Below are 144179 nucleotides of genomic sequence, written 5' to 3'. Positions count from 1 at the left end.
CGTGCGCGCTGCGGCTGAGCATAGTCCAGTCAAGCCAGACCAAGCCATGTCTAAAGTCAGAATGGGTGCTGGTATGCATGGGAGGACATTCATGGCGCATCATGCAGGGCTGCTCCTGCATTTGTGATATGGGCTAACCGAGTTTGTATTACGTGGGAATTCTTGAACAGGGCTGGCCCACAGCATTGTAGTGGCCAGAAAACAGCAATACCCAGAAAATAACAGCAGGGTTCTGTCATACATGCTTAGTTTGCTTGATATCTCGGACACCTCGTTGGACTGATGCTGTGCATCGCACTCAACAACTCTCTTGAAATAGTACGCTCTTAGCGCATTGAATGGGGTGAGAATTCCAGCTCTGCAGGGGATGAGAGCAGCCCTTTCGTGGGCTCATGTGACATGAACCGTGCCTTTTTTTTTATTTTTCCCCATTCCGTCAGGTTGCGTGTCAAGCAAGTATGACCCCAAGACCTGCAAAATCTATAACGTGACGGACCCCAATGCCGAGGAAGTGGAGCTGGTGGGACTGAAGACTAACACAGTCTACCGGGCCGTTGTCCGTGCATCTTCTGGAGGGAAGTTGACCGAGGACAGTCCTGCCCAGTGTAACATGAAAGAGTCAGGTGAGCGCCAGGCCGCCTTCTCTTCACCTTCACCTTATTCGTTTTCTGTCCTGTGCACTTTCTGGGGGAGCTCATGGGTTTTATTTTTTTGTGAAATTGAAGCATATGGATTTTTAGCCCTTTCATCATTGTGCTACTGAAAAGTGTCGCTGAGAAAACTTGCTTTACACAGCCAAGCTTTATGGGATGATTCGCATGGAAACTTTCATGTTACAGTGACGAGTCTATTGCAGAGAGTCTATTGCCTCCTCAGTCCATGCTAGGTGTATCGTCAATGTTGAGTTCACATATCGCTTGCGCTGATGACTCAACCTGTTCGTAATCTATACTGAGGGCAGCCAAAAGTAAGGCATTTGACTGCCTCAAATTCACGGAGATTGGTGATCACTACTGATGCTTTCTTCAACTTTCTTCGAGGCTGTTTGTGCGCATTGGCTAGAATACCCTCACCTTGCATTCTCTTTGCAATGCTGCAGCTAAGTTTGTGTTCCTCCTCCTGCCTTGTTTCAGCGCTGGCCGTAGGTATCGTGATCGGAATCGCCGTCGGAGGAGCTGTGGGTCTTACTGTGTTCGTCTTTGTCCTCTACCTGCTGGCACGATGGTGAGGCTTCCTTTGTGTCTGCACCATGCTTCTTCTTTTTATTTTACAGCGAGAGCTGTTAAAGCCACATTTCCTGCTTGCATGGTGTAGATGTCGGTGTAACATAAAAGAGTACAGGAGGGCATGAAGGGTGGGAGAAAGGAAGCTGCACGCCCCACTGACAGAATTCAGTGATGTCACACCAACGCTAGTATTAATTGGATATTCTGGTGACCGTGCGGGATGCATAGATGCATGGCCATGCTTGAGGCATGCCTGCATTGCACCTCTAGCTCCCCCCAAACCCACCCTTAACAATGCGAGTAAATAGCAAGGTCGCGATCAGCTGTGCGACGCATTCCATAACTCTGCACACGGTGGGGTGTGACACATTGTTCAGGTTTCCTGTGACGACTTTTTGCCTGTGCCGTAGGCCTGTTGTGATGAACGGCAATGGCATTGGAGGCAGCGACTATCCGTGCGCTGCATCAGCAGCAGGGACACACGTCAGGAGGCTAGCTGTGCTCATCTCCGCATAAAAATTATTTGCCAGAAATTCTAGGTCGAACAGAATCGGCCGACACTTCGGCTCACGATTCCCTGCATTTCTATCGCATGTACATTTATCAAAAAGCTTCATTTACGGTAGAGCGAAATCTACACAGAGAACAAGCGATGCGGCATCTTACATGTTAGCAAGCAAACTTGTGGTCGAGAAGCCCTCAAGGTAGCTTTGGTGCTATTTCGAGATTCTCGAGGAAATCCTCGCTTTTCCTCAAATTGAGGAGTGGCTTCAGTGGAGGTTCGATTCTGAAATGAAAAACAGGCCTTGAGAATCGCTTGGAGTAGAACCACCGACTCTGAGAATGGAAGCGTTATGGGAAAAAAAAAAAGTGGACATAGACCTGTTGCGTGCCATGTGCCACAGGGGATTCTAATATTGTTCATAAATTCATTGGGTCTGTGGCCACGAATTGCATCGCTGTGTCTCTCTCTCCCCCTACAGACCACGGATTGCATCGCTCTGTGTGTCTTTCCCCCTATTTTTTTTTTCTTGCGAAACAATTCTCATTTGTCGGTTTTTGAAATCTCAAGCCGTTTGAATGTCTGAATTGAGAGTTGACATTTTTCACGTTTGACCTGATTCAGGATGAAGAAGAAAGTGGACATTATCAAGGAGATCAAGATTCAACTTCCTGACGGACTGGACTCCTCGGACGCGGTGAGTTGATGAACCGGCACACCACTGGAAGCAGGGTTTTTCTTTTCTCGTCTTCCCTTGTTTTAATTTGTCGGGCACGTATGCACACCTGTTTTGCTTGATTCGTCGCTGTTTCCAGTTATTTGCAACACATCTTGTTGTGGGGACTGTCCACAGTTAGTGTCGGCACTTACTGTATTTACGCGATTCTAAGTGTTTCAAAAAGTTCAGAAAAAAAAAAAGAGTTCATTGCCCTCTATTGTAATGCATACGAAATTTTTCATGCTTCGACAAAGAAATGATTCATTTCATTTGGAACAACCAAGTTTATTGCAATTGTTCTAATGTCACGATGGAGCAAAAGGAGCCATTGTCTCAGTCACATTTCTGGCGGACACCTGTTCACCTTTGAATCAAAAATCTACTCCTTTTAACAATTCGTAATCAAGCACATGCTGCCTTTGAACTCCATCCGCATCAGGCCTTTCTGCCTCGTCAGCTGCATCTGCCAGTCACGCACATCCAGGAACATCAAATGCACGTCTGGTTCTTTCACAACTGACATTTCCATGTTGGCTCAAGTCCGGGTCGGTGCCTTGCTGAGAGAACACTTGAGGTGCTTGCGAGCCCTATTGGTATCCACAACTGCTAAGCAGGCGATATCCATATCGATGCACAAAATATACCAAGTCACGATATTGTGAGGGTGTGGTGTGGTTTAATTTTTTCTGGGAAAAATTCCGCTAGGAATGACATGCACATTAGAATTGAGTACAAAAATGAAACTATGCCAGCAGCGCCCTATAGTCACCGACCTTAAAGAATGGCAGCATCGTATTGTTTACTTAGCTGTAATGCCTACTTAGCCTACCGCAGTCATGGATAGCAATAAGCCTTGCAAGCACCGGAAATGTGTTGGTCAAATGTTTAGGGGAATCCCCCAAGGTGGAGTAGATTTGTAATAAGGCAGTAATTACTCATTGACATCCACCCAAGCGCAGCCATACAGCTACAAAGGAAAGCTATACGGCTTTCTCAGAAACTTCGCAGTTAAAGAAAAATTCGTCCTGGTCCGGGGTTCGAACCCGGGACCACCGCTACACCGGAGCAGTCGCTCTACCAATTGAGCTAACCGGGACGGCAAGCTTATGGTAGGGCGAGAGCGAATTGATCAATAACTCGAAGTGGGCAAGGCTACGACCTAGACTTGAGCTGACATGGAAGCTTCATGGAAGAGTCCACTATGAAGTCGGGCTGGAAAAAAACAAGGTTGATGTTTTGTGCGGAGACCAGTTGCAATCGGGCAACGTCATTTGCGCTTGGGATCCTTGAAACTTATACACGTCCTTGGCAGAGGCAGAAGGACAGGATTTTTGCCAGCAAGTTGACTCCGAAGGGTTTCAGCGGGACTAAGAAGAACCACATTCCAGAAATAGAAAAAGCTTGCTCACTTCGGGAAACAACAGTGGGCAGACCACAGGCCTGTGGTTACAGAAGTTTAGAGCCATGCAGCTGGTGGCGCAGAGCGGTTGAAGAGCAACAGAGTTCAAAGTCAGCACGTTCCTTGATTCCGAAGTGTATGCTCTGAAGCAAATGGACATCTACCAGAAAGGTGGTAGAGGTGGTGGCGTCATTTACTTTATTGCGACATAACAATGGTTGCTTGTACTAAGTGAGGAGATGATTCATTTCTTTATCGAAGGACGAAAATCTGGTGCGCATTACAGTTAAACGGATTGCAGTTTTCTTTTTTTTTTTCTGACCGTGAAAAACGGATTGGGGGCTCGTTAGAATCTAGTAAATACAGTGCTTCGACGGCACTGAGGAAGTGTTAATAACTATACCGGTATTTCATTCCCAGTAGGCATTATTTTTATGCATGCTGTTTTTGAGTTTCAATTGTCCTGTTCCTTATTCTTTGATGCTGGCATTACATATGTGTAGATTTTTGCTTGAAGGTTTTCAGTATCGGTGAATGCATAATACTCTTTTAAGAAGTCAAGCACATCATGCTCTCGCAACCCATATATATATACCGGGTGTTTCAGCGAACACTTTCAAAAGTTCGTAGAGATAGGAAATCAGAAATAGAAAAAAAAGGTTTTCAGGAACATACTCTCTGCTGTGGCGGACAAAATTTACCATAAGAAATACTATAATAATGTAGCTAATTAACTAAAATCCACTAATTAACCTTTTAATTAAAACAGTTGGGTGGTTAGTAGCAATGGGGAGTTCGAAGCCATGGACAAGACGATGTTATATCATTGCCAACTACGTGGACGTCGATTTTGAGAACCCAGATTGGCGTTGGCCTTGTGCCCTGTCTGTGCAGTCACCTTGGGAAGGAGTTTTTTTTTTTTCTCTCATCACTCTAGCGACGTGAAAGGAAAAAACCATGCTTCTGTGACAGCGTACAGAGTTCTCTTTAGCGGGGCCGGTATCTTGACATGCATTGTGTAATTTCTATCAAGCGTTCATTTCTTTTATCCTTTGTAGCCTTGACACCTAACATCTACGAGAATGCCTTCATAGATGAAAACTTCTTGGCATTGCAGCACGACGTTGTTTCGTACCTGCTGCCTTGATACAATTGGCGTGTGCACGAGCAGACACGTCTCGTGATTTGTAAAACGTAGTCCGAAACCTTTACCTCAGATGTTAAGCACTTTCAAGTCATACAACAAACATGAATGAACAAAATTTGAATATGGTTTTGTTTTAGTTGGTTGCAGCCACTTGTGGGCACTCCACGAAAGCACTATTACTTTTTTTTTTTTATTCGAGCTGTTTGCCATCAGGCATAATGAAAAAGGAAAGAAAGTTATAAAAAGGAGTGCAAACAAGCCTCGCTTAAAAAGCGGCAAAAGTTCGTGATATAGCGATTATCTAGAGTCCACTTGGTATAGTCGTCTGCAACGTCCCATCGCAGGCCAACCTTTCTTAGTAAACGTCGTCTCACGGAAGCTGTAGCCGGGCGCAGCACCACAATGGGGACACTTGTCTGTCACTTCGTAACGTTTGTCACGCCACCGATGACGCACAGAAGGAGTCAGAGCCGCTCCTGCCCGAATCCGGCGCACAGATACCTCCTCCTCCCGAGTGAGACTCCGGGGGAGAGGGTACGAACACAGAGGAATTAGAGCGCGTGTTTGCTGACGCAAAGACTATTTCTCGGAAACATGGGACAGGAACGGATCTGAGGGAAGAGGGGAAGGTGGCGGGATATCGGATGTGTCAAGGTGTGTCATTGCATCCACATGAATATTATGCGGATCCTGGGCATGCCCGCGAATCCAGTGTATACGCACAGGACAGGGGTATTTTGTGCAAAGTTGGTGAATGGATTGTGTAACTTAGAATGTGTTCCGGACAGCCTTAAGCTGCTTAAGGGCGGCAAGGGAGTCGGTGTAAATGTGTACAATATCGAAAGTAGGTACTATTACTTGGCACGACAACAACTAATCTTCACATGATGGCTCAAATTGCTTGCCGTCCATTACGATGCACAGAAGAAAGCGGTCTTTCATGGAGTTCACAGCAGATTAAAGCATCTCTCTGGGAATATTTTCAAGTGATATTCTTTTACGTTGCTTCAGGTCTGCGAGGCTGGCTGGTTCCGTCTTGAAAACTTTGATTTTTTACGTATCCCCACAGAAAGAAATCCAAGTGATAAATCGGGTGACCTGGGAGGCCAGGCTGTGGTTCCACCACGCCCAATCCATTGGTTGGGAAAGAAGCCGTCTATGTATTGCTGAGAGGATGAAGAAAATTGCGGCGGGGCTCAGTCATGCTGGAACCACATTTTTTTAACACTGCCAGTGGCAGCTGTGAGGCAAATTCAGTCTTTAGAACGCTGTCTGTGTACTTCTTTCCAGTAAGGTTTCCATCGATGAAGTAAGGACCTTACTTGAAGTAAGGACCTTACATCGATGAAGTAAGGACCTTACACGGCCGGCATAAATGCCACACCAAACATTTGCTGACCATCTTGCCTGGTGCTTGTGCTGACGTAGCCAATGCGGGTTCTGATCGCACCAGTAATGGGCGTTGTGCAAATTGACATTCGAATCTGCAAAATTGGGCCTCGTCCGTCCAAAGCACTCTGTGGAGAAATCCCGGGTCTTCGTCGCACTGAACCTGGCACCAGTTTTAAAAATCAAGCCTTTTTGAAAGTCATTTGGTGTCGGTTCCTGGTGAGGACTCACATGATATGGGTGGTAGCTGTGTCTTGAAAGTGACTTCCAAACCGAAGTCGGACTCGCTCCACATGGGCTTGCTATTTCCCTGACACTTGCTTCCGGCCTGACAGAGACGTAAGCGAGGACATCAGTGTCAAAATCGTCGGTTGCACTGGCTTGTCTCTTCCTTTTCTGAACCTGGACTAAATCGATTGAATATCGATGTGAATGTGGGACAAGTCGGCACACAACAACCAGGATGTTGGGCAACATACAGTCTGGATGCCAGCTCCGTGTCCATTTGCACGGTGACATAAGCGAGCACAATGTCCACTTTCTCGGCAGCTGAGTACTGGAGTTGCACTGGCACAGCCATTCCCACTACCCACACGCTGCGGCGTTGAAGTTTTAATCCGAGACGACACATCCGTACATTCAAGTAATTTGAAACACTGTCACTGCAATGGCTGTGTCGCATGCCAGAACAGAAATGTCAACGCTTTTTGTGAAATTGGAACTACATACTGCAAGGACAACTGCCTAATAGCATGCACCCACTGTCGCCCTCCTCGCTACGTGGACAAAACTTATGTCTGATGCGGTTCGTAACATGCAGCGATTATAGAACAGCTCAGCGTAGTGAATAAATGAAGTGAAGGTGACGCCTCACATCTTGCCCGTCCGGTAGCCAGATCAGAAGTGGCGTGAACAAAAGAAGAAAGAAAGAAAACTGCAGGCAGCGCCTATCAGGATTCTCAACATGGACGGTCGCGTAGAGGGCGATGACTATCCTCTTTCTTGCGCCGAGTGACGAAGCAACAGATAACGCCGGCCGCGGTCTAGGCTGAGCGCTGAGGCTCCCTAGCGGGGGAAATTAGCACAGAGGTTTCGAATTGGGCGCCACAATCACGTCACCAATGGACATTGCGTTCGCACTAGACTTCCGGCGCTCCTCGTGCGCCGATTTTTGGTTTCGTGCGGGGAAAACGCCAGATTTTCTCGCGCTGCAGGGCTTTAGAGTGAATTTTTCTTCGTTTTAAAAACTGATATAACATCGTCTGGTCCGTGGCTTCAAACTCCCTATTGGTATTCGACACTGACGGGACCGCGAAAAATTGTAGAATTATCCGAATGTCGAAATATTGAATGAACAACAAAAAACAATGTTTGCCGCAACAGGACATACCTTTATTTGGCACAGAAATCTGTTATCGTCGTCTGCTTTTCCGAGCGAATTTGAGCGACTACGATAGCTCTAACAGCTGCCAGGTGCTCCGCGGCACACGCACCGTCAGGGATTTGTTCACAGAAGTCCTCCCGCACCGACAAGGCTTCTGCGGCATCTTTCACTGTGCACTTCGGCATATGGGACAACTGCTGTCGGTCAGCTGACAGGACACGAAGGCGAGGCGCGCAGTGCCTGCGCGCTACCCACTCGAAAGCAGCGCGGGGAAATGGTGAAGCGAGCCCGCTTGTCTGTTTTTTCAGCCAGCGTGGGCTTCAGCGCTGATCTTCCTCTGATCTTTCCTCTGATCTTCTAACTCTCCTCTATCTGCACGTGGCAGCGGTGGTGGTTGAGCCAGTAGGCAGACCCGTGCAATTTTTTTTTTTCATCCTTTTCTCAGTCGCAACAACAGCAACAACAAGCAGCGCAGTAAACACGCTGACAAGACGCGCAATTACCAAAAAAGGCACCGCCTTATGGTTAAATAACCGCGATCGTAGCAGCAAAAACACATGGAAACGACGACACACGTCAAAACGAGACTTGCTGTCGATAGGGTTAAGCGGACGACACCAACACGACTGCTGCGACACAACAAAGCACAAAGAAAAGACGCTAGCTGCTTCGGCCGCCGCTAACCTCGCTCACGCTGCTGACGACAATGACCATACGGATGGCCTATCAGCCGTACAGTAGCGCCGTGGCAGTGTTTTTTTTTCTTTTTGCTCTCGGCGCACCGGCTTGGCGGGCTGCGGAGTGAAGTCAAATTAACCGATGCATGGCAAAATTTGTTCGAATTAACGAGAGTTTCGCCCCATAGACTCCTATGTATAATTGTAGGGACCTCGCGAGCACGTCGAATTATCCGATTGTCCGAATTAACGGGGGTCAAATTAACGAGCTTTCACTAGCCACCCAACTGTGTTAATTGAAGAGTTAATTAGTAGATTTTAGTTAATTAGCCGCATTATTGTATTATGTCCTATGGTAAATTTTCTCCGCCGCAGCACAGAGTATGTTCTTGAAAACTTTTTTTCTATTTCTAATTTCCTATTCTTAGGAATTTTTGAAAGTGTTCGCTGAAACACCCGGTATATGTACATAAACATTCTCATGAGGCTACATTGTTCGTGATGTGTTCTTTTTTTTTTCCCCCATCAGAACCAGATGCACAGCTACAAGAACAGCAAGAATGGCTCTGCCGGGAAGGCAGGTGAAACCAACCGCAGTCCCCACATTGCCTACGGCCGCATGGGCTGCTTTTCTGCCGCTGACAGCGCTGGCCCTAAGAAGCGCCACGACTCGGGGCATTCTCAGGGCAGCAGCTCGTCCACAGACGAGGTAGGCAGCATGTGCCTCGTTTTAATCTGGGCCCATTTAATTGTGGAGCTTAAAGGGGCCCCGAAACACAATCTTAGTTGACTGTTTTGCCTCTTGATCGCATACAGTGAGGTACAATGGTGCTATTAACGTCGGTAACACCGCATATATTCCGTTTTTTTATTATTTTAATGTCCTCCCAAAAACAAATTCATGGCTCTGATGGTGCCCCCACACAGTGGCGGGTTTCAGCAGCGGATATGACATCACCTGGCGCGAGCTTGGTGATTGGACAAACAGTAAATATACTGCAAATTGAGTGAATAAATAGATACACATTTTGTCATCTGTCGGTGTTTTATATTAGATCAACAAAAACAACCTGTTCGTGTTGGATAAAAGCCCTGCAAAGCAAGTAAAATAAAATATACACCACCAGGGGCTCTGGCATGGAAACGACGCTGCCAGTCTGAGCAAGAACGAGTTACAGAGAGCAGGCAACCATGGAGTACAAACTTCCGCGACGTGCTTTGGCAGGCTGTTTTGACTGGTTGCGCCAGGTGCCGTCATCGGGAGAGCGAAATAGGAGTGGGAAGCCCCGCCAAAATCGAGTTGAGGGCAGCATTTTGTTTGCTTGAATTTTGAAATTTCTTCATTGAATAACTCCCGTTCCTGTGCATCGATTCCTGTAATTTTTTTTAAGTCAGCATCTGTGTGACATAAAGAATCCACCTGAAGTACCGTATTTTCAGTGTATAAGACGCACCTGCCATATATGCAGGCTGTTATTGAAAAAGTTGGCATGTAAGATGCATAAGATGCACCCGTGTATAAGACCCACCCCAATTTACCCAGTTAGGCTAGTGAGGCTTAATTAAACATGCTTGTGTGACCATCGTGAAATGCACCGTACCTGTGAGTTCTTAAGCAACGCTAAGTGATCGATAAGGCAACATTCATGCCATACCCGCCCACGTTTTAGCAAAAAAAAAAACGAAAGAACTCTCCTTATGTCCATAACAACATTTTATTTTCACTTAAAACCTTCGAAGTCTTCATCTTCGGATGCGCTATCAAAAAGTTTGCCCCTTTCTGGAGGCAATGCAGCTGAAACATTCTCTTGGCCCAATGCACGTACTACGTACACAGAGCAAACAAAGTTGCAAAGGGAGACTAAAAAAAATGCCGGCTTGTCTTGACAATGGCGAAAAGCGCGATTGTTGCCATCTTTTTGGCATTTCACATTACTTTTGCTTGGGGCCTCCAAAACGGCCGCGTGTTTATGATCCCGGAACTCATCATCCCCGCCGTTTCATGATAAAGTTCACCTAAAAAAGTTGTGCATGGCGGTCCCCGTATTATAGCCGTATTACAACCGCGTTATTGGTAGCGATAATTTTCCGGTGAAAAAAGCTTCAGCATGAACCTGAGAAATTTCTGAACTCAAAAAAAAAAAAAAGCCGAAAAATTCGCGTATAGGACGCACCCTTGTATAGGATGCACCAGCAAGATTTTTGAAAAAAAGTCGCGTCTTATACACCGGAAAATACGGTATAGCCGGTATCCCCCCAAGAAGTGTTTCTAGCCCCTTTAAAGGGGACAGGGAAGGAAATTGAAAGCGGCCTGACTCATTTGATTGCTGCGTTCTCTTGAGGCGGTGATGTTTCATATGGGGAATTTTCCCCTTTTTCGGGAAATTTCGTGGGTAAAATTGATTGAAAAGGGAATATTTAGAGAGTTTCGGGTAACCTTGAGAACTGAAATTGTCTCACTTTTTCCGAATTGCTTTAGTTATCAAGCTGCTGCAGAGTAATGGGGATTGAAATATGGATTTCTTGATCTGACTGAGGGAATTTTTGGTTACGGCATGGAACAACCCTGGACAGAGAAGCTACTGTCACTGCAAACGGGGCATTCTTGTAACCTTTCTAGATTACAAAAGGCAGAACAAAAACAAAGTAAAATATAGCTGTCATGGCCACTGACCATTTTCACGACGAAACTACAGTGACATCTAATACCTCGCTTGCAAGTATTTATAAAGGCCAGACCACACTGCTACTCTATAGTTCTCTTGAAGTCGTTGCCTATATCATAAGTCCGAAATGCGCGGTGAGAACAAAACGTTGCATTTCAATCCCAAATTTCTCGGCAATAAAAATGTTGTTTCTGCTGAATGGATGTCAGCATAGCTACAAAATATCCAACATTTAAACTTTATTGAGGGCAAAAATCGGATGAAATTGTCTTCAGTCTTCCTGCGCTAGTAAGTTACCAGCCGAGAAATTCCTCGTGGGTCTTATTCTTTGATATTCAGCGCACTTCACTATTTGTCAGACAAAAATAAATGGGCATGGAGTAAAATCCTTGCAGATCATCAGCACAGGGTTCCACCAGTAACCGATGCATGCCTGAGTTGTAGCTGTGACCTGAAATTCTCAACTTCCGAAAAGTCAGTCGCAAAGGATCGGCCCTTACGTATTTTCAAACTAGCTTCCACAGTTGCTAGATTAGACAAGTCTGGTCATAGCGTCCTGGTGCATAAATCATTGGCTTTCATTGTTGCATTGTTGGCGTTCTACGTCACACCAGCGGTAACTCAGGACGTTCCACGTCCGCCGCTTACGAACGTGGGTGGCGCTGATGAACACTCTCAAGGTTAGGTTATTTGTAAGCATAAATACCCCCGAAAGCAGAAGGTTTGACAGCCGTAGCTCAGAGGTAGAGCACCGGACGCGTAATTCGGAGGTTGTGGGTTCGGATCCCACCGGCGGCATGTGGTTGTTTTTTCTTCTGCTTTTCTTATCAATTAGCTTTAAGCGACAGTAATATTCGTACTTGATCAACACCACAAAAAAATAAATTAATTAAAAAAATCTCCTGTGCCCCTTGGTTTCTGTGGCTGTTGGCTTCTCTCATATTTATAACGAGCCCCTCATTCCCCTTCCCTTGTTTGCTTAATTGTTGCTAGTTGATTTTCAAGGCACTACGAGGCTCACGGGATGATGCGTCCTTTTTTTGTCTGTTTGTTTTTTCTACCAGTTGCTGTACAAGAAGACGCGGCGCGCCGACACCTTTGGCCGCAACCCCAGCGGTGACAGCAGCGGTGGCAGCACCAACGGCCAGGACAGTGTTGTGTCTGCCAGCACGGCACGCACGGGTGCGAATTCATCGTGCGACTCCGGCGCCGAGAGTGACCCGGCCGCACCGCCCTCGCCCGACTGCCTTCTCCTTGGTGGCAGCCACACGCCACTCGCCCGCTGCCGACCCAACCTGCCCAAGCTCGACGAAGACCGGGTCCGCGAGAGCCAGGACTCCGGACTCGACGCTGAAGTCACCCCTCCCGTCACGAACCCCTCGTCAGACGCACTGTCGGAACCAACGTACAGCAAGCTCGGAGCAACTTCCCCCGACACGCGAGCCCCTCTGCTGCAGAGTCAAGCTCTGGCCACTAGCGAGCCGTCGTTATTTGAGGGTCCTGAAAATCCTCCGGAGCCCATTGAGCCCATCCCACCGTACAGTAAATTTGGGTTGGCGAGGAGCACCGAGGAAGTATCCCCCCCGTATGCAACGGCGTGCCGGTCTTCTCCCGAAAGCGGACGGCTTCGGGAAGGGCCGCCGGCACTTCCGTACTCTCAGCTCGCGCTTCGGCGGCAGCCTGGTGCGAGCGGTATGGTGCCTCCGGCGTTCGCCGCCACGGACGTCACCGTCGGCTTGGCTCTGGAACAGCCGAGGTTCCTGCCCCACCTGAAGAACTCGCCACAGGTGCCATTCTTCCCCAAGCCCCCGCCCAGCGGATACGTCACCGTGGGGCAAGCCATGAAGCCACAGCCAACAGCTGAGCCACAGTCGGGACAGGGTTACTCCAAATTCAGCATCCAGCCGCCCAAGCCACTAACCAGGCCCCAGGGCTCGTCCGGTTACGTTCCCCTCCAGGAGGTCATTGGTGTTCACCAGGTCCCTGTGCCAACGACGGCACCGGTCGCCGAGGAGGAGGAACCCAGTCCTTGCGACGGCGACTCTTCGTCCGATGACGTGGCCATCGTGGGCGACGACAACAGCAACAATGCTTCACTCGAGGACTTTTCCTTTTCAAGTGCCTCCGGGCCTAGTGCGGACGAACTAGCGGACACCTGTCACTCGCCGAAGCGCAGCACCATGGTGGGACAGCAGCCGACCCCTGGCTACGTGGCCGCTGCAGTCGTGCCTCCGAAGCCATGTCCACTTGACCTGTCGGGTGAGCCACGGGTAACGTCCAACGGCTACGTCCCTCTGCCCTCGACATCTCCTGGTGATGCTCGGGGAGCAGTCGGGGGGGACTATGTGACACACACCGCCGCTTTTGACTGGGGACGTTCTGCGCCAGCGGACAGTGAGGTGGACATGGACGAAAGTGGTGCGCTGACTCCGCCAGTGTCCGGTGCAAATGGATATGTTATGCTGCCCACCACGGTGGATGCTGTCGGTTCGAGGACACCGGCGACCGTGGGTTTCGTGCCGGGTGTCAAACCGGGGTCGTCGTCCTCCCAGGTGGACTGCTCGGTGTGACTCGTGTGAGGCCCACTGGAGGGCGCCACTGATTGATTTAGTGCTGCCGGCAGCTTGTGCTTTTCGCGGGCTCTGCTGCTGTGTGCGTGAAGGTGTTGTTGCGCCGGAGCCGCCGCCGTCGCCACCTGGTGGCCTGGAGACTTGTGCCGTGACTTGCCTTGTTGCGTTCTCTCTCCGTTTTTTTTTTCGTTCTGCGCCATTTTTATTGCCTGCCCTTAGCCTGGTTATCTCTCAGGGGAATTGTACGGGGCGCGGTTCTCGATACGCGAGACTCTAGTCATGAGCGGGAGTGCTTTTTTTTACATTACGAACTCGCCTCTCAGGACAGTGACGACTGGGAAACACGGCCTCGAGCTGTGTAATGTGGAAAATGCAGAACGCTTTACATTGCTACCATAGCCTATTCAGGGACAAAAAAAGTCTTGGCTAGTGCCGAAGGAAGGAAAGGCTTAGGGCCCTCTGTCAGTTCATTGTCATTATCCTCATCTTAACCAGAGTTGCTTTCTGGTGGTGTGCGGACACAGGTGTGAGAATGTGCGAAATGGAATAGGTAAAAAAAAGTTTTTGTTTTTTTTTTGCATTGTGGGGCACCTTTGCCCTTTTGTTTCTTGTTATCTGGCATTTTTTTGATGTTCGAGCCGGTTGTCCAAATTCACTAATGGGCCAGTGTCTACTTTTGGCAACGCATTTTGGCTTCGATCAATGTTTGTAACAATGTTATTCGGGCGAGGAACAATTGAAGGCTGATGGTCACGTTGTCTAGCTCATTGAGTCTGGATTAGCTTTTTATTTGTGCCAAACTGGGGCATAGCCTAAGTTTCTTGTTGCTGAGCTTGTTTCTCTGTAAACTGCGCAGTTAATTATGTCACAAGCTGTGAGGACATCTTGTACAAAAAACTTTTCCCCCGCCTTTTTTTTTGGTATTGTACAGGCACAGAGTTTGTGTATAACGTTTCATTCTTTAGCGTGGTTAACTCTCCGCAGTGTTCATTGTGATTGTGCAATATGTTTCGCTTCACAGAGTTCCCGACAAACCTCACCCTTTACATTGAAGCAGCCATAGATGTGCTGAAATAGCACCGTGTGAAGAATGAAGCTAACATTTGAAGTGTCCCAGCAGCTTCACTGCAGCATTATTTTTCGAAAAAGAAAAAAAAAAGTTTCGTAGACTTTCTATAAGGGTAGATTTTTATACTCTAAGCACATTCTCCATAGCCCTGTATTGGAGGTGCTACTTCAAGCGCCGTGTTGTTGTAGGCATGTGCAAATAATGTTTTTATTTGATGCGAAAAGATTTTTATTTTTTTTTCATAATTTGCTGTCAGTAATTAGACTTGGTATGTAGGTAGCACGACACGGGTTGGCATTCTTCGAAACATTTATTTTTCAAATTTTGTGGCCAAAAAACGAGTGGATAAGCTTTAAAACATAACCGCCAAAATTTCAAACATTCACTCGAGACCCACGGGAAATGTTTGCCTTCTTGCCAATTCAATTCAAGAATAACGATAAATGCTTATAATGCAAGCAGGAGTTCCAGAAACTTTATTTGTTCGTGATAATGCCTCTAAATTCATGATGCCAGTCATTCAAGTGATGTACTATTCCATTGGATATTCAAAATAATTGAATATTTGCACAAGCATACCATGTCATACTGTGCTGAGTACTCTCCTCCACCCCGTTCTGTACACATGCCGTTTACCAGTGCAACTGCTGCAGTGATAGCTAGCACATCATCTCCTTACTCATAGGCATCCATCTGTGAATAACCCATCTGCATATCTGGTGCATATATGTTGCATATATGGTGCGCCGCTCGCTTTAGAGAAGGGTGTGGGGTGTCTTGTCGGCACCCACACCGTTATGTTGGCTTTGGTGCTAAGGTGTCACTGGTGGCAGTGAAAGAATGCTCATTGAGTGCTTCTTTGGAGTGTTCCCCGCGCACTAGGCATTTGTGGAGAGGCATTACACCCTGTACATGAACAATTGTGACCTTCACAAGTTGGAACACCGCGCTGCTTGAGCTGGCTGGCTTCGATACTGCGCTATATGTGTGAACGCTTATTGCAGTGTCAGTCACAGCCCGCTGAATCGTGCATTACCTGCCAGTGCTGTGGCGCACGTGTTTTTTTTGTTTTAGGCGCAATTTGCCGACATTTGACTGCTAGGTAGCGTTATGCAGCGGCATACTTTGTGGACACTTGCCAGCTTCAGTGTTTACTGCGAGGGCAAGCAGTATGGCACTTGTTGGAAAACACCGCTAGACACTGTATACGTCGAGGCTGTTTCTTGCTCCGACGGTGTCTCGCGATGATCACTTGTGGTTACGAAGCCAATTTTCAACAAGTGGTGAAGTCAGCAGCTTACATGTACAAAAAGGTCCCTTGTCTTTGTTTTCTCGTGTCCCAGCTTCGGAATAGTAGTTGCTTTTCTGCCGAACGCCCCGAGAGACACAACTGAGACTCTTACCTTGTGCCAGTTCAGGAAGTAGCGAGCCGTTTAATGTCAGGGAAGGAATTTAGGCAATCGTTCCGGATTTAAATAGCAGTGCCTCTGTTTAGACTCTGCGGCAGAACGACAGCTGCTCATAACCTGGACCAAGCATGCGCTTGATGCCTCCCCACCTATCGATGCGGCACTTGGTCAGTGTCGGGCCAAAGTACTGGCGCACCATATCGGTTAACTTCGCCGGTTAACCATATTAACTGCTGCTTTCACATTTTTCACAGTTGCAGCAAAAGGGGCCACCACAACTCTTGTGAAGCCCGCGCTGTATTGTTTCTTGCCCCCGTACGGCATATGTTGATGTCAACGAAAGTACAAAACCACACGAGTCGATGACAGGGGTCTTCCCTTACAGAGCCACTATTATTTGTTTCACCTGCTTGCTCCCTTTTTTTTTTCTACCCCCCTTCCCCCCCTGTCTCACGCCAGATGATTAACTTCTTTATTGTGTTGGCAAGGCTTGTCAAGAGCCTGGCGACCATTTCCTCGCGTCTTGTGTGTTTGTTGTGTGCGTGTATACCATGTTGTGTATGGCATAATATAACGCTGTCGTGTGCCTCCAGAGGCGGTTCACGATAGCGCAGAGATATAAATCTTGCGACAGGTGCCTGGCACATTTGCCTAGTATTTGAGAAAATGATAAATAAAATCTGTTACATGCCCTCCTCCATTGTTTCTCGGTGCTTGGGTTGCTGGGTCCAATAGCATGGTCCAGCAAACGGAGCTAGTCACAGTAGTGACTTTAGCTGCGACAGCGGCACGACAACTTCAAATCGTGCTTGCAGTATATTTGCTTCAGATATCCACATCAGCTGCGATAATGGCACGATGACTTCCGATTGTGCTTGCAGTCTACTTGTTTCAGACATCCACATTTTTTTGGGTCACAGCTTTGCCACTATTCGTCGCCTTGGTTTGGTTTGGTTTATGGGGTTTAACGTCCCAAAGCGACTAAGGCTATGAGAGACGCCGTAGTGGAGGGCTCCGGAAATTTCGACCACCTGGGGTTCTTTAACGTCCACTGACATCGCACAGTACACGGGCCTCTAGAATTTCTCCTCCAAAGAAATTCAACCGCCGCGGCCGGGATCGAACCCGCGTCTTTCGGGTCAGCAGCCGAGCACCATAACCACTGAGCCACCGCGGCGGCCTGCGATAGCATTAGAACCTGTTGATGTCTACTGGAAGTAACAGTGTCGTCCTTCCGACCTGGTGACATCACTTTCAATTTGGTGCCTTAATTGTAACATGATTGCCTTCTCGACCAGTCGGTCCCGCGTCTTTCGGGTCAGCAGCTGAGCACCATAACCACTGAGCCACCGCGGCGGCCTGCGATAGCATTAGAACCTGTTGATGTCTACTGGAAGTAACAGTGTCGTCCTTCCGACCTGGTGACATCACTTTCAATTTGGTGCCTTAATTGTAACATGATTGCCTTCTCGACCAGTCGGTCCCGCGTCTTTCGGGTCAGCAGCCGAGCACCATAACCACTGAGCCACCGCGGCGGCCTGTGATAGCATTAGAACCTGTTGATGTCTACTGGAAGTAACAGTGTCGTCCTTCCGACCTGGTGACATCACTTTCAATTTGGTGCCTTAATTGTAACATGATTGCCTTCTCAACCAGTCGGTCCCGCGTCTTTCGGGTCAGCAGCCGAGCACCATAACCACTGAGCCACCGCGGCGGCCTGCGATAGCATTAGAACCTGTTGATGTCTTCACTGGAAGTAACACTGTCGTCCTTCCGACCTGGTGACATCACTTTCAATTTGGTGCCTTAATTGCAACATGATTGCCTTCTCGACCAGTCGGTGATTTTTATGATGTATGGCGCTGCTTTTTCTCTTCGATGGGGCTTTAATGCACTCGCATTGAAAGTGGTCTATTTCTGCGTGCTGTAGCCGAACAGAGACGGCGTTGTCAGCTTCGGAGACGTTTCACCGAGCCGCCTGTTAAAGGCATCATTCTGCGCCACCTGTTCACAGGGTGTCAGTCATCATAAAATGAATGGCTTCGCCACAGCGAAACAGGCACTGCAGAAAGCCAGCCATGCTTTTTGACTGTAGTCCAGTCTTGCTGATCGTGAGTAAAAGCATGCACGAGCACAGTGCGGAATGAAACGTCACGCAGATCCAATGCTTAAACTGCGGCTCCATTGAAGAGGGGTCTCTAGTGATTTGAGCACAGGTTAAGAGAAAGAAAGCTGCTGGTGACCTATTTTACACACCGTTTTATACTAAGGGGAGAAATCTTTTTTAAGGGTCTTTGTTTACTCGATTTATGACACAGACCCGTTACAAGCAATTCCCATGCTCTGCCAGTGTGCTTGTTGTTGTGTAGCTTTGGAGCTGTGACTAGCTCAGGACTGACACGTGGTGTGGGGTCATCGGTTTCCCTTTTTCTTCCGGCCTTTGTGTAGTGCTGCCCACTTTTAATTTTTCTTAGTCTCGGGTCTTGGAAAAAAATGTCAGTTATAATTAAAATTCACAGCAAAATTTTCTGAAAGAGAAGAAATGTTCCAAACACTACAGGAAATAAGAATAAAAAATGGTTGCCTGCCTTTGATTCATGCCGTCTCGAAATTCTAGTGCAGGCTGTCTCAGATCCCTTGCTAATACTTCGGGGTTTGAGACTCCCTCCCGAGACACCCTTGGCTTATTAAAGCCCTGGGTCTGCCAAAGCATCACCTGCATAGTTAATATTCTTCATTGGTTCTGGATTCTCGTGCAAGTTGATATCCTGTGCGCAAATCAGAAGACCAGATGGGGGCAAGAAGGATGTACCGTCTTTGTCAAAAGTAACCAGGCTGCATGGTTTGCTTCTAGATTGTATAGTGGAGCCCTTGTGGCTTTCCTAAAGATCGAAAGGTGTTGGAAGGTAAGAAGACCCCCAGTCCTTACCTTTAACGACCATTTCAGCTTCAGGGAAGCTGTAAGGGCTCCACTGTACGAGCTAGAAGCAAACCCTGCAGCCTGGTTACTTTTGACAAAGACTGTACACTCTTGACACGAAAGGAGTTAAAAGGGGGTACACTGTCCTATGATGCAATTTTTTTAAGGAGCAGGGTACGGTGCCGAAGCCCGGGTACAGATTTCCATTACTAAAAATACGGAATACTTACAGCTGGCAACGGAAACCAATTCCCTTTTCAAAACATGAGAAGTTCTATCGGTCACGAAGGTTACAACCGAGGTTCAAATCTCCTCTATATGCTAGCCTCACCTCCAGTGCCACATTTAAAAGCCTCCTTGCATTGCTAACTGCATAAAGTTGCTATGCTTTGCAGTAGGAATATAGCACTGTCGCCAATAGTAAGCATTACATGTATTTAGTGATCGAAATCTCCACTACTTGGGCAGTGCGCTTGAGGACAGCTTGCTTCAATTTTACTCCTACATATGCTTATTTGTGTTTAGAATGTATATAATTGGCATAAATGGTAATCCATACTCAGTTGGGGTAATGGAACAAATAGCAGAGAAACGAAACGGAGGGTGCCTGAGAGCAAGATAGTGGGGCAAGCTGAGCCATTGAAGACAGCTCCATCGAACTTCTGTTCTTACTGGACACTGGTTAATTGGCTCTTTCCGGCATCAACAGACGCAGTTGCTGCCGCGAAAGTTGCGTTTAAAAATTTACTCCCCAGTGGAGTCTAAACTCGTGGCGTCTACACCGAAAAGGACTGAATGATTGCCGCTTGGAAGTGACCGGTAGTCTAGCCGAGCACTACTGCACGAGATCAGGCCTGGCCAAAAATTGCGCTCTTTGCAGGGCCTGCAGGCGTGGCTCGTGCTTCTACATAGAGGCCCTGCGTCCGGCATTTCATTCATTACTCCACGGAGTACACTTGGGACGTTCTACAGAAGCGACACAAGTGAGATTAATCAACGTTTATTTATTTCTTTTTTTGGTATAGTTGCATCTCTCAGGTGAGAAAAATTACGAACAATAAATTTTCTTTTTGGCCTGCTGGCCAGAACGTCTCGAAATTAAGAATCCCGACACTAAAACTTTTACAGCGAATTCATCGTCGACGCGGAATGACAAAGCGGTGTCAAGTCTTCCCACACAACGCGGCACAGGGGCGACCGGGTTCCGCGTCGAACGGTGGTCCAAAGGCCGCCGGTCCGAACAGCCCGTAAGAGTGATCCATGGCCGCCTTCAGAAGGAACAGCGGCGACGCTCTCTCCGACGCCAGCACGGTCAGTACGGCTGACCGTGATCGGCAGACGGCCCCAGATATTCTCTGCCGCCAACAGGACACTTCAGGCAGTCTCCCAACGAGGCGAAGCCGTACTGCTCAACTTCGGACGAGACACCGAAGCGCCGGTAGTATGCGCGTCCCGCAGAACGCGTCCGTGCACGTCGCCTTCTCCCATGAGCTCCAGTATGCTCTCCAGCACTGCTTCCGGAAGCTGTGGAGCGCTGGGCCGTTCCCGTGCTGGACGCGCTGCAGGACGCGGGGCAGGCTCGCGGACCTTCTGAGCTCGGACCAAGGTCTGTGCATGGCGAACGCTTTCGTCGAGATTTGCGCTGATGAGCACGTCGTCCCCAGCGCGCTGCGCGTCCACCGCGTCAGGGAGGCTCTGAAGAAAGCTGACGGCGTCAGGATAGCCAAACCCGGTGTAGGACATCGGGTGGCTCTCTTGTCTGCGGTAGTCCCTTACGGTGCACGGTGCAGCAGACGCGGTAATGCGTCCCGCAGAACGCGTCCGTGCACGTCGCCTTCCCCCATGAGCTTCAGTATGCTCTCCAGCACGGTTTCCGTAAGCTGCGGAGCTCTGGGCCGTTCCTGTGCTGGACGCGATGCAGGACGCGGGGCAGGCTCGCGGACCTTCTGAGCTCGGACCAAGGTCTGTAGTACATGGCGAACGCTTTCGTTGATCTTTGCGCTGACGAGCACGTTGTCCCCAGTGCACTGCGCGTCCACCGTGTCAGGGAGGCTTCGAAGAAAGCTCAGGCAGTCTGGATAACCAAACCCGGTGTAGGGCATCGGTCGGTACTGCTGACTGCGGTAGGCCTTCATTAAGGTAGCATACCTGGTAGGGCCGCTGTTAACACGCAAGACGCGGATCACGCACTTGACGTCACCAAGTTCTTTTGCACGGTCCCCCTTGGCTTTGGTAGTCTCAGCGATCACCTGACGCTTTGTTGAGGAACAGGTCAGATCAGAACGTTCAAAGACGCTGTGCTTGCTGACTGAACCAGCTTAACTGCTTGCCAGCGCTGTACAGTACATTCGATGCTACTGGAACGTGGACACGAACGTTGGCGTGAATGTAGCGTGAATGGTACAGTAGACGCGGTGCACATTCATGCCAAGAATGACGCCAAGCCAATGTTGCCAGTGTCTTCTGAAGATGAAGATGCACAAAGCGTCCCCTGGATTTCTGTACCCTATTATACACGTCTTTGACTGTTCCGGCTGTCGCACAACACTGGGTTTCGGTTTCGATAGAGGAGCGTGATGCGCTGCGTCCGATCATGTCGTTTGGCACTTTTGTCCGCGCTCTTTAACAGCAACTTTTCGCAGTTAGCAACAAAATAAGTATCTGCATGCACGTTATATTGTATCTACTGCCACTGGCTACAAATCAGCCCCTACGAACCAACAAAGAAGGGAATAATCCATGTGATGAAATAAAGACAAGCTTGGTGGACATGTGCACGGATACATTGAAAGAATTTATGGTAGAAAAGGTAGGAAAAAATCAGTAGGACTAAGCTTGCCGGCTTACCGCATGTATCAGGGAAAGCTGACTGACAATTAGCAGCTGAAAGGTCTGGAGCTACTGGCCCGTATTGACGTTTCACAGGTGACTTTCCGGTTGGGCGTCTCTACGCTCACGCGCACTCTAGGCCTTCTCCTGCTTGCGGTCTCGGTCCCATATGTCCCCTGCATACTTCACGGTTCCCAGTCTGACCTAATTCGCATTCGAGGCCCTTCCCTGGATTTGAGAAAGGAAAGGCGCATAACGCTCATTTTCGGGTGGACACCTGTACTGCGCTGTGACAAAAAATGCCTGGTGTTCAACGGGGCCTGAACCTAATTATACGAGCGAAAGCTCTGTTAAGCATGGTTGGTCTCCACTGTCTCAAATCAAATGTCAAGGTCAAGATGAAGGTCAGGTACCCAGTGGTCATAGTCAAATGATTACGGGGTCATACTAACATAGCTTGGGCCATACCACCACGCAGTTAAGTTCGGTTTGTCCTTGTGAGGTATTGAGGGTCATTGGCGATGTGGCGCCCATTGTCTCAAATCAAATATCAAGGTCAAGGGTCAAGGTCAAAGTGAGGTAGCCAATGGTCGCAGTCATATGATCACGTGGTCATACATCATAGCTTGGGCCACACCACCACGCAGTGAAATTCGGTTTGACCTTGTGAGGCACTGAAGGTCATTGTATCATCCATATCGAAATCGGCAGTTGCACTCCGAGAAGTAGAGCTATCGCTTCAAGAAGACGGGAAGGTTTAAACGCGGCTGCCGCGGCCGGAACTGAAATAGCGTTGCCTGCGGGTGGAGTGCAGGACAGGACTAGAAAGAGCTGTGCATGACCAGAGACGCATGTCTGATTCAAAAAGAAAGAGAGAGAGAAAATTACCGACGATTACGTTACTTCCTAATGCGAAATTTGAGCGCAGCAAATAAGCTGTTTCACCTTTTCGATAGATTGAGGCAAAGAAATCGAGCAACACATGTATGCGCTATCACAGAATTTTTTTTTTAGCAGACGGAGGACTTCCATCGGTCGTCTCGCTCATGGCTCAGAAAGAACTGGCAGATAATTTCGCAGTGGCGAACGGCAGCGGCAATTTCGGCTCGGGCGGTGCACATATACAGATCCGCCGCCACCGATCTGGCTCTCTGATTGCCACCGCACAGGGCGAACGGCAGCGGCAATTTCGGCTCGGGCGGTGCACATATACAGATCCGCCGCCACCGATCTGGCTCTCTGATTGCCACCGCACAGGGGTTGCATTGGAGGAGGAGCGAAGAAAGGAATTAAGTTCGAGCCGGCGCTTTGACAACCGGAGACTCGCAGGAAGAGGGGGGAGGGGGGCGGCGTGTACACCCAGCGGCAAACGATGGGGGCAGAAGCGCGCGCAGCAAGCGGACAACACGATAAAGGGAGGAGGGAAGAGATAGCAGCGACTGACTGATGCCGCTGACGCCGATAGCGCTGGGGGGATGAAAGGGGGGCGGAGCTGGTTACGAGGCTGACGCCGACGACGACGCGAAACCCAGGAACGGACGCCAAAGAGCTGCGCTCTAAAACAACTTTATTGCCATAGATTGGTGGGATTTAGGGCAGGTGGGCTTGGTGTGGCCCCCAGGTGGGGGCGACTTCCTGGGCCCACGAAATGAGAGCCAGTTGGATGCTCTTGTCTGGCCTTCTGAGGAGCTGGTTCCATCCTTCTTCGGTGGGAGCTGGCAGTAAGGTTCGAGGGGGCGGATTTCCCGCGCAACCCCAGAGGATATGTGCCTGGGTGGCGATTTCTCCCTGGTAACAATTTTGGCAGACGGGGTCGTATTCCCCGTCTGTGATGAGTGAAAGTCTAGAATGGTTGTTCTGCATCATGGGCACTGCGCGGGCCGTAATTATTGGCCAGGCCCGGCCCGGTCCCGGTATCCTGTTCTGTTACCCACCCGAGCCCAGCTCAGTTTTTCTAATACACGTCAGGGCCCGGCCCGAGCCCGAGGGACCTCTCACCTACCCGGCCCGGCCGTCCCGCTAAGTGTGAGGACCTGGCTCAAGCCCGAGACAACACAAGAGCTATAAGCACGCTGCAGAAAGTCTACTACTATTCTGATTACTATGAATTCCAGTGAAAAAAGAAAGTGCTTCGTTTACGGATTAAAGCAACAAAATCTTCTAGTTTTTTTGTTGTGGTTGAGTTGGTCCTTTGTTTATTTTTTTTTTGTCCAGAAGCAAGTAAAGTACCTTGAATACCAGAGATACCAAACCGGCTTGGCGCCGAGGGGGAGGACGAAAAGCGACTTCTGGTCGCCCAGGCGGTCCACATGCTCGGCCTGTAAATTATGGTCGAATAACGGTCTTCTACTACTACTAGTACCAAATTGCGGATAATTATCTACTAAACCCCGTTTTCTGCCTCATATTCTCGGGTTTAATTTTCGCAAACATATGCCAAACAGCCAGTAACTTCGCAATCGGTTCGCCACCGACGCTGAAGAGGTCACACGAGACCATAAGGCAACGAAGTGCGCGCTGTCCCAACAGGCACTGAAACTCACATGGACGTCTTGTGGACGTTTAAGACGTCCATGGAACGTCCAACAGAATTTCAGTGCCCACTGGGTTTAGCGTCTGTTCAAAGAGCAGAAGCCTGCTTCTCCCACTTTCGCATGTCTCTCAGCGTCCAGCAACAACAAAACGCAGGAACATCCATTGGGAGCGGATATCGACCCAAGCTGGAAAAATTCAGGGGCACTTTGGCTCTCTAAAGTGCTGCAAGGCAAAAGCGTTTCCTGGCGCACTGTTCGTTTTTATTTATTTTTCATATTTCGTTTTTTTATTATTTTCCTCTTTTTCTTATTTTCATTGTTTTTATTTTTATTTTCATCTTATTTCCATTTTGTTTTATTTTTGTTTATTTTCATTTTTATTTTTTATTTTTCCTTTCCTTCACTTTATTGCTTTTATTTTATTTATGAAACCCATGCCACTAGATGCGCCTTTATTCATGTTCCAACCTTGAGCCTTTATTCATGCTCCAACCTTGAGCCTTAAATAAAGAAAAAAAAGCATTCGTGGCGGAGTGGTAGCGTCGCCGCTTCAGATGCCAAAGGCTCTGGTTCGATTCCCGCCCTCGGCGCAGTTCCTTTTTAAGCAGTGACGCCGAAAGGCGGACAAATCTGCCGACGCGTCTGTCGCCACGGCTGCCTGCAGCGTCTGTCGACACCGCTGTCGACACCGCTGCCGACGCGTCTATCGACACGGCTGCCGACAGCGTCTGCTAACGACGGTATGAGGCATTAAAGGCTTTAGCCTTAATATGTGAATACTATTTTTGAGCCACTCCACAGTAACCTTTCTGACGCCCTTTGGTCGGTTCAGAACCGTGCAACTCGATTAATTTTGTCCCATTACTCCTACGATTCCAGCATTTTAGCATTAAAAGCTCAAATAGACTTGCTCTCTCTAGCCTCACGCCATAAGACAGCCTTCTTCAAAAATGTTTCCATTCTTTGCCTCCTGATAACCGCTACATAAATAGAGCCTACCGCATCGCCCGCTCCAGCCACCGTGATACAGTGTACCCACAAGCCCATACTACAACTTTTCAGCAGTCATTCTTCCTGTTTCTTGCTCCGTGCTCGAAGGGCCTTCCGACCGAAATTGTCACCATCATCGACCCAGTAACATTCAAGCGGCTCATCGGATAACAATTCATCCTGGTTTTTATTGGTTTTTTGCCTTGTGACGCCCACTTACTCACTCAGTGTCTCAACATGACACCCTTGGGGAATCAGGTAAACAAATGAACAAATGTATTACGTAATGGAGATGTCAACTTCTACAGGCACCATACTTCGCTGAAACTGAAACAGGGTTGACACTGTCGTATCTTCGGCAGTTAGTTTAAAAAGCTTTTGTAAAATTAAAGGGCACGAATAATTGAAAAATGGAAGGCGGTACTTGACAGGCAGAAGAAGGCCATGTGAAAAATTCAGGGGGCACTTTGACTGTCTAAAGTGCGTAGAGGCGAATGCGTTTTCCGCACCACTTAGCCTATGTGACACTGGTGACGTCACCACTGGATGACGGCACACATAATTGATGACGAAGTAATGAGAAATTACTAATTAATGACTAATTACAGATTAATCACTCAGTACTAATTGACTGCTAATTAATGGCCCTTAAAGGGTCAGTCTACTGAATTTTATCGGCCATATTTTCTTTGCGGCAACCGATAGCTCTTTACTCAAATTACCGTTTAGCCATGTGTGGTGCCAAGAAGTGCGGTAGAACATTTTAAAATAGAATTTATTGATGTGGGAACACATCTGTACGAGATGGTAGTCTCATCTGGCAACCATCTGGATTTCCGCCGCGCGGCGACAAACATGGCGGCGCCCGTCGGAGCCGGACCTCTCGCTTCGGAGTGAATTCTCGTTGTTGCTGCCTTTTTCAGTGCGTTCACTGGCCATAAATGGTGCGCCGGTCTTTCGCTTCGTCCCATCTCGGCTATAAGAAAACGCATAAGTGATAAATTTGCTTTATTTTAATAATTGGAGTGACGATTCTACCGCTTCTAGGCTTAAGTGGAGAGTCGGTTTGTTTACAGCAATGGTTCCCGTCCTGACAACCAGATGGCGCCACAATAGGCTGAGTTTATTTGCGTCTCTGCTAGCATTCGCTGAACTAAAAGTGGGAATGTGCCTGCGTTTAGCGTACGTATAGCTATAAATATTCATGTGATTTACAGAAAAAACCAGCGGTACGCCTTCTACAGTTTACTAGAACAAAACGTACGTTTCTGTGACAATGGGGCATACTAACGGCACATAGTATATTCACTTATGCGTCTACAAAAAGAGACTACCACCTGCTTACACTGTACACCTGCTTGAACAAAATGGACGTTTGGGGTCGCCACCATGCATTTTTACGCGACTTTTAACGCCGAAATAAAATATAAATTCCTGCCTAAACCGGGAGCAGTTCCCTCATTATTGATGTTATACGGTGCCAACTACCAGAATATGCCATTATTTATACACTCATCTCGGTGAGTAGACTGACCCTTTAAGCTTCGCCTTTAGGAGTGGAACGCGACATCGTGTTGTAGCGCTGCCAGGAAGTCCACGGAACGCCACCATCCGTTCGGTGCGATGCCTTGCCCTTTGAACGCAACGCTTTTTGAGGAAAGGAAATGGCGCTGTAATTCTGAGTCATCTCTGTGGACACCTTAACCGCACCTTACAGGAAGGGAGGAAGTGGCAGTGAAAGAAGAAAGAGGGGCCGTAATGAAGAGACTGAAAATTGTATTTGAGGAAAGGAAATTAAGCAGTAAATGTCTCACATATCTCGGTGGACACCCGTCAAAATGCGGACACATCTGTCGACACGGCTGCCGACACGGCTGTCGAAACGGCTGCCGACACGGACGCAGACTCGGCTGCCGACACGGATTGCTAACGACAGCATGAGGCATTAAAGTCTTTCGCCTTAATATTGTGTTTTTATTAGGAAAGTGCTTAGCATGAACACAAAGAATAGACGGAGGGAAACCCCACTACGCAGGTGCTGTGAGAGAAGCATTTATTGGATGCCCCCTCCAAGGCCCGGATTTGCCCGCAAGTGCAGCCTGCTCTACGCTCCGAGGAACCCAGACTAGTACCACCAAGAAATAGAAGAAATAATACTATTATCAGCAAATATGAGACTCGTTAACATCGCGTGTGGAACAGTACGGAGCATAGGCGTGTGATGTGGAGGAGGTAAGTGTGATGCATTCAGAGCGGGAAAATTTAGCACCAAAACAGCGAAGACAGCCTCACAGTTCCTGCTGCTCCCAAGCTATATTGAACTTTGTGTGCAGCCACCATACCACCGTACTTCATCATTACCATCATCAGCAGCAGCCTGTCTTCACCCACAGCAGAGCAAGGGCTCTCCCAGGTCTCTCCAATTAACCCTGTCCTTTGCCAGATGCGGCCACCGTATCCCCGCAAACTTCTTAATCTCATCTGCCCACCTAACTTTCTGCCGCACCCTGTTACGCTTGCCTTCTATTGCAATCCAGTACCGTTACCCTTAACGACCATCGGTTATCTTGCTTTCGCATTACGTGCCCTGAACAAGCCCATGTCTTCTTGATTTCGACTAGGATGTCATTAACTCGCGTTTGTTCCCTGTCTCACTCTGCCCTCTTGCTGTCTCTCAAAGTTACACTCGTCATTTTCCTTTCCATAGCCCGTTGCGTTGTCCGTAACTTACGTTGAACCGTTTTCGTTAGCCTCCACGTTTCTGCCTCATAGGTGAATACCGGTAAGAAATAGTCGCTGTACACCTTTCTCTTGAGAAATATCGGTAAACTTCCATTCATGATTTGATAGCATGTGCCAAATGCGCTCCACCCCATTATTATTCTTCTAGTTATTTCACTTTCGTGATCAGGACCAGCGGTCAGTACCTGCCCTACGTAGCTATATGTTACCTCACTACTTCCAACGTTTCGCTGCCTACCGTAAACTGTTGTGCCCGTTCCTTAAAACAGTCTTTCTGCTTTGCCTGTCTAGGTCCTCGTTTTTGCTGAAGGACAAAATTTCCAGGTGGATTTTGGTCATTTCAGATAAACCATGACCCAAGCTCATACCTGCAGTCACCAGTTTAGCCAATCAACGCGCACACGATAGGTTTTGTGACAGTATCCGTGACATCATAGGACGGTCTGTCATGACGGCATCGTTTGGTGGAAACCTAGTTAGGTTTCAGTTTTCTGGTTTTTAGTCTTTTTAAATACTTCTACTTGGTATTTAAACACGATTTTTTTGCACAGGAACGAGGGGACTTCAGTGAAGTGTTCAAAAAGCCCCTGGAGTTGGCCTCGACTTAAGTTTCTCTCTTTATTCGTCATATATCCGGTTATATTAAGCCGAAAGCCTTTAATGCTTCATCGTTGTTGACAGAAGGTTGTCAGCAGAGGTGTCATGCTTTCTCTAGTCAGACCAGAAAAAAATCTTTGTGCACGATGGGATTCGAACCACCATGCTTCCGTTCTGCAGCCGAGTGTGCTAATGGCTACGCTACTTCCTGCCAACGCGAATGTAAGGACGCTGGAGAGTGTTTGCAGAAAGGCGTCGAAACATACGGATGCCTCCCAAACGCCCTCCAGTGTCTACAGCATTTAAGATTCACAGATTATTGTGTACTTAATTAACATCTTAACCACACATCAGTGACACAAGCAGCAACACCGCGCTAAAGGCTTTCGCCTCACCGCACTTTAGGTCGACAATGTGCCCCCCTGAATTTTTTTATTACGAGAAGCATGGTTGCAGTGCACAGTGGACTTGGTATCGAACCCTGCACACTGACCACACCAACACCGTCTTGTATCGCTATCTGAGCAGACGATGAACAAACAGTTCGGGACCTTGAAGGAGTCTCTCAAGCGAGCAGATTCTTGGTCCGACGCAGGCAATGAACACTTAACTTCGTTGAACACTATTTCAAAAAACTTTAGGCTGTGCATTTTCACCACGGTGTATCGGCAGGTAGATTCCTGCTACTGCCAAAGTATAACCGGGTAGCATCGTTTTAGTTTTTTTTCCCCAAATTCTTGGGTGCGAACTGAGATTTCCTTTTGATGAAAATCGTACCTGTACACGAAGCGTCACTGGTGTCTGGCATTATGCTCATATTCTTTACCGTCGAGCTGGTGTACCACACCATCTTGCTTTAAAAAAAATTGGCAATGGTTTAGCTCTCGTTAAACCCGGAGGATTGCGAAAGCAATGAGGAGAGAGAGAGAGGTCATGGAGAGCGCGCGGTAGCGGCGGCGGCCCCGGCATGCTAGCTATGCGCCGCTACTGCGCATGCGCCACTGGCGAGCGCGGCGGCGACACCTGAGTCACCCACGCAGCGACGGCGGCGGCGACACCTGAGTCACCCACGCAGCGACGGCGGCGGCGCGCCAGCTGTGCGCCGTGTGACGTCACTGCTCCTCGCGCATGCGCAGTGTGGCCTTTCGTCAGCTTCGCGAAATGGCTCCCGACTCCCGTAGTGTTGCTTTCGCAACAAAATTCGTGTCTTTTTTTCCTAGTATACCGACGACAAGAGGCAAGTTGTCCCACTTTTTCCATGCGTAGGGATGATCCTCTATACATAATGCGACGAGCGCTATTCGCTAGATTCCCTATTTTGTCTCCATGTCATCGACGTCAGCAACTAACAAACGTAGTAACTGCTGAAGTGAGAGACCCTTTCAAAGAGGTATCGTAATCTCCTTTCCACTCGTCTCCCGCTGAAAAACTGACTGGAAGTTCCGCGCCATGCACTTCGCCACGCGCAGGTCCCTAAACTCGATCTCTGACGAAGTTCTGCCCGCCCAGAACACCCAGATTCACCAGTGCCGAAAGGTTACGCCACCTGTGTGTTCTGCCGCGACTCGTGGATTTCTCGCTGGATGCTCGCCGCTTTACGGACTCCACTCGTACTTCTCACTGACCTTTGACCCCCGAATGACATTATGGCACATGACCTGAAAGGCGGTGCATAACATGTCGGCACTTCCGTGCAGAGAAGATCTACTGTTTCGTCGAAACGATGACCGCTGCCATCAATATGGCATCTCCTCAATACGTGGTTTCGTTAGATGAAGGAATAGCACCAGCGTCAAACTAAATATTCAATTAATAATTTCGTCTCGGCAAGTTGGTTCATAGTTTGAAAAGTGCGTTCTTGCGCAATAAGACAAAGGACGAAACCCAAACGCTCTGTGTACTTGTTTGTGTTTCGTTCTTTGTCACATTACGCAAGAACGTATACTTTTCGCAAAATGAAATGCAAACAGTGGAGCGCGTGGCCAAATGTCTGTTTTACGGCGTCTGCCTGTCTTCTTAAGAGATAAGGCTTCGATTCCAGTTTGCTATATTTTTGCTTCTGTTTTCTTTGACGTTCATTTTCTCTCTTTGCCACCGTGGAGTGCCACATTCCTGCTGGCGGTACGGCGATAAAGTTCCACTTACTGCCAGAAACAAGCGATTTAGCAACGGCCACATTGGATACCGACCACAATCCGATCGCTCTTTTTCACCGTTCGCATCGCAACCAGACGCTGATAAGAGGGCGGTGATGGAAGCAAAATCAAAGCGCTGCAGGCCTGGGAGCTAAGAGCGCTGACTTCACCCACGCAGGCCACGGCCGCTGCCGCCAGCGAAGCTGCGCGATTGGCGATCGGTAGAAAGTATGAATGTGGCGCTCCGGTTGCTAAGCGAGAAAACGAACCTCAAAGAAAACAGAGCAAAACTATCGTAAATCGGATGAGCCCGCCTATCTCTGATGGCGACAGGCAGCCGGCGTAAACTGTACATACCTCTGGCGACGCGCTCTGCTGTTCGCATTTCATCTGACGTCGATAGTACATAAGGAAACCAAGGTTTCGTGCATCAATGAAACCATTATCACTCCTGACCAGCTTAACGCGGAAGGAATCCCAGACAAAATCGGGTCGTGGCGTCGGCGACCGGTGACTTTTCTATGGGCGCTTCCGAGTGTCGACGCCTGTCTTCGTCAATGGAACTGCTGGTCTGCGCGACACTTTTCGACTTACCAGGAAAGGGCTCTGAGCTTGGGTCAATGTAAGTCCCTGCTTATCTTGGTCACGTTGGGAGTTACGAATACTACGAGCGATCTATCTAAAAACGGCGCACTGAAAAATCACGCAAAACACAGGGAGAACGGACAAGACAAGAGCGCTACGCGAGCATCGAGCAGTGGGTCAACTGGGTCTATGTCACCTGTGCCGGGGTGCTCAGCAAACTTTTTCCGATCCAGTATGCGGTTCTAAGGGCTACGACCTTGCAGTTATACCGAAGTACCATTTCTATTCCAAATTGTTCGAGAAAGCCAAGGGCTACCTAAAGGCCCACCTGAATAATGCCACTAAAGTTTATGCTGTTGCCAAAAATTAGGTACTTGAACGGATTAGCGAGATAATCATTGTACTCTTCGAATTCAGAAACATTTGAGACCACCTGCCAGAGGATTGAGACGAATATGTATCGAGCTACACTTAAAGCATGTTAATCTCAAAGCGCCCACAGGCAACACATTTCACTACGAATAAATCCAAATCATAATCCAATTGGCGTATGCTGGCTCGCATGCAATGGTGTGGCTCGTTCATTTACGTCGAAAGCCTTCGAACTATTGTGATTGCCAGCCAGAACTTGGTTCCCGTTTCCAAATTGTCTACCGGGACATTGAGCGAGGACCTCACAATCGCCTTTATCCTGGCGTGATTTGTAAGATAGCTGTTGTCCGGGATATCAGAAAACGTCACTGACCTTATTGCCGACTCCGACGCGCTCTCTCTAACGCCCTAGGGAAAAGAGTCTAGACTGAGAAGAAGCCAATCGGTCGAGCTGTCTGTGCGCATCCGATCTGCCGCCGTTGCCTATCAAATGGACAAGGTGCAGCAAAAACGAGGCCTTGTCAAATTTAACCGGGGCTTTTTTTTAGGTCCTCTGAGCCGAGGTCCGCGGCCACCCGCTGTTGGAGGTGAGGCCATCTTTTATACGCATGCGCAACAGGTGCTAGATGTTCGTGCGTTCGTTGACAGAGTTTCGGTTAGCGTGGCTTCTAGAGTCGCTGTACTGCTCAGTGTTCTGTCAACACTGACCACTGCCGCATGAACCGAAACGTTAGCTGAATTTGAGGCTATAGAAAATCGACGTCTGTGCATGCAGACCTTGGTCTTTTGTATTGATGCATTAAGACCACTAACGACCATTAATGCTCGAGCGCGTTTTCAGTCTACGCTTGGCCTCGGTGCAGAGGTTGCATTCACAAGATTATGTCCGCGTACAGTCAAAAGGCAACGGGAAAAAATTCTATTAAGTTTCACCCGTAACAGCGCCCGCACTGAACTGTGAGCGATAAGGCGCTGTGAGTCGGTACGAGGACACATGTCTGCACACGAACATAGTTTGCAGCTCCGGTTTCAAAGGTGTCTGCTTCCTCTACGCGAGGCGAGAAGCTACGCCATTGACCACGACACTGTCTCTATGGGTTGGTTGTCGCCGGCTACCATTGACACCACCATTAACTCGCCACATGCGCCGGGCTTCCTGACAACGGTTCTTTCATACGAATTCTCTGCACTCTTTCATTGTGACGCTTTCGGTATACGCGCGTCATCGCGTCGGCTCGACGCGGCACAATTGTATATATCGGTCAGAGAACGGAGGCGGATCCGGCAGGCACAAGCTGGAAGCGCGCGGGACGACGCGCCGGCCGCCGCTGGACAGAATCGCCCATCCGGACGTGACGTCCGCCTGACGTCACGTCCAGGTGGCGGTGGAGAGAGCGCTTCCCGCTGTCAGAGGGGTAAATGATGCGGCCGGCGCATGCGCTCCACTTATTATGAACCGTAGTGAAGTGATGCCATGAGGTGCTTCTGCGCGAAGGCGGGATTCTGAACCACGAGGGACCAAGCGTTTCTGGGCGCCCGGCGGAGTCTGCCTTTGCCTTTTGGCGCACCATTCTTCGTGGAGTTCGTCTCAGCCGCTGAGGTACGTAGCGGTGTCTTTGGTAACTGCTCGCAACTGTTGAGCAGTTGTCACTCTCTGCTCTAGTTGAATTATAGCTACTAGTGGAGTGTCGTTGCAGAACCGTGAATACAGTTATTGCTTGCGGACGCCAACCAATACCGGCAGTCGAAAGTGGTAACGAGTTAGAGTTTCTGTCTAGGCATAGAGATATATAACTTTAGTTCCCGATAAGCAGTTTCGAACAGTCCGTTGTTTATTAAATAGTTGTTCGAAACTGTCCCCAACGCCACTTCTTAGGTGAAGCTAAGCAGAATTGGTAGGGCCGTCGCTCCACGGATTCAGAGACGCCTGTCTACGAAGAGCTTTGCGCTTGACAACGTCTGACTTCAAGAACACTGGGCTTTTGCACCTTCTGGTACACACTGCAGCAAGACCTTATTCTTGTAAGTGTAGTAATGCCGTATTGCAATCGGCGATCTGAAGCAAAGCACCCAATCCGCGAAGGAACACAAAACCCGTCCAGGCCAATAGGTACTCGTGGATTTGAATCCAAATCTCCCACTGAAACGCGCTTTTCGGTTCACGTAGCAAGACGCCGTTACGCCGTTCGGAATACGCCATAAAGCGACGCTTCCGTTTAGAGAACGGCGCGCAAGATTCGATTCATCTTCTCGTTCTACTGTCGATGACGATGCTGTCTGGGTCCAGCGTGCCAGCTCACGGCACCTCATTGGAAACCACGAACGCCCACCCACAGTAGGAATGTGAGAGAGTCGGCAGGGCGGCAGCAGCGTTTGAAAGTAGGTCATGCGAGTTCACAAAACCGAACACCGGCCGGCATACCGTGACTCTGCGAGGACGGGACTCAAAAATAAAGAACGTCATCCTGTCTGTCGCGAGCGGCGCCACAGCTCGTGGCTAGCCTGCGCGTCCGCGCGGCGCGACCCTGGACGTGATCCGTTATGGAGCGTGCATGCATGTCGATACCGTTCGTCGGAATCCCCACGCAGGGCAACGCTTTGTTGCGTGGCGAATGGAGGGACGTCCGCCGCTCTTTCTGAGTGCGCATTCACGTCGCTTGCTCGCACAGGCTCGTCTTTCTCGTAGCACGCAGCCTCACCTCAGGTGCCGCCGTTTCCAGTGCTGGCGCTGAAGATGTTGCCGAAGACATGAAATACGTTAGGGGCAAGCTTTTGGGGAAGTTCAGTAAGACGAAGTTTGAGGACCGGGGCAGAAACGTGGAGGCTAACAAAGAGGGTTCAGCTTAAGTTAAGGACAACGCAGCGGGCTATATATACACACATATATATATATATATATATATATATATATATATATATATATATATATATATATATATATATATAGAAAGAAAAATGATAGGTGTAACGTTTAGAGGTCGGAAGCAGGCGGCGTGGGCGAGGGAACAAACGCGGGTTAACGACATCGTAGTCGAAATCAAGAGGAAGAGATGCGCTTGGGCAGGGCATGTAATGCGAAGACAAGATAACCGGTGGTCCTTAAGGGTAACGGAGTGGATTCCAAGAGAAGGCAAACGTATCAGGGGTCGGCAGAAAGTTAGGTGGGCGGAGGAGATTAAGAAGTTCGTCGGGATAGGGTGGCCGCAGCTGGCAAAGGACAGGGTTAACTGGAGAGACATGGGAGAGGCGTTTGCCCTGCAGTGGACGTAGTCAGGCTGATGAAGAAGAAGATGATGATGATAATGCCGCGGATGTGTTTTCGGGGCTGACATTTGGCGCCCTCTAGACGACCTTTCTGCAATTTTTGTTTTCCTTTATGTGTCCTTAAGTGCAATAAACTGGGATGATTAAGTTTCTTAATATAACTAGAGAGAAAGCTGGCGGCAGTAGACTTCAACTACCATAAAGAGACTCAGGAATGCCGGGAAGACGAGGTTTCGCACTTGGCTTGGCTATTGTTGGGCATAAAACGTGGATTGAGCCGTAAAAAAACGACTGTTCTCGTGGCAAACCTCGAAGAAGTGCTGTGAAAGTTTTCGTGCCAGCCTAACACTCAACTATTACTTGAGTTAAATTTATAGAAGAAGTCAAAAAACGCCGTGTGGGAATAGCTTATTCTGCGCATTGTTGGGATGCAGCTTCTATCCCACCGCTGCCACCAGTCGTTGGGATCGAGTAGCGTGGTCGGGCTGGAGAACGGACGAGGAAGGCCGGAGACGAGGTTACGAGGAGACAACGAGAAGCTTTATACAAGTATTTGCGTTATGTGCAAGAGCAACTCAGAATGCCTCTCAAAAAAGGGGAGCATCTTCTCGGCGAGAGGGAGCTTTTTACCGAACGGGAGTCTTAGTGAGAGGGAGTCCGCGCGCTAATCCATTTAGGTTAACGGGGCAGGGGGGGGGGGGGGGGGTCATCTCGGGCATAACAACATAAAGGGGAGCATCATGGCGCAACTGCCACTTTTGAGGCACAATCCACATTTACTGCCCAACGCTATAGCCAAGCCAAACACGAAACAGCGTCTTCCCGGCCTTCCTATGGTGGATGACGTGCTTTTTAAAAAACTCACATAGATGGTGGCGCCATCTTTCCCTCCAGGTAACACTTAGCAACTTTGACTGGAACCAGGAAATAGAGGGTGGGAATGGGCAGCTCTCCTACTGTTTTCGCGCGCTTTGGAGACAAGCAAGTGTTCAGTGAAGCCACTTACCATGTTGCTTTGCAGAAGTTCGTTACGTAAATTGTGAGGAAGCATAGCGAGACAACAGACACGAAAGAAATACGAAGAACGAAATCAGTGCGGCTTGGGCATAATTTAGCCAATGCACGGAGCCGCTGCGGCCGGGTCCTTTATTCCTTTTCAAGTACTGTTTGGGGCGTACTTGAACCGCCAGGTGGCGCTGGAAAATTCCGGCGTGTCGAAGAATCATTTCGTGGTTTGGAAATATGATCGGGACATCTGACTGCTTCTTATGGATTTGTACGATAGTTTGGACCAAGCTCGGTCAGAGGAAAACAGAACGCGTAGAGAGTGTCTGGAATGGATTTGAAAAACCTAGTTTCACAAATACTTTCGGCATTTCTGAGGGGAATACGTCCTTATGTGTTCTGCATGGGTCATTGTTTATTTATTTATTGTTATGTCCTCAAGGTGCTTGGTACATTTTGGCGAAATTCTCCTGCTGCTGCGAAAAAAGCAAGAACAGAAAGTAAAGAAGGACCAAGAAACGGTAGACACTTCTAGAAAGAATACAGACTTTTAGACCTCTGTATTAATCTTAGACGGTTATATCATATAACTAAGGAGACAGGGAAACCTCTACTGTGCATGCTTCGAGAAAATTATTAGAAGAGAATCTTCATTGTCGTTAGGAGACAGCCCCTGCCGACTGAACGAGGAAGCATAAGCTTGAAAACGAAATATAGTTGATGAACATCTCCGCATTCAGGGGCAGTTTTCCTTTGTTCGGGAGCAACCATATTTACGGCAGTCATCCGCTTTCCGTTATCTAACTCGCACAAAAAAAAAGAAATAAAAAACACTCCATGCGAGCTCCCGGAAGAGCACCGTCCGAAGGCTAAACGCCAACGTCCAAGGCTTTCCACCGTCCGGACCCCAAACTCCACGGAGTCCAAGCCAAGGGAATTCTCGCCGAAGCAACTATGTAGCCCATCGCCGGAGTCACGTCCATCCACCCACGTTCCAATTAGCGGGACGTCCATGGCTCGTGCCTCGACTCTTCTCAAGGTCATCGTCTTGACACAACGGTCGTGCGGTGGGCCACCCTTTGAGCGCTAACCCTTTCGGCACCGGACGTTTGCTTTTTGCCACAGTTCAAAAGGAATCGCCATTGTGCGTGCGAGTACATTCCTTTCGTGCGGATGCTTTAGAAACAAGCGCGAGGACAGACCTTCCTTTTATTTGCCGTCTACTTTTTTTTCCTTTAGACCAGGTCGCACGCCTAGTAGGCATACCCTGTGCTGTATATCAGAGCAGTGTTGCCAACCGTTAGTCGGAACGGTGAGGGGGGCCCGGGTTGGCGTATCCCAGCGGAACGGTCGCAGGGCGAGAGAGTGGCGTTCTGTTTTGCGTTTTGTGTCTTCGCTTGTCGCCCCAAGCGTTGGTGGCCCGACGCGCACGGCGGCCACGCTATACAGAGGAAGCGGTATGTGGGTCACTTGCGTCCTTCCATAATCAGGCGCTATCAAAACAGTACGAAAGAGAGAGCGCTCGGTCGCGAGCTCTTATTCAAATGACCCCACGCGTCAGCCTTGCGCAGTTTTCACTTTGTGCGTGCCTGAGGGCGTGGTGTTCTCCCTTTCCATCCGGTAGAGGAGGATGGTTGGAGGTTTCCTCTTCCATCTCGCCTAGCTGTTCTATGTGGTTCCTCTTTCCAGCCTCGTTTTGCACCAGTTAGTAGTCCTTCGGTACATGATTCTAACGGAACGTTATCTGACTTCACTATACCGGAACTAACCACGCACGCCCCCCTACGTTCACAGCAACGGAACTGCATGGTCTCACGGTTCTCTGTATGGAGTTTTTTTTTTTTCACCATACAAATCACTGGGATTTAACCGTGACGAGTGCTTTTGTGAACAGTAAGCGATTTTGTGTACAGTAAGCAGTTGTGTATAGTGGTTTTACTGTATGCGGAACTACTGTGATGAACGTAGCTGGGCTGCTGATGACCATGATGACGTTGGCGATGATGATTGTAACGGATTTCTGAATCAGCGTAAACATGAAATGGAGAGCTTTAGAGACTTAATGGATTAGGGAAAATCTGCATAAGCCGATTGTGGACATCGACTGAAGAAATTAATGGATACGTCATGGCGGCCACAGGTTTCTGTCAGGAAGGGCTGAATGCTTGCGGATCAAATGCTATTGGCAAAGGTTTGAGGTCGTAAACGATGTTTGCTGCTTCTGTATGCAAGGCGGGAGACAAATGAAACAGGATTTGTAATCTAAAGCCTGTCAGCTTCGAATAGACGAGGAAATGGCAGAATGGCAGAAAGAGGCTACAGAGAGTGCGTCAGAGAGAATAAGTTCAATAAGTACTTTCTTCTGGGCGAGTTGGTTCATAATTTCCAAAGGTAAAAACTTGCGCAAACAGTAGAAGAAGAAGGAGACGGTACAACAGGACAGAGCGCAAACTTCCAACTGGTTTATTTAGGAAACTGTACCTACATATAAAGACAGGTGAAATCATATCAGAGTGATCAAGCGTAAACACGTGTGCACACAACCAGCGAAGATCCACTACCAAGCAGGGCAAAGCTAATAAAATCTCATCATGTTATCACTGAGGCCAAACGATGCTAGCTGTAAGAAGGCTGAAAGAAGTATGCAGGGTAATACCAGCAACGCAGACAGATACACACACATACACATGCACGACTGCGCGCGCGCAAACAACACATGCACATACACACACACACACACAAATAGACAAGCGCACGTAACCTTGTAACAACACATATCTTTGGCAAAGCCAAGTCAGACCTAAAAACAAAGTAAAACAGGCAGTCACAAACTAAAACCGATAAAACAGCCAAAAGGCTAAACCTGAGTGAATAAAAACAATTATCTAGGCAAAAGCCGCGTCACTCATAAAAAACCAGCAACAAAAAATCAACAACAAAACAAGACGTATAGAATTCTAAGCAAAAGCCGCGTCAGTTATAAAAATCAACAACAGACAAGAAGGTATGTAACAGCAAGTAGCCCAACAAATCACACATGTCCTAAAAAGGCTAGCTCCTTATCAAGGAGTGTTAAAGAGTTTCACCATAATGAAAAATGGTGAAAAATGTATTAGTTCCACCTCTTTAACACTCCTTGATAAGGAGCTAGCCTTTTTAGGACATGTGTGATTTGTTGGGCTACTTGCTGTTACATACCTTCTTGTCTGTTGTTGATTTTTATAACTGACGCGGCTTTTGCTTAGAATTCTATACGTCTTGTTTTGTTGTTGATTTTTTGTTGCTGGTTTTTTATGAGTGACGCGGCTTTTGCCTAGATAATTGTTTTTATTCACTCAGGTTTAGCCTTTTGGCTGTTTTATCGGTTTTAGTTTGTGACTGCCTGTTTTACTTTGTTTTTAGGTCTGACTTGGCTTTGCCAAAGATATGTGTTGTTACAAGGTTACGTGCGCTTGTCTATTTGTGTGTGTGTGTGTGTATGTGCATGTGTTGTTTGCGCGCGCGCAGTCGTGCATGTGTATGTGTGTGTATCTGTCTGCGTTGCTGGTATTACCCTGCATACTTCTTTCAGCCTTCTTACAGCTAGCATCGTTTGGCCTGTGATAACATGATGAGATTTTATTAGCTTTGCCCTGCTTGGTAGTGGATCTTCGCTGGTTGTGTGCACACGTGTTTACGCTTGATCACTCTGATATGATTTCACCTGTCTTTATATGTAGGTACAGTTTCCTAAATAAACCAGTTGGAAGTTTGCGCTCTGTCCTGTTGTACCGTCTCCTTCTTCTTCTACTGTTTGCGCAAGTTTTTACCTTTGGAAGTCAGAGAGAAAGATTTCAAGGTGCTATAAATGCCTCAAATACGAAGAGCTTGGGTATCAACCAGCGTTTTATATGATCAAATGTAGGCAGGAATTCGCGCGTTAACGGCAGTAGCAACCCAGGTACATTATTTCTGCACATTTTTGAGAGGGAACTCGTATTCTATCGTGCAATCATTGACGTAGCGGCCAGTCTGATTGACATAGATCGTTTTGGGGAAAGGGGGGTGTCTGCGCACTTTTAGCCTGTGGCTCAGAGAATGCACGGGTTTACCTGCTTTGGGTCGTATCCAATATAAAGGCATGTGAAAAGCAGCTCGGAATTCATCTGCTCCCAGATAGAGATCGTGCTAACATATTCCTCTTACAAATCCCATCTGTTTTAAATGGCTGCCCGAGTCAAGCGCCAAAGAAGAGGCGCGAATTATGAACAACTACAAAAAAGAGGAGAAAAGCGAGATACATCTATTCGGACACAAAAAAAAAAAAGAGAGAAAACGTGATGCATAAGCGAAGTTAGTCCTCCTGCGCAACGAAAAACTGACGAAGAACTGGTGATGAAAAAGGCTTCCTGTTCTTTTTGGAGGCTGTGTATGGAAGGCGGAGAGCAAGCGCAAGATTGTTTCGAGGCCATTGACGCGCTTTGGGTGCAAACATTACGTACGACGAAACAGCCCAGAAAAGATGCGGGCGAACAAAAGAACACGACGGCACGCTGTTTTGTTGACCACGAACTATACAGAGCAAGCCCGGACGTACAGTCTTTGTCAAAAGTAACCAGGCTTTAACGACCATTTCAGCTTCAGGGAAGCCGTAAGGGCTCCACTGTACGAGCTAGGCGCAAACCATGCAGCCTGGTTACTTTTGACAAAGACTGTACCTCTCAGCGAAGTGCAAATATTAGTTCTCGTTTTACGAAGGTCCCTTATTTGCCTCCAGTAGAAATGATATGACATTGTTTACTCCTTTATGCAGCGAAATATTTTTGATGCAGTAACATAGAAGCTTCATTGGGAAAAAAATGCGTCGTCGGCCACATAATTCCAAGGACCGGAAGTGACAACTATACGTTTTGATGTATCTTCATCGCGACCATGTCGCCACCTCTAAACAGTTCAGGGAAACATCTAGAGACGTCTGCTAGACGTCTATTTAGCGACGCGTAGGGGTCCGCAAACACAAAAATTATAGAATGACACGAAACACGATGTAAAGGAATCACCAGCTTCTAATACTATGGCGTCTCTTATAACCTGAGTCGCTTTGGGACGTTAAACCCCATAAACCAACCAACCAACCTATTGCATTACCAACACATAATGCAGTTAGTTAGGTGGGCCTGTGGGTTTTTGCGTTAGGCTATACCAAGTCGAAGGAGGTTTATTACGTTTTGCATGTTTGGGTTGCACCTTCTGTTAAACGTGAATGATGGCCGGGGCATTACCTATGTACGCAATGCACATATGCGAATATTTTTGATTTATGCTTTTAAAGCTACATGAACTGCTAATAAAATTGCAGAAACGATCTTTTCCAAGATATTTACCGAATCAAGGACATCAGTTTTAATTGTGAGACAAATGTGGAATATTGTAAGATACTGTTATGAACAGACGCGGGTTCGATCCCGGCCGCGGTGGTCGAATTTTGATGAAGGCGAAATTCTAGAGGCCCGTGTACTGTGCGATGTCAGTGCACGTTAAAGAACCACAGGTGGTCGAAATTTCCGGGGCCCTTCACCACGGCGTCCCTCATAGCCTCAGTCGCTTTGGGAAGTTAAGCCCCATAAACCAAACCAAACTGTTATGAACGTATTGATAGCAGTGCTCTTTTCCGACGCCTAGCACAATCTTGCTTGTAATGTTTGTCCTGCGCTCGCAGTTAAGACTGCCGTAGAAAACCAACGGGGTGCGTTTTTGACAATAACTAGCCCAAATCTAGAAGCGTCCTAAGGGGTTAATCTGCGGATATATTGATTGTTATGGTGCAATCTTAAAATATGCGAAAAAAATTACGTACATCAACAACTTTCGGCCTCTGTTCCACTGGCGACCTATTGCTTATTTTTGTTCCGAGTCGACAGGCTTCGTGAGGCTTGAGATATGCGCATCCCACTTGTCGGAAACATCAACGCAGTTGTTCCCGCTGTAATAAAGTGCTGGGGGCCGTCACTATAGGTCGCTGGAGATACCTGAACTTCCTACTGAATACAGTTCAGGAGAGCAAGCTGCCGGGCTAGTTGGTGATGCATTTTTCGAGTGAAGTTAGCGCAAAAAACGGACAAGGGACGGAAAGAAAGGACACATAAGACATTCACGAGCGAGACATTCACGAGACATTAGCGCTCGTGAATGTCTTATGTGCCCTTTCTTTCTGTCCCTTGTCCGTTTTTAGCGCTAACTTCTCTCGAAAAATTCCTACTGCATGAACGGAGAAAAAAAAATACTGGCTGCTTCCTGCGCCGCCTTAGGTACTGATGCCTAGAGACCATAGTAAGGTATGAAAGGGATGGGGCCATAATGGGGTCAGGTCGCGTGTTCTAATGGCACAAAGCATTTACAAACGGTCGTGAAGACGTTCACGACGAACAATGGTCTGGGCACCCGTCGATGACGGTTACGGACGGTAATGCTGACTGTGTGGTCCTGAACGCATTCACGGCCATCTGTAAATGCTTTGTGCCATTGGAACCCTTGCGATCTGGACATTGCATCATTACCACATGCGGTCAAGTGTCCCGGTAGGTGACTTACTGAGTTTATTGCTGGACCGCTGTTCCAAAGTTCACTCTATTGATTCCTCGACGCAGCGATGAAAATGGAGTACACTCTTGAAGACGTCCACTCGCTTGACCTGCTCAAAGTCAACTGAGGTCTTTGCATTGTGAAGCTGAAGGTTCCCCCTCCTTCCCCCCAAAAGCGGTTTCCCGATCTAGCGCATGCACGCGCCACGCCATGGCTTGTCTCATTACTTTCAGGACAGACCCTGTATGTTGAAGTGCCGCGTTTCTGCAGCAGTGTTTTCAACGCCAACGCGTATTTCTCTACAGTGCCGTGTTTCTGCCACAACATTGTCCACTCCAGCGCATGCAGCGCACATCTGTCACTATATACCGCCACATAGCTCGCAGCGCGAATATTCGTTTCCCAGCAGTATTAGCGGACGAAGATGAGGATGTGTACTGCACAAAGCGCGAGTGTGCTGCAGTTTAACGTGAGGTGGGTATGTGCCATTCAGCCCGAGGACATCATCATCATCATCATCAACGTGAGGTGTGTTCGGCTGCGGCGATAGCCTATGGCGCTCTCGCGCACTGGCCTGCGCAGCTGATCTGTTCGCTCACACACTTCGACTCACAGTCGTAGATGTTTATTTGATTTCCTTTTATTTATTACTTTCACTTGGCGCGAACCCACAAACACCGCAAGAATACAACCATCCCAAGATCTTGCTCGGGGTTGACCCATCATAATAATGCTTTCGCACTATATAGTATTTGATTCAAAGCTAATATATGCAGGACAATAGACGGGTGAGGACGGGTAGCGTGCTTGTCTTGGCGAATTACGTTCGGCAATCACGCAGCGTTTTTGAGAATTACTGCACTAAATATAAACTTTATTGTCCTCACGGTAACGCCCCCTCCGACACCGAAGCTTTTGAGCTCATCGTCTTTGAACAAACGTTTAGAAGCAAAAAGACTAGTGTGTAGGCTGGTGGTGGTCGAATACTTCCCTCACCCCTCCCCACTCTCCTTCACGTGCCACGAGAGGTCGGTACCTCCGCACAATAGTTCCAGCTCAAAGCCGTGGACCCGAAATTTCGAAACTGCGGTATGGAAGAGGTCGAACGCATATATCGCGGGCTTTTATTTCACCGATCCCTTCACCGCCGCAAAATATCATTATGCGTGTCACGATATGACCGCTACCTCAGTTGCCGCAGCGGCAGCGGACCGGAGTTCGCCCTGTCTAACAACCGGACGACCGGCGCTGTCGTTTTCATGTGGAAACGAAACGCCGCACGTATGACCGACGTCGAGGAAGGGGTGAACAAAGTGTGGCGAGGGAAGATGGGGAGTGGTGTAGGAGGGGAGGGGGAGGGTAAGGTGCAGTAGTGGTTCGCGCCGCAAGCAGCAGCGTGGGAGAACGTTTCGCGACCGGAACTAGCAATGGCTAGCAGGGAAGACAAGCGAGTGAGTGAAACAGAAACGAGAAAGAAGTAGGAAGGGGCGGGGGGGGGGTGAGCAGTGCGTCACGAAATTGAAAAGGCTCCAGCGCCGTTGTCGCGCGGTTCCCTGCTGTGTTCGGACGCTCCATTCTCATGCAGAGGAGCTCCAGGCGTATACGCCGCTCCGAACTGGGTATGCACGCAACGAGAGGTCGCAGTTTTCTGGCCAGTGAAAGTATGGCGTCGCTGTACGTTTTGGGGGTCTAAATATGGCTGCACCCGCTTTGAGCTGATAGCCATCGCAACGGCTTCCTACTCGTCTCTGCCTGTTCGTGTATGCGTATGAGAACCACTGAAGAGCTTTTGTCTCCTCGGCAGAATTAACTGCGGCTTAATAGCGCTCTCGCGAATGAGCTGCGGCTGGCAACACTGACGTAGACAACAGGTGGGCGGGGCTGGACTTAGTGTAGGCACAAAGGGAAACATTTTGTTCTTTCAGCGGTATCTGGAAAGACTCGGGAAAGGAGGAGTTTGCAGGTTCAGGTATCGCTGGCAATGTTTCAAAAGATAAAGCGCATCAAGCTCAAAAGCTTTCAGTAGCTTGTTTTACTTTATTTGACCCTGAACATCTAGATAAAGTCATACTTGGTGATAACCAGCAAGGTACACTCTAAACACGAATACGCCTATATGGGAGGGAAAAGGGAGTAGGCTGTCTTCTAGTGCACACCATTTTATAAAAGGGTGTGCACTAGAGGTCAACTTACTCTCATTTCACTCCTTTCTGCTTACAGTGTATATAAGTATGTTGAAGTTTAGTGACCGTCCTGCGTACTTCTTGTTTCCTGGTCCGTCTTCAGCGCTGTTTTCCACTACGCTCCGATACCGAATTCACCAACTTTCTGTACTTCTGAACTGAAGCACCTCCCTCCCCCCACTACACTTTAGGTTAAAGGGATATTGAAACATTTAGATACGAATTAACAAATTTTCTGATGAGGCAATGAATATTACTGCAATCCAAATAAATGACACTGACCAATAAGAACTGACACCACTACTCGACCGGCGGAAAACTGATTGGTTCTTGATCGACTAACTTTTGTTTGCGTTATAATGTGCTAGCATGTATTGGTTTGTTTCTTTTTAAACGTATTGAAGTCAAATATATTATATTGAAATATTATTGTATACCTCTTCAGTAAGTGTAAAAACTGCATTTGCTGTTTGTAAGTTTCATGTTCATATTCATTTTGATATCTGTTGTGTGTGTAATTCTTTAGGAAATGTAAGCACGGCATTTTCATGTTCATATTCATTTTTATAGTGCTGTGAGGTCCACTGCGTGATGCTGCCTGTAGGCCCCCACGGCCCCAGTCCAGCTGTCTGTGACAGCTTTTTGCCTGGGGACCCCCAACTTGTAGGTTGGAAATAAAGTGGATTCGTACAATTTCAAGAACTGAACCCCCCCCCCCCCCCCCCCCCCCCCCATCCCCAAAGGACCCGCCAGTAAGCGGTTATAGCGAAATGTAAAGGTCAAACTGCATATTTTTTAGTCTGTAGTTTTATTTCCGGCGTTTTATGAGCGGAGGCGAAGCCGCCTCTTTCATGCGAGCCGGAGAGCATGACGTAACAACACCCTACAGTCGGATAAAACTCAAGAACAAAGTGGCTTTTCCCCGTCTAAGGACCCCTTCCAGCTGTTGGCGTCAGCCGGTTGTCATGAGCCTTCTAGCGTGTCATGCGAGGAGTACGTGGCAGATGAATGAGGATAGTCCGTCCTTTCATTGTCGGGGATAGTACCCTCTCCGCATTGTTACTCCAGCAGTTTCATGAGAGTCGACCGACGCCATTAGCTGGAAGTGGGTCCTCTGAAGGGGAAAAGCCGCTTCGTTCTTGAGTTGTACCCGACGAGACAGCTATCCGGCGACGGTCATTTCAAGCGCGCATCGCACAGTTGTGTAACATGAAACCTGTTTCCGCTGGCTTCGGAATTTGCTACACGACGGTTACTGCTCTGGGGATGAAACTTTGCATCCATCGAAAAATAAAGGGGGGGGGGGGGGGGGGGGGGATGGCTACGAGCCGTCTATGTCAAGCGATGACACGCAATCGAGGGCAGCGGCCGTGCTGTCCAATAGTCGCGGTTACATGAATGCGACAGAAGTCGACTTCAGTCCACTTTTTGAAGGATAGTCCAGAAATATGGAGGAAGGGATTAAAGGACGATTCACGCCTTTCCTTCTTAAAACCTGCTATTTGTCTCGAAAAGTCGACACAAGATGCATTCATGTAAACGCGGCCTGTCTGTCGGGGCCAGCAACATGATGTAAGCTTTTATCTCGCGTGCTCAATGTAAAATAGCAGCAACAGTCGACATAAGGCCATAAAATCTGAGGGAAGGCAAATGCGAACGAACCCGTTGTAGTCAAGTGCTTTGTACTTTACTGCCGTGGAGTATAAGTACTGCATGAAGCTTATCGAATGCGAAGGCGCTGCACATAGCGTTGTATAGCATTAAAATCGCAGTTAAAATAAACTGCAGCTGGCTAAGCATTGCGCTTTCTCACTGTAATGGTACATCAGTCTACATAAGATTAGCCAATACTCACATTATTACAACCTTGTTTGTTCTTCAGCTTGGCAGCCTGACTGTGTAGCACGTATCAGACAGACAAGAAATTTACTGCATTTATCTGCAAAAAATAAAAATTTCACAAACTATGAACGAGATTTAGGCCGTAGGGTACGCGTCAGCATTAAAGCTCCTTTTTGACGATGTCGTGACCCACTCCACCAATCACCGTGTGTACACCGTACCCCTCGCCACTCTCCCCACTCCTCGACTGTGATTGGCGACCGCGGTTTCCCTCTCACCATCCGTTGGCTGCCGTCGACTCGACCTCTCTCCAATTATACTCGCCCTCTCCCTTCGATCTCTTTCCTTGCGTCTCCCTCTTGCCATTTCCTCCTCTCCACTTCGCCATCTCCTCCCGACGCTTCACTCGTCACCGCTAACGCCAGGCACTTTGCGCTAATGGGGGTTCCAATGCTAACGCATTTAAAACCGCAGCAAAAAACCGGCTTTTACTTATTATCATACGCGTTATATTTAGCACACTCGAACCTGTGATCGTCCGCTCTTCCACAGCGCTGTATCAGTGCAACAAAAAAGTAGCAGGGTTTTAACGTAGTTAAACCGAGCAGACGTGCAAAAGCATGTGTTCATTCTTCGCCTCTTCTCTCTGGGATCTGCATGTGCACGCAACCATGTTTCTCGCTCTTCATCTTGCCACCCTCTCTCCACTCGGCGGCAGATGGAGCGATGCACTACTCCCATTGGCTACAGCTGGCCCGAATCTTTTCCGAAATTTCCCGAGCTTCCTCCCATTGCCTACACTTGGCGCGACGCTCCTCCGAACTAACCCGAGCTTACCCGAGCTACTCCGATGCTTCACACAAGATTCTTGCTTTGGTTTGACCGTGTTAAGTAGTAATTTCGCTCTAGAACAGCTGATGCCTCCCTCAACCTTTCGTTTCAAACGCATATTTGGTCTTTGCTTTGAATTCTCTTGAGCGGAGAAAAGACACAGCATGCCGAAGGTTCTCGACAAATCTGAACCATTCGCATAATCTTCGTGGAGAAATTGCTTCATAAAAGTGATGTAACCTGTCAAAGGCGTCCAAGTTAACAGTGTTGGATGCACAGAACGAATTCACCGCCTTCAGAGCTTCTCATTTCTCAGAAATGGATGCAAAGGTTTGTCTCACCCAATTAGCTCTTGTGACAGTGTAGAGCGCTGCAGTACCTCAGCCGTGTGTTTCGCCGTGTCGAATGCTTCAGGACGGAGGTTGACGGCAGTAAAGCGGAGAATTAGAGAAAGCGTGAAGATAGAAACTGTGCCCCTTCATTTAGAAACTGTGCCCTTTCCTTTATGTTGTCCTGTCATCTTCTAAGCCGCGCACAAACTTCTTTACCGACTTGATATTACACCCACTTGTCCCCACACAACCTTTGCTGGACAAGATACGCTTTTATTAATTTAAGATGCTCGGTCGTCTTCGTCTTCTATGCCGCATTTATATGCTTTTCATCGAATGTGTGGCGTGTTGGTTCTCAAACGCCACCAGGCAGAGATGTCATAGGGATTCCTCACTTTGGTACCTTACGGAGTTATTTGCCGTCTAAACGCAGGAGAAAGTGTTGCTTGTCGTACGTAGCCCGTCACTGGTGTTTTTGTTTGCGCCAAACTTTGTTTACGCCACGAGCATCAACAATAGGCATTTAGCACTTAGAGCCACTGCATGTTGGGTTTTACGCGAGAGCGTAAAGACCCCGTGACGCAAAAAAGCCGGTGTCGGCGTTGCCGGTGGCGTGGCCGAAAACCTAGGACTAGTCGATTACACGAGGCTCCCATAGATGGCGCCAGCCACACAAGCGGCGCATCGTAAACACCTGGCCCTCGGGCCCTCGGGTTGCGAGTGAGACTCGCTGCCGCTACGGCTTAATTAAAGCTGGGCTTTATATGTATGCCGTACGGTCTGTCACATAATGATTGTGATTGTGAAAGAGGAAACAGTGTCTGTGTCTGCGTGGGCAAGAGGAACCGCTGTCGCGTCTTACCCCAAATTTTTTTGCATTTCCGGCGCGGCAGCTCAGCGGACTCCTGCCATTTCAATACCTGCAGTAACACTGCGTTAATTGTTCAACTACGTCCAAAGAACGGAGGCCAGTAAACGAAGCCCAGCCTACAGCGATAACGCAAAACCTGCGCTGTATGCACTAGTGTTCGGGCGTGCTACGTATGGCGCGCAGCGAGAGAGAATAAACTGTATTCGAGTCTTTGAATAGGAAGGCTCCCTTCTGGCGCAGGTGGGCTACTGTCGATTGGTGGCCTTGATCTCATGGATCTTGGCGACCTGGTCAGCTCTTTCTGTGAGCAACTTTTGTTGCCACAGGTCCGAGCTACGCAGTGCGGTCTCCCACTGCTCTTCTGTGGTTATTTGGCGAAAGGGTTCTTACTGCAGGTCTACATGATGTGGTTGAGGTTAGCGTACTCTCCGCGAGTCACGTTCGTTCGGTGCATTAGTCTTCGCGTAAACGCGTGTCGTGACACCAAGCGGCTACTGGAAAATACAGAGGTGTTGCGATGTTCACATAGCTTACAACAGATGGCAGCACAAGCTCGCGGCCACAGCGAAACCTTGAGGCAGGAAACCTTTTGTACGTGCGTGAATAGTGACTCTTTCGGGCGTCCTTTTCCACAATCCTACACCAGCAGTCCGACGCACCGGAAACGCGGCCCTGGTTGCAACTTCTTTCTCTTTTTAAGTGACGTCAGGGCGTGACGTGTTGCGGATCTTACGGCAATGCTATGGGACAGGAGCAGCCACCTGTCGGCAGCAAGAGAAACTAAGCGGCCGCGTTTGTCAGTGCTAATTAAACAACATAGCTAATTAGTGGCTGCTTCGATTGTGTTGCAAAATGGGTAACAAACTATTTCTTATGCCTTGTAACTTGGCATGAAAGGCAATCGCCTGTTAAAGATATCGTTGAACCGCCACTTTGCTTCAAGGCGTAAAGCGCTTACCAAAATGTGGATCGCTGCTCGCCCTGAAAGCTGAAGCGTCGCGCTTGTCCAGGTGGGCAACATTTCTGATTTTGAATGTATCAGCTACTCGGAATAAATGTAGTTCGGCAATTTGAGTTGTGCTAACAAATACTGTTGTATTTTATTAATTTATTCTAATAACTACATATCACCGTGGCGGGCATTGCACTAGAGTGGGGAGTGTTCCGTCGAGCCGGATAGTAATAATGGCGCTGGCGCAGATATCGCAGCAACAGATGCCTCCTGTATACCAGTAGGTTTCTTTATTTACCAGCACTTTTTCGGAACTACATATCAGTCGAAATTCGTCGAGCCGCAGCATCGTTTTCTTGCATGCATCAAAAACTTCATAAGCTTCACTGATTGATAGCTACAGCTCTGTAATTGCGAGGGCCATCTTAATAGTGCCGCCTAGAAAGCCAATTAGCACACTTGCATTGTTAACTTGTATGATTAGTGCATTAAGAAATTTGCGTAACCTCCGCCAGCGTTGATGAATGATCACGACGTGAAACCATTTGAGCGTCACGCGTGCATGGTCGATACGTCAGCTCAAACACCGTCTTTGGCCTTGAATGCATGCAAGTTAGCTTCTACTGGCTTAACAGTATACTTGATTTCCTTTCTGTGAAAATATCAGAGAGGGATACTTTACGTTCTAACGTTCAGTAAACCAAGCCGGACTTACCTGAACTCGGCCGTCGGTATGAATAAAGCTTTAGAAGCGACAAGAGCGAAGAAGAAGATATATTGCTGATATATAACCATCTATAATCACCATGATCATCATTCACCAAACTACGTCCACTGTAAAACAAAGGCATCTCTCCTTTATCACCTGTTAGCTCCAATAAGTATCATACCAGCAAACTGCTAGCTCCAATTAGTATCATACCAGCAAATTGCGCGTCGTATCCTAAATTGATGTTCCCACCTGACTCTCGGCTTTACACGTATTTTCCTTCGGTGTCCGCTTTATTATTCGACCAAACCACTAATCATTTATCTGTTGTCCATATTGTCTGTCTTGTCCCTTTCCTCCTCTTAGTTACAGCTAGGACGCACTGACTGTGCGCAAGGGGAAACTCTACTGGCCGCGTTGGCATGGCTAGGACATGAACATCGGTCAGAAGCTGCAGCATGATACAGAGCGGGGACAACATTCTAAGGCAGAAGAGAAATTATGGCAGCTTTGAATGGCCGCAGATTCTTAAACAGCTGACAAAGCTTGACGCTCCCGATTAGATGAACAAAATGCAAGGCTCACCGTTAAGAATGGCAACAGCTCAAAGGTTCAGGTTGTGTAAACCTTTTATTGAAACTGCTGGGTGTCTTATGGAAACACGTTGTCGGGAAACTTAGCTTTTTCTGGTAGCAAGCGTTTCTGTACTCAGTTTGAAAAGTGGTGATAAACTTCTCTTTGATAATGCTTTAAATACATGGGGCCGATGATTGTGATAAATCTGAAAGAGTCATCGAAGCAAGCATAGAGATTAGTCCACTACAAGAATTCCGTAAACTCTTGTAGTGGACGTGTTACATCCAACGGCGTAAATTGGTGTTTGAGGAAAGGAAATGGCGCAGTACCTGTCTCGCATATCTCGGCGGACACCTGAACCGCGCCGTAAGGGAATGGAGGAAGGTGGGAGTGAAGGAAGAAAGAGAAAGAGAGGTGCCGTAGTGGAGGTCTCCGGAATAATTTCGACCACCTGGGGATCTTTAACGTGCACTGACATCGCACAGCACACGGGCGCCTCTTGCGTATCGCCTCCATCGAAACGCGGCCGCCGCGGTCGGGTTCGAATCCGGGTACTCCGGCTCGGTACACGGGCGCCTTAAACGAGCGCAAATAAACGTCTATGTTAATGGACGATCTGTCAAAGAGGTACAGACCATGAGAATACTGGGGTTGTATTTACAAACGAATGGAAAGAATACTGACACACTCACTAAGCTAAAACGCACGGTAGAAGCGACGGCGCGATTAATCCGCCGCATAGCTAACCGCAGACAAGGGGTGAGGGAAAGAGATTTATGCCGACTAGTGCAGGCCTTTGCGCTAAGCAGGATACTCTATGCCACCCCTTATCTCAAATTTTCGAAAGCAGAAAAGGACAAATTGGATAGTATGATACGGCAGGCCTATAAGGCTGCGTTAGGACTCCCACTAAATGCCTCAACCGAAAGGCTTATGAGGTTAGGAATACATAACACCTACAACGAACTGAAAGAAGCCCATTTAATGGCTCAAACAGCGCGATTAGCCAATTCCAGAACTGGCAGGAGTATTCTTACCAGGCTCGGAATTAACTTTCAACCTACGAATAACGATGCTAAAGTAGACTTACCCCGCGACTATAGGACGGCCCTACTAATCAAACCACTCCCCAAAAACATGCACCCCGTACACCATGAGGGTAGAAGACAAGCAAGAGCCAAAGCCTTACATAACAAATACAGACAGTGCGCTGGAACACTTTATGTAGATGCGGCAGAATACAAAAATACCAATGCCTTTGCAATTGTGGTTGTGAACGAGAATGGTGACCACATCGTCTCGGCGACAATCAAAACGAAATCCTCTGAAACGGCAGAAGAGGCGGCTATAGCCCTCGCCCTAGCGCATACCCAAGGGAGCATCATCTTCAGCGATTCCAAAATGGGTATCAATAATTTCGCTAAAGGGCGAATTACAAACATCTCCCTTAGAATCCTTAACGTAACCAAATTCTCACCAAATTATTCCCAATTGATATGGGTCCCAGCCCATTCGGGGAATCCGGGGAACGAGGCAGCCCACAATAAAGCCCGAGGTTTCGTCGACCGGGCAGTGGATGAGTCTGGCTCCCTGAATTTCACGAAGGACTCCATGATCACATATCATGATCTCACCAATCATTTTAAACTAGAGAGGAGAATTTTCCCCCTTCCAGACAAAAGACTTACTAAAGAACAAGAGGTTACGTGGCGTCGTCTACAGACGAGATCGATACGCACCCCATCACTCCTCGCGCACATTTATCCAGATCTTTACAACCCAAACTGCAAACACTGTGGCCAACGTGCTACCTACGATCACATCCTGTGGGACTGCAAAATAGAGCCACCTCCGGGTGATCTAGTTACAGCTCCTTCTCTCGAGCGGTGGGAGACCGTGCTGGCTAGCTCTGACCCCAGAACGCAAGTTTTGGCGGTGGAGTGGGCTGACAAAGTCGTCGAGGGCTATGTACTCTCGACCACTTAACGCGACCTCTTGCCAAGCTCTTCCGGCGAATAAAATGTTTTACAATCAAAACATGGGCGCCTTACCACTGAGCCACCGCGGCGGGTGATCCAACGACGTCTGATTGAGGAATTCGCGCCAGAAGTAGCGCGGTAGCAGAGTGTCGCTTGGACAGGACCAATATGCACATGTATTGTCAAGGTAGACACCTAATAACTTACAGGAGGGGTGGTCAGGGCTACTGAGTATGTGGTAATTTCAGAGGCCACAAATTATGACAATTAGCGAGGAACAGGCGGTTGAGTATGTGGTACTCGCGGGGAGACTGACTATAGCTGCTGTCTCTTTGCAGTTAGGCTCTAGCCGACTAACAACTGTGGCAACGCAGTTAGTGTCTAAAAGACTAGCTTCTGCAGCACCTGGTAACTTCTGCAGCACATTAAGTCCTTTATGGCTTAGAGTATGCCTTTGCAGACCGCGAGAACGCTATCGTATCCTTAACGCTCCGAGCGCCCCCGCTCATGGGCCACGAATCAGGCTGAAATCGGATTCACTTTCTTCGTTGATGGTGCTGGGAACAGAGTCCCCTGGAGCTGCGTTCATACGTTTCTTTTTCAATACAGCAGCTTGTTTGCGTTGTGGCCAAAGAACGCTGAGAAACGAAGAACGCCAGACAAGACGAAACAGCAAGCGACAGGACTGCACGCGCCAAAGCAGCACACAAAAAACGGTGACGAAAGGGAGACTGAAGCACTTTTTCTGAAAATCGGGCTGGCAGCGGCGTCCTATAGTTTTTCATGCTGTATACTGGAATATCGCATCCAAATAAGGCAAAAACAAGCGCGAATTGCCTTTTTTAGCCGAAATATGCGGCCTGTGCCGCGGGGCACGCCGCGCGGCGCGCCGCCGCCCGTGATTGGTCAAGAGAGGTCGTGATGTCACTTTGAGGACTGGATAAGCTGCCGATGCGGAGCCGGCGCTGCGTTGAGGGCAGATCGCAGCTTTCCGTGTCGTTGTAAAAGCGAATACGGCGAGTATTTTTTTTTACTGACCACCGAAGAAAAGGATACTACAGTTTGCTCATTCCACGTATCGCCTGAAACCAAAAAAGACACAAGCAAAAAATTCTATGCCTAGCACAAGCATACGCCAGCGTCAAAGACGCGATGCAGACCATGCGTAAAAGGTGCCAGCACAACCTCGGCTCGTATTCTCGGAAAGGAAGGGGTGCGAACAATGCTCAAGTCAATTACCACCACCGGACGCCTCCTGGCTCGCCCGGAAGAGCGTCATCCTAAAGAAAAGGCCCAAAGCACTGTGTACAAAAAATCCTGTTCTCAGTACCCGGCGTTGCAGGTTGGGGCAAGAAAGTATTTCAAGGAAACGATGAAGGAGCACAAAGTTGGTGTCAAAATTAGCGAAGCGCAGTGGCCAAGCACTGCGAGGCATGTGACCACAAGATAGTGACGCAATCATGGTGTGCTGGAAACCAAGCCAAATACGCGCACAAATACGCTTCACTCCTGGCGCGTTCAGCAGATGCCAGAAAATATTAATCGCTGCCTCGGAAACGTTCGCCCTTCCTAGATTTGCAGTTTAGGTTCAGTGAAGTAGTTGCCAACTATATGTGTGTTTAAAAGCCAAGCTAGCTGCAACTCGCCCGCTGCCACAACTTGATGAAGAAACCGAGTAAGGTTGCGGCGTTTTTTTGCAAAAACTCGGTTGGCATTCATTTCTCTCATAAATTTGCATCCGAAATCAACGTCGAACGCTTTCATTTTAATTGCTTAGCTAGGATTAAACGAGATGCCGCATATGAAGAGCTTCGATGCTTGCTTGCTTTGCTTTATTGTGCTTTGCTCTGCTTGCTTGCTTACTTGCTTGGACACGTCGAACCGAGTATAAAATCACTAACCGAGCCTTGCTGAGCACGTCTCAGGTGGTCTGGCCGCACCTAAGCTGAGGAGAGCGACACATGCTTAAGCCTCTATAAGGTTTCTTCAGGGGCTAAGTGAGCATGTTTCTACTTTTAAAAGAGGCGCTTCTTCGGAATGGTGACACGCCTCTTATGCGCGAGGAAATCAATGGAACTGTGTCATGGTTCAGCCGCGGCTTTTCGACAGAAATCTCCAGAGATCACACTAGGAGAAGCTCTGCCTGTAGCCGCTCTTACGAAAGTGTTTCGAGCAGAGTAAGCTTGCTTTAGTCGGCTTGAATTCTTCGTCACAGAATCGAGCGGTTGCGCTGCGAGCTTGTGATCTTGCGGAAAACAGTGGAAGACGACACAGTCGCGGCCGTAGTTGTTCGTGGGCACGAACGCAGAGTAGTGCCTGTTGAATCTGATTCTCAAGGTCAGCTGACACGCTTTGTACGTCACAACGCACGCAGTACGAGGAACAACGCATGCAGCACGAGAAACAACGCGCGCTGAAAGCGCGCTCGGGTGCGCCGAAGCATCCCCGGCTCCTCAACATGACGTCACGCTGGCCGACATGGACGAGGTTTCCCTCTCCGCTGTTCCCCTCTCCTGCGCTCGCGCGGGGCGCGGGAAATTTAAACATCGCATTTTAATTGGTGATTGCGCCACTGTTTTAGCCAAAATCGAAAAAATAATTTCACAGACGTGATCAGCAATGACAGCACTTCAAAACCCTAGAAGGTTAGCTGATTCGAAAACCGCCTCAGTATCCCTTTAACAAGGATTGAAGGCAGTACAAGAAAAGACAGTTAGTTGTTAAATGACCCGCCGAACGAAACGACGCTGCGACAAAAAACGACGGTGTCCGAACTCCACAACGAGAGCATGCACTCTAAACACGAATACTCTATGGGAGTAAAAACGGGATAAGCTGTCCTTTAGCGCACACCCTTTTATAAAAGGGTGTGCGCTAGAGGACAACTTTACTCCCTTTTAACTCCTTTCTATTTATAGCCTAGCACTTCGATAAAAGCGCAGTGCAACAGAGGTTTAAAAAAAAAAAATGTGCTATCTCATTGTCGAGGGTACGTGTAACCTCGTACAACCAGTAAAAACGAGTATTGACAACGTGTCAGTTGTCTTTGATGACGTCATTTGTTCCGCTGGCCAAGGAGACAGAAATGTTCTGCACAACGTTTGTCCGCATGCTTGTACAAGGTCTACTGTCGAGCTTGGCCCGACCGTTACAATTGACTTTGGCCTGTAGGACTGGCCGAAGATAGTCGACGGAGACAGAGCCAAGCCACCACAAAGCTTACAAAAAGAAAAATTAAATTTCCACGGCCTTCCGCTCTACTAGACGGAAAAAAAAGGAAAAATAATTCAGCAAGCCCTGGTTCTTCTGAAGCATGCTGATGCAACAGAAACGCAATGTCGAGACATCTTGCGATAAATGGCGGATAGCCACAAATTTAAAAAAATTGTTGAGTACGCTTACGCTATGCTGCGAAAGTCGCGAAACTGCGAGAGAAAGCGTAAACGTTGCCTGTTTGTTTGTTTTTTATATACCTCTGCCTCTTTCATCACTTCCTTGAATGGACGCTATGCAATTCTTGTTCTGAATACAAATTGATTCCTTGGCTCTTTCTGAATATATGTTGACGTTTGTCCAACAGCAAAAGACGCATTTATCACCGGGAAAATCTGACTTTAAAATTCTCTTGTCAGTCAATCCAAACTCATGACGCCCTTACCGAAAGAGTGCGTTGTCACCATATAGATGTGAATGGCGGTGTAATGTAGCCTCCGGGATCCACTCCCATAAATTCATGTCGACGCACGTATTTTACTTGCGAAACGCGCCGGTGATGGCGACACCTGTATTTCGTTTTTGGAACTTTTCTAGCTTATAAAAGCTCCGTTTTCGGTTAGAGTGGTCTCTCTGTATTTACAGCGCAGTAGCGCATCGATACAGGCCGACTTAAATTTCTCCACAGTGTCCCTTTATTACCCCCCACCCCCTTTATTTTTTCGCGGCACGGTCCGGTGCTATCGCATCAGAAGTCTGATTCGGGCTAATTGGTAAACTGCCATAGAGACTGCGCAACGCGAAACTCACAAGGACAGTAAGCAAGAAACAACAAAGACAGGCACTTACTACGAAAAAATTTCTTCGTGCATGCAGATGGTAATTTATAGTAAAGCACCTTGTCAAGTGGTCCTGGCAACCTGACAAAATAATTATGGAGACACAATTAAGTAGGGGGTAGGGTATACTTCGGTAGGATACGGGTAAGCCTTTTTAGGAGACGAAGGTTCTGTATAAGAAACGCCAAAACATGACAGCCTCTACCCCCATGACAGAGCAGAACTAACTGACCAGTCCAAGCTAATGAGTACGCGTAAGGTTACAGACGTAAGGAAATACAATGCAGCGAGTATCGAAGGTGCTCTAAATAACGGAGGCAGCATAAAAGCGATCAAGAGGGAACCAGACGTAGGCAAAAATCAGATTACGCATTAAGGACAGGGAGAGAAATATCATTCTTCTTTCTTACTGCGCGCTTTGAAACTCGACACTCGGAACAGAAAGACCAAACACAAGGGGATTGCGTGGTACGCCATTACCAGTATGGATAAGATATAGTTAAAGGAGCCGAAGAATTCTACACAGATACAGTAGCCAAAATACTAATGAAATATAATGCCGGAGTCAGCGTTTGGGAGCAACCAGAGGTCCCACCGGTAAAGAGTTGGGAAGTACAGAAAGGTTTATAAGCAGTGCAGAGGGGCAAAGTAGCTGGTGAGGATAAAGTAACTGCAGATATGAGGAACGATGATGGGGAGATCGTGCATGAAGAAGTTGCTACCCTGTACCCGCAATGGTTCATGAACACGAACGTACTTGAATCCTGGAAGAAAGCTAACATTACTTTAATTCATGAGAAAAGGACTGTTAAGGGCTTAAAAAGTATAGACCGATCAGGTAACTGTCCGTTGTCTACAAAAAATGTTTACTTAAGTAAGCGCTGATTGAGCCAGGGTAAGCTTACACTTCAGTTAGCTAAAAGGCCAAACTGGCATTCTTAAAGGCTACTCAACAATGTATCATAATCATATTCACACCGTCAGTAAGGGGACAGAGGAATGCACAGAAAATTACCAAGCCCTGTATATAGTCTTCATAGATTACGGGAAAGCGTTTGACCCTGTAGAAACCTCAGCAGTCGTGCAGTCATTACGTAGGCTTATGTAAAGGTATTGGAAAATTCTGTAGCGGCTGCACAGTACCCTGCAGTCTTCTTTAGAGAAAGCGGTAAAATCCCGATCAGGAAGGGTGTCAGGCTGGGAGACATGATCTCGCCTGTTTACAGAAGGTATTCAGAGGTCTGGATTGAGAAGAACTGAGGATAAAAGTTAAAGGAGGATGCTTGAGTAATTTTCGATTTTCCGAGGACATTAGCTTGCTAAGTAACTCAGGGGAGGAACTGCAAAGGACGAAAGAGGACCTATACAGGCAAAGCAGACCGCTGGGGCTAAAAATGTGTATGAAGTAATCTTAAGCAATGTTCAATAGTCTCGAAACAGTTTACGATAAGCAGCGAAGCATTGGGGACAGTGAAAGAATACATATACCTATAGGGCAGATAGTGACCGCTCATCCAGACCACGAGTGTGAAATAACTAGGAGCATAAGAATGGGGTGGAGCGCACTTGACAAGTGCTTTCAGATTACTAATGGCAGTTCAACAGTATCCCTCAATAGGAAAAGATATAGTTATATCTCACCGGTACTCACCTACGGGGCCGAAACGTGGATGCTAACGAAAAGGGCTGAACCTAAATTGAGAACGAAACGAGTTATGGAAAAAGAAATGGTAAGTGTAACATTAAGGGACAGGAAGAGAGCAGATTGGGCCAGCGAACAAACGCGGGTTGATGATATCCTAGCCGAAATCAAGAAGAAATGGGCATTGACCGAGCGTGTCATGCGAAGGCACGATAACCGATGGTCCTTAATGGTAAAGAAGTGGATTCAAAGAGAAGGCAGGCGTATATCAGGTAGGCGCCAGAAAGTCGTGGGCGTATGAGATTATGAAATTAGCAAGGATGGTGCCACAGGATACAGATGTATTGCAGGGATATAAGAGAGGCCTCCGCTTTTCGGAGGTTGATGGTGATGATAATGTTTATGTGACGACCGAGCAAACATATTATAGCAAAAGGCAGAAAATGACTTTTTTTTTTGCGTTACTGAGCGATTCCAAGTGGTTACAACCGCACAAACGCAGAATAAAACCAGAAGACGAAAAATAGAGAAGGCAACCATAAGGAAAACTTGAAAATCAAAAGTTCTTTCGAATAATATCGTCGCCATTCTGTTATCGAGCCATCAACCTTTCGAATGAAGCGGAAACTAGCCTGGGAAAGGTCCAAAGTGTGAGTGTGTGTGTGTGTGGGTGCGTGCCTGCCAAGCAGATCATGTAATGAATGTACGCGGACTCACAGCTCCGGGGCCGCCGTGCTAGGGTGCGTCGATGCGCGCGCCCTCCTCCTCTGCTGCGCGTCGATGGCGAGCGCGCATAGAGGCATCCTACGACGCTCTAAAGTCACTGGAACTCTTTACGCCGCTCTGCGCAGTGCCGCCATCTATGTGGACAGCGGCGAAACTACCGGAGCGGCAGCAGTTGTGAAGCGCCGTTTACGACTGTTTCGGCGCTCCTCTGTATCGATGGAGAGCTACTGAGTGGTTCACTGCTCTTCGTACAGTTTATGACAATATCAGCTCTTGGGCATGCCGACGTTGAAGATCATTTTATTTATTTTTTTAGGGAGGATGAGCTGCACTGACGAGAATGAACACTTGCGACGTGCAGCCAGCTACCAGCTCGCTAAGAAGGCACTATGCGAAGGTTGCTTCGGCATCCGTGACGACATCAGACGTCAGGTCGAATGAGCTTATCGGTGACGCCTAGTGATCGAATTATGATTTTATCAGTTCTCGATGTAAAAACGGCATGCTTAGAAGTTCTATCGCAATGAAATGATCAGGTACATACTTCACTTCCCTTATAAAAATGATCTATAGACAGTCTATAGACTTCGTATAAATTGTATTGCCTTCCTATGGATTTTTATTTTTGTCTAATCATAGTCTATAGACTGTCTATAGACAACGGTCTACTAAAAGTGTATGGCCATAAATCTATAGACTGTCTATAGCATTTGTATTAGCTATAGACTGTTCTCTAAGATTTGTCTATAGAGACTGCAGAAAGAAGCCTATAGGCAGTCTATTGACTGTCTAAAAAAATTTTTGTAATGGATTATCAAGACTGTCGTCGACAGCAAACTATCCGCCGTAGTTCGGCACCCGCTAACCCGAACCTTGCGACGCTATGAGCTGTAAAATAATGATGTGACCAGGTTTTTTAATTTGCAAGCGGGTTCCTGATCGGCGTTTCCGGTGGTGTTTGCATTATCACACGAGAGAGCACAGCTACCTGGCATTATTATTACAGCGCCGCAGTAGTACCGTATTTTCCGGTGTAGAAGACGCACCCTTGTATAAGACGCACCCGCCATATGTGCAGGCTGTCATTGAAAAAAATTGGTATATAAGACGCACCCGTGTATAAGACGCACCCCAATTTACCCAGTTATGCTAATGAGGCTTAATTAAACATGCTTGTGCGACCATCGCAAAATGCACCGTACATGTGAGAAGTTCTTAAGCAACGCTAAGTGATCGTAAAAGGCAACACTCACGCCATACCCGCCCACGTTCTAGCACAAAAGAAAAAAAAGCGAAAGACTCACTTTATGTCCATAACAATTTATTTTTACATAATACCTTCAAAGTCTTCATCTTCGGGTGCGCTATCGAAAAGGCAACGCGGCTGAAGCATCCTCTTCGGACTACGAACTTGCAAAGGGTGACTAAAAAAAACGTCGGCTTCTCTTGGCTTGTCTTGACAATGGCGAGAAGCGCGACTGCCGCCATCTTTTGGCATTTCACATTACCTTTGCTTGGGGCCTCCGAAACGGCCGCGTGTTTAAGATCCCGGAAGTGGTCAACCCCGCCGTTTCATGATAAAATTCACCTAAAAAAGTTGCGCACGGTGGTCCCCGTAATGAAGTATTAACCATGTTACAACCGCGTTATTGGTAGTAATATTTTTTCGGTGAAAAAAGCTTGAACATGAACCTGAGTAATTTCTGAACTCGCCAAAAAAAAAAAAAACCGGAAAATTCGCATATAAGACGCACTTTTGTATAGGACGCAACAGCAAGATTTTTGAAAAAAGAAAAAACCCGCGTCTTATACACCGGAAAATACGGTAAATCGTTTTGAACTGTTGCAAAAGCTCCAGTGACCACATGGAGATATTTTGTGGGCCCACTATTTGAATTTAAAGAGTGACAGTCGTTAGCTGATATTTAAAATTATTCATGGTACGCGCTTTGCGACACGCCATGATGGCTCAGCGGTTATGGCGTTCCGCAGCTGAGTGGTGCAGGACCGAATCGCGGGAGTGACGACCGCCTTTTAATCCAGGCGAAGTGCTGTGGAAGTGCAGTGTAAAAAAAAAAAGGGCGGGGTGTAGTCCGTGCTAGACATAGACTAGGCAATGCAGGAATATATGCGTGCAGACCCGTGTTTCGTTGCCATAAAGAAAACGGTTTTTGAGAAAATGTGCTTTTATTCATGCGTGTGTTTCATGCTGTCGCCCAGGGCGGCGAGTAACGGCATGCGATAGCTGAAGTATGACGCGTAATTCATGCTTGTTTTCTATTGTCAAAGATCTCTCCATGATTCAACATCTCTCCTGTCGCTTCCGAAGGCGATCGCTTATTAGACGATCGGCAGTGGCACTTGTGGAATGTTCCGCTGATGTCATCGTGTCAGGTCATAGCAGCACATTTAGCGAGTGAAATGTTCAGAGGCGCGAGTCAAAATGATCACTCAATGTGAGTGCTTTAACAATACTGGGGAGGAGGTATACGTTATTAAAGAAGAGGTATTAGGCGCGGGTTGGGGTGACGTTCCCCTCCCCGCGCTGGGCTCTTATAGGCCGGATGCCAGGTGGCCGACCGACGATGTCGTTTAGCGACCTCTTGGGCCCGCTCCGTGATTCGGAGTTGAACCTCCGTATCTGAGCTGAGAAGCGCGGCCTCCCACTGCGATTGGATAGAGAGCTGCATACTCTGAGATGGCTTGTCTTGATTACGTGAGTATAGGATGTGCGGTGTGTCTGCCTTTTGGTGCCCACAGAGAGAACAGACGGGCCTGAACGGCTCCGGGCACCATATGGAGAACATGTACGGATTAAAGAAAGTGTCTGTTTGGAGTTGCCGCCAACGTATTTGTTGTGTTTTACTTAGTAGGAGGAGGAGGAGGTAAACTTTATTAAAGAAGAGGTCTTAAGCGCGGATTGGGGTGGTGTGCCCCTTCCCGCGGTGGGCTCCCCTTCTAGGCTTGACGCCAGGTGGCCCAAGCAGTCGACAACGCATGTTCAAATGAGCCGCCCATTATTGCCAAATCGCGCATTGTGCAATCGTAAAAAAATAGTTCTTTGGGCAAGCACCAGATGGCGCCGCAGGCACCATCTATGCTAAACTTGCGTGTTTTCGCTCGCCGATGCTGTAGCCGGCGCGGAATTTTAATAGTGGTCGAATCAGGCAAGTAAATCGTCCAGGCGTCGTTTTGAAACAGAAATACTGTCGTATGCCGTGTCTGCATCCAATTTCAACGCGAATAAGGGAGTGATTTAAATCACAGGAACATTTCACGGTGCGCGTATAGCGTTGCAACAGTCAGAAGGCGGAAGGACGGGAAACCGGTCGGACAGAATTTGCGCAGAAAGAAAGGCGCGCATATAGCTGTTAAGTATATTCCTGCATTGAAACCCTGGATAGTAGATCCAAATTCGTAGCCTCCCGTTGGGGCGTCTCTCGCAGCAAGAGCAGCTAGGGAACGTTAAAACTTACGCATTATAACGCACTTTGCGAACGTCAAGAGCTGCGCTAGTTTTGACTAGTTTGACCAGTCAAGTGGTTAGAGCTGCACGACTGCCAGTGTTTTGTGCACTGCCCTTCGGCAAGAGCCCGAAATGACGCGCTTGTCCCCCCTGGGCAGCTAGATGAGCTCCGCTCGCGCTATCGGAGGCGTTGTAGAGCGGAGTGGAGCTTTTATATACTGTCACGTTGTAGTGACGGCAGTCCAGCGGTCAGGAAGACACCAGAGAGACTTGCAAACGAAGCTCTTTATTTGGGCTGACTTGCGCCCGCAAAAGAACTGAATCATTCGGTGGCGGCGTAATCAACAAGCGTGCTCGTCAATCGTCGAAGTACGAATGCCCGCTGCTCGCGGCATCGCTCAATTTAAAGCCGGCAAGGAAATTTCCAGATAGCAGGACAAGATCATCTACAGTAATCTGGAAAAACCTAGATGCAGCCTTTCATGGCTGAGATCAATCGAGATTAGACTGGTCGCTCCTCGCGTCACGAACCAAAATGATAACAGCCCTTTCCTGCAGCCTTGAGCGTGAACAAACAAACACTACAATGATACGTGGCAATACGAATATCTCCTGCGAATACGGAATAACTGTGCATACGCAACCCACTGCAAGCGTGTGCATTTTTCTTTTGCCGTTATTTACTTCGCACGAAGGACATCTCGGGCTGTAACGTGGGAAAATATATGCGCTTTCGAAAGCATACAGACAAAGCAACACCATCAGTCATGGGCGTCCGGGAGAGGGAACAAGGGATGACCCCCCCCCCCCCCCCCCCCCCCCCCCCCTGGAATTACGGATATTATCTATGCACTAGTAGAAAACAACTACACAGCTTGATTAGCACGCTTAGGTGATATTAACTTATCGGATTTTGTTTATTGAGTTCAATTCCTTGTTCATTAATAAATTCCAATATTTGTTCTCCAAGCCTGGCTCTAATTTTCTGTTTCTAATTTTTGTTTCATGTGCGCAGATTAGACCACAAATAGTTCATTTTTGGTGCTAACCTACCGTCTCCGCCATACCCGGCCATCGTGTGCCCCCCCTGGAAAAAGTTCTGCGGATGCCCTTGCCTCCAGTGCACGTAACTAACTAGTCGAAAAAGCCAAATTTTGTCGAGCTACAGCGCCAAGGGCAATCGCGTTTTCGAAATTATAAAAACTGATATGGCTATTACTAACGATCGGCCACAAATCTCTAATTGCAACTAGGCGCCTAACTAATATTTAAAAGTTAATTATTAAAAATTAGTTAACCAGCTTAGTAATTAACATCGGTTTTCTTCTGTCCGCAAACACTGGTAATACTATGCCGCATAAACCATGTTTTTACCCCATATAGCCTATCTTTTAAAATTTTTGAAAGTGTTCGCTGAAACACCAGGTATATTTCTGCAATGTCTATTTATGTATTCATGCTTAGCCGTTGAAGAGAGAAATTTCGCGGATTCGGAAGCTCTACCTTCACTGCAATGCATATCTTCTAAAGCTGCCCATTAAAGCCCACAGGTTTATAGGTAGCCACGTACTTGTCCGCTTGAAATGCGAGAACTTCCCATCTGGGCTCTCGAGGGAAGGCGGTTAAGAGGTACGCGTGAGGTGGCAGCTGAGATGCGGCGCTTCATTTTATGAAAACTCTAATTCCTGCAGCTGATCAGTGCGGAAATTGCCACTGCAAGACAGAGGAGTGGCCGGCACAGTCGTGATACTAGCAACACTCTGTATATATTTATTTGCCCATTCCCCCCCCCCCCCCCTCCCCTTTATTCCTTGTCGTAGTCTTTTGCGCAGGTGGTTTGCCGAGGTGGTCGAAATTTCCGGAGCCCTTCACTACGGCGTCCCTGATAGCCTGAGTCGCTTTGGGACGTTAAACTCCATGAAATAACTATTTCTGCATTCATCTACCGAATGGCACGAAATCAAGTTCTGCTTAAGCTTCAAAAGAAAACATTCGACAGAAGTCTGTCTGGTTGGGAAATTTAATGTTAGGAGAAGGTAAGTGACGCCAACCAAGTAAAATACAGGAAAAAACACGACGTTTCGGGACCGGCTCGGCCCCTTCTTCACGGTGTGACTACGGGCGAGCGCAGCTTGGCTTTTTAAGCCCCTGTGTGGAGGACCTGCGGGTCAATGGCCGCAGCCCATGGACGTAGGATGAGGGGAGAGTCCCCAGGGAACGATTAACATTCTCTCGTGTTTGCTGTATGTGCCACGACTCGAGTAGAAGCCTCCTGCGTGGGTTAGCTTCCGTTTCCAATACAATGGTGCTGTCGAAGTCAATTGGGTGGTCACACCCTTCACAGTGTTCGGCCACGGCGCTGCGTTGACGATTCATGTGACGGACGTCCGCTTTGTGTTGGTTCATCCTTTCCGCGAAGTTCTTCGTTTCCCCTATGTACGACGCCGGGCAGACGGAACACGGAGCTTACCCTTCAACCCCTACATCTTCTGCTCTTTCTCTATTGAACATTTGCTCATACCCAACAATTCTGGACAAAAGTGTTTTTGAGCTGGAAACAGTTTATGAACGCAGTTTTTTTTTCATATATTGCAAAATTTCACAACAACAATCAATATAACCGCAGAACACCCTACGGCAGTCTTGTATTCTTTTTTTTGCTATTAACGTTTTTGCTTTCTTCGAAAGCGTCCCCCATTGTTTTTTCTATGGCAGTCTTAACTGCCCGATGCTAGGAATAGAAACGTTATAAAAGAAAGATTTTGCTACATATCGGAATAATGGACCACTGCCTTCATTATTTCCGTAAGAGTATCTTACAATTTTTCAACATTCAAAATTTTTTGCAGATAACGTTGGGCATGGCTCTGCTCTTGTCGTTCACCCTCATTGTGAAGGTTCTTTAAAATTCCTCTTTGGCAGCTTGGCGGAAGGTTGACCGTTCAAGTCGTTCTTTCCTTCGGAGCCTGTACGTGGTGAAACGTCTGCTACGTCATGGAAAGCTTTCTTCTAGAACCAAGGCGGTTATCTTGCTAAAGTTGCACTTCGATTTTGTTTGCTGTTAATTGCGAGTCGTGTCCCCTTAATCATTCCTCTCTATTTTCTTGTCCCTTACTTCTTCGGAATCATCGAAAATTCAATTCCTGTTTCAATACAAGCTCTCCTTTTTGAGCGTTGTTTCATCACCACCCAGTTCATGGCAAACCCCGTACTGTGGGGCATTGTCCTCCTGAACTCAATGAAAAGCAATACACCTATCTACAGTGCTGTGAGCCATAATTTCGTAAGCATGAGGGCAAGAACAAAAAAGTAAACGCCATCGAAGCAGCGCAAAAAGGTTCACCTAACTTTTCTACTGCAAATGCGTCCTGTAGTGTAATGGTCAGTCCTTTTCTCGGCTGTCATGATTTCACAGTGCTTGTACGCCGACCGATATAGTCGCAAGAAAAAAAAAATTGGGAATGTACACCCGCTACACATGCGCGCGACTCAATCAGTTGTACCTGCCACCGCTGTCGGTCATTGAAACGGGTGCTGACGCCACTTATTGTTACGGTTACATCATTAAGGGCCACATATAACACGTGGCCTTGGTACGGTGTCTATTCATTTGAATAAAGGCATAGTCCGCCAACAGTCCTTGCTGCATTCTCGTGTAGGTGTACCTTTCGGAAGTTACAGAGCAGAAGGATGACCTGACACGCATACCAGAAGCGTCAATGATTCTAAAGTAACGATTGCCGCGCAACCATGCCACGACGGATGCCAAAATTTTCAAATCGTCAAAAAAAAAAAAGAGAGAGACAGGGCGATACAAAAAAGGGCGACACAAAAGTTAAAAACTCAGCGACCCGGTGGGCACAGTGGAACAATATATCGAACAGTAGATTGGCGTGCGCTGCGCACAAAGCCGTCCCGGCTGCATGAAAGCCGTCAGCCGCTGAACCGTGTCCGCAGGGACAGTCGGTCCATCGAAGCTTCCCGGAAAGATCCGGGAGAACGGGCGACCTGGCGCCGGAAGTCCCACATTTGAATGCCGCCGGCCGCGCCAGGAACGCGGGCACTGCCATTGGCCGGGGTGGCCAGCGTCCCGTGACGTCAGAGTGCGCGCTTTCTGCAACGGGCCAATGGCCAGGCCGGAAGCGGGGGACGCGTGGCGATGGGCGCCTGCGGAGCCTCCGGGTCTTCCTGTAGAGCGCCCTAAGGCCAGCGCGCGTTGATGATCGCTGAGCACGTCGCGTTTCTGCTGGACCGCCGGTTGACTTGACTCTTCTCGATGACTGTGTTTCTGTGCACCGGGGGGTTGCGGTGAACAGCCACAACCGGGGATGACGAACGCTTTTTGCTCGTAGACGGTGCTTCGGCCCAAGATGGTCCATAGCTGGTCCACCATGGTGCCCCTGGTCTCGTTTCTGGCAGCGCTAAGGATTTTGACCGAAGGTGAGTACCGACTTTCCCTCCATTTCCTCCTTGCATAAGCAGCTTTCCCTAGATCTTATCGAAGAGAAGCTTGACCTACTTACCTGCGATGTTGCATTGTGTGATCCAATAGTTTGAGCCCCATAATTGGGTCGAATATTTCGTTAGAACTGCGAAAGCGTTCAGTGGTATTTCTATCATCTGCATTATCAGCTCAGAGTTACCTCATGTATGCAGTTGATTCGCCCGTAGCAGAGGCGCTTCATACTTTCTGCTATGATAATAACTCCTCAAGATGCCCGTGGTCATCATACTCGTATATTGTACGCTGCTTCAGATTATAAAATAAGACCCGCAGGAAGGCAGGTCTCTGAAGATAGCCCAATTTCTATGTAACTAATACATCCCTTAGCTTAGCAGACTCGAGTCATGAAACCAGATGCAGGAATATCTCGGTGTAAGTCACTGGTTGTAACAGTCTGCGCTAAGAGACGCATATGGAAGATGGGCGCTCCTATCTAAGGTCGTATCTAGAGATGGAGACCTGGAAGTTGCAGTTGTCATGATGCAAGATAGAGGGAACTGAACACGTTACACGGCAGTTTCTCGCTGTCTGGGTGGTATTACTAGCTATAGCTGTCGTTTCTGTCTTGTTTAAAAGTTACAGAATGCATTTGTAAGAGTTTCTAGAGCTCGGTATAATAGACTTGTAGGGCAACGAACGAGACCACGCTGAGCGCACGTACTCTGTAGCTCGCAGGTCGGCTGTGCAACGCACTTGTCTGTTATAGTGAGAGAGATACAGGTCCAATCAAAAGTTCCCAGGCTACGGGGTCTTCTTTCGAGGGCTACGGTTGGAGAGGTACGAAAACCCCGAAGCCCAAAATGTGTATATCATATAGAAGAAGTATCGTTCTCACCTCTGAGAGCCTTGTTAACTTTATTGCTTTCATAAGCAGCACGATATGCCGCTGAAAAGTCGACCATGTGGCCTGGGAACTTTTGGCCAACCCTGTACGTAGTTTTAAAAAGGTTCGTGAGTTTGATGAGTAACCTTCTAAAGAAAGTTTCGACTTGCCAAAGCAACTCTGGTAATACCGATTTTTACAATCCGTTGTGAAACAAGTGAGCTCTAGTGCCGCCGCAGTGAGCCACAGTAGAGTCTGTTCCAATGAATCTCCCTATATTCAAAGCGTTATATTCAGGCGGCGTCATGGGGCGATCACTGTACCGAGTCGTACTGAGCGATCTGTTATTTACTAACAGTATCTGCAGTGTGAGGCTATTTATTTTGATTAACCATGTAATGCCCGTTGCATCACTTGTTATACAGAGCTAAAACATTGTGTTTTTTTTTATTTCTCCTCGCAGAACTAGAATAGCTAACAGAATTGGAGAAACGGCCTTTTCGAACATATGTATCAAAGCAAGGTCAAAGTATCAGCTCCCAGGAGTGCAGTATATCTTCTAGATATATCTAGATTTATTCGTGCAAAAGCTGACGCTAAGCCTAAAGGCAAAACGGCCTAACATTTTTGCGATTGTACTGCCGCACTGGCTGGTAATGGAGCAGTATTCAATTTTGTTATCCATTTTCTGTATGCTACAGCGTATCTACGCGCCGTTTTATCGTCCATGGAATTTTGTAAATCATCAAAATTAGCCTAATTGAAATATGATGCAATCGTGTTTTTCTTAATAAATCTCCCAATTTTTATGCATATCTACAATGAAGGTACTATATTAGAAATGAAATCCTATAAATTCTCTGTTTTATCCAAAGTTTTCAATGACTGGACATTGTAGGGTTACTTTCATAGATTTTGCTTTCAACGATCGCTTCTTTATCGGTACTGAAGGATGCCATCTTACGAGAAATGCAGGTTGAAGTTATCGGTATTTCCAGAAACCTAGGTTCTCCCCAATGAAAAAAGGCTGTATGATGCAATAACCTCATTGAGACTTTTTAATACATATATCATACAATTTGTATAGTACTTCGTGAGATTTGTAATAATTTACATTTGTGTGAGAATTATAGGATATTTGAATGCCAAACCTGTTCGAGGTTATTGCATCACACAATTTTTTTCACTAGGGTTGGCTGTCGTATTAGACGCAGAGACAGGGCTGAATTTAAAGCTGAAGGAGAACGTAAAAGGAAAGGGCACAAACTAACAGAACACAAAGGAGTAGCTAGAGTGGTCGCATACCGCGTTCTCAGAAAACACCGTGCTTGTGTTTTCGGTTTCGGGTTTCTGCTTCCTGTCTAGACGCACCTGCATAGAAAATAATGGTCTCATATTGTGTTCAGTAATGCCTAATGAGTTCCTGCCAGCCTTTTTTCTGCCGTGTTAGAGGCCCGCAGTATTTTCACGATTTTTATTTGAAGATTTTACACAAATATGCAAACTTCGCAGCATGATTTAGTTTTTTTGCGTATGCAGAAATAACCGACCCAGAGGGCTAAATTCTAAGGTGGGGTAACATGCTGCTGTGGAAAACTCGCCGCAGTCTTGTTCTATGCTGAATTTTTATTGTGGCGCGTGATTGAATGCAACTCGGATGAAATCAGTCTGACAACTAAGATAGCATGCACAGCGTAGCAATGGCTTCCCTGCTCAGACACACAGAAATTGGGGTTAGTTGGGTTTGCTCGTTCACGAAGTTCGACTGAATGCTGCAGCTAAGTAACGGAACATATCAGAACCACGCTTTTGCTGCGTATTCGTCATTTTAGGTAATTTTCGCGAGCTTCTGCGAACAGGAAAGAAACAGCACGGCTTTTTTTTCATTAACAGGTCAGTTCACCTTGAAAATGGCCTGGCATATTTGTTCTTATTCGTATTTCTTTTCTTCTCAGTTCACTGTCCTTCGGACACATCGGAGTTAAGTTCAAATCGATAAAAAGGTGATCGGTTTAGTGTCATCCGAAGAGGGCGAGTAAACCTTTCCAGCTGTGTCGTTCACATGCTCTCCAATGAAAGTGACGGGAAAGCACAGATAAGCCAAGGAGCCAGCCGTGCACACTCATTTTAACGTGACAGCGTTAAATGTCCGTTTCACCAGAAAATCCAGTTTCGGCCTTGTGAGCGAAATATCACGAGCATGGCTCTGGCAGGTGGTCCCCAGAGAGCAACCTAGGAGGCAGGTGGGCCACCTAGGTCACGTGACCTTGTGACGTCATCACAATATTCCCATCGGATAGCAAGCAAATGCCCACCGTGGCAGGTGGCAGTTAAATTAATGATTGGTCCCTCGGGAAGAGCAACCTAGGTCGCACAAGCCCCACAGGTGGCAGCACCTGCCATCCCAGGGCAGTGCCGCATCGCTTGACCGCTGCACCACTGCGCCAGGATGAGTATGAGGACTCCCAGGGATCTACGAATGTCACCTTCTGCATATATGGGAATTAAGCCTTTACTGTAACGCGTCATACCTTTGAAGCGAAGTTTAAGTGTCCGTGTCCTTTCTAAATTTTATTTAATCACTGTAAAACGTACTTCGACAGAGTACTTTAGTTCAGGCTCGTTAAGCCCTAAATTATCATCTTCATAACGTTCGATCCCGGCCGCGGCGGTCGAATTTCTTTGGAGGAGAAATTCTAGAGGCCCGTGTACTGTGCGATGTCAGTGCACGTTAAAGAACCCCAGGTGGTCGAAATTTCCGGAGCCCTTCACTACGGCGTCTGTCATAGCCTTAGTCGCTTTGGTACGTTAAACCCCATAAAACCAAACCAAACCATAACGATCCTAACTGCAGGTTGTCAAAGTCAGTGTGTACAACCACCTTTTTCCCGTCTTCGCACGCTCTTCACGTTACACTGTGTACATTGTACGCTGCCAGAGGTGCAATGTATGTCGGGGCTCATCCCCTCGTAGCAATCTAAGTAACGTGTTTGCCGTAGTTTTAAATACAGCTTGCCTGAAGTTAAGCATCATGTGTGTCCCTGCCGCTGAAGTTGCCTTTACAGCAACGCGAGTCACTTGATCTTAACATTGATGTATAAGGGGAACTATTCGCGTGGCTCATAACCGCGTGTGCTTTTACAGGTTATTCAGAAGCATACTCGTGCGCTCAGGTTGTTCTCTTGATATCATTTCGGGTTGTTCTCTGCGTACAAACGTTTTGGTGCTTGAGGTATCCATGCGATCCTACACCCAGCTCAGGTTGAAGGTCTGACCAAATGACAGGACGCAGAAAACAGGTACCATATTGACGCCTATTACTCGATTTACCTTCTGCATTTCACTTATATTGACTGAAATAACTGGATCTTTGCTGATTTCAGGCTTATGTGAATTGCTAGTTTGTTTATGATGTGTGCAGTCAAATTCTCGATGATACTATGCGTGGTCGGGCATGAATGGAAGGAAGGTTGAAGACGGCGGTCACTGACCCTATCTCGATGCGATGATTGGCTTTTTCGAAGTCCATGCATGGTTCCTCATGATTGCTCAGAACTTCTTTCCCAGGAAAACTGCGTCATTGCATTAACCTGACTCCACGTAAGATAATGAAAACTATGTTGCATCGTCTAGCTGCAAGTTGTTTTGTGCTCATGACGTTGCAAATATGTATCCTGGCCTTAATTTACAAGAAGCTTGAACCGCACCTGGATCAGCGGCTAAAATGATCAATAAGCTTTCCGAGCTGAAAGTGGCGTACCATGTACGGACTCTTATTCTCATCATTTATTGTTAAAAGCCTTTACAAACCATCCTTTCTGTTGGAACCTTCTTTGGTTCTTCGACTCCTTGAGCTGCGGTCACACGTTCCTCGCTCCTTTAACTGTAATAGGAATGCAGCTACTCCCTGTGCTAAGGTTTTGTTCTGTGCCCGCCTATGGAGTAAATCCAAACGCTCATTTCTGTAGTGCAGGGAAAACGGTCAGCCGTGAGGAGTAAGGTGTTCGTGTAAGTCTTTGCATTCCAAGTAATGCTCGGATTAAAGACAAACATGCCTGCGAGCAACCAGGGAAAGGGTACAGAAAGCATTACCGAATACGGATCACTATTAACTGATGTTTAGCTATACGCGCCTACAACATAATAGTGTCTACAGCGTACGAATCTCTTCTGGGCTTCAACTTTGCCATAAGGAATTTAGAAAATCAATAATCTTCATAGAGAGCTCGCACCAGTCTGATAATATCGGTGAAGACTTCATAAATCAGCACCAAGGCAAATAAAGCACGGTTTTACATTTTTAAATGCATGTTATCGAGAGCTTCACAATGCTTGCCGTAGTAAGACTGGAGATGAATTCCCTATTACGTAGTATCATAAGGAATAGTGACAGACCCCCCCCCCCCTCCCCTCTTCCCCTCCCCTTTCAAGTTCCGATTCGTGCCACTCTGCGTGGTGGCGGGTCGGTACTTGGAAGAAAGGGGGGGGGGGGGTTCTTACTTTACTTTTTCCCACGATGGTACTTTCTTCATGCGTCTTGTACTCCATTTCCGTGCTAAACCTTCAGCACACTTCATATGTTCGAGTTCAAGTATCAGCGCCCGCAAGATTTCATTCTGAAACGAAAAGAAAGAAAGAAAGAAAGAGCGAAATAGAGAGGAAGGAAGGAAGGAAGGAAGGAAGGAAGGAACAAACCTAAGTATGCTGGCACTTTGCCGCACATATCAAAATACCACGTAAATATTTTCAGACAACCTGTACACACTGTATAAGACTAGAATAGTCCGTTACAACCTCATTTGCGTACAGGTGCAGCTAATGTGAAAGGGAATACTTAATTCCCACCCACAAACCTATTTTATTGCTACTCCTGCTTTAGAATTAGCAAGCGAGTGGTACTGAACAAGTTTTTCCCACTGTGCTGAATTTTTTTTTATTTACTGACAGTGTTGAAAAGTGCCAAAATCAAACGGAAGCCGGAGGTGTACTCCTTGCCAGGAACCTGATCGCTTCTCACTATGGTGTCCACGGGAGGCGGTACACTGCCGCCACCGGCATTATGGTATCTGCATTTAGGCGCAGGAGAATTAAGTTGATTGTTGGTAACCCAATTGCATTGGTGGCATCTACGCCCAATTACAACGAAGCGCGTATCGCCCGGAGGTTGTTTGATCAATAGACGCATCTCAATGTCTCGAGTTCGGGTGCAGTGCGTCATTGGTGATCCTGGAAGAAGAGGCATTTCAAACGGTTATCTTAAAGTATATTTAAATTTCATCCCTTAATATAAAAGTTGCGGCCCAATTGGGGAAACGTTTTGAACGTTCCTCATGTAATGAGGATCATTCGTTCAAAGAAAACCTACTTGGAGAAAAAAAAATTGCTGGGGGCACTTAAAGATAGCGTTAATTGATCATTCTAGACTCTACATTCATCGATCGCTGGCAGTCATTGCACCACTCCTGGCGCAATGGTACAGCGGTCAAGTGATGTGCCACTGCCCTGCAATGATCGGTGCTGCCGTCAGTGGGGCTTGAGTGACTCAGGTGGCTCTTCCCATGGCCTCCGAGATCACCTGTCCGCATGACCGCGGGCGGCTGATCTCGGAGGCCATCCTCTTTCCCAGCAACTTCTCGTGACCAATCATTAACTGCACTGCCACCTGACACGGCGATCAGTCTTCTCACAATCCGGTGGGCAGGTTGTGATGACGCCACGAGGTCATGTGACCTAGGTGGCGCACTTAGGGTGCTTTCCAGGGATTTTCCACTCACAACGCCGCCGCCGACGACACTGGATTTTATGCTGAACGAGAGCCTCAACGCTATCGCGTTAGGTAAACGCATACTTTTCAGTGTTACTGTAGGGCGGATTCCCAGTTGCTTGAAAATGACATGTTCCCTTTAACATTGCTTGGACTTGCATACCTCAATCAAATAAGTAATCGATTCTGAGCACCTACATGAACCCAGACATAGGACTGACTTGCACAGCTGTGTCGATAGTCTAAAGACTGCATGCTGAAGCCCGAACTGAGTATTTGGGGCTTTGGGTGCGCCTGGCAGCACCCGCTGCTGTTGCACAGGGGTCATGGCGTTCGGCTGCTGAGTACGAGGTTGAGGTGCCGAATCACGGAACCGGTGGCCGCGTTTCGATAGAGGAAAAGAAGTGCAGAAGGCTGCTAGGTGCAATCCGATAAAAGCGCTGGCTTCAAGAACTCCAAATGGTATAGTAGGATACAACTTAAAAAATAGAGCAGTTGCTAACACTGGGCCGCGGTCCGCGGCGTCCTGTATTACTCCGCTGACCAATCACAACTGTAAACGAAATCAGCTTTTTCATGTTTGACTCTATCAAACAATCCACGTATAAAAATTCTTGAGCTGGTAATTTTTTTCTTGTGATAAGCTTCTTGTTTACGTAACGAGAAACGTTTAAGCAGCGGACTACTTTTTCTTCGTGGAGGGATTCTGTGCACGGAGGCTGAATTTGGGCGGAACTTCACTGCAGACTCAAGTTGTATCCCTTTATAGAAATTATTACGGAGCCTTCCATTAAAATGACTCGCTTTAACTCTCTCTCTCTCCCCATTTCGCACCCCTCCGTCATTACTTCCTGCACGGCGCGGCTTTGGGCGTTCACCTTGAGTGAGATAGTACGTTTTTTATTTCCTCACAACTACATAGTATTATTATAATTACTGGCTTGAAAATATAGACCTCTTTCAATGAAAACCTTTTCTCTGTCTAGGCTCTCTGCGTGAAGCCACGGGCTTCCACTGGTAAAAATGCACCACTCCCCCCCCCCCCCCCCCCCACACCCATACGACTCCATCCTACAAAAGCCCTCGGCAAAAGCAAACTCAAAGGTGCAATGGGAAGTGGATTAGTATAAAAGCGAAATGTACAACCAATACTGCTAAAGCAGATTTGTTGTACGACACCGTACGATCGCCTGTGCATTATTGTTATTATTATTATTTTTAGCATAAGTCTCTTCTAAAATTTTGTCATATTTTTACTAGGTTGCACGAATTAATTTTTTAGGCCCTTTACGCCGCCGTTCATTTAGACTTTTGTATAACATCTATCTAGAAGAATTTTCTATACCCGGAGCTTGGCGCATGATAGCCTTAGTCGCTTATGCGCCAATAAACTCAACTCAACTCATTATTATTATTATTATTCGCCCCCTAAGGACAGTCAGTTTTGTGGCCGAGTCTTGCTGTTGACTGACAGGCTGCGGGTGACAAGCCACAATGATGGCTTAAGCGAGCCTGACTACTATAATTTTATTGCTAGATTTGTGAATAAATTATTAATATTATGATTATTATTGTTATTATTATTGTCAGCAAGGCCCCGCCGCGGTGGATCAGTGGTTATGGTGCTCGGCTGCTGACCCGAAAGACGCGGGTTCGATCCCGGCCGCGGCGGCTTAATTTCGATGAAGGCGAAATTCTAGAGGCCCGTGTGCTTTGCGATGTTAGTGCACGTTAAAGAACCCCAGGTGGTCGAAATTTCCGGAGCCTTTCACTACGGCGTCCCTCATAGCCTGAGTTGCTTCGGGACGTTAAACCCCTATAGACTAGACCATTGCCAGCAAGAAGAACAGTGCTCACCACAGGGTCTGGTGACGCCACACTTTTCACACCGGAGATGCTTGTCTAACAGTCTAGGACAAAAATTTTGAAAAAAAAAAATGGAAAACTAAGATACTGGTATGGAAATATTGAAGGCAATGGTTCATTCTTACGACATGTAGGAAAATCGTTCTTTTATAGTGTTTCAATCGCTCGTATCGCGCAGTTGAAACTGCCTTAGGAATTCAATGGGCGATAGCCAAAACGTTAATGGCAAAAAAAAAAAAAAAATACAAGCCGGCCGACGGGAGATCTGCAGGTGTATTGATTGCTATACTGAAATCTTACAACATACGAAAAAAAATTGTGCTCATAAACTCTTTCCCGTTCAAAAATGCTTTTGTCCAGAATTGTTGGGTGCAAGTTCCTCTCGTAGGCGCATTTAAGTAGCACTGAGGTGATAAATAAATCGAGGTGTATCAAATATTTGTTATTCCAACGTGAAATAGATAAGAACGATTACAGATCCCGCCACAGTTTCAACTATCTCTTCGCTTAAGCGCCCCGTGGGAGAAAGCTAGAGAATGCATGCATATTCCGTCCGCTGAGCGACCGTGCTTCGCATGGAGATGCCGTTTCTAGCCACACCGAAAAGCTCCACCGCTCCGTTCGCGTCTTTCTTTTTGCTTTTTACGTCGCGGCGCTCAGCTGCATAGAGAAAAAAAAAGTTGCGCATTCCACTCACGCACGTTAAATATCAAAAGTGCCGAAAAAGCCTGGATGCATCAAAGCGAGGTTGCTCTTTGCAACGGCATCCCGGCACTCCCGGCGACAACAAAAGGGTCGTCTATTTTTTTACTTGTTTCCACTTTTGCAGCTTAACAAAAAAATCTGCTTTAAAAAGATACCGGAGGCCGGCGCTGACCGAAAGGGCTGAAAAGACGACGCGCTCGGCTCTCTTTCCTATGCACACACGCACACGCATGCACACATTGGCGCTGCAGGCAGTCATAGTGAGAATCCGCGCACCGCTGCAGGCGCCAATGCACTTACGAAATGCCGCCACTGTCCACACAGAGAACATAGCGATGCGAGGGAAATAAGGGGGAGAGTGAAGAGTGACTGGGGTGGAGACGGGGAGAGGGGGGTTTGCGGAGGGTTGACTGACTACTGGCCGGACGTCCGGAGTGCCGGGGCGCTCTTTTCAGGAAGCGACCGCACAGCGCCCGCCGCCCGGAAACGCGAGGGGGCAATTAAGCGTGCACGGTTAACCGTTATACGCGTCCGCGAGGCGGCGCCAGGCGCAGCTGGTCGCCTAGCGCACGGGAGGACTACGTGCCCCACGTTCGCTCGCCGTGCTGCTGCCGCGGTCGAAGAAATGAAGGGCAACAGGTGCTGGATAGAGTAAACTAACACTAGGGGCCGAGCATAAAATGTGATTAATTTACTGGGTCCACCTTAGCCTCATGTCCGGTGTAGTACCAATAGAATACGATATCATACAGATGTATCTGGAGAGCACAGGATGTAGGAAGTGGTGAGAAATGGGCTTCTGTGAGAGCTTCATTAAGAGAAAGAGAGAAAGGAATAAGTAGGTGAAATAGTTGCCGAACAAGAAAATAGGCTCGATAGAATCCTTAAGTTTCTATTGGAGCTTCCGTTCAGATACGCGTAGGGGTCTATATGTGCCGGAATGGTTCTGTTTAGTGCGTTAATACCCATCCTGCAGTTTTCCTATTTGTTTCATCTTCCAAGGTTCCTATGAATACGGATCATTTAGAACGCTTTGGAGAATTTGGGATTTTTTTTCTGCTTACTACAGTTATCTTCTGGATTCATTCTTTCGGCTCACTACAGTCGGTTGCAACCGCTAGCGAAGCTGGGGTGGGTGGCTACTGAAACCATTGGAAAAAAAAAATAATGAAGCACTGTGAAAGGGAACACATGATCGTATTTTTTTTTCAGAGCGCTAGCTCTTATAGCTTGTTTCTCAATTTCGCGCCGTCCACGTCGTCAGCGTCCGCAGCGCCACCTGCCTCGGTTGGAAGGTGGCAAAGTGGAGAGGGGGGTTTTCCCTTCTCCACGTTCATAGGGTAGGAGGAAGAGGGAAGTGGAAGAGAGAGAGAAGGTAGGAGACGATGGGTGGCAGATTGCATAGACAGATATAGTGGACAAGAGGGATAGGAAAAGGTGAAAGGGAAGAGTGAGAAAGGGTGGAAGAGAATGGGTAGCGTAGTGCCATGGACATCCTCCTCGGGTGAGGAAGGTGGTTGGTTCGAAACCCACCGAAACCCATTGCAAAGTATCACTACAGTCCTGGGCCAGAGAAAAAAGAGAAAGAACAAAACATGTCTGCGAAGTATTCTTTACCGTCACACCACAGTGCTAACGCTCAAACATTCGCATTATATATGCGTGAACATCCTGCGATCTTTTTATTACGTAATCAAGGATCATTGCCCAAGTATAAATGCGCAATCTGGTTTTCATTTTTTGTTTTAAACAGGTTCTCTTTGAACACATTATCTCTTCAATGACTTTTCAAGTTGGACTGTGTTTTAAATAAATAAAAAGCACGTTAGTCTCTTCAGTACGGACGAGAATTCTCATCTTTGTTTGCTTTTAATTATATAGTGTTCCCTTTTATATTGCTCGCAACTGTACGTGGCCGGCTCTGGTGCGAAAAAGAAAGGCAAGAGAGTGAATTTGAAAAATAATAGTAACATGATATGACGGAGAAATTTCATTGTTATGAGGACATCGCTTGAAACGCCGACGCGCTTTTGAACCAAGCGAGCCAATGGATTGGATTGGACTTTAGGGTTCAACGTCCGGTCCGAAAGCGACTCAGGCTATGAGGGACGCCGTAGTGAAGGGTTCCGGAAATTTCGACTACCCGGTGTTCTTTAACGTGCACTGACATCGCACAGTGCGCGGGCCTCTGGAATTTCGCCTCCATAGAAATTCGGCCGCCTCAGCCGGGATCGAACCCGCGTCGTTTGTGTCAGCAGCCGAGCACCATAACCACTGAACCACCTCGGCGGGCTACGAGCCAATGGGAAGGTCACTAGTTAAGAACATAGCGGATGTTATGCGCTACGTAAGTACATGTCTTTAAGAGCCACGGTGGCACTTCTTTATAACGGATACATAGATGATTCTTAGCTGTAATGCACGCGCATTTTAGTTACGGCAGTAGAAATGTTTATATGGCGAGTAGCCAACGACCCTGCATCCTCTTCTTCGCTAGTCACCTTCGTTTTTCTATGTTGACGACTCCTTCCGTCTCCCATCAAACGCAGCAGGTTAGAGTGGCGCCACTTATTCGAACAAAGCCTTTTGTCTGTGTAGTCAACTTAAGCTGTATTAGTGTAGAAGTAGTTATTGGTTTACATCCCAAACTTGAACAGGGGCAAATTGGGGCTCTGGTGAGGACAGCTCGGCATCATTGTCGTCCACTTCGGGTTCTTCAAAGTGTATGCATTCTCATACCTCTTTACCCTTTTTGTGATTCACTGGTTGCCTCTGCATGGTTTTAGTTGCCTTGCCAGTCACACTGGCGTAGTTCTCTAGGCTAATTCGTGCTGTCCGGATTCAGCTTTTATGGGCGGTGACATCCCAGCGAGAACGTGCACTTTAAATACGATATCAGCCTTGCTCGGGAAAAAAATTAACTATCAGAGCTACTCTTATAAGTTTGTAACTATAGTAGTAAAAGCATGGACGAATTGGTACAGTCTCAGCATGAAGATTCTACCAAAACAAATACAAAAATGAATCGAGAAAGCAGTACGACTATTGTAAAATAAATTTGCGCACTTATGCAGCCCGCTAAATGGCAAACACGAAGTTGTCGCACAAAGTTTCCTGATAGAATGACCATGGCCCAAGAGTTTACCATGATAATGCAACTCGATAATGGAATTGTATAGAGACATCTGTGAGTTGGTTTTTCACACTAGCACATTAACAAGTGTTGGAAAGTGCACAGCACACAAGCATCTTCGTCTTTCCGTACCTCTAATCGTTTATTACCACCTCTGTGTGTTAATCCGCATTAGCCTTACGAGGCGTATAGGAAAACCCCGAACGCTATACAGCAAACATTGCCTAACATTTGCAAACTCTCCCCAGCATTGCTGTGTATGTTTTCTTAAGTAGCTTTACAACGCTACTTCATGACGAAAAAAAAAAAAAAACTTCAACTTCAACTTTATAGGCGTTGCATTTTTCCGAGCAAGGTCTTCGTTGTTTCTTAACCTAATCGAACATCATCTTCACGCTTAGTTCAAACAAAACACCTTTTTTATAAGTTGAGAAGTTCTGTCGCTTCCAACTGCATTCACACCAGCCAATCCGGCAAGCACCTGACATGACACGGAAAGGCAAGTTCCTGAAAAAACAGAAACAAATGCAGGCTGCACGAGCGCGCGTTACTCTTCACTGAGTTAACAATACAAGGTCTCAAAAAACATTGAGCAACGTTATCTCTATAGAAGTAGGCCGAGCAGGACGTGCTCGCGTTCGAGCGGGCGTCACGCGTACGTTGATTACCTTGAACCAGAAACGGCTGGTCCCGTCGCGAAAGGTGCTGGACCTCATTCATTTCCTCTCCGTTGAAGCGATGGCACGGAAACACGATTTGCATTTAAAACACCAAGAAAAGTGTAAAAGCAAACAGAGGAATTGCGCAGTCGCAAGCAACGCGTTCAGGCAAAGGCAGGCCAGGTAGCTCCTACCGCGGCGGAGGGTACAGGGTGGCCGGGCTATCTGCGTGTCGCATCGGTCGTTAGCTGACCCTGAGTTGAATGATCGTGTCGCGAGGACATTCTGCTTTCCATGACAATCGGACGTTGGCGCGGGGGGAAGGGGGGGGGCAAAAGAACGCTCGAGGGAAAGGAGGCGGAGAGGGTACGTAGCTGGGAGAAGCAGCGAGGCTTTCGACGCGACGAGGTGGAGAGTCGCATGTTTTGGACGGGAAAGTGCGCTCGAAATGAATTTGCTGACGCCGCAAAAAAGAAGGAAAACAAACAAACAAAAAACGCTCGCATTACAACAACAGCAACAATAAAAAGGGAGTCCATCTTCTCGTTCGCTGTTCCCTAAGCCTTGGTGGAGTAGGAAAAAATATATAAATAAAGAGTATAAGCACAAAAACATGTGCTAACGAGGCAGGATAACGGTAGTATAGCGACAAAGATGTGGGCGTACTCTCGGACGTTGTTCTTTTTTTTTTGCCGTACACCAGACGTCGCGGCGAGCGTTTACTTCCGGAATGCGTCGGCGAGATTAATAGTGGCGGTCACATCGGTCGCACTCGTCGAGTGCGTCTTCCGGTTGCGTACGCCGGGGACGCGGCATTGGCAACACCGGTGGCTTGGGGAGAAGGGTACATTTTACGTGCCGACCGAAAAGAGAGAGAGCGGGCGAATGGTCATCGGCGCCAACTCGAAGAGACAAATAAATGGGCGCGTGCGGTGGTACTCCATTTTGCGGGCAGCACGCGATCCTGACACGAGACAGTTCCGAGGTCGTTGACGGCTTTGGAGCGAAAAACGTGCGCTGATGCGCTGTGTAGTCGGATACAACATATGTCTACAGTGAAGCCCCGTCCACATTCAGGGTCACCGCACAGAATTCCTCCGCGACGAAAAAGTAGTCCCTAGTTGAGACCTTTCTTCTAACCGAAACGAGAAGCGATAGCAACCACACTAAAGTATATATAAGCGCAAGAACATTAGATGCCTCTGGCTTGTTTAGCACAGTGAAACATTGGAAAGCCGATTACGTTCACTGTTATCATTGGTCAGCGGAGTAACACAGGACGCCGCAGACCGTGGTATATTCTTAGCAACTGCTGTCTTTGTAAGTTGTATCCTGCTATAGTTGTAATGCTAAACGATTGGGCAGCCTGTGGAACAGTAAAGATGTGGTGTGTCGAAGTTGTAAGAGGGCTAGGTTGCCTTGCTTTCGAATGCTAATATCATCGAAAGTCAGTCAGCCATGCGTTGTGTATTTTTTGTTTCTGTCTTATCTGTGTGATATAATCGTTACATCCCTCTCGATAGTGTTAAGAATATCTTTAAAGAGAGGCCCCAAATGACTATCTGCGAAACTACACAGCAACTTCTGGACTGGACTCTTGCACTGGAAAGAAAAATCATAGGTGTAACATTAAGAGACCGGAAGCGGGCACAATGGGTGAGGGAACGAACTCCGATTAATGACATCCTAGTCGAAATCGAAAGGAAGAAATCGGCTTGGGCAGGACATGTAATGCGAAGGCAAGATAACCACTAGTCCTTAAAGGGCAGCTGCAGCACTTTTTTGAGAATTTCGCTATATTCAAGGATTCAAATCCATGTAGGCTGTAGGTAAAGCATGCCAAGTGTTTTTGCACTAGATTTAAAATAGTGACTTAATCGACGATTAAATTTTGCGCTTCTCTTCAATGCACCGGAATAGTGCGGGGAAACTCAGCGTGACGTCACGGAAGGTGTGATTTCAAATTACCGCTGTCGTCAGCCACACCCTGCCTTGACTCGTTAGACGCCCAAACAACTCTCGGCAGGGTTTGCCTTCGGTGGCGTTGGTTTTTTTCCTTCAAAACAGTCGTTCTTGCGTTGGAAATGTACCGATACCTTCGACGACGTCATCATGCGCCCCCCACTTGGCGTTGTGCTCTGCGGATAAGCTTGAAGGGCGTCCGGATTTGAATCGGCGATTACTTCACTATTTCAAGTGCTAGCCCAAAAAGACTTCGCATGCTTTACCTCCAAGTTTCACTCATTAGACCCTCTGAAGCTCGTTGATTTCTAAAACATATGCAGTTTCCCTTTAAGAGTAGCAGAGTGGATTCCAAGAGAAGGCAAGCCTAGCCTGGGGCAGCAGAAAGTTTGGTGGGGGGATGAGGTTAAGAAGTTTGCTGGAATACGGTGGTTGCAGCTGGCAAAGGAGAGGGTTAATTGGAGAGACATGGGAGAGGTCTTTGCCCTGCAGTGGGCGCAGTCGGACTGATGATGATGATGCCTGCAACTCCACGCACGAATGATGACCATCTACGACCTCTCCTTTTGTCAAGAAAAAAATATACTGCTTGTGACGTCCTGGGTGTTGAAACACTGAAACATTGCCAGAAAATGATTGCTTTGTATCGTCGTATGTTACTTTCAAATCATTAGCTGTTTGTGGCTGATACTTTGGCACACTTGAATGACCGAAACTGTTGTTTGATGTGAAGTGCTGTACCCCCCCCCCCCCCCCCCCCCTTTTTTTTTATCCCCTTGCAGCTCAGAGTTGCAACAACGGGGTCGGGAAACTAGTCTACGAAAAAATTTCCGACTACAAGCTCAGTGCTGGGTTCGGCGGCGGGCGGCAGCGCGTCGAACTGGTGAGTACGGAGAGCGGCGAAATGGCTTCGAGACATCATTGACAGCGTCTAAACTTCGTGCTGCTAGTATTTTCCTCAAATGTCCAGGCGAATAACTTATGAAAAAAAAAGAAAGAAAAGGCTTAATAGTGGCCATACAAAACGTTCGGTGGCCTAAGTTACACTTGGTGAGGAAGCGAAATTTCCCCGTATTTTGTTTAGTGTCACGTGACTATGACCTGAGTCTAAGCAGGGGACACACGTACAAGCCCCATTACCTCTGTCAGCATCCAAGTTGTGTCTTTTCAGTTGGCCTGGCTCCGGGTGCTGCGGTAAAATTCTGGGAGTATTGAAACCTGAATATTCGTTCCCATTTTGCTGTGCACCTAACTGCTTAATTTGTCTGTCACATATGTTGTCTGTTGAGCGCAAAAGTTCTTCATGCTACTGTACACAAAATTTTTATTATAATGCGATAAGAGCGGCAGAGCACCCCTTTACACGCTGTGTTATCTGTACGGGCGGATACATTGTTTTGGACTGTTTGTGAATATGAAATGATTAATACTATTTATTAACTAATACTATAGTGTTGCTTGACTCCAAGCAGAAGAGAACGCAAAGAAAAGTACAGACGCCAGTAGAATATATAAACACTAATTAGAACAAAATACAAAAGCATGAGAGAAAGGGAAATTTTTAGTGTTTCAATAACCACATCAACACGGGGGGATCCCCATTATACTTGAACAAATTGTTCGACTAGCGTGCAATTCTTGGAAAGGACCTAACTGCCTAACACACTGTAATTATATTTTATGGAATCTTTTGAATTAACATGTAACAAATACAACAACACACCCTGCATATTAGAAGTCTGACGTGAGTTATCCACGAGGTGCACAGCGAGTCACGTTGTAAGAGTTGCGATCCTTATACCAAGAGATAGACTGTTAGAAGAGAATGGGCAGTCAAACGCAGCTGTGACCCATTACACTTCCCTTCATGGCTACAGACACTCGTCCGTCCCGCTGTAGTTGTTGCGTACCGTACCAACTAGCCCAACAACTTGTCTTGACGCTTTCCCTCGCTTCAAATCAAATCAAATTAAATTTATTTCAACATCACAACGTACATTGCAATGCTGCGGGTGCAGGCAAAAAGCCCTCAGGAGGCTTGACGAGACCTACACCTACCAACAAACACTTGGCAGAAACGCCCCGCCGCGGTGGCTCAGTGGTTACGGCGCTCGGCTGCTGACCCGAAAGACGCGGGTTCGATCCCGGCTTAGGCGGCTGAATTTCGATGAAGGCGAAATTCTAGAGGCCCGTGTGCTGTGCGATGTCAGCGCACGTTAAAGAACCCCACGTGGTCGAAATTTCCGGAGCCCTTCACTACGGCGTCTCTCATAGCTTGAGTTGCTTCGGGACGTTAAACTCCAATAAACCAATAAACCAAACCAAACTTGTCAGAAACAGCTATGATGATCACTATGCTAGGAATGAGCACAAAACAAAGGAAAAACTCGGAAGAACACACACACACAAAAACGGAGGAGAACACGAATGACATGCAATCTTCTTTCAGAGTGAGGAGATACATTCCGAGTTAAGAGTAGCTGGTAAACAGTATTTTTAACATTTGCCGCCCGCAATTTGTTCAGATCACGCGCGCCGAGCAGCCCGTGAAGGTGCTCGAGGAGTGCGTCCGCCGCTGTCAGGAGGACCGGACCACGGCCGTGGCGCAGTGTCTGTCGTTCGACTTCATGCCGGGCCGCCGGAGACCCGCGACGGCCGCCCAGGCGACCGGATCGGCGCCCGTCGAGTTCGAGGAGTCCGTCTGCTACCTCTACTACGACCGGGCGTCGCCCGACGGAGGCGAGACGCTCGTGCGCCAGAACAACGCCTGGCACTTCAACGAAGTCTGCCTCTCCTGTGAGCGCTGCTGCATGCTTGGCTGTTAACGTCCTGTTGTTACGGCGCGACGCGGAAACGAACAACGCAAATGCAGGGGAAGAGTCAGGCACATGCGCAATAGCTGGACGCACCCAGGCGCAGCGTCCGTCTGCTTCTGGTGTATTGTGCTGGAAGGTTAAAAGGGCAAGCACAGAAAGAGAGAGAGAAAGAGAGACAGAAAGGTGAAAAAAAGTGTAGGGAAGTTAACCAGGCAATGACCGGTTGTCTGCCCTACACGTGGGGAGGAGAATGAAATGACATAAAGAGAAAGATAGAGAAATGAAAATTTAGTTTGCGCATAGTGATAAATAGAGCGAGAGAGAGGAAAGTCACAGTTATGGCGAAGAAAGCGTAACTAGAGAATCTACAGTGCGCGAAAGCTCTATGGGAGACTGGAAGAATCTGAAGTTAATCCAAAATGCGTATCCGCCTTTGCATTTTTCCATTTTTGTTTTCCGCACACACTTCGTAGCTGAGAGAAATAAATAATTAATCAAATATTACTCAGTCGAACAAACTTCATCGAAGCCGTAACATCTCTGGGACATCTAAGCTAGAAAAAAAAAAGAACAGCGCTATACTCACTAGGTTTCCGACTCCAGCCATGACGTTAGCCATTGCAAAGCGTGCTTACACATAAACGCTCTTCGCGATACAAGACTCTCGCAAAACGACTTCTTTAATTACGAAAATGTCCTTGTCCACCGAAACAATGTCTGTAGTTTTTGTCGTTGTTTTGAATCAGTGTGCACGTAGCATTGAGAATTCCGCGAGGCATAACGAGTGCAGTTTCTGAAAGTCTTATGGGGCCCCTTCACGTCTACTTTAACAGGGTCCTACCCTCCTGGCCCCTTCTGTATAACGTGAAAGTAAATCACCACCGTGCTGCTGATTTTCTCGTCCTTTCATTTTCCTAGCGCTGTACTGACAAGAACGGAAGTCATGATTCCTGCTTATTAACTTGTTCATCGCCGTTCATCGGCAAACTGATTGTCGCGCCCTCACCGGCTTTCCACCGCGGTGCGTCGTGCGCTTGCAGCGAGCAAGGTGATCACGGAGTGCTCCAGCCGGCTGTACGTGTTCGACCGGAGCCCCGGGTACCGGATGGAAGGCGCGGGAGACAAGGAGGTGTACGCCTCGAACCGCACCGAGTGCGAGGACAAGTGCCTGTCCGAGGTCGGCTTGGTGTGCCGCGCGGCCACCTACGACCGCGCCGCGCAGCTTTGCCGGCTCAGCCCCGAGACCAGGTACATGAACCCCAAGGGATACAAGCCGGACTCCAACGCCGAGTACGTCGAGAACCTCTGCCTGCCCAGTGAGTAGCCGTTTTACAGCGTTATATGTTAATAGTTCTTACCTAGATTCGACGGCGTAAGTCGTCCCCATATAAAAAGATCCCTCCCCCATTTTTTCAGGAAGCTTCCAAATTCATACCTCCTCGTTACCATGAATTCGGGACGGCATCCAGCCAGAGCTGCTAAGCCTAACGACCTGTAGCGCTTCAATGGCAACCACACGGTCATTCGTTCTCCCTTATAAAAATGGTCTATAGACAGTCTATAAACTTCTTATAGACTATATTGTCTTCTTATAGATATTTGTTTTTGTCTATTCATAGCCTATAGCCTATAGACAAAAGTCTACTAAAAGTGTATGGCCATAAATCTATAGATTGGCTATAGACTTTCTATAGGATTTGTATTGGCTATAGACTGTTCTCTAGGATTCGTTTATAGAGAGTCTATAGACTTTAAAGACAGAAGTCTATGGACAGTCTATGGACAGTCTATAGACTGTCTAAAATTTTTTTTGAGGGCTTATTCAAGTCACGGATGGTGCCAACGGGATATTTTTGAATATTCGAAGCCATGCGACACCTGATGGCAGCCAAGGGAACTAGATGCGCTGGTCTCGAATTCCTGGTAATGATGTATGGGTCCTTTATGTAAAATCAACCAGTTGGTATGCGAGCAGTTATAACTACCTTCACAGAAATGGGAGGGAGTGGGCTCGATCCACTACTGATGGCTGTGGTAGCCCAGGTTGCCGCAAAGGATATCGAACTCCCCCGTTTCACACTCTCCCACTCCCCGCAAGTTCCCCAACGACGCCAGGCTTTCTGAACTGCCTATCTTCCCTAAAACCAAGTAAAGATTGCTTTTTAACCTTTCAGATGCGGACCACAAATTGGGTGCAAAAGTAAAATCTTTTTTTCCCACTTGTATAGTGTATGGAGGCGTTTAGTTGGCGTGGCGAGTTCGTTATATCAAGGTCGACCGCCGCAACAGCTTCGTTACAAGTAGTTCGAAAATACACACGTTTTAATGGGGGTGGCGTTGGAGAACTGAGAACCATATAAGAGAGCAAATTGGTTTTTAAGCTCGACGCACCAAATAGTGATGTCCTACAGGGATGCACAATATTTTGGACGGAACGTCTTAATAGATAGTAACTGTCATATTGAAACACTAATATTTGTTAGATAAGCACACAGGGTATCATGATGTAATATTTTTGCCCCCGAAATTGCAAATAAACTGTTCGAAAATGCAGAAGAGAAAACGTCGACGAATAACTTGCATTACTAATTTGCCACGACATCAGCTTGAGCATATTGGTTACTCATTTGTGATGGAACAGCGCAAAACACCGGGATAAGAGGTAAATCAGCGCTTATCTCTTGTCCCGGTGTTTTGCGCTGTTCCATCGTATTACTAATTTGCAAGCAAATTCCAAATCAGGAACGATGACAAGTAAACGTTCAGACAGACTTAACTGAAACGTGGTTTTGTTAAGTGACTAACATCATAAAGGTCAAGTACCTTATTGCCTCGCGCCACGATGTCGATCGATCTGGCGAGAACAGCAAACGCGTTCGTTTCATTGCGAGTTTTTCGCCTAAAAATATGCGTTTCTGCGGCGAACAAGTGAACAAATGAATTCGGGTTGACCGATTAATCGAATGCAATGAATAAATTAAATACTCAGGAGCTCAGTTAATTGCCATAAAGCGAGTAAAAGGAGGCAGAGACTACGGGTTTACGAGGAAAGACAAGACTTAACAAGAGGAATGGGATCAAAAGTGTACTATTGTCGTATACAACTCAAGAAAGAAGCGGCAGTTATACCTCAAAGGAGGCCTATCAAGCCAATGGCGTCGACCGATTTTCGTGTGGTTTGGTTAATACGTGGTTAATACCGTGTCATTGGGGATGAACCACATATCGCTGGGGATTAAATGCGGATTGACCGCGAGGTCCTGAAAATCGGCCGACGCCGTTGGCTGGACTGCCGCTTCTTTCTTGAATTGTTTCCGACTATAGTGACATGCTAGTAGGAACACCAGAGCGATCTTGACTGCTCAACCTACTGAATATATGAAACTGGAGGCCGCCATGTCAAATGGTGACAGTTGCTATACTCGGCCCCAACAAATTACGGCTCAAGGCTTTGCCCATATTTGTCGAGTTTCTCGATCGACTACAAATAGAGATGTCCACGCAGGACGAGTGAGCTAATTAATAAATTCGAGGGGATCGATTATTAGAGCGCACTTAATCAATGAAATGCTCATATGAGTATATACTTAATTTGGTAACACGAGGAAGGGTGTCGCAGGGACAGAAGGTAGATAAACTCCGGATGGCAAAAGAGGTGGTCTCTCCCGCATCACTTGTGTGTCGCCGGTATGGTGACAGAGAGAGGATTTCCATGGAAAAATAAAGTCTCAGCGAAAGAGATCTTCTCGATTATCTACTAATGACTGCTGGTAAGATATCGAGAGCAGCCGTGACTATCCTGCAGTGATATCCGAACCTGGAGGCCGCCACGGTAATTATACAAAATTAGAATATAGAACTGCTTTCAATGACGGCCAAACGCTATATCTGTGTGCTAGCGCAGACTGAACGAGCCAGGTGTAGGTAGCTTCGTTGCAACATTCACGGCTCATTGCATAGCAGGCATATCCAGACGAAGCGGCGAGCCAAACTTCATGAGCCGTCGGGGTAATCGGCTGCATAAAAATGCTAAAAGCAGCAAAGGGCAACCCATGCCAGTGCGCCGGGAGTCACGCTTATACACACGCATAAATTTAGCTCTGGGATCCCGTTCCCTAGCGTGCCACTGCTCCCCCTCACACTCGACCTCTCTCCAGGCACTCAAAAACAGGGCAGGGAGGCCCTTCACACTTGCTTGGCAGTCTTAAGGGATTCAACAGACAAATACTTAGCGGCATTCCTCTCTTCGCTGCGCATGTGCGCAGCGGCGCATGCGAGCACAAAAACAAGGGGGAGGGTGGGGGGGAGGTTTGCCAACCGGGTCAGTCTCCGTCAACAGTAGCGGAGGAAGCGAAGACGACGAGAGGGAAAACAGAGGAGAGGCGAGTCCGACAACAACTAAGATCGACCGTAAATCAGGCCTGAAGAGAGGGTACTCTGCTATCCTTGCCAGGACTAGTAAGCCGGATGCCTTCGCGAGCTAATTCCGGACTTGTGTGGTTGAAAGAAAGCGAACTTCAACTTGCCCGACGGTTTGAGACTCGGTCGAGAATGTTCTGCTCCTGTATACTTGTTAAAAGGTCACGGCCAGAGAACTAGGCAGTGCTTCACTGAAGCTGCCGCTGAAGATCGTTGCAGAATTGAGTGGAGTCGCGTCCTGTTACTAACGAAACTTTCCGTATTCCCCACTAGAACAAGTGACTTGCGCGTGTAGCGACTTGAACAATGGTAAATAAACATAGGAAATAGCTTTAGACATTAGACATTGAAGCCTGAGAAATGAATTCCACCAGTTGCCGTAGGGCATTTATACCCGCTTTCTCTCTTTACGTACGGCGCCCATTTATAATAGGCCATGATGCGTGTTTATGCTATATTGAGGGTGCCTGTATTTTTTCCCTGACATTTCATTGGAAGATTGCGACAGTGTCTTTCCTCTCTGCGCATCAATGACCACTGCCAGGAATTCTATAACACGGCTAGCGGCTGTCAGATCATATTAGTGAAACGTTTGGAGTAAGACCAGCAACTGCTCTCTGCTGTGATCTTAATTTTTGGACACTTACTGGCTGTAAATCCTTGGCTGCTGCGCGGGGCGGTCGGGATGTGCAAATCAGTCACTTTTGCAAGATCGCTATCTTTGTCTTTCAGACAACTCAGCATGGCTGCTTTGTGTAACACTATAACACTACAACAGAATGACATTATAACAGTGGCGCTGCAACAATCCACGCAGGATTCCGAGATCTGAGATGTAATTTCGGGTGAATTTAGCGCGCACAGATAAGTGCACTGATAGTATTCCAAATTGTAATAAGGGAGTAATTACTCATTGAGCTAGCTTCAAATAGGGCTGGTTGGTTATTGTCGTGTTCTTGCATCGTTTCACTTTTGAAGAGCTTCGACACAAAACGAGAAACATGCATAGAACAGTGATGGGCATTAGTGGTCTGTGCTCTTCCAGTTTTGAGTCGGCGTTTTTCAAAACCGCGACAATACAAGGCAGATAAATACACTCGCAAAAAAAAAAAGAAAGAATTCGCCTCATAAAGGTGTTTTCCTGTGGGCATATTTCCTTTGTGCACTAGCCTGTTCGCTCTAAATTCATCTGAAATAGCATGTTTCCAATTAGGGGAGAATTTATGGTGACGTTATGTAAAAATTGAATATAAGTGTATACGATTGAACTAGTTCTTGGTGCCGGCTGGTCTTTGTCACTTTGCATGCGTAGAGACAATGGTAAGGCACTAAGGGAAAACATGCCTGGCAGGGATGACGCGTATGAACTATGGAGTGCTGCGTACCGGTTTATGCATACAGCTCCTCCTTGATGACCTCCGATATGTACTAGGTCAGTTCAGACTGACCACTTTATGGCGGTCTCTTTTTTTTTCGTTTTGGTCGTACTTATACTACTTGCGCATTCGCCTCTGCTCTTGAAAGGTTATCGTAGATGGTTTTGCGGCAAACTAATGTAGATTCACTACTGCCGGTCCAAAAAGAAAGATTGAGCAATACGCGCTCTAGGTAAGAAAGTTGTGCGCACTACTTAAAATTTTATGGCATAATAAAAGTACGAAGACTACTTAAATACAGACTCAGCCTTAAAGTTTGCCGCCAGTTCCGGCTTGATATTATGCTGCTTTTGAAACAAACGATCACAAAAAACAAGTACGTATGGTCTAAGGAAGAATACTATAACCAAGCTCCGACCTCGAATGAAGTGCGGATATCAGAGATGAACCTGTGTAATGCTACCATTACCAAATCATTCAGGTCCCGATGAGCAATGCTACTTCACTAAGTAAAGTTGAGAAAATATTCAAGAAACTGTTCGGAAAAGAACAGTCGAGCACTATAATAATGAAGACATCTGCTACCAAGTTTCAAGTGACCATATATGCCCTCGTAATTGTAATTAAACATTGTTTTCGTCACCATACGTTTTAAGTAGCGCTTGTATACCAAGCTTTGGTTTTACGTTCCTATAAGCCTTGCTTTGTGTAATTTGTTTTTTTCCTCAGATAAGTTCTGTTTGTAATAGGACATTTATGCTGTTTTGATCTGTGCTTCAGCGTCAACCGCTGTTTTCCCAAAGTGCGGTGAAAACTGGTCAGGCGTTTTTTTACAGTTAATCATGAACCCAAGGCAGTCAATCGTCCTGTAATATTATCTTGAATAAAGTACAAATACGATGCTTCGCACACCCTTTTCAGGCTACAAACAGTCGCAAAGCTTCACTGCAAAATCAACAATGCCCACAGTATTAATACTAGCATTATAATAGCCTTTATTACCATTGTCAGAACGAGCAGGTGGTCCTTTAAGCGTGCAGAAAGAGATGCCAGAACGATGGCTTGGCAAAACCGTAGACTCCTCTTTAGAGCAACCGAAACCAAATAAAAAGTACATGAAGAAACTTCACTGAGAACACATTTGCAAAAACAGTTCTTAAAAATAATATATATATATATATATATATATATATATATATATATATATATATATATATATATATATATATATATATATATATACATAAAGCAGCGGCTGAAATGGCATGGCTTCTTGCAGAAACCAGACGTAACCGTGTTAACTCGCTCACTAACAATCCCTACAGAGAGCAGGTGGCTGTTCTCTCTGAATACAGGTCGCTAACGACATCCTCGACTTGTGACACATCGGCATTATTCAAACATTCAGACATCGCTTTATTTTATTTCCCTAACCAATTGTTCTGAGTTTGTTAACAAAGTTGAACTGCTTTGAGGTCGCGACCTGACGCGCTGCCAGGCCTTTTTATACGCGGCAACAACGATCAGCATTACGAAGCAGCCTCTCAATGAATACCGCCTTTCCCGTAAGCTTCGTGGCTACAGCGAGGAGAACAGCTTCCAGACGTCGCGGCGAGATGGCGCCACATGCATCGGATGCTTCTATGCTGTCGTTTCGTATGGTTCTTGCATTTGGACTTGCGAAACCTTTGATGATCCTAGAATTATGCCGCCTTATGTGTGACGCAACTGCTCTCTAAAAACGCCACCAGTATCGAAAGTTTTAGACGTTTTGTTAGTTGCCTTGGTTACTGTAGTTTAGTGCACTTGCAGTGATGGGGTTTCCTGGGTTTGCGGAAGGGTTAATTGTCCTATAGTATAGGAATAGTGGCACTATTTATGTGGAGACAAAAATGTATAGGGCGCTAACGTTTCAGACTCATGTGAGCAAGGTCGTGTCCGACTCACGATCACGGAGAAGTCATGACTTGGGATTGCCTTTTGTTTTCACGCCTGAAACTGGGCTCTTCCTGAAGAGCGGTGGTCGCTTCTTCGCCGCCGAGGACCCCTAAAGCCAGAAAGCTATCTTTTTTTTATGTTTTCTACGTTGTCCATGTGTTTGCGGTATTTGTTCGAATGCCTTGGCTTAGATACCACACATAAAATAAAGAAGTCCTAAGACAGACTGCTTTCGAAAGGGTGACTCGAGGCTTTGCAAAGGTGAAACGTATACCCTCTGGCATAAGTCCGTGTACTGAGTGCGGACAAAACACCTACTGCTTTCTATCCACGCAGCGTAAGAAGAAATGCCTTTATCTCAGATGCCGTATTGTGATGGAGGGGGAAGATAAGCGCCACAGCGCTCTTATCTCTTGCGCCATATTAAGAGTAGGTCGAAGGCGAGTCAGGACAGCGCTCACGAGGGTGGGGGAGACTGAGCATTCTCGCAGCTTCTCGGCCGAAGTCTGTGTGCCCCACCGCATCGCGTATGCGGCCACGCTTCGGCCTCTTAGGTGGCTGGGCACGCTCAGAGTTTATCTCGCTCAATCTTTTTTCTTCGCCTTCGGGCGACTGTAGATCCGCCATATAGGCGGATAGTCGTAGCAGCAGATGGCGTGAAATACCACGTAGATCAATCATTGTAGGCGGTAGAAACTCGTGTCAAAGCGGCATAAAAAAATCAACCAATAAAAGCCGCTGCGGGATGCTAGACAACGAGGCACCAGACATTTGATGTTAATTTCTAGTCAGTTGCTAGTGCTACAAAGGAGGTCGAAATGGACGACTGAACAGTGACTTGCTGGACATGCTCGGCTTGTTTAGGAATGTGTTCTATTACACACCTGACGTTGCATTTCGGTAGCTTCTGTACATGTGGCCTAAAATTTTACGAGTCATGATGCACTCTAACCCTCGTAGTAGTCTTTCGCCCTTGGTGGCTCTGCTGGCTAAGCCAAACCGAGAGGAAATAGTCTTTGGCACATTGTCCGTCAAAGCCTATTACCTATTTGACACATTGTGTGTCAAAGCCTACACATTCTGTGTTATTTGACGCATTTGACCCCCCCCCCCCCCCCTCCATTTCCTCGCGTGCATGCACGCTTACACGCAGACATGAATCGCTGCTATGGTTCTGTCGTCGGGGCACGGGATGCTGAGCACGAGGTAATGGGATCGAATCCCGGGCCGCGGAGGCTCCACATCGATAAAGGTGAATGCAAACACACGACGGTGTGCTGGTCAACGTCAGTGCACGATACAGACCCACCCCAGGTGGTATAAATCAATTTGGAGCCCTCCAGTCTCATAGCACATCTGTAGCTTCGAGATGTTACGTCCCGCATACCATAAAATACCATACCACACCATACCATATCATATCATGCCATACCATGCTACACTGTGTCAAACCATACCATGCCTACCATATCCTACCATGCTCTACCATATAAACCATACCACGCCACACTATACCAGACCAATCCGTACCATACGACGCAATACCATCTCCTGACATGCCATACCAAGTATACCATACCACGCCACACCGTACCGTCCATGCCATACCACGTCCTTCCATGCCATACCAAATATATAGCATACCATGTACACCATACCACGCCACACCGTACCACCCAAGGCATACCATAGCATGCCGTACAATGTCCTACTATGCCACACCATATATACCATATCGTGCCATACTATGTCTAGAATACCACACCATACCATGCCATAGCATGTATACCATACCATGCCACAACGTACCATACAAACCATACCATACCATGCCGTACCGTGTCCTACCATGTCATATCATATATACCATACCATGCATCCCACGCCATACCATACCATCCAAGCCATACCATGCCGTGCCATGCCGTGCCCTGCTATGCCTATCCCAGGACCCTTTAGGCACAGACACGAGCGCGCTTTCAGTCTTTCTCTTTATGATTTCATTACAAGCCCTTTCTTCCGACTTCGCGACTTCAAAGCAAGGAAACATTGTGCACAAAAACAGCCTTTTCTGTGCGCACTTTGAATCGCCAGCTGTGGCACCATCTAACTCAAGCAGGAGTATTTGTCAGAAACTGTAAACAGCTATCGGTCATCCATCAAACCGGTCTATTTTTTTCTTTGAGCTCTCTCGCCGGTTGACAGCATGCTCGCCGAGGCGCCGTTACCAGCAGGCGGAAAATGTTGCTGCGCAGTCGCCAAAGAAGAAACGAAAGAAGAGCCCACAAGCACAAACAATGTTATCGTCGGAGCCACGTTGTGAGCGTTCGAGATAAAGAAGAAGATGACATTAAGCTCCGAATGCTGCTGGAGCCGGCAAATAAAGAAAAAAGAAAAAAGGAATCAAATGCCGAGGCTTTTCTGTTTCGGGTGAAAAGGCATTTCCTAGAAACGTCAGCTAGCTTCGAGACCGGGGCGGGCAGGCATTTTCCAGAGGGCTATGGGGCAACTCCGCGATGCCAGTTGGACTTTCGCAACGCCTTAAGTGGCAAGCGACCGAACGCGACAGCGGCTGCATTTCAGGGCGCCTTTCTGTCGATGTGTTGAACGCGGCACACATATATGCGTGTCAGCCCCAAGCGTCACTACCACGGACGTTGACGTGTTCCTTTGTTTGTTCGTCATTCGGGCCCATTATGATCCTTACACTATTGATGAATGACTACTAAAACATCCCTGTTGCTTGTTCAAGATTTGTAGCCTACTGGGTTTTCAGAGTGTACCTTTAATACGGGGATATCACTTAAGAAAGAAAACGACAGAGGGCGGTTGTGTTGGAGGAAGGGATGCACGCACGCACACGCACACGAGAGAAAGAAAGAACGCATGTCTGCCAGCACTCGGCTTTTAGGTTACAGGCACACTGTATGTCTTCGCCTAATGAATAAAGTAGTAGTGAAGCTAAACCAGTGATAGCCCGAGACGCCGCAGCGAATTTTAATTTACAAGGTGTTAGGTTTCTTTGTTTTGTGCACACAGATATACGAGTAAATGGCTTGCCAGCAACAAGCTTCGGAAAATACGGATGCAAGCATACTGTTTGCCATCATACAAGCAAGCATACTGATGTCTCCAGCAGTAAAAGACTGGCACAGAAAACGACTGCGACAACTCGGATATAACGAACTTTACAGCGTCGGCCTGGGATATGCCAACGCATTTAAACGACCCACCGTGGATCGCCTTAGAGTTTTTATTTAGAAGTTGATACGGTGCAGAATTTGCCGGCTGAATAACTCAAGGCTAATTCCACCTGTAACTCACAACCACCTCAACTTCTGCATATCTATTAAAAAAAAATTCGCTGTGGCTTAGCTTGGTTAAGCCCGGTAATTGAGAAAGCAGTATCCGTACCTACACCATGGTACAGCTGGTCCAATCCCATCCAATCAAATCCAATCCAATCCAATGCAATCCAGTCCAATCCAATGCAATCCAATCCACTCCACTCCAATCCTATCAAATATAATCCAAATCAATCCAATTCAATGCAACCCAATCCAATGCAATCCACTCCAATCCAATCCACTACAATCCAATCCAATGCAATCCAATGCAATGGAATCCATTCCATTCCAATCCTATGTAATGTAATCCAAACCAATCCAATGCAATCCAATCCACTCCAATCCAATGCAGTCCGATGCAATCCAACTGTACCTCCTCTTCCCCGCGCAGGCTCCCAACTGTGCACCACGACGGCGTTCATCCTGGAGGCCGGCAAGGAGTTGGACGGTGCCTTCGAGCGCGAGGTGGTGTCCACGCGGGACCTGCAGGAGTGCTCCAACTACTGCACGCGCAGCCTGCCGGACCGGGGCTACTTCTGCCGCTCCTTCCTGTTCGACGACAAGGCGCGCACCTGTACCCTCTACGACGAGGACCCGCTCGGCTACGGCGAGGGCAGCGAGGGCCACAAGCCGCTCAAGAGCAGCACGGGTGACCTCTACCGGGTGCTGTGCGGAAGCTCCGACCGCGGTAGGCCGAGCCCCGCTCTCGCCACGGTGGCTACCCCCCCCCCCCCTTTCCTATATCTTGAAGTGCCTTTCCATTTGAGGATGACAAACATTCAGTAATGAAATGATAGAGGGCTCCAAATCCAGAGTCAAGGAAAAGGTTCGACCCTTATAAAAATGGTCTATAGACAGCCTGTAGACTTCTTATAGACTGTTGCCTTCTTGTAGATATTTATTTTTGTCTATTCATAGTTTATAGACAAACCCTATAGAGAGCAGTCTATAGGGCAATACAAACCTTATAGACAGTCTGTTGACAATCTATAGATTGATGGCCATACACTTTTAGTAGACTTTTGTCTATAGACAGTCTATACACTTCTTATAGACTGTTGCCTTATAGATATTTCTTTTTGTCTATTCATAGTCTATAGACTGTCTATGGACAAAAGTCTACTAAAAGTATGGGGCCATCAATCTATAGATTGTCCTATAGACTGTTGCCTTATAGATATTTTTTTGTCTGTTCATAGTCTATAGACTGTCTATCGACAAAAGTCTACTAAAAGTGTGGGGCCATCAATCTATGGATTGTCTATAAACTCTCTATAGGGTTTGTGTTGTCTATAGACTGTTCTCTAGGGACTTTCTATAGAAAGTCTATAGACAGTCTATAGATTGTCTAAAGAAATTTTTGTAAGGGGAGGAGAGGCTTTCTGAGGTGCCCGATGCTCAAGATCATGCTTAAGAGAGACATGGTGTTGCGATAGAGTGGTAGACCTCCACGAGGTTCGTAAATGTATGATCTAGAGGTGAGGTATAGTCGAACTCCTAATCGGAATCCAGGTACCTGCTGCAATCAGTCTCTGGCGATTATGAAAACGAGGCACTGTAGAGGTATATGGTTTACAGTTAGCCATTGATGGCGCTGTAGAACCCTTCTTTCTTGATGCATAGATAAAGACGGATTAATTTCATAGTCGCAAGCCGCATGACGGTCTCCTAACCTCCCTATTCAGAATCCTTGACGGCCTCTTAAACATGGCTTTTAAACATAGGGACTCTACGGAGAACTTCGGAACTTGTAGGGCGGATGCAAGGCCATGGAGACCAGAAGCGGCAAGGAAACCATTAGATCAGCCAAGCAGAAGGGAGGAAGGAATCGGTGTGTATCGCGTGACAATTGCGGAGCTTAGCTTCAAGTTAGAGAACGAGCTCGCTCATAACCTTTTCCCTTCTTCGTAATTAGGGGCTTGCGTAAGCCAGTACCACAGACTTAGAGAGGTGTGGTTGGATGACTACTTGGAAGTGATATATGTAATGCAAGGTCGAAAATGCTTATATTATTTTTCAGTTTATTCAGAGATAACTCGTGCTATGCCTCCAGTATATGCCTGTAGAATTCCAATGCAGTTTAAGTTTAAAAGTACACAGCTATGCTCAGTGGTATTGTAGCATCGCCAGAGGGAATGGCACACGCCTGCTCAATACTGTGGTTGCCCGCCACGCGTGCAACCTTGTAGTTCTGAGTTATTGCCTGCAAAACAGAATTTCCGCCATGTCCGAGACTACTGGGGCGACTTTGCTGCATGAATGCACGCTCCTTTTCTACCCCCACAGCGTAGACTTCTTCAAGAGTGGAGGTCCTATTGAGCTGTTTTCTTGGCCACCATCAGTTCTTCTTTTGTCCAGAAAAATACTCTCGGGCGACAAGACTGGACAGCTATGAAAGCTGCTGGATTAGTTTACTAAACTAATGACAGGTGAGGCTCTTTTCTGACATAAAATGCCCACCGAAATGAGCTATTCCTTTTACCTTCGTAAACAGTGGGGTAAAGATTCAAAGAAAACAACTCTCAACACTCTTCGACTTCAGACGACGACCCGGACCATGGTCGGGAAGTAAATGCTTTTTCTCTGTCACACACGACACGGCACTCCTGCAACACTAGGAACTATGAAGTTCCGCACAAGTATATATCATACAACGACTTGGTTGAAAGGTAGAACGTTGCCTAGTCAACGCATCATAGCGTGAATTTAACAGCTGCGGTTCGGGTTTGCAAGCTAACAAAATGACAGGGCACACATTATCCATAACGCCTGCCCTGTCCCACCGTCCCGAGGGTCGTGTGTTTTGTAGGAGGCATCTGTAGTTTTATCGTGTATTTTCACATTGATATCTTTCCAGAGAGGAAGAATAAATTTCCGGTGGATATATGTTGTCGGGTGGGTTGGTTCACCATGTTGCAATGCCTTTGTGCCATCCGTTTTTTTCTGCGTTTGCACGGGCGCGCTTGTTCGCCTTGTTACAATGCCTTTGAGCTGTTCCCTTCTTTGTGCGTTCTCCCCTGTGGGCTGTTTCAACAACTTACAAAACCTCTGTGCTATCTCCTTGATTCTATCTGCCCTATATCCTCACGCCCTCTGCCTCTGCGGCCGGAATCACGTGGAAGGAATGTTCTTGACTGGTATTATGAACTGCTATTTGCTACGACACTTAATGGGTCCCAACATGTTTCAGCAACTGAACCTTCCATGTTATAGGTAATGTGTCTTCTTTTGGTCAAACGAATGCCGTATACGATATCTATGCAGTCAGCGACCACGTCTGACCCAAGAAAAACAGACAAACTAGCATGGCTTCAGAGTTGTAAAGAGAAGTCTGGTGTAGATGATACCTTTCCCACGACAAGCTTTTCAGAGGAACTCTGGTTAGGGTACGATTGTGAAATAGCCTTTGGCTGTGATCCGGTTGTTAACGAGAAAGCTCAGATTTCATCCAGGCTGGGCTTTAGGAGCGTTACAGCTAATATTCGATAGCATTGTTGCCCTTTTAGTATGGCTAAAGTGTCAGCGATGTTTTCTTATGCATGACAACTTAACACGTAAATGTGCATTTGAGAAAAAGAGTACTAATCACTTGGATGTGCGAAACTAGCTCTAATTTGTTGGAATGGCTTATTATATCTCAGATGCACTGGACTCTAGTTATTATCATGTAATTATCTTCATATATGAACGCGATAGGTCTGTTATATCCTACCTTAGTAAGAGAGTGTGTGCATGGAGGGCGGAGAGGGAGTGAAATTTTGTGCATATAGCGTTAAAATCTCTATAATCACTAAAGCAGTTCCAATAAACCAGCGCTTAGGGCAGATGGACATTTGTTTAACGAGTGACTAGAACAAGTTTTAAAAGCTGCTTTGTTTCGAAAAGTTAGGTTATGAATTCAGCCGGAAGAGTTGCACAGAATGGACGATTGTTCATATCGAGTGCTATTTTATGATTAGATGGTCTTTATTTAAAGAAAAAAGTGATTTATTGGTCACAAGCGTTTGTCCTATACCAGTGCGAATAATAATAGACCTAAAACTATCTAACATGTTTTGTATTCATAACCAGGAGCAATCTCTTAATGGTACACTAAGAGCGGTACGATGATATATACCTTTATATATACCTTACGCGCTCAGTTCACTTGCAACTTATTTTAGGAAGCTCGTGCTTTAAAGCGAGACGCCCTTGCTTTCCAGTTTCTCTGCCGGCTGCTTTTTCTCAGTCCCCCAAGTCTGTTTCTATTCTAGCCCTCTGGGCAAGCAGCGAACCATAACCGATCGTCTGCTGCTCAACAATGGCCTTTATCTCCTCTCTGCCATCCCGGCATCTGTCACTGGTTCCGAGGCGGCGTCGCAGATATATGCTTTCTTGCTAACACGCTGAAAAGTTCCTTCGCTCGCAGCCACCTTTCGATTGTAATATACAGTCGGGCGCAAAATTCTCTAGGACGCGTGAGCCACAAACTAAGCCGATGGCTCTATAAGCTGCCGGATCGAGGTCACACTTGAGGAGGTGAAAGTCGAACTCGCGTTGTGTAATGTGTAGTAGTGAAATGATGTGAGTGCTGGCAAACATGCCGTCTACAGGCCTAAACCGCTTTCCGAGCGTCCTAGATACTTTTGTTGCCGATGGCACCTGCCCTGAACCTAATCTCTTTTGGAGCTTTCGAATCTTCTCAGTTGAGCCGCAATCGTAATCATGCAGTTGCGATTCCTAGTAGGTCTCTCAAAACCACGCCTTGTATTGGCTATCAAACGATATGAGTTTATTCGAAACACCATCGTGTGCTGAGTCCACACTTTCATAATCTTCCGTTTTTTTTTTTTATATCGGTATGAGTGGCACTGACAGGCCTGAATATTTTCGTGCCTCTTAATATCATTTTTTTTCTTTACCTCCTTCGGTCCTTAAGTTTTGCAGTACCTAAAGTGCAAACATACCTTTCTTCTGCGAACCACTTGCGCTATCACTACGGGAAGGCTATAGTTCCTGAACAATTGAACTTACATTTTAAGCCTTGCTATATGTAGTCGTGGTCCCTATTCACTGTCCTGAGCATCTGCCTTCACTGATCCAAAGGGGTGCTTATTTCATTTTTGCCCGTACTTCCGGTGGACGCTGCTCTTTGCTGGATCAGTGCATCACAGGTATCATTACTTTTCCTGAGAGAAACAGCACAGGTAACCGCTTTTATGGGCAGACAGGAAACCTTTTTTCTCCTCAAGCCTTTCTGCTATTATGCTACCTTTAGTAGTAAATGAAGGCGTTTTCAAAATTCTCGCGTCCTGCTCTGTTTATTTCGCTTATTTCCTGCCGTTCACACTTCCACACTCTGCCGTTTCGTTGTAACAAATAATTGTGATACATCGAAATTTTTTTTCTTTGCACCTTTACTTCTTTCAGTACCTTCTCTGCTTTGGAATTCACGCATGCGTCCAGTTCTATGGGCTATGCTGCTTGCAGATGCCATGCTTTAGTTCTTCTTCCGCGCACTTCTAAGTATTTCATCACTGCCTAGGCCATTGCCTCAAGCTCACCTTTCAAGTTTGCAACAGATCTGCGACAGCAAGACGGCCTCGCAATAGGAGCCGAAACTTCTTTGCCTTCCTGCCTTTACAATCTTCGCCACTTCGGCGCTCATGCACTTGCCCAAGTCCAGACGTGACAGTGTTCGCATCTGCTCAGTTCTTGCTTCTTTGCGTGCGAACTTCTCGCTGTCTCTGTTCTTGCCTCGGTCAATGCCTCCTCCGCATCTTCTTCCATTCATCCCGGGGATCCAAGGCAGAAAAGCTTCTCTCGCTGAAAAACCCTTTGCCTCCTCGCCTTCAGTGTTCATCTGTCCATTTCGAACGCACATGCATGAAATGGATGGATGTAATGGATGGAAGATGTCCGACCGCGCCGCGCGACATCTGGCGGCAGCGGCGCGCGTCGCCACCGCGAGTGTTGTGTGCCCCGTGATGTCGGCCGCCTTTTGGCCTCCTCTCGTAGACGTGCTGCTCAACAACGCCACGTTCGAGTGCTACCGGCGCAAGCGGCTGGACGGCTCTCACCAGGTGGAGGTGAAGGCGTACTCGTTCCACGAGTGCTTGGACGAGTGCATGCGCCGCTACGCCAGGGACTGTCGCTCGGTCGAGTACTCGTCGCGCTACCAAATGTGCCGCTTCAGCTCCTACGACGGCCAGCCCAGGCCCAACCTCATCGACGACGACCACTACGACTTTTACGAGTTCAAGTGGTGTAAGTAGGACGCGCTGGCGGCCGCAGATTCACTGGATGGTTGAGCGCTGTGCCTTGCATTACTGACGTTGGAAAAGGAGATAAGACAGTGGGTAGTGCGAAAATTGACTATTTTTTTGAACGGAAAAAAGTTTACGAAGGCTAGTTTTTTCATATATTGTAAGATATCACTATAACAGTCAATATATCAGCATATCTTCCATGAGCAGGATTGTATTGTTTTGCTATTAAGGTTTTTGCTACAGTCATAAACGTTCCCCACTGGTTTTCTATGACAGGCTTAACTGCTCGAGGCGAGCGATGGAAAATCTTTAAAAGAAAGATATTGCTACGCATCGGAAGAATGGACTATTATCTTCAATATATCCGTTACAGTACTAACTCAGAATGTTACAATATTGAAAATATTTGCTCAAGAATGTTCGACATGCTTGATGCGTTAGCATTATAGTACAGCTTAGGTGAAAACACCGCGTTCTGTGTATCCGAAGCCTCCAGTCACCTTCAACCCACACACCTACCCATCCACCCACCCATCAGCCTCTACCTTCAACCCACTTCTGGATTCCAAAAGGCATCCACACATCCACCCACCCCCGCACTCACTTTTACCCTCAACCGAAATGCTACACCCTCCAGAAGCCTCGAACCACTAAAAGACCACGGAGCCGAGGAACCCAAAAAGCAACTGCAAAACCAAATTCAGTGATGCAGTGGGAAAACAATCATTGTAAAAGCGGAGATGTGAACGTGAAGCGAGATGTTAAGCGAACATCGTAAACGCAGATTTGTTGTCTCACACTGTGTGATGGCCCGTCATTTTTTTTTTTTTGGGGGGGGGGGGGGGGGGGGGCGGGGAGGAGAAAGTGTGTTGCTTTTTCCAGAAATGTGAAGCCCCACACTGTTGGCGGGACCACGCAGGGTAATCAAAAATTGTTTCCCGCTCACTAAAAGCTAAAACCCTAATAGCAAACTATTTAATTTTGGCATTTCATCCTGTCAACTCTTGCGTTTGTCTCCCGTAGCAGGGCAGCGCGCTATTCAGAATACCGTTCCTCCGGAAGTCCTATTTGATGAGACTTTGTCCCAGCCCAATGAAGTCCTGGGCTAGTTGGTCCGTCATGTTCAAGGGCAAAATGAACTGCGACAGGAACAGGACGTGGCAAGAGAAATGGACAGGACAGACTTTGTCGTCCAGGATTCCGCGTAGCCAAAGAAAGTAGCCATGACCTGTAGTCCTATTAGTTGGTTCACCTGTATTGCTAAGTGGCTAAGTGACGCTGACAAGGAAAGCCGCGGGGACATTTGTCCTTGAAGAGAGCCCGACATGCCCCACGTGTGCTTAGAGGGTGGCAGCGAGATTAGCGCTGTCATGGACGTTTGCCAGAAGGCATGAAAGGCGCGGACGTTTTGAACAGTCACAAAAACTGTGTCTCAAAACTTGCTGGCGCTCAAATTGAAGCTACAGCCGCTGTCTGCAAACCAAGAACCGACTACTCAAAGCTGCTTGCCAGTTTGAATGATGATTGCTTGGCTAGCGCTGGAGTTTGACAGTCGTGATAAACCGGCATGTGAGCGCCTTGACACTGGTCAATGGCAGGCCTTTTCAAGGCTTTATGAATGTACGGCTATGCTGATTCGGGGACGGCAGATGTACAGTCTTTGTCAAAAGTAACCAGGCTGCATGGTTTGCGTCTAGCTTTTATAGTGGAGCTCTTGTGGCTTTCCTAAAGATCGAAAGGTGTTGGAAGGTAAGAAGACCCCCAGTCCTTACCTTTAACGACCATTTCAGCTTCAGGGAAGCTGTAAGGGTTCCACTGTACGAGCTAGAAGCAAACCATGCAGCCTGGTCACTTTTGACAAAGACTGTACATTAATCTGAAGGGGTGCAAACTGAGTGTGAAGCAAAGTATAAAAGTAAAGTATAGGGAAAGTATAAAAGGATAAGGAAAGTGTAAGATGAATGCAGAGCAACTTTCCAGCGGAAACGCTTTGCATGAAATCGTCAATTTTTCGTTGTCGTTTTGGAGTGAAACTGTTTATTATGCGCATTGGGAGGAACTCGTTACTGCTTTGCGACGACCTGTTGAATAAACAACTTTCTTAAAAGCTTTTAGCAGAAGATTACCTTTGGTTGTTCTTACCCAGGACTGACTTTTAAATTGTTTCCTTACAACGAAGCTTTGCTATACTAGAAGAAAGTTCTTGAAATTACAAACAAAATATGTCTAACAAAATGTGCGAGTTGCTCTACAGCCAGCTGACCGCTGGCGCTTGCCAGCCATATATATATATTGCTTCAGGAGAAACTACTATAAAATCTCTAAGTCGAGCTCTGCCGTTGTCAGGTCGGTGCAGCGCTGCGCCTTATTTGGGTGCCCCGAAGATTTTGTGAAAATGCTAATTAGCTCGCTTTACCTTAAGGTAGTGTATGACGCCAGCTTGAGCTATTTTTAATGATGCGTAGCCGAACCGAAGAGCAACAGAACACGAATCTAAGCCCTATTTTGCAGTATGTTAAGTCCCAAGTTGTCAGTATGGTAGAGGCTCAATTTTCAGCATGCTCAGAATCTTCGCAATTAGCCGCCGCGGTGGCTCAGTGGTTACGGTGCTCGGCTGCTGACTCGAAAGACGCGGATTCGATCCCGGCCGCGGCGGTTGAATTTCTTTGGAGGAGAAATTTAGAGGCCCGTGTACTGTGCGATGTCAGTGCACGTTAAAGAACCCCAGGTGGTCGAAATTTCCGGAGCCCTCTACTACGGCCTCTCTCATAGCCTTAGTCGCTTTGGGAAGTTAAACCCCATAAACCAAACCACCATCTTCGCAGTTAAGTGTGCGCATCAGGTTTCTGCGAGAAACTTTAACTAAAACCGATATCTGGGCTGCGCGTGCTGAAAAGATATGCTCATGCTTTTAGAACTCTTCACCTATATTGTGACATTGCCTTCTGGCGCTGGCAAGTGATATTATAATGATATGCAACAGGCGCTTTGTGAGTCTAAAAGATATGTGCATGCTCTTAGAACTGTTTACTTATATTTTGGCACTGTCTTCAAGCAGTTGCTGGCGAGAGTGTAGTTGTATAGCAGCAGGCACTTTTCGAGCCGAAAAGATCATGTACATGCTCTCAGAACTGTTAATATTCATAAACTATTTACAACACCGTAAAAATAACTTATCTAGGTCTTCGTGAATACCCTTGCAGCCTGATTCACTTCTACGGTGTTATATGAAGCGTATTAGTACGCAAAATGCACAGTATTAATGACAAGTAGGAGAATAGTACTCAACGTAAAGAAGGATAGGGGGTGCCAGTACTGTTCCGGAATACCGTCTGAGCTGACTAAAACATTTGAGGATTTGCAGTTGTTTATTTCAACGTCTGAACATCTGTTAGACAAAAAAATTCTATCCAACTGATGATTAGTAAATTTATTTTGAGAGCTCTAAATTAAAAAAAAACAACAATAAGGTACCTTACAGAATACTTGTCCAAAGTATTGGAATACAAATAGCATGAGTGTCTTCTAAGAAGTTCAGATTAGAATGAATTCCAAGAATAAAGTCTAATAATTGAGTCACACAATGCAAATACTCTCAGGAAGTCATGGTGGTTTATTGAGATCAGATTATTATAATCAAGGTGACTCATGTCATTTGAGTAGATCACGACTTCCGTAACCCTACTAGTTATACTTGTCAGAGATATAGGGCGATAAATTGATAGAAAATAGCGATCCCGGTTTTAAACACAGGAACGACTCTGGCGGTTATCCAGTCTGCTGGATGATGTACGTGAATAAGAGATTGATTAAACAGGTTTCACAGGACAAGACTGAACGAGTGGTACTCTGTGTTCTATCTTCGGTAACTGCACACCGATTTGATCAGGCCCAGAGGCGTATGGGCTATAGGCAGCTTCTCAATCACTGAGGGGACACCTTGAAGCGAGATTTAAATTAGCTGCATGACATATATAGAACTACGAACAAGCGGGAAGTTAGGACAGAGGAATTTGCATCAGGAAAAACAGTTTTAAATAGTAAATTGAACGGGTTTGCGAGAATAGAAGGCTCTATAGGACTGCCCAGCAGTAGTCGTTCGCAGGGCAGGAAAATGTCATTTTAAGTGAATTTCTAGAATTTCTCAAGATTTTTCTTAAATGCTTGTCAGTGTAATGGAATTTATATCGCTTGATACGTTTTTTTTATTTAGCACAGGCATGATATCTGTCCGCGGTTTCTTCAGATCAGATTTATTGGCCCTACGATAGAGTTACTTTTTCTCATTAGTTAATGTCTTCGCATTATTTTTGAACCATGGATGGCTAACATATCTTCTTATTTAAATCTGTGATGCAAGGAGCTGCGTAAGCATGCAAACTACAAGGTTCTGCGAATCCGAAGCATCCGAAAGTGATTGCTTTACGGATTATGTGTGAAAAAAGCGTACCAAAATAGTGTTGAAGAGTGTATTGACTAAAGCAGAGTTTACCGGCTGCTTAATGCGACTGTTTCCAAGCTTACCACGCTTTCTGCACAGCTCCACGTTCTTTGCCGAAGCACGCAATACATCTGCGTATTTCTTGCCACTGCTGTCAAAGCACTCTTAGCACCTGTTTTCTGGCCGCTGTACGTACAGGAGCCCACATCTTGCTTCTTTTGCCCTTTGTACCTACTCATGACGCTGACATGCATGGTCTCCAGCGTTCACTATACAGAGCTCTTGAAAACCATCCAGTGAGTCTGCGGTCGATAACGCAGAACTCCACCGCCGCTATGCCGACCTAATCTCAGCTGTGTTCCTTCCCTGCCATCTGTCCACTGACTTCACCTCTGCTTCTCTAGCTTCTCCTCTGGATGCTTGCAGAACCGTGGTCTCTACGACGGTCGTCACTTTTCCTCCCATCGACGTTGAAGCCCGACACAAGCCCGCGGCAACAGAGGACCCGCTCGAAACGCACGACAGAATTTTCGGTCGCGCATCTGTCGCGCGACAAGCTTTTCTGTCGTACATTTTGTCGTGCGACAGAGGTTGTGTCGTGTGATGTACGTTGAGATGTGCAACGCAGTTCGATCGTGACCGGAGGCCGATGCATTCTTAACCGGAGAGAAGAGTAAGAGCTGCGCACTCTAAACACGAATATGCCTATATGGGAGTAAAACGGGATTAAGCTGTCTTCTAGCACATTCCCTTTTTTAAAGGGTGTGCGCTAGTAGACAGCTTTACTCCCTTTTTTACTCCTTTCTGTTTAGAGTGTAAGCGATAGCCCTTGGGGACTAACTGTGGTGCCGCAACCTCTAGTCCCTAAGAGAACAATCGTTACTTTCTAAGAGGCTACCTGCAAAGCGCACACGCACACGCTACCCTTCTTTTGGCTTGCAGTGTTGTGTGCGCTTTTATCCCATAGCTCAATGCTGGGACTTCAAGGATAACTCCATGGATGATCATAATGAGTGCCTGTTTGTAATCAGACAAAATACAGGTGCGCGCCTGTCATTTGAGCAGTATTACAAGGCAGCAGCCGTTAACACGTGTTTAACACGTGTTATGTACTATCGCGCTCAATATGAGTTGCAACGCGCGGTCATCGACCGGGGCTCGTTCCGTGGTGTGCCTCCTCCGAACAGTCGCTCGGAATTCTGGGAGAAACTTTTCCCTGAGTGGGGGTGCTGTTGTTTCCTGAAACAGCAGTTTCTCCCAGAATTCCGAGCGACTGTTTGGAGGAGGCACACCACGGAACGAGCCCCGGTCGATGACCGCGCGTTGCAACTCATATTGAGCGCGATAGTACACCATGGAAACACTAAAAAAAGGAACATCTAACCACGTGTAAGAATACACAAGGAAACGCATGAAAAAGTCCCATAGCTTGCAACATATTTCAGCGGGGCAGAAAACCAAACGAGCTGTGCAGTTTAATGAATGGCGAATTGATTTGACTAATTCTGTGAAAAGAAAATATTTCATTGTGAGAAAAAGGAGGAGGAGGAAAGGAAAGGCGAGGAGGTTAACCGGTAGATGAAACCAGTTTGCTGCCCTGCACTGAGGGAAAGGGATGAGGGGATATAAAGGTGCGGGAGGAAAGGGAGTGATGAGAAAAAACGGAAGGCGAAAAGGCTTTGGCACAATAGGCGGTATATAGCGCATACCAAGATGTTCTCGAACAGGAGTCTGTGGCGTATAGAAATCCCTTGCATCGATTTTTTTTTTAAACGTGGCTGTTTTATCAAAGAAGTTGGAAAAGTCAAGAGTGTACAGAAGACAAAAACTGCTATCTTGAGCCTTCTTACGGATCGGGTTAAACCCGATTTGTACCCGAAGAACTGTTTCAAGAAAATGCAGTTTGTCACTGAGCAACCCTGCAGGCACAGTACACTCTACGCAGAAGGCAGTAACCGGAGAGTAAGCTGTCCTTTAACAAACTCGCTTTTAAAAAAGAAAGTGTGCTAGAGGACATATTATTACTTTTCTACTCCCATATAGCCGTATGCGCGTTTGAGTACACGGAAACTATAGTGGATGTTTTGTACTTGTTCTAGAGCGATGTTTTCAGCTATTTGTAGATGATTTTAAACCTCTCCTAACGCTTCCTATCGATAGCGTAGCTTAATCACTGGATAAGTTCGAAACGCGCCGTTTAGGAGTGACAGGCCAGAACACAGGCATCGGGACTACGTGCTATTAGCACTGTCCTATGCAGCGCCATTACTCATTCCAGTATCGTCCTACTTGAAGGCTAATTTGGTCCTTGAAATGGCCATTGTAATGTTCAGTGATCCCAGCAAGCAGGTAGAACACGGAAGCAGAAGTTCAGCATATGGGGGTGACAAAGCACACGAGAAGTGTTACAGTATATGAGGATAAAAATAAATGCATGATTTGGCGAGTCTCCTGAATGAGCCTACCAGTTCTAGGTTGTTCATAAAAGTAAGCAGAGAAAAATAACACATCTTCTGCCCCCGGAAAAACTCTAGTGTTAGTAGCCTATTACGGTTGCCCGAAAAAATAGCCCAAAAAAAGCCGAAATATAGAATGTTTCAAGAATCCAATTTACACTCGAATTTAAATGGCGCCCAATTATCAATTGATTGATTGATTGATTCATTCATTCATTTTCATCACCTACTAAGTTGCTGATGTGTACAGTGGCGACTAAGATTAGCACAAGTGACTGTCGACCGGAGCAGCGGAATCTCGCCGCATGGCGCTGCAGTCGCGAACGCGCTGTTAGCAGCAGTCCAGAGGGTCATACCCATGTTTTAGCGCAGGGGAGGCCGGCAGGGTGCAACCATTGTCAGGTTCGGTGCTTCGCAATCGTCGGAGTGCTACTCTGCTGACTCAGGCGTTGGCCCGCTTAGCTCTTGTAAACTCCCCTTATATACTGAACAGTGGGAACAGCCAGGCATTCTTCGTGCCATCTTCGTGCTCGAGAACCGCAGCGCCGCGCGTTAACAATACTCCCTCCGCTTCGGTGATCGCTCATTTGTGTTAACTTTCTTACTAATTTGCGTACATTCATAAAACTTTCACACAATTAAAAGGTTCGACATTTCAAATACTATTCTTTTTTTTTCTAAAAGAAATAAAAAATTGAGCAGAAGAAAATTCCGCGCGCCATGGCGTAAAACACTGTAGGCTACGTTTCGTGTACGTGTGCACACAAAGGATAGTGTGTCTTGATCGAGTATGACAGCGACATGCGAATACTCTGTAGTCGTGCTAAGAGCTCAGGAAACAGAAATGATTTTACTGGAGAGCCTTAATCCAGTGTTGCAGAGACATGCGAATACTCTGTAGTCGTGCTAAGAGCGAAGGAGACACAAACGATTTTACTGGAGGGCCTCCGTTCTTGTGTGAATAAAAATAAGCTTGCAGACTTTCTGTCCTCTCCCAGGGGCGTAAAAATGACAAGCTGTGGCCTCACCCTTACCCTCTTTCCCACGAGAACACCCTATCCTAAGCCCAGCTTTACCACGTGACCGCAGACGTCACTTTGACTCAGAACCACCAGGACAATGCAGTGTTTAGACAGCATGAAACCGCAGGAGTTTTCTGCTACGGCATCCTAGGGCGCCGACGTCATTACTCGTACAACAGAAGCCACTGTCGACGGAGTTAAACGATACCTACATTGGGCTTTTCCCCCACTCTTTATCATTTTATGCGTAGTCCAACAAGTTGAATTAGTTATTTGCGATGTTCATGACATCTATCTGCTTGTCTCGTTTGGTAGCTGTCTCGCCAGCACTGGCTCCATCCCTGTTGCACCATCTTCTGTACTGTAACCATGATATCGCTCAGCACCATGTATACAGTTAGCACTAGTCCATACAGCTCGTGTGGCAAAGCCAGCCATTGACGTCATCAAAAATCTGAAGGCCGCGACTGGTGTCCCACCTGCTGCCCTCGTAGGTGCGGCATCTACAGTTACCGCGCTTTTTCTTTCTTTCGCCTCTCCCCCTTTCTTTATGTTTCCTCCTCCTCACCTACGCGGCGCCTGCTATTGGAAGACTGCTTTCAGGCTGTTCGAGCACCACCCCGTGACGTCCAATCAATGCAGACAGTTGCAGTGTTCTCCTGATATCTTGTGTTTTTTCATCGATACAACTTGTACCGAAATTCGATATATTACCAGACTTCGCGGGCAGACATGGCATGGACAGCGGAATCGCTAACGCAGCCATCATTGCCTAGAATTCCGGACGAGTGCTTCTAGTTCCCTTAGCTGCCACCACGTGACGCACGGTTTTGAGCTTTAAAATAGCACGTTGACGTCATCCGTCACGTAAGAAACAAAGTGAATGACCGTGTGGTTACCATTGAAGCGCTATAAGCGGCTAGGCTTAGCGGTGCTCGCTGGGTACACTCCCGAATTGCTGTCAACGTTAAAGCAAAAATGCCGTAAAGGGAGGTTGAGGATACGGTCAACCAGTTGTTATTCTGAGTAAAAACTGAGTATTTAGAGTTTTGTGGCTCTGTTGATATTTATCCCGCAGCAAAAGACGCTTTTATTGCTGTAAAAAAAAAACGGACTTAGAAATTTTCCCGCCACTAGATTCAAACTTGCGACATCCAGGCCGAAAGGAGCTCCGTGATTACCGTTTTGAAGTGAATGGCCGGGTAGACTAGCCTCAGAGATCCGGTGTACAGTGCGGTTGCGCACTGACACATCGCTATTCTGCTATGCTTCTAAAAGATAAGGTCACCCTATTCTAAAAAAGTCTTCATTAGTATACGTGGTTCACTACGTGGTATTCGCCTACGACCGCTTGATGATTTATGATTTAATTTCTTGTTACCTTTCTCGGTTTCAGTTTCTATAGCCAAGCGATGGCTATGAGTCAAAAGGTCAGTATAGGTCATGTGAGGCATGTAGAAAACGAAATATGATCGCTACTTCTTCACTCGGTCGTGATTCCGGCCCTTGAGGATGGCTGGCTTTGGCGTAGTGAGTTAAAACGACGAAACAGCGATTGTATCGCAATTTTATTCATGCCTCACATGACCTAAACTGATTTTTGACGTCATGACCATCACTTGGCTGTTGAAACGGAAACCGAAAATGGTAGGAAAAGAAATTTAATGAGAACTTATTTCGCAATCGTCAGCGAATACCACGTGGTGATCCATGTAGAAAAATGCCTCACGCTTCATTACAAAGAAGAAAATATGCAACCGAAATTTGGGGTCTGTAATGTCTTAAGTTAGTGTGTTTTCCTATTGAAAAACATGTATAGGATTGAATGGTTCCGCGAATATGATTATGCCATATTTTGCTTGGCTTTACAGGATTAACGTCCCAAAGGGACTCAGGCTTTAAGGAGCCTGAGTCCCTCAAAGCCTGAGTGGCTTTGTCGCTTTGGAACGTTATCCCTATCAAGTCAATAAAATTTGCCGTAATCATATTTTCTGACCCATTGAAACCTACATACATTTTTCAGTAGGGTTCTTTTAGAACGCGTTAGTCTACCTACACAGATGTAAAAAATAGCGCACAGGGAACACACGGGACGGAAAGTAAACGACGCAGACAAGCGTCGTTTACTTTCCGTCCCGTGTGTTCCCTGTGCGCTATTTTTTACATCATGAACGTTATCCAACTTGCCCAACTTTCCGCTTTACCTACACAGGCCAACTTCGGTGTGGGCTCAGAGTTCCTTTAATGAGAGAGGAAAAGAAATGTGTGATAACCCGCCTGATATCGGCAACGGCCGTGGTCTAAAGACAGCGTACTGTGGTTTCTCGAATGAAATGGACGACTGTACTGTCATCTCATGCAAACGTTTAATATAGCTCTACATACAGGGTGTTTCACCTAAGACTTTACATAATTAAAAAAAAAGGCTTTTTGACATAGAAGAGCGCTTGTTCCGGCATAAAATTGTCAGCGGTGTAGTGCATCACAATACAGCTAAGTGCTAACTAGCAGATTGGTTGTAACTGATACTGAATGGTTAACTTTTTAATCATTATCGTTAGGCTCCTTAAATACTGAGAGGCAGGTAGCCCACTGCAAGTAATATCCATATCAGTTTTTGTAATTTCCAAAATGCGGTTACTCACGGTGCCGTGGCCCAACAAATTCTGACTATTTCAACGAGTAGCGTGCACTGGAGAGGTTGCTTTCCCGACAAGCTTCCTGAAAGTGTATGTATTTTGGGGCGGTGTAGCCAAAAGTTATTGGGCCACAGAGTCGAGGGTGACCGCATTTTCCAAATTTTAAAAACTAGTATGGATGTTACTTACAGTGGGCTACACGCCTCTCAGCAATTAAGAAGCCTAACAGTAATAGCTAAAAGTTAACTATTCAGTATTAGCGTACTACATTGAAGGGCTATGGTATCAGTTAACCAGCCTAATAGTTAGCACGCCTTAGCTGTATTCTGACGTACTACACCGCTGACAATGCTATGCCGCAAAAAACGCTCTTGTAACTCATAAAGCCCATTTTAAAAATAGTGTAAAGTGTTAAGCGAAACACTCTGTGTATTTCCGCCATTGTTTCTGACACCGGCGATGGGAAGAGCAGGCACAAAGCACAATATTGTATCTCGATGAGGCCCGCTTGCGACAGACTGCGATAACAAAAGAGCTTCCAATTTCGGAAATGTTGTTGCAAAAGTGTTGACGTCAGTATTCTTGGACAACGCAGCGCAGAGGCGTCTGCATTATTCTCCCCTTCGGCAACTCCTTACACATCTGTGCAAATTGCAAGGCTTACCGTGCTACCTACAGAGCTTACGCGGCGACACGTTCGTACGCGGCCAAATCCCGAGCCGGAGAGGGCCGTTTCCCCCGCCCCTGCAGCAATCACGCCATCCGTGGCACTTAAAGTTCCAGTGACTTTAGTGGCACTCGGACTCCGGCGCCCTCTCTTGTTAGTTAAGGTAACTAACCAGGCTAGCGAGGATGCATCGTGGGTAAACCAACCATAGGGGACCAGTAGGGCACGTCTCCACATACTGCAGCCGTAAATACAGTTAAATTGTTTTCCTTGTATCTAAGCGGGAACAAGCAAACAAGTTTTTGTGGATTACTGCCTTTGCTGGAATGTTGGTATCGGTCTAAAGCACCTTCTGGTTGTGATCAGTCATTATCTCGCCGCTCCCTCCCTCGGTACAACAGCGATAGCCCCTGGGAAAGGAAGCCGCAGATGAGAAGGGAATCGTATGGATAAATTGTTTGGGATAACTCAAATTGAATACTTTCATTCTCTTATAAGGACAAATAAAGAAACATCCGGTGTAGAGAGCATCGGCAACTTATTGCAAGAAGCGCACGACAAAAAAAAAAAAAAAAAAACTCGGAAGACATTTACGCTCCGCCTGAAGGGTATGAAGCTATAGCGTTGGTGGGTCCTTTAAGCGGCCTAGGGTCCTCTGAATATCACTTCGCAGACAAACACACTGTCGGACAGGACACAGAACGCCTACCTTTAGGTCAGTGCGGTGGCTCAGTGTTTATGGTGCTCGGCTGCTGGCCCGAAAGACGTCGGTTCAATCCCGGCCGCCGCGGTCGAATTTCGATGGCGGCGAAATGCTAGAGGCCCGTGTACTGTGCGGTGTCAGAGCACGTTAAAAAACTGCAGAATTTCCAGAGCCCTTCACTACGGCGTCCCTCATAGCCTGAGTCGCTTTGAGATGTTAAACCCCCACAAAAACCATAAACGACTCCCTTTAACCAAGTAAAACAAACGTGCCTTGATGGAGGGTTAGCGTGTCTGGCTCCAGACCCAACGGTCCCAGGTTCGATTCGTATCCAATTGTCGCAATTATCTTTTCAGCGGAATTATTTTAATTGACATTCTGAAATGTCATATTCACGGTTGAGTCAAGTTGCGACCTTATTATCGCAATTTAACTAATTCTTTATTCACTTTTCAATTCCGCAACTTCAAGTGTGACGTCATCACCATCTCGATCATCCGCATTTTTTCGACACTCCAACTACGCCGCCAAGTTCTCCGCTGAAAGGGACCCTTAACGCTACAGCATTGAAAAGCAAACTCTGACTTCATCTGTCTTTGCTGGATTTTCTCGGTGCCACGCATTTGTGCTCACTCGCGATCGTTTTTTTTTTTTTGCTTAGTGCACTCTTTCCTTTCGCGCTAATCTGCAGCTGCTCAGAGTCATGATCCGGGTTATGAAATTGTCAAACACAGCTGCCTTTTCCGCAAACAAACAACGTTCGTCGCACTTAATCATCCGCTGTCGCCGTGACAACTTTCATAAAGCAAATGCCGAAGGGCCACATCTTTCTGCACTTATGTGTCAGATGTTCGCGAGTCTTTATCTGAGTCTGTGCGGTCATAGCCGGGCAGAATTCCGCCGCGTATAGGAAATGCGAAAGGCGAAAAGGCTGTGCCGATAATGCTATAACGTCGCATGGTAGCAATGGTGCATATGCGTTGTATCAGTACGAGAGCTTTGTTTCAAGTTAGTGCATGAGGTGAACGTAAAAAAAAAAAAAAATACGACAGAGATAGTCCCAATATGCAACAGAAAAATTTTTGTCGTCCTGTCGTTACGACAGGTTTTTCTGTTGCATTGAGAAGTTGTCTGTTGTTGCGACAGAACTGTTGTTACGACAGGAGACTACTGTCGTTACGACAGGAGACTGTTCGATACGACAAGAAATCCTGTTGTTAGTACAAAAATTTCTTTTGTCAGGTCCAAAAATACTACAGGAGAGCCTGTTGTGAGAACTGGAAATTTTCCGCTGTGTTTTTGGATAGGTGCGCAAAATTCCATGAGCCTGCAGTCTTTCGAACTCCGATTGTACAGACGAAGCATTGCAGAGTACTGCCAGAGTTGCGTCGTGCCAAAGCGCAAAAGCATTTCGCAGAAAACCTTATGCTCACTCCTTTGTGGAATACTAGTCGGCGAAACCTCGAATCTGAGGCGTGTAGAAAGTACCTATTTAGGGAATTCTGGGCAAAGACTGCCTCGAAGCTTACAAAATGATCAACACAAGCAAAGATTGCTCCACAATTCTGGTAAAAAACGCAAGTGAAAATTTTCTGTCGTCACAACAGATTTTCCGCAATGTTTTTGCCCATGCAGTAATAACAGAAAACCAAGTAGTAACGACATAATTTTGTGTAGTTACTAAATAAAAGCATTAAAAAAACTACAGAAAAGTATACTACAGCGAAATAATTCAAAACAACACGAGAATCTGACGTTTCGACAAAAAAGACAAAATATTTGGACCCATTTTCGACACAGCTCTGTCGTACTACTCCGATTAATTACTTAAACTTGATTACGCCCGCCACGGTGGCTCAGTGGTTAGGGCGCTCGGCTGCTGACCCGAAAGACGCCGGTTCGATCCCGGGCGCGGCGGCTGAATTTCGATGGAGGCAAAATTCTTGAGGCCCGTGTACTGTGCGATGTGAGTGCACGTTAAAGAACCCCAGGTGGTCGAAAATTCCGGAGCCCTCCACTACGGCGTCCCTCATAGCCTGAGTCGCTTTGGGACGTTAAACCCCAATAAACCAAACCAAACTTGATTACGTCGGTGGCTCGCACATTTCCTGCGTCGTAAAGTTAGGGATGATAGGCCAACAAGAGTGCTTTGTTTCTGAAGCGATGTTTCGCCCCAGCAGCACAGCAGCGGCTCTCTAGGGCGCGCACCTCTGCACTCTAAACAGAAAGGATTAAAAAGAGATTAAGCTGTCTTCTAACACACTCCCTTTTATAAAAAGATGTGGCTATAGGACAGCGTACTCCATTTTTAATCTAACATAGGCGTATTTGCGTTCAGAGTAAACTACCATCTTGTTGTCTTAACTATTTGCTTTTTAAGGCGAAAGCCTTTGATGCCTCATCATTGTCGACAGAAGGTTGTCAGCGGAGGTGTCACGCTTTTTCTAGACAGACCAGAAAAAAAATCTTTGTGCACGATGGGATTCGAACCACCATCCTTCCTTTCCGCAGCCGAGCGTGCGGAGCTACGCTACTTCCTGCCAACGCATATATAGTTCTCCTTGTCTAGGACGCTGGAGAGTGTTTGCAGAAAGGCGTTGAATCAGACGGATGCCTCCCAAACGCCCTCCAGTGTCTCCAGCATTTAATATTCACAAACAATTGTGCACTTAATTAACATCTTAACCACACATCGGTGACACAAGCAGCAACACCGCGCTAAAGGCTTTCGCCTCACCGCACTTTAGGTCAACAAAGTGCCCCCCTGAATTTTTTTATCCTTCAACACGAATGCCAAACACATCGCAAGTGCCTACACTCTTTTCGAACTTATTGTTGCGAACGGGAACAATGTTTTCGAAACAAGAAACGAAAGCGCCCAAAAAAAAGCCCGAGCTGTTGCCGGTGAGTCAGAACCTATTGCATTTCGTTCGCGTGAGGAATGGTGGCATTCAAAAGTTTAGGTTAAGCGCGAGCTGCTCTTTGCGGGGCTGATACAATGCGTCCACTTCGAACAACGGAACTTCGCCGGTCGAATTCCTATTGCTGCTGATGTGTATGCGGAGTTGCGGCAATCGCCTGGCTTTGTGCGTATTTCTATAGCGACGTGGCCTTTTGCGTAGTTTCCTGCCGCCACCTGCGACATCGCCCACGCTTTAGCGTTTTGCATTTATTTTTCTCGTCTTCTTGCGATGTCGCAAGAGGCAGCGCGTGTTTTTCATCTTCGCTCCCTTCGGCTCCGCGCAGCTGTATTGTCCTCTCTGCTGCGTTCGACGCATGCGCAGTGGGTGCAGCTGCGCTTCCATTGCGTCCGGCTCGCTGTAAAGTCATCTCCGGAACCGCATGCTCTGAAAGAGTTTAGCGATACAAATCCGGCTGATAAAACATGCTGCTTGTACAGTTTGTGCATGTCCGTGATAGTTATGCATAGTGGCGATCATTTTCGAGTGTTTAATGTTCGTGCTGGAAACGTTGCAAGAAACATAGGAAGTTACACGTTAAAATAGGTCGGTCTACCAGATTATGCAATTACTGTCGCGTCCTCATTGGCATATAGGGATTCAACTCTGCTTTCAGGTCACACGCAAAAGAAAAGAAACAGCGAAAAAGCAACAAAAAGCACGGAGTTCAACAATCAAAAAAATGAAAATGAAAAAATGCCGATGAATTGTGGAAACAAGCACCGAATCTGCGTAGGTTACAGTCATGACAACATCGCATCAAGCAGTACCCTTTTATGAGCAGGAACGGATATTCAAGTATCACTTATGTGGCCTTTTTGAAGGTTCTTGCAAGTTTGCTTATTCAGCATTAAGCATGAAATACTGTGTACTGTGTAGTATGTCTTTACGTTATGCGCTGTTCGATTTCTTATTAGCTTGGGCGGCATTTGTTTCATCTTTCATTTTGCATACCTCTAAGGACCAGACACATTACATAACGGGAGCGTTAATGAAAACTGAAACGGAGAAGAAAATACTGTAGACCACTCCGTTGGCTGCACCTAAAAACGCGGCAGTATGCAGAAGGGTAGATCGTTTGGTTTATGGGGCTTAACGTCCTACAGCGACTCATGCTATGAGGGACGCCGTAGTGAAGGGCTCTGGAAATTTCGACCACTTGGGGTTCTTTAACGTGCACTGACATCGCACAGTACATGAGCCTCTAGAATTTCTTCTCCATCGAAATGCGACCGCCGCAGCCGGGATCGAACCCGCGTCTTTCGGGTCAGCAGCCGAACGCCTTAAACACTGATTAACCGCGGCTGTTAGAAGAGGAGATTAAAGATGGCGCCACGGCATGGAAGTTCGGTTCTGGTCTTGATACGTGTCGGTGTCATTTTTCCTTCGCTCCCGAGACGTAAGCTTAAAGTGCAATGGCTACATAAATATTAAATTTCCGACGACTGTAGCCAGCCGGGAGGCTTTTAAGGACTTTAATTCGCACGCACCGCATGTCTTTCCTCATACTCCGATGGCCGCCACATTATAATTCAGGTGGCATGCACGGGAACTTCCGCATACGTCATCAAACTTTTCTCGTTGTTTTTCTTTCTTTAAACGCGCGGCACCCGGAAATTTCACCGTAGCCAAACGCATGAACGAAAACTCGTTATATCAGCTTGATTCTTGAGGAAAGCATCGCGTGCTTTTGTATCAGCATTTGAGGCAGAAATGCCAGCTGTGGAATAAGCCTTAAACAGGCACCGATGAGCTTATCAGGGGCCTTTTAGCTTGTTCTCCCAAGAATGAATTCATATAAAAGCGGCGACCGCATGCAGAGAAAGAGAAGGTTGTCAGCCTCTTTACCTTTTGCATGTCTTGCGAGTATGCTTTTGCAGGCTAGTTGGTGCGTAAGCATTCTGGGTTTTTTGGGCAAAAGACACGACACAAAAGAAACGAGGTAGACAGGACATGCGCTTGTCCTGTCTACCTCGTTTCTTTTGTGTCGTGTCTTTTGCGCAAAAAACCCAGAATGTTTTGCATGTCATTTGGTTGCCAAGGGCCGCTTCGATGTGCTAGCTCCTTATCAGTCCATTTTGCTTGCTCTTAATTCTGTCCGCGAGCCAGTAACGAAGGACGAATAGAACAGAATATCGCTATTGTCGTGACGGAAATTCGTGTTACCCCGATCCTCAGCTGGTCTAGCGACTGTCCCGCTCTACAACGACATCAAATACCTTACTTTCCGGGTTGCCCATCTACGACTCAAGAATTCCTTGCACGCTGGCCTCCCTTGTCGTGTATAACATGTTACTGTATATAACATGTTTCTTGATGCTTTCTGCAATTTGCTTCGCAAAACTGTTCTTTCTTTCGCTGTGCACAACTGGAAAGCTGCTTTGTGTTCTACAGGTGCAACGGTTATATACTAGTGCTATATCGTTATAGTTTGGAGATTAAGAAGTTAATCGTTGCGTAGGTTGGTGAAGGTAGAGAGAAAACAAATAAATAGATTGCAAAATGACTAAGCTTAGAGACCGATGCATGAAAAGTCACTACAAGGAAAAAAAAGACACTGAGCAGACTAGACCGACAAACAGCGTCTGCAAGCAAGGGTAAACAAGCGATGTACGATTAGTCAAAAAGAAAACACTTCAAGGTTTAGCTTCTATTCTAGCAATGATTGGAACACGTCTTGTGAACCTCAGTTATTCGTTTTCAGTAATGAATAATTGCAAGTCTCCATTCCGAATGTTGACCTGTATGCCCGGAATTGACGGCTGTCGCTTTAGAATTGTTGCACAGTATATGTATGACGTCCAAGACGGTAATCTCAGGAACTATGTCTTGGCTTCTTTCTTGCACCGCACCGTAAGTAGATGCTTCCAAGAAAACTACTCATGAGATTTTTGGGTTGTCACGAATCGCCGGAAAAATGTCGTGCATGAAAGGCATCCGCTCAAATCTTGCTCAGCGAAATTGCGAAAGCACTAATTTCGGCGAACCAAACTATTAGCTGTTCAACTCCTCTTCTTCAACGCGTTCAGTCCGCTGCCGCTTTCCTTTCGCCAGCAGACCGGAGCGCTGGACACGCCGGGGGTCACGGCTACGGAGCTGGGCTCGGCGGAGGCGTGGTCCCCGGCATCGGAGCCGGAGGCGGCGGATACGGTCCTCCTCCGCCTACACCAGGCTTCGGTGGCCACGTCGGCTCTGGAGTCGGCGGAGGGGGCGGTGGAGGCGGTGGCGGCGGCTACCACCACAGCTGGCATGGCATACACGGCACCCACCGGGGCTACCCCTCCCACGGCGTAGCCGCTGGCGGTGGCTACGACCCACCCAGCTACCCTCATGGACGCTGGCCCCCCACCAGCTTCCATCCGCTTCCCGGACGCGGTTCCTCCATCGGTACCGCGAACGGCGGCTACGGCGCCTCCGCAGGTGGCTACGGTTCCGGAGCCGTCTACCCCACGGGTAGCTACGGAGGCTACGGGACCGGATCGTGGAGCACCAGTAGCGGTGGCTATGCTGGCAGTTCTGTGGGTGGCGGGTTTTCCGGAGGGGGCTACGGAAGTAGTTATGGCAGCGTCAGTCCCTACGGAGGGGTCCACAGTGGTCCAGGTGCTGCTGGAGGAGCGCCCGGTGTGGTACCACCCATCCACGGTGGTGCTGGGACGTTCCCTGCCCACCCGCCACCTCCACCACCTCCACACTCTCACCAGCCCCTTCCACCCGTGGCGGGAGGAGGGGGTCCACCACAGCCGCCCTTCGCGCCCCCGCTTCCGCCGGGCTTGGCGGAAAAGTGCAAGTTCTCGTCTGCCGTCTTCAGGCGTGTCGGGTACGGGACGAGGCTGAAGAGCTTCTACGTCAGGAGGGTGGTGCGCACCGAGCGGCTTGAAGAGTGCGAGCAGGCTTGCTCCGAGGCCCAGGACATCCACTGCAAGTCCTTCAACTTCAGGTAGCGGCTTATAAGGGCGCACGTTTATGAGGCCTTCTGTGGTACGCAGCTCTTGTGATCCAGACTTCGTCTCGGCCATTGCATTTAACTTTTTCTAGGTGATAGGATATAAAGTACGAGGCATATGAAAAGTGGCGCTAGACATTACAGACAATTTTTCTGAGGACGCTGGTGGCAGTAGTGGTGGCAAAACTTTATTTTCCTACAGATACAGCCTGGAGTCCTTGGACCAACGCGGCGTGTACGGCCAGTCGGATTAATCCTAGTTGTATCTCAGAGTTCGAGCTTAGCAGTACAGACTCCCAAATTTTATTGGTCGCACTATGCCTAGTGCCACTTTTATTCGCAATTCCGCAAGAGCCATCAGTTTTGCGCAGTACAGCGTCCTTGTTTACAGAAGAGTACATTCGATCTGTATTTGCGCCATCGCGTGCCGTGGAGGATGCTTGGAATTCGAAGTGACGCTTCGTGTAGGCGACACCATATTTATTGACTGGTGGCACTTTGCCTCAGTGCTATACGCTGCTTTCCATTGCAGGTCATTTTTCCCGGACAACTGTGAGCTCAGCGACTACGACTCTCGACAGTTGCAGCTCAGCAACCCTGCCCACTTTGATCAGAGCACGCAGTTTGACTACTACGAACGCGACGACCTCGGACACGGCCCTGGAGGAGCGGGAGGTGACTGTCTAGACGGTAAGTGTGAAGAGTGTTGTTTAATTTAGGGCAGCAGTGCTTTTCTAGCTTACGTGCACACGCCCAGCACAGAACATTTTTGAGTAACAAAGCTGGGTAAATAACACTCTGCTGTTGAATACCGGGAGGAGGAGGAGAAAGAACATTTATTTCCGCCGAATATGGCGCGGCAGCCACCTCCGGGTCCGCACGCAGGCGTCCGGGGAGGCAGTTAGTCGCACCGCTGCCGGAGGACGTCCGATTTCGTTTAGGAGAAGAAGTCTTCAGCCTCGGCCGCCAGGCGGACGGCGAAGCGCTGAGTTTTTTCGTCGGAGCTTCTCAGCGTGGTCTTCCATTCATCGCTAGTTTTAATCGCGTTGCGTCCTGGGGCACGAACGCATCTCCAAATTATGTGATCTAATGTTGCCACTTGGCCGCAAAATTTACAAATTTCGGTTTCTGCACCGTCCCTCTTCCGCCCTCTGGCACCCGTCCAACTCCTCCATAGAGGCGAGAAGAAATTTCGAGCTTGGAGTCTTCTCCAGTCGTACGACTCCTTTTTACTCAGGGACCTATCCGGTGGCGGATATATCCTCCGGTCTTTCTCAGATTTTCGGTTGCATCCCTAAACGTACCAATACTTTCTTTGCTTTTAGGATTGCAACGACCAGGTGTGAAACACATCGTCAGCGATAGCAAAGCGGCGATTAGGAATTTTAGCAAGGGTAGAGTCAGCAATCGTGCTGCCAAAATTCTGAACGAGTCGTCTCTCGTCGAAAGCGTGACTATAATCTCGACCCCAGCACACGCCGGTCTCGCCGGCAACGAGGCTGCCCACATAAATAGCGGGAACCTTTGCTCAAAGCTACAAATCGGTTTCATGACACTATAATGAAAAGGGTAGTTTGCAATGCGAGGTTGAAACGTTGAAAGGTAATTAATATCCGGCCAGCTGACTACTTATGATTCTTTAGAAAGCGCCATTAGTAACTGAAACGTTTTGAATTGCAGTTAGCCAGACGTGCACCCCGGATGGAATGGAGTTCACCCTGAGGACAGTGGATGGTTTCTACGGCAGAATCTACACGTACGGCTTCTACGACTCGTGCTTCTACGATGGTAACGGAGGAAGCGTCAACGTCCTCCGGATTAGCAGAGCCAACGGATTTCCGCGTTGCGGCACACAACAGGTGAGTAACGATCCTGTCTGCTGGGGACATCGGTTGGTCCCTTGGTCACGCAGATGGATGCAACTGGACTACCTCTCAGTGCATTTCTCACCATCATTGTCATCAGGCTGACTACGCCCACTGCAGGGCAAAGTCCTCTTCCCTGTCTCTCCAATTAAACCTGTCCTTTGCCAGCTTCAGCTCAGTTTTGTCCTGCTAGCAACGTCTGTTATGTTTAACTGATGCGAAGCCGGTATTAGGTTCTTTCGAATTTTGTTTTTCGTTATGGATGCCTTCAGTAGGGCAGTAAGGTATATATTTCTATATTTCTGGAAGAAGATTGCCGCGAGTACCGGTGTTTCTGGAAGAAGATTGCCGCGAGTACCGGTAGATTCGGCTCGCAGCCTTCGGGCAGCGGCCGTGTATCTGTTTTTTCAGCCAGCGTCCGTTCCGGCGGACGCGGTTGTTGCGACGCGCGTCTTTACTCTCTCTTTTACTACGTCCTCTTATCTTTCAACTCTCTTCTATCTGCACGTGGCAGCGGTGGTGGCTTGGCAGGAGCCAGTTGGCAGGCCCGTGAACTTTTCCTTTTCATCCTTCTCTCAGTCGCAACCAACCAACCAGCCGCGAGTACCGGTAATGCGTATATTTAGCCGTAGATATATAAATTGAAAATTGGTTTTGAGGAAAGGAAAGGACGCAGTAACTATCTCACATATCTCGGTAGACACTCGAACAGCGCTGTAACAGAAGGGTTAAAGGAGGGAGTGAGGGAAGAAAGGAAGAAAGAGGTGCCGCAGTCGAGGCCTCCAGAATGTCCTCAGTAGCCGAGAGAGAGAGAGAGAGAGAAAACTTTATTTACAAAGGAATTCGGGGCACGCCCCAGGGTCCCCGCACGACCCCACTGCCGAGAGCTCTAACCGCTGAGCCACCGTGGCGGTGGTTTGTTGACAGTTTTCGGTCGAGCGGGGTTTGGGCGATGTTAGTCAGGGAGAGATCACGGTCCCTTTATGGATGCCTGTCTTTTGATGCTTTTAGGAAGTTGGCGAAAGAGGACACAGCAGGCTAAAAAAAAAAGTACAACGTGAAGAATGATGAATCCGTTAATATTTCCCTTAGCATTATGTTCAACTTGATTAAAATTTTGGTACAGCCCGTTCTTAGGGATGTTTTTGATGAAATAAGAAAGCCTTCCTTTTGAATATTGTAAAATGAGAGGTAAGATATTCAAGCCTAACCGTTACGCCTTTCTCCGCTGAATACGGTAGAATGCGCTGAGGCACAGGTAGCAACGGCGTTGGATATGAGCAGTCGGCTTCGGTTAGGCTGAGACTCTGAATAATGAGTCCAAAAAATTCAGGGGGCACTTTGACTGTCTAAAATGCGTAGAGGCGAAAGCGTTTTCCGCACCACTTTGACTGCTTCTGTGGTACTGGTGGCGTCACATGTAATTGAGTACTAATTACTAAGTGATGACAAATCAGTAATTACTGGTCAATTACTGATTAATGTCTGAATACTAATTAACTGCTAATTAATGACGCTTAAGCTTCGCCTTTAGGAGTGGAACGCGACAGCGTGTTGTAGCGCTGCCAAGGAGTCCACGGAACGCCACCACCCGTTCGGCGCGATGCCTTGCCCTTTGAACGGAACGCTTTTTTGAGGAAAGGAAATGGCGCAGTAATTCTCTGTCATCTCGGTGGACACCTGAACCGCACCGTAGAGGAAGGGAGGAGTGGGAGTGAAAGAAGATAGATAAAGAGGAGCCGTAATGAAGAAAATTAAAATTGTATTTGAGGAAAGGAAATTACGCAGTAACTGTCTCACAAAATTCAGGGGAGCACTTTTTTGACCTAAAGTGTGGTCACTGATGTGTGGTTAAGATGATAAGCTTCGCCCCTAAGAGTGGAACGCGACAGCGTCTTGCAACGCCATCGCCCATTCGGTTCTACGCTCGCTCGTCGGTAAATTGGTTTTTGAGGAAAGGAAATGCATCTGTCTCTCATTTGTCGGTGGACACCTAAACCTCGCCGGGAGGGAATGGAGGAGGATGAGAGTGAGTGAAGACACCGTATTCACTAGACGCGCCTTTGTTCATTCCAAACCATCGAGCTGGCATGGGGGAGTGGATAGCATGCTCGTCTCTCACGCCGAAGACCGGGGTTCGATTCCTGAGCTCGACCAATTTCTTAATCGGTTTTATTTATTTATATGGCCTGACTAGTAAAGCTAATTAGGCTAATTGGGTAATTAAGCAATTAACTAAGCTCAGTCCCACTTACTTGGAGCATCACTATACGATCCCTTCAATTTGTTGCATGGTTACTAGCCAAAGTACAATTGGCCCCGTTTGAAATTCGCGCACTCTGACGTCACGACCGTTTCCACCAATTGAAAAGCGTGACATTTTCTGTCGACAACTGCTGCTTACAACGATGAGACATTAAAGGCTTCCGCCTTAAAAAGTACAACGTGAAGAATGATGAATCCGTTAATATTTCCCTTAGCATTATGTTCATCTTGATTAAAATTTTGGTACAGCCCGTTCTTAGGGATGTTTTTGATGAAATAAGAAAGCCTTCCTTTTGAATATTGTAAAATGAGAGGTAAGATATTCAAGCCTAACCGTTACGCCTTTCTCCGCTGAGTACGGTAGAATGCGCTGAGGCACAGAGAGTAGCGTCGTTGGATATGAGCAGTCGGCTTCGGTTAAGGCTGAGACTCTGAATAATGAGTCCAATAAACTTCTCTTCAAGACTCTGGAGCACACCATGACTGTACTGGCAAGAACGTTTTGGCGACTTATGTCGCGCATGTTGTACTTTGGGCACTCTTGTACTTTGGGCACTTTGTGTTTTGGACACTTACGTTGCTTGTGATTGTATGTGTGCGCATCGGGCGACATCTGTCGCCGTAATGTGTTTTTATTGCGAAAGCAATACTACTTGCACTCTCACGCGTTTGCTGTGGCGCGGCGGTGACCACCATTGACCTTCATTTGACCTTGATTGCATTAGATTGGATTAGATTGGACTGGATTGGATTGGATTAGATTCGATTAGATTAGTTTAAATTACATTAGATTACATTATATTTGATAGGATAGGATTGGATTGGATTGGATTTTATTGAATTGGATTGAATTGGAGTGGATTGGATTGCATTGGATTGGAGTGGATTGGATTGCATCGGATTGGATTGAATTAGATTGGTTTGGATTGGATTGGATTGTATAACCGATGCATCACTACAAGTCTAACCACAAGCACCACCACCAGCTACACTACCAGCTGTACAATGGCGTAGGTACGGATATTGCTTTCGCAATTACCGGGCTTAACCAAGCTAAGCCACAGCGAATTTTTTTCTTGTTTTGTAGAGGGACGGCCCCTGGGTCCAAATAAACTTGTCCTCAGAGAGTGATACGTTCTCCGGGAGCGGACGAAGTTCCGTCCAAAGCCTGAGGGAATTAATGACATAGGCCGTTACACTTAGCAGTGAGCTCCCTGTTTAGAAACAGGACGAAGAGTTCGAGCAGCTGTTTATCTCAGAACGATTCAAGGGACTGCATTTTTCGCTATAGGCACTAACCTTTCAGTTATACTGTAGCAACGTAACCGTAACATACGACTTTTTCCCGCGTGGGGTCGACACCACCCATTTTAGAGCACAGCTGTTAAGCATGATATGCTTTTCGCTCCAGTTCTGAGCTAGTTAACGCGAACGCCATCCTAAAATCACGGTGAGGCTGAATCCGACCACGAGGAGAAAACTAGTTACTAGATAAGTTACGCCGGGGTAAATGTCTCCGAAAAAGGTCGAAATCTTCAGCCTGAATGGTCATCATCATCAGGCAGACTAGGCACACTACAGGGTAAAGGCCTCGGCCATGCCTGTCCAATTAACCCTGTCCTTTGCCAGCTGCAGCGTAGTTTTGTCCTGTTAGCGACGTGCGTTACGTTTAACTGATGCGAAGCCGGTACTCGATTCTTTTAAATTTTAGAGCGCAGCCCTTTGGCGCCCGTTTATGCGTTTCGCGGCGTCGCCGTCGCCGTCGCCATCGCCGTTGTCCGTTGTAACCAGCAGTGGGCGAACTCTCGCGATCGACCATTAACTGCTACCTGCCAGGGTGGCAGGGTGGGTGGGGACTTTAATGTACATATAAAGGCAAACAGGAATTTCTTACCATATGGGGGAGAACATCCCGTTCCTCTCGCTCGTAACGCCTCTCTCGGCTGTGACAACCTCGCGAAATACTTGCATACACCTCGTCTTTGAGAACCAGGCACTGGTGCTGCAAGTCGAGCATATCTTCATCTATTTATCCGACCACCAAGCTTCCTTTATGACAATCAAGAACTGTTAGTGGAGTGTTTCTTGAAGAAGGAAAACGTGTGAAAAATAACAAGTTGTCTGCAATTGTACATACGTGTCTTGCTCAAATTCTTTGCCTCAATGTAACGAAAAGCTGAAACAGCTGATGGTGGTGGTGAAAATATTTTAATGAAATGGTTTAGGAGGTTGTAGCCGTGGTTGGAGCTCTCAGTCCGGAACCCCATTGGCGTAGGCTGCTGTCCGCGCTCTTTCGATGAGTTGCTTTTGACTCTTTCCGTCCGAGCTGGACAGAGCTGCCTCCCACCCCTCCTGCGTTGGCTGGTTATTAACAGTGATCGCCTGATTTCGTTGGCAGGCCCATACCATATGGTACAGGTCCGCCTTCTCCCCGCAGAATTTGCATTGTGAGTCAAATGACTCCGGGTCTATGGCGTGTAGTCTTCGTGGGTTGTTGTAAGTGTTGGTCTGTAGCTTTCGGAGGTGTTGTTCCTCCCCTTTATCTAGTGTCTTAGCCGGTGGAGGGTAGACCCGACGGGATAATCTTAAGTGCTGAAGTATGTCATTGTAAGTTAGTAGTGGGGTAGGAGGTTCCACGGCATCCGCACTGGGTGCCCGGGGGAGAAATGCTCGGGCTGAGGCATGTGCGCTCTCGTTCCCTGGGATGCCCTGGTGACCTGGTACCCATATTAAGTGTTTGTGTGTGGGTTGGTAGCCACGGATGTAGCTATCTTGCAGGATTTTAGCTGCTAGCGGTGCGACCCTGCCCCTGAGGTAATTGCGATACGCTGTCTGTGAATCTGTGAGAATGTATATTGAGCTAGTGTGTGTTGCAGCTAGAGCAATCGCCACTTCTTCCGCAGCCAGTATGTCCTGGCTAGCCAGTACTAGTCCGTCGACTGTTGTATTTTGGTGCACTACCGCGACGGCCGTCATTCCCTGCTCGGGACCCGCAGCATCGACATAGAACACGCCCTCGCGCTCGCCGTAGTGTCTTTTCATGGCTTCGGCTCGTGCTTGTCGTCTTGACTGGTGAAAATCAGGGTGCATATTCCTGGGTAGTGGAGCTGCCTTGAGTTGTCCTCTCCATGAGGCTGGGATGTCGGTTTTGGTGTCTAGCTGTCGGGGGCAATTGATGTTTAAATCACTCAGGACTTGTCGGCCAGTTCGAGTTGTGGAGAGCCGTACCACCTGCACCGTAAGGTGTGCCTCTATCAGCTCATCGATCGTGTTGTGCACACCCAGTCGCAAGAGCCTGTCCGTCGATGTCGCAAGAGGGAGTCCCAGGGCCTTCTTGTAGGCAGTTCTGATTATGATGTCGAGGTTTTTTATGTCACGCTTCTTAAGGCGGAGGTAGGGCGCTACGTAGACGACGCGGCTTACAACGAAAGCCTGCACCAGTCGCAGAGTATCGTCTTCTCGCATCCCTGATTTGCGCGTCGTTATCCTGGCGATCATCCTGGCGACTTGCTCGCTCACGAGCCGTAGTTCCTGGAGGGCAAGAAGGTTGTTGCCGTCGCTATTTATGTACAGACCCAGTATCTTCAGGGTCTGAACTTCCTTGATGGGTGAGTTGTCTACGCGGATATTGATGGTGTCTTGATTCTTGCGTTGACGGAAGACTATGAGTTCGGATTTTTCGGGTGAGCACGTTAGTCCACACGCCCGGGCATAATTTTGAACTGTTGTCGCCGCGGTTTGTAGTTGTTCTTCAATCATTCCCATACTTCCCGTGGTTGTCCAGATGGTTATATCATCAGCGTACAGGGCGTGGCGTATTCCCTGTACCTGATTGAGAAGAGGTGGGAGGTTTAGGAGTGCTATGTTGAAGAGAAGTGGGGATAGTACTGCCCCTTGCGGAGTGCCTCTCGTGCCCATCTTCACTTGCGTTAAACAGCTGATGAGCTGCGCTCAAATTCCGCATTGGGAAGTAACGTAATCGCCGGCAACTTTTCGTTATGGATGTCTTCAGTTGGGCAGTAAGGTATATATTTCTATGTTTCTGGAAGCGATTGCCGTGAGTACCGGTAGTGAGGATCGGTAATTCGTATCTTAAATATTTGTTTTTTGAGGAAAGGAAAGGACACAGTAACTGTCTCATATATCTCGGTGGGCACCTGAACCGCTCCGTAAGGGGAGAGATAAAGGAGGGAGTGAAAGAAGAAAGGAAGAGGTGCCGTAGTCGAGGCCCCCGGAATAATTTCGACCACCTGGGGATCTTTAATGTGCACTGGCATCGCACAGCACACGGGCAGCTTTTGCGTTTCACCTCCATCGAAACATGGCCCTCGTGGTAGGATTAAAACCTGGGTATACTGAGGCTCAGTAGCCGAGAGCTCTCACCATTGAGCCACCGCGGCGGGTTCAGCCGAGCGGGATTTGGGCGATGTTTGTCAAGGAGATAGAGCACGGACCCTTTCTAGATGCCTGTCCTCTGACTTTTCTAGGTAGGTGATGAAAAAGGACACAGCAGACTAAAAAAGTACAGCGTGAAGAATGACGAATCCGTTTATATTAAGGCGAAAGTCTTTAATTCATCATACTGTCGTGACCAAGGAATGTTAGCAAATGTGACCGCGTTTCGGCGTCACTACTTAAAATAAATTGGCTGTGGTTCAGCTCTGGTTCAACCTGGAGGATTGCGAAAGCAACTTCTGTGCGTAGCCATATATTGTTGCGTGAGCTACACTGCCCACAGTCTCGCCGTTTCGCGTGCTCTTGCACGACCATACTGCGCATGCGCGAGGAGCAAGGGACGTCACTACGCACAGCTGGCGTGCCTCGCCGCGCGCACTCTTCCTTTCCTTAAAACGGCACAACCTTGTCAATGCCTGCAGCTCACATCTCTCTCTCATCACCCCACGCACCTATAAGCACGATTCAGGCTTCCACTGACCCAGGGAGCCATTATGCGCACTTCCTTTCCTTAAAATGATCAGAGCGTAAAACGTGGTCAACGCCAACGCCAATGAACACAACGAACGACGACGGCCTATGGCTTCAGCGCCGCGTTTCTGGCACACATGTATCCAACACAATACAACGCTACTTGCAAACAATGCGGCGAGATAGCCGGATATGACCACATTTTATGGAGCTGCAAAAAGGCGCCGCCACCGGCGGACCTACTACCAGTCCCTTCTCTAGAGCGGTGGGAGGCTATACTGGCCAGCTCAGACCCGTTGACGCAAGTCCGGGCCACTGAGTGGGCTCACAAGGTCGCCAAGAGCCATGGGCTCGAAGCCACCTAGTATAATGCCCACTAGGGCTCAGTGCTGACAAAAATTCAGGGGGCACTTTGACTGTCTAAAGTGGGTAGAGGCGGAAGCGTTTTCCGCACCACCTTCACTGTTTCTGTGGCACTGGTGGCGTCACATATATTTGAGTACTAATTACTAAGTGATGGCAAATCACTAATTAATTGTTAATTGTTGATTAATGCCTGAATACTAATTAACTGCTAATTAATGACGCTTAAGCTTCGCCTTTATGAGTGGAACGCGACAGCGCGTTGTAGCGCTGCCAGGGAGTCCACGGAACGCCACCACCTGTTCGGCGCGATGCGTTGCCCTTTGAACGCAACGCTTTTTGAGGAAAGGAAATGGCGCAGTAATTCTCTGTCATCTCGGTGGACACCTGAACCGCACTGTAGAGGAAGGGAGGTGGGAGTGAAAGAAGATAGATAAAGAGGAGCCGTAATGAAGAAAATGAAAATTGTGTTTGAGGAAAGGAAATTACGCAGTAACTGTCTCACATATCTCGGTGGACACCCGTCAAAATTCAGGGGGCACTTTTTTGACCTAAAGTGTGGTCACTGATGTGTGGTTAAGATGTTAAGCTTCGCCCCTAAGAGTGGAACGCGACAGCGTCTTGCAACGCTGCCAAGGAGTCCATAGAACGCTATCGCCCATTCGGTTCTACGCCTCGCTCGTCGGTAAATTGGTTTTTGAGGAAAGGAAATGTATGTCTCTCATTTGTCGGTGGACACCTAAACCTCGCCGGAAGGGAAGGGAGGAGGATGGCAGTGAGTGAAGACACCGTATTCACTAGACGCGCCTTTGTTCATTCCAAACCATCGAGCAGGCATGGCGGAGTGGATAGCGTGCTCGTCTCTCACGCCGAAGACCGGGGTTCGATTCCTGAGCTCGACCAATTTCTTAATCGCTTTTATTTATTTATATGGCCTGACTAGTAAAGCTAATTAGGCTAATTGTGTAATTAAGCAATTAACTAAGCTCAGTCCCACTTACTTGGAGGATCACTATACGATCCCTTCAATTGGTTGTATGGTTACTAGCCAAAGTGCAATTAACTCAACAGGAAAATGGCGCAAAAGACGTGGACAAAAGAGACAAACACGACAGGACCAGCGCCAACTTACAACTGAATTTTATTTCGCACCAAACCCGCCTTTATGTAGGCCAACACGCCCTAACATCCGTGTAATCCGTGAAATTGGTCGAGTTGGGGAATCGAACCAGGGTCTCGGGAGTGCGAGACGAGTACGCTAACCACTCCGCCACGCCAGCTCGATGATTTGGAATGAACATAGGCGCGTCTAGTGAACACGGTGTTGTCTTAGAAGAGTGCTTTAGAGGCAAGTACTGTGGTGTACATTCCTTTCGGGTGTACACCGAGATATGAAAGACACGCGTATTTCCTTTCCTTAAAACCAATTTTTATTTAAGTTTCCTTCAGGCCCTTGCGGCGCGGTTCGGGTGTCCAACGAGATATGAGAGAAACAGGCGTCATTTCCTTTTCTTAAAACCAATTTTCATTTCATTTTTCCCCTTACGGCGCTGTTCGGGTGTCCACCGAGAAATGAGAGATCGTCGTTTCCTTAAAACCAATTTTCATTTCATTTTCCTTCCCTTACGGGGCGTTTCGGGTGTCCACCGGAATATGAGGCACAAGTGTCGTTTCTATTCATTTGGGCAAAGCGTCGCGCCGAACGGGCGATGGCGTTCCGTGGACACCTTGGCAACGCTGCAACTCGCGGTCGCGTCCCACTCTTAAAGACGAAGCTTAAGCGTCCTCCAGTTTTGTCTATATTGAAGCGAAAAGCTTCACTACGAGTGTCGGTGCCGAGCTTCGCGTGAGCCGGTTCACAGATTTGCCAGTTCTGCGCATGCGCGAGTCCAAGTGACGTCACACTCGGCGCAGGTGGCCGCAGCCGTCGCCGCCGACTCCATCGCCTGACCTTTCGCCGCAGCCGCGCGCTACTGCGCATGTGCGTCGCCGCTACCGCTGCGCGCGCTACTCCTCCTCGCCACCGTTTGACCTTTCGATGCAGCCGCGCGCTACTGGGCTATAAATGCGCTTGTCAGAGAATAGGCGTTCGCACTCGCCATGGAAGGAGAAGCACCCTGACGTGGCTGTAGAAAATCTACCGATCCAGAAGTGCTAGCTTGGGAGTTGGCCGAAAAGCAGCGAAGAAAGGAAAAGTGCAAAGCTAAACGTATGGCCGAAACGCCAGAAAACCGGGCGGAACGCCTCTCAAACCAAGCGTAACTGAAGGTTTTCGCTTGTATATCCAGGCTTAACCAGAGCTGAGCCACTGCCAAATTTTTTGTGGGAGCAATATTGCTGTGAGTACTGGTAATGCGTATCTTTAGCTGTAGACATGTAAACTGGAAATTGAAAATTTGTTTTGGGGAAAGCAAAGGACGCAGTAACTATCTCACATATCTCGATGGACACCTGAACTGCGCCGTAAGAGAAGGCATAAAGGAAGGAGTGAGAGAAGAAAGGAAGAAAGAGGTGCCGTAGTCAAGGCCTCCGGAATAATTTCGCCCATCTGGGGATCTTTAACATGCACTGACATCACTGCTTTTTTTTCAGCCAGCGTCCGCTTCGGCGGACGCGGTTGTTGCTGCGATGTGCGTCTTCTCTTTTTCTCTTTCCTCTGATCTTTTAACTCTCCTCTATCTCCACGTGGCAGCCGTGGTGGCTCGGCTTGAGCCAGTTGGCAGGCCCGTGCACTTTCCTTTTCATCCTCCTCTCAGTCGCAACAACAACAACAACAGCGGAGCGCACGGGTGCCTTTTGCGTTCCGCCTCCATCGAAACGAGGCCGCCGCGGTCGGGTTCGAACCCGTGCACTCCAGCTCAGCCTTAACCACTGTGCGACCGTTCGGGTCTATGGATACGCAGAACGTAATGTGTCATGTCGCTGCTACTGTCCATGTTATGACAGTTCACAATATATTGCAGCTTTGTTGTATCTTTACGCCGAGAAAAGGCTTGTCCGTTTGCCTGGAGTCTTACTGAACGTTACGCCGAGTGCTTTAACACCCGAACATATTTTGCTTCTTTGCAAATACCTGGTTAATTGATCTTATATTTGCGCAGTTAACAGCGCCTTGTGTTCTCTATATACACGAATGTTAATTCCGCATGTTATCTCGTTCATCTGTGTACCAGAAGCCCGTCAGACACCAGCTTCATAGAATGTTAACGAAGCATCTGCGTACTTCTTCTGTTGATCACTGTGTGCAGCAAAGTATATTTACACATATCCATTTCGGTTCGTTTGCAGTATGGCGACGTGATGACCAACATTGTCGTAGTCCAGTTCAACGACTACGTTCAGACAAGTAGGGACAAGAAGTACAACCTCACATGCTACTTTTCGGGTCCTGGCGAAGCAGTGGTCACTTCCAACTACCTCGACACGAGAACGGACGGGTGAGATCTACTACTTTCTTCGTGACAGTACTTTCGTTAGGAAATGCTAATAGCACGAAGGTTCTACTGTTATTGCTACAGTCGGCGACAGAAGTCTCTGGACCACGTGTTCCTCTAACAAAGCCGATAGCTCTGCTATTAGTCGGCGGCTGGAGACCACACTTGTGGAGGTAAAAGCTAAATTTTTGTTCTTTCATCTCTACAAGTGCGGTCTCCAGCCGCTGTCTGATAGTAGAGCTATAAGCTTCGTTTGAGGTACACGTGGTCCGGAGACTTTTGTCCCCGACTGTACAAGAGGAAGAAACTTGCACAAGACTAGTCCCTATAGTTGATAGAGTAGCCTCAGCCTCATCTACTTTGCCTGAAGTACCTAATTTTATTAAGCAGAAATTGTTGTCAGAACGACGTAACCGAGCAGAGCAAAAGTATATTTTAAGAGTATTGAAACACGAACCGGCAGTAACATTTCTTTTTACCAGCTTTTGGTGTGCTATTTTATTAGTCCTGAGGAATCTTGCGAGGATTGATATGGTACTACCCACAGGTTTATATTTAATCTCGTCAAAGGTTACGGAAGAGCTAGAGAAAACTTCGCAAGTAAAATTTCTTCGCAGCTGTAACAGGTAAGCTAGACCTGACCATGTTTCGCGTGGTGGTCAGGGTAATGACTCCCATAAGAGCTCAGTGATTATCGGTACAAACTTAAGACAAACATCGGAATCTTTGCTATCGGAGCATTTTAAAGTGTAGCAGTAAATGAACCACCGCCTATATTAGCAGTGTATAAAAAAGTGCATTTTCAGGCACTTGGCCTTGGCATCCACAAACGGCTTGTTTTTCGATACGCGCACAGACGGTACCCGACGCAGATCGAGCATCTTCCGGCCCAAAACATCCTGACATCAAACGTTCAGCTGCGTATCCTGTACAGAGGTACCCCAACAACCACCATCGCGGTAGGGGACTTGCTCACGTTCCGACTCGAGGCTAGGGGAAAATGTAAGTTTTCACCTTTGCGTGGCCTCCGAACCGGAAGCTTCTAACCCGGCGATCCTCATAATCCTCGCAGACCAGTTCGACTTCTACAGCGACATCTTCGCCACCAACGTCATCGCCAAGGACCCCTACTCGGGCCGACAAGTGCATCTCATCGATTCTAGAGGGTACGTCTACAGTTGTTTTAACGCTTCTAATAGGTAGCAAAAGTAGGAATAATGACTAATAGATACGAATTAAATGCACCAAATTAATGCCTTCCATGCTTTGTTGATGTGAAGTTATGCAAATTCATTTTTTAAGCAGTCGACTACAACATATTTTATTTGCAGTCTGCATAAGACAGCACGTTTTACTAAGTCTCGCTCGCAGCGTCTCATGTACAGTCGGGGACAAAAGGCTCTGGACCACGTGTTCCTCAAACGAAGCCAATAATTCTAGAGGCCCGTGTACTGTGCGATGTCAGTGCACGTTAAAGAACCCCAGGTGGTCGAAATTTCCGGAGCCCTCCACTACGGCGTCTCTCATAGCCTTAGTCGCTTTGGGACGTTAAACCCCATAAACCAAACCAAACTAGCTCTACTATTAGACGGCGTCTGGAGACCACGCTTGGGGAGGTAATTAAACGCCAAAATTTTGTTCTTTCATCTCCACAAGCGTGGTCTTCAGCCGCCGACTAACAGCAGAGCTATTGGCTTCGTTAGAGGAACACGTAGTCAAGCGACTTTTGTACCCGACTGTACACTCGATCGCACACAAATACGCTTATAGAGGAGTAAAAAGGGACTACGCTATCTTCTGGCACACTCCATTCTACAAAAAGGGAGTGCGCAAGAAGGCAGATTACTCTCTTTTTACACCTTTCTCTTTAGAGTGTACCGGCTGCTTTATCGGCAGAGCACCGGACGTGTGAAGTACTGAGTACTCGTGTCAAAGTACTCATATTTCAAATACCAGTGAGAAAAGTCTTTGAACCTTTACACAAGCAGCGCTTCTAAAACTGCGGCCTGAACTTTTATCGATTCCATACGCCCCCAGAGCACCTTTTGCGATACTAGAATTCGAGAGACATAATGATTTATGGTTTACGAGGGTTCAATGTCCCAAAACGACTCAGGTTACGAGGGACGCCGTAGTGAAGGGCTCCGGAAATTTCGACCACCTAGGGGATTCTTTCACGTGCACGAGTGGATGCTTCTGGATCCTCTTTTTGTGCTCCCACGTGCATGATCGTTCCATAAAACCCCCTCTACCCCTGTCTTTTACCTTCCCTAGAGTAAAGTAACCAGTTGAATCTGGGTCTTAGCTAACTCCGCTGCTTTTACTTTGCTCTCTCTATATTCCTCTTTATTGCATCAAGACTTCGCTGTGCCCCGTCGCGGTGGCTCAGTGGTTACGGCGCTCGGCTGCTGACCCGAAAGACGCGGGTTCGATCCCTGCTGCGGCGGCTGAATTTTGATGAAGGCGAAATTCTAGAGGCCCGTGTACTGTGCGATGTCAGTGCACGGTAAAGAACCCCAGGTGGTCTAAATTTCCGGAGCCCTTCACTACGGCGTCCCTCAAAGCCTTACTCGCTTTGGGACGTTAAACCTCAATAAAAAAAAAGACTTCGCTGTGTCAAAGTGGCGCTGTTTGAAAAGTAAGGATGCTTAAATTTCTAGTTCTCCACGAATATGCGATGCTAAGTAATGGTGTAATTTTCGATGTCCCGCTTGACTTTTCTGTAGGTGCCCCGTGGACCTCTATGTGTTCCCTGAGCTCCACAAAGCTCCGGATGGCGCCCTGGAGGCCGAGTTTTACGCCTTCAAGATACCAGACTCAAACCTGTTGGTCTTTCAAGCCACAGTTCGAACATGCCGCGGTCCCTGTGAGCCGGTAAGTGTCCAGACTGGCACAGCTCACGCGATTCCGAAATTTGGGATTTTTGTCGCAATCACTTGTCCAGGAGGAAACCAGGTCCTGTTATGAACGTGTCCGGGCGTACATGAATGTCACCTTGCCTGTTCTTATCTAATATAACTGAAAACTTTCCGGCTCACTGGGTGTCATAACAGGCCGTTACTTAGACAAGGTTTGTATTTGATCGCCATTAAATAGCCTATGATATCAAATGGATAGAAATGTTCAACATGCAATATGTAGCCACAGGTCTTTGACTATCCTCTAGATATTGTTGAATTACAACCCACAAAGCCTCGGAAAACCGCAGGCGACTACTTATTGCAATGCGATGGCGTACTATGAAGAAAGCTAGCAAACCACACAGCTTCACAATGGCATGCCTTAGCGCCTGGCCGTCCGCACCAGCGAAATGCCCTATGTGTCCAGGGCAGATCGCTCCAGGGGAAATCGCGCAACAAGCCTTAACTTGACGCTTGAAGCCTCACTCATAACACTTTCACCTAATGCCGACGACGTTATGTGACGGTCCGTGTGTGGAATGATAGTTTCCTGCTTTTCCCTGTATGTACCGCTTCCTCATAGGCACCAAAACGCGACTTCATGTCCTGGCATACTGTACAGTCTTTGTCAAAAGTTTAGAGCCCAGGAGGTTTGCTTCTAAGCCTCGCAGTGGGACTCCTGTAACATTCGTGGCAGCCCTACCCATTGGAGGAGGCAGGACCAGAAATCATCTTACCTTCAGCAAATTTGGAGCGCTGGAGATGCATTACGAACCACAGAGTGTGGCTCAGAAGCAAATCCCCTGGACTCCAAACTTTTGACAAAGGCTGTACCTCTGAACCCGGGAATTCAATAGAAGAGCATCAAAACGCAGGCTGTTTTTTATTTTTTATTTACTTAGCATAAGTTCTGTACCTACAGACACTGACAAGGGTAGTGGCCCCAGACGAATGCTAAAAAAAAAAAAGATACGGGACAATAAAAACTCAGAAAAGTGTTTTTATTGACCTCTAAAAGCTATTTATACGACATCAGTTTCAAGCGCTCAACAGGTTACAGTCTTTGACGGCGGAAATGAGGGCGCAAAACTTCAGCTTAGAGCACAGATTTGACGATGCGGAGGTCGTGTCTCCCCCCAGGTGATCTGCAGCGACCGCGGGCGTCCCGGCACCTTCCCGTCGTGGGGCCGCCGCAAGCGTGCCGTGCCGCAGCAACCAGAAGCCGCGCCCGCAGCAGTGGCGCTTCCCCTTATGAAGATGAACAGCACCAAGGCGGGTTCAACGGCTCCAGCAGCCGCGGCGGATGGTGGCGGCCAGCTGCCGAAACCCGCGAAGAACGCCACCAAGGGTAACGCCAGCGACGAGGAGGCCGAGGAAGTCCACGAGCTTCTGCACGTCTACCTCTCCAGGGCTGACATCCCGCACGACGGCCCTTCTGCACGTAAGATACCAACGCGATGCGACGCAGTAGTTCAGCACGGAAGTTGGCTTGGGAGCGAGAACAGAAAGGAAACCAACACACTTGGTTAATAGGCTTGGTTTACGGGGGTGTAACGTCCCAAAGCGACACAAGCTACGAGGGACGCCGTAGTGAAGGGCTCCGGAAATTTGGACCGCCTGGGGTTCGTTGACGTGCACTGACATCGACCAGTACACGGGCCTCCAGAATTTCGCCTTTATCGGAATTCAACAGCCGGGGCCGGGATTGAACCCACGTCTTTCCGGTCAGCAGTCGAGTGCCATAACCACTGAGCCACCGCGGCGGCACGCTTCATTAATAGGCGAGGTAACAAGACGCGTATGTCTCTAGCCCGTTGGGTATGTCCTAAGCTGATATCCTAATAGAAGCAAATTTTCCAGTCTCTAGCAAATCCCGCGTGTTCAACTCAAAGTGCTGTCATTGCCAGAAGCGTGTGGTTAATACACACGCTGGCGACTGTCACGAAATGCCAAAGAGTACTGCATGCTTCCACGAATGGCGGAAGAAGTGTCGCGCACTGTTCAGGCACACTTTTCAGTCATTTTCACTGGCTGTGTGAACTGCTTCGTTCACAGTGATGTGACAGAATGGAAAGAGGGGGAGAGGTTGGGACTCTAAACAGGAGAAGGCACCGGTTTGCTACTCTGCACTGAGGGGGAGAAGGGGGGAGGAGGTATAAAGGTGAAGAAGCAAGGCGAACTACGATTGGAATGAAGTGCTAAGTCGGGAAATAAAGGCGATACAAGGTGAGCCCTTAGCGGTGTCTGAGAACACGAGTGATTTGCTGCAGAACCGATCACATAGATAACTGGTTGGTTGGTTTGTGGGGTTTAACGTCCCAAAGCGGCTCAGGCTATAAGAGACGCCGTAGTGAAGGGCTCCGGAAATTTTCGACCACCTGGGGTTCTTTAACGTGCACTGACCCCAGGTGGTCGAAAATTTCCGGAGCCCTTCACTACGGCATCTCCATAGCCTTAGTCGCTTTGGGACGTTAGACCCTATAAATCAACCAACCAATTATCTCTGTGATCGGTTCTAGAGCAAATCACTATACTCTAAAACGACAATGTACTTTTGTAATTAAGTATAATGTACCAACTAACCCAGATTTCAACTCTTCTGCAATACTTTTGTAAAGTTGAGCGGATAGCATTTTTAAGTTCACGTCTACTGATTTAACGTAGCAAAAATAACACCGTTCTCCCAACCTTTTCTTTTACACTCTTTTTAATCTTTCCCTCAGTGTACAAGAAGCCGACCGTGTGCGTCGCCCAGTCCGGCTACTACGCCCTGGTGGTGGTGCTGGCACTCCTCATCTGCGCCCTCGTCGGAATCGCCATGGGAGCCACGTTCTACGTCCGAAGAATCAAGCTCCAGGTAACTGTTGTGGGCGCTCACCTGCGCGACTTCTTCCCCTCATAGGTAACAATGTGCGTAAAATTGTCCCTTCTGGCGAGGTATCCTTCCCACCCATGCTCACAGACTCCAGTCCATGTCTCCAGTTATCTGAATTGGCAGAGTTAGTGTCTAAAATTCGATTCAGTGAAGGAAATTGAGCTGCAGAATGACTTCGAAGCTGTCGCAGAGTGCACAAAAGCGTTCAGAAATAAGTGACGGGGGGAACCCAAGCACTGCCAACGTCTCGCTCATTGTATGGATTGCCCTTTTCGTCGTCTCCAAGTTCCCATTGAATGTAACGTATGGCGTTCTATTCGAGCGAAGATAGCTTCGAATCAAATGTGGATGTAGCATTTAGTACTGTACGAATGCCTGTTGAATCTATCGCTTCCGTTCGAATGTAACTTACGCAAGGATTGCCATGAGGCGTTCTGAAATTTAAATGGATACTTAGGAGAAATGAAGATATTGACGCAGCGCACTACGACTGGGTCGTTCGCTTCAGTACTTTTGAAAAATTACCTCACCAACTGATCGGGTGGACCATAAGTTCTCCTCCCTTGAAACCCTCTTTACGACTTGCTGTTCTTCTAAATTTCAGCTGGGATATCATCGGCTTGAATTTGCTACTTGAGCAGTGCCACTTTCTTTCACACTCTTAATGGAGCCCTTAAGCATGGTACTACAGACACGTCATTATGTTCAAATAATCCTGAACTGTTTAAATTAATCAGCAATATTAAGGCGAAAGCCTTTAATGGCTCATACTCGGGGTGTCCGTCCGTGCGCTGGAATAGTGCCAACTGTGGCCTCTCCTCCGCGCGACGGCGCAACCTCCTCCCCTCCTTAGCAACCGGTGCGCCGGTAAGGGGCGCACCTGTGCATAGCAACCGTGACGTCACAGAGTAACGGTAACGAATGCGCGTGCGTCGGCGGTGGCAGCTGGACCGCCGCTCCTTCGCCAGACGTCTCGTTGAAGTCGAGTGAGTGAGGCGCATGGCTCCGAAGCGGCCCAAAGAGTCCCTCGTTTACTACAAGCACCTTTGGGTAATTCAAATGGATATCGGCGAACACTGTGGCCATCCCTTTGGGGCGCCATGTACAAAATGGTATATGCAGTGGGTTGATCACAAGGCTTTCGCCAAGTACACTTTAGAATTTCCAAACTGTCTTACGTAATTTTTTGGGGCGGTAGCTTGGAACAAATTGTACTGTGACATAACAGTGATGCGTTGTGTGTCCACAGCGCACTTTGTGAGCGATTTGAGTGTCAAAGTGACTTCTCGCGTTACCGTTCTCTTCTCTCCACAAAGATGAAGGACGTCCAGGCCGGACTCACTTCGCCCAGTCCCTGCAGTATGTACGTGTCCCAGTTCCAGGCGGCGCCACCGGCGGTCTCCAAGTTCGAGGACCCTAGCGAACCCATCTACACCGACCCGTCGCTCTTCGAGCGATCTCGGTCTCTGCGAAGCCTCACCGTGTCGCATGTGGGAAAACTGAAAGGCGACTTCGACTGAATGGTCTGCGACAGTGACATGAACTGCGGGCTTTGAAAGAATACGGCAGCTTTTGAGACGACATCAAGACCAAACGTGGAGAGCACGAAGTCACAACCTAACAGAGTATACTATATTGCGAAGATTTCTTTCTGTGAAGAACGTGCAATACCAGCAGCGCAGATAGATGGGACGAAGTGCATTTTACACCAGCTTTAGTCGCATTTGCTTTCTTTTCTAACACTATACTTGTGTTGTACAAAGTAATAATATATTATATAGAAATGTATACATGTGAACCTGTGTAAAACGACGTCGCACATTGAGTCGTATCTGCGTCTCCGTAGGCCTGATACGTTAAATCTTGCACTTGATTGGAAACGCTACACGCAATTATTTGTATTCATAGAAGTTAGGCTCCTACCATTGCAAAATCATTTGCTTCAAATCGCAGCTCATTCGACAAATACTCGAAACACCTTAGCTCAATGTCTTACCATAGCTGAGGTAACCTGGCACCACTTAATCAGCCCTGACCTTCTGCACAGTTAGGACTAATGGCACGACCCTTCGAAATTCAGAATATAGATGCTACCGGCGCCTCGAATATGGATTGGACTGCCGTCTGTCGGTTTTTCTGGAACTTATTCGTGACTCCAATGTGTTGCTTGTTGCGAGTCGTGTGCCTTAAGAGCAGTGAATTAGCAGTAAATGAATGCATGCCCTGCCTCGCCGTCTTTTGTGGACTATATCCACATAATGTTTTGGTCTAATACAGGGGTGAATGTGCTGTTTCTAGCATGCTTTCTGCACCTACTATTTTGCGTTTGTCTGCCTACGTAGTCTTCTGTACATTAAATGGATAACATGACCTGTGGCTTACGAATTACTTAAACACTTCTTTGGAGAAAAGGTGCTTTGGGTTGATTAAACCCCCGCTTCTTTCATGCCGTTGGCAAACACATTTTTCTAGCGTGATCCTGTTTGTGCAAACTAATATCAGTGTTGTGGTATCCTAAGCTTTTCATTTCCTCACGCTTTTATTATCATATATATACAGATCAGTCGGAGTGGACCGATAACTTTCTTGGACCGAAAGTTGGAGCACCAGGCTGTCTCTTGTAGTGCGAGCGTGGTGGCGTTTCAGTCACGCCAAAAAAAAAAAAAAAAAAGCAGACAGCTGTCGATAGCGCATCGATTTCAGACTCGAATAATGCGCTAATTTTTCTTAACCCCTGCTTCATGCTCTCTGTGGTCAACACAGCCAAGGAAAACGAACGATGGCACCAACCGCTATGGGTCACACGCTTCTTTAAAGAGAGGATGTCACTAATCGGCCGCCGCGGTGGCTCAGTGGCTATGGCGGTCGGCTACTGACCCTAAAGACGCGGGTTCGATCCCGGCCGCGGCGGTTGAATTTTGATGGAGGTGAAATTCTAGAGGCCCGCGTAGTGTGCGAAGTCAGTGCACGTTAAAGAACCCCAGGTGGTCGAAATTTCCGGAGCCCTTCACTACGGCGTTTCTCATAGCCTGAGTCGCTTTGGGACGTTAAACCCCATAAACCAAACCGTTACTAACCGGAGCAAAAACAGTCTCTCCGCTGACTCGTGTTACATGTCCCGCATCAGCCTAGAAAGATTGATTTGGTTTATTGGGGTTTAACGTCCCAAAGCGACTCAGGCTATGAGGGACGCCGTAGTGAAGGGTTCCGGAAATTTCGACCATCTGGAGTTCTTTAACGTGCAATGACATCGCACAGTACGCGGACCTCCAGAATTTCGCCTCCACCGAAATTCGGCCTCCGTGGTCGGGATCGAACCCGCGTCTTTCGGGTCAGCAGCCGAGAATCATAATCACATCGTTGGCCTTGTGGTTGAGCATCCGCCTCGCATGCGGGAGGTTCTGGGTTCGATACCCATTGCCGCAGGGTGCCCACCGGTTTATTAAAGCCGAGCACCATGCAGGAGGGATGCTTGTACAAGCATCCCTCCTGCATGGTGCTCGGCTTTAATGGAGGGAAATGCTTAAAAAAATGGCTCCTCTAACAGTTTGTTGACTCCTCAACCTAGAAAGGAGGCAGATACCTTATCCATGCGTTCTGAATGCATTTACTTACCACTCGTTCGTGTGAAAGAGTACAGGGAAGGGAGTAGCAGAGGTGGTACTCAAAGGACACGCCCAGTTTGATTAGACGAGTAGGTGGAGTCAGCGATAAGGCACCCTGGCGCAAAGCACTCATGCCGATTAAATGCCTGCGCACAGCGTCCGGCCTTGACTTTTACTCACGATGATACGTGCGCATTAAGTACAGAAGTGCATCTGGGGCACCATTGGCGAGTGACGTCAGAGATAAGCACAGTGCGTAGCTTATATGCTAAAAGATTTTCCATTTCAAGTGCTTTTCACGCGCGCTCTTGAGTAATTGAGTAACGCCTACTGTGTCCGCGCGCTTCTATCTTAATATGTTAGATTTTTTTTGCACTTTTCTTAACTCTTTGTCGCCTACTTTTTGCGGGAAACTTGAATGCACTGCCTCTGTAGTTTGTACATAAACCCAGTGAAGAAAAAAACTCAGTAGTTGTCAACGGAGTGCGGTTCTGTTGACGTCAGTGTACTACTGGTGCTCTTGCAGACAGCTAGACGACTGGCTTTGGTGTGAAGTCTACCTGAAAAGCGTTTTTTTTTTGTTTTTTTTGCAGCGAAAGGTGTTATAGGTTTGGTTTGGCCAAACAGCCTTGCATTCTTCCGTGAAATATACAGCGTCAGCCTTCAGGCCGTAGTTAGTGAAGCAAAGAATTTCATCGAAATCA

The 144179-nt window shown here is 47.4% G+C and overlaps 2 protein-coding genes and 1 pseudogene across 8 annotated transcripts in view; all 3 read left to right on the top strand.

The window, feature by feature from the left end:
* LOC149365985 (uncharacterized) overlaps nucleotides 1-16851 on the top strand; it is a 195152-nt gene extending 178301 nt beyond the window's left edge. For all 4 annotated transcript variants that reach the window (XM_089547455.1, XM_089547453.1, XM_089547454.1 and 1 more), the window contains 5 exons: nucleotides 441-623; nucleotides 1134-1224; nucleotides 2353-2425; nucleotides 8972-9151; nucleotides 12173-16851. In XM_089547455.1, the coding sequence (XP_089403581.1) occupies nucleotides 441-623; nucleotides 1134-1224; nucleotides 2353-2425; nucleotides 8972-9151; nucleotides 12173-13678 (2033 nt within the window). In that variant the 3' untranslated portion in view covers nucleotides 13679-16851. The remainder of the gene's footprint in view (nucleotides 1-440; nucleotides 624-1133; nucleotides 1225-2352; nucleotides 2426-8971; nucleotides 9152-12172) is intronic.
* Nucleotides 16852-30217: 13366 nt separating this feature from the next.
* On the top strand, nucleotides 30218-32188 carry LOC149365984 (uncharacterized; annotated as a pseudogene).
* Nucleotides 32189-33355: 1167 nt separating this feature from the next.
* On the top strand, nucleotides 33356-142240 carry nompA (no mechanoreceptor potential A). Of its 4 annotated transcripts, none has more exons than XM_089547450.1 (17): nucleotides 33356-33460; nucleotides 67204-67291; nucleotides 83050-83150; nucleotides 84793-85063; nucleotides 86124-86399; nucleotides 96555-96851; nucleotides 102161-102409; nucleotides 120357-121236; nucleotides 121775-121932; nucleotides 122923-123101; nucleotides 133950-134098; nucleotides 134952-135097; nucleotides 135168-135261; nucleotides 136822-136969; nucleotides 138136-138436; nucleotides 139719-139852; nucleotides 141187-142240. In XM_089547450.1, exons 2-17 carry the CDS (start codon nucleotides 67222-67224, stop codon nucleotides 141388-141390), a joined length of 3657 nt encoding a protein of 1218 aa, XP_089403576.1. In that variant the 5' UTR covers nucleotides 33356-33460; nucleotides 67204-67221; the 3' UTR covers nucleotides 141391-142240. The 4 variants fall into 4 exon arrangements, with proteins under 4 accessions (XP_089403576.1, XP_089403575.1, XP_089403578.1 ...); XM_089547449.1 differs by having other exon boundaries at nucleotides 120354-121236; XM_089547452.1 differs by lacking the exon at nucleotides 102161-102409.
* The last annotated feature ends 1939 nt before the right edge of the window (nucleotides 142241-144179 follow it).

Source organism: Amblyomma mixtum, chromosome 1, assembly GCF_055824585.1.
Source record: "Amblyomma mixtum isolate Tamu chromosome 1, ASM5582458v1, whole genome shotgun sequence".
Taxonomy (NCBI): Eukaryota; Metazoa; Arthropoda; class Arachnida; order Ixodida; family Ixodidae; genus Amblyomma; species Amblyomma mixtum.
Note: the sequence above shows the minus strand (reverse complement) of the source record. Positions and strands in the feature narration are given on the sequence as shown.

What these genes read in the sequence shown, in the direction of transcription:
- nompA (XM_089547449.1), top strand. Translation starts at nt 67,222, where the DNA reads ATGGTCCATAGCTGGTCCACCATGGTGCCCCTGGTCTCGTTTCTGGCA. An exon ending in GTGCGGAAGCTCCGACCGCG is followed by an intron (nt 96,852 to 102,160) that starts GTAGGCCGAGCC and finishes CTCCTCTCGTAG; the next exon opens with ACGTGCTGCTCAACAACGCC. An exon ending in GCCGCGGTCCCTGTGAGCCG is followed by an intron (nt 136,970 to 138,135) that starts GTAAGTGTCCAG and finishes GTCTCCCCCCAG; the next exon opens with GTGATCTGCAGCGACCGCGG.